The following is a 121,896-nucleotide window of genomic DNA, read 5'->3' as shown; positions in this document are numbered from 1 at the left end:
TATTGCTGATCATGGTTTACAGTTTAAGATTAAGATTCCCAGAATATTCAAATATATGTTTATATCCCTATGAATTTACGCATTTATACAGTCAGCGATCTTTTGCCAGCTGTCTTTCCTGCATTTTGCAGCTGCAACTGTGTTGCTTTTTGCCTGTATTATATGCCTATACTCATCATATTTCCGTAAAATTATTGTTTGCTCTTCGCTACTGAAATAAGCGGCTCTGACAGCGGACTTCTCCATGCTTGCGATTGGTCATGCGCTGAAAACACCGCCCCTTTTATGTGCACGCGCTCATATCCAGATTGGAGAAACCTGGGTTGATATACCGAGTTGATAACCACCGTCGTGTGACCGCTTAGCGTGATTGCAATTGTCCCGCTATGGATATGTTGAACTTGCTTCGTAGTACAGGCCCCAGGTCTTACACTGGGTGGAGCCCTTCATTTGTTTATTATTTTGAGTAGACTAGTGTACATTATAGGGTTTTTTTAACAGAAGGAATGGAAAGTTATGAACCATCTATATTTTAAATGGCAATACAACTTTGGGGTTTAACTTTTTTTGTCATTGCAAGAACATAAATTGTACTTTGCAGATCTTAATTAATTTGGATAACGAATAACTTGCTGTTTTGCTCTAAAATGGTTTAAGATCAATGCCAAACGTTACAGTTCCAAGCTGTTTCAAAGCTTTGCCTCTCTGTTGGCCCCTCATGTTAGTGGGTAGATCTACATCTGCACACACACACACAGTTATATATATATTATAAAGTTGTTATATATATATATATATATAGTTATATACATTTTCAACATATGATCTCACCTCATATATATGTTGAAAAAAAAAGGCTTCACACAATGAGAAAACGCTTCTAGGCTTTTGGCCTGTCATTGCTGGCAGTACCTGAGTATTAAAAAATAAATACAAATATATATATATATTTTTTTTTTTTAAATAACGCACATTTATCGAGCACAGCTTTAGCAGGATCACTGTTTTTTTTTTTTTTTTAAGTTTATACCTTGAGACAAACTTTTCATTTCAGCAAAACATCTTAAAATAATTTTTTTTTAAATCCATCAGCATGTTTTAATAAATGACATTTATAGTCAGACATGTGAACACTGAGTGTGAGTCCCGATGATTCTTGTTCCCCTGGATCCCTCAATAACATTCCATCACCGATCATTGTCCAGCAGACACATTTATCACCAAGTCCGTCTTTATTACTGTGTTTGGTCAACATTTCAGAATTGTTTCATACATTTTATGTACTACACAAAATCAAGAGGAAGAAAACATGGTCTTAAGTGATTAAGCATAAATGTACAAAGTACTACAATTTTCCCATCTTAAGATATGTTATGAGCAGAAAAAGGAGGAAAAAAAAGAGTGGATAATTAGTCCTGCTTGTTATCCAGACTTTTCTAGTTACCATGATGACAAACAACAGTTCATAAATGTCTCATGCACAGAATGTCATTGTGTGCCAGTATACAATATCTCTTCAGTGATTAATAAAGTATTATTGGATTGAAGAGTTGAAGTGTACACCATTAGCATTCATTTCTATTTTTAGTTGTTGATTTTGAAAATACATACATAAAAAAAACTACAAATTTCATTGGCATATTTATTGAAAGTTCAGACAATAAAACAGTAGAGTTTGTTTTAGATTAGCTTTGTGATTAGTACTTTTTCAAAATGTTACTAAATGTGTCCAGGTTGAAAGGCACAGCAAACTAAAATGTTTGTAGTTTATGCATGAATGCATATGCCATTATAGTGTATATTATATACATGTTGAATCTTTAACTACTCAAGAGGATGCTCCTGACTTTTGCACCAAAAGGGTTAGTTGTACTTTTTTTTTTTTTTCCCCCAAACAGCTTGCAGTTGAACAGACGTCTGCAGTTCGGTCAGTGTCATTCAGTTTTCTTAGGAATGTTTTGTCATAAGCACCTGTGCTGAGATGTTTGACTACAGCGATCCCCCACATCCAGTCTTAGCGCTGCTCTCTTGTTTTCATGTTAAATGATGCTGTGGAATTCACTGTAGATACCTCAGTAAGTGGCAGCTATATGTACTAAGTAACATCAAATCAATCATCATAAGATAAATAGAAATGTTTCAAAATGTTACCATGTCATGTGCATATAGTGCAGTTACTGTCTCTTGAGAACAGAAGTGTGTTGGCAGAGGAGCCTTAAGCTTTGGTCATGAGTGGACACTAGCAGACTGGAATACAACAATTTACCTAAGACAAATAGAAAGTGTGCTTGATTCTAACATGCTGCAGTTTAAACATGTTGAGGTTTTAATGGCTAGACCACAGGGTGTGCTTCATGTAGCTAAGAAAACAGAAATGTCAACGTGTTAAGAAGTATTTCCATCATCTCGCTGCTCCATGGACTCTCCTCTTTGGGACAGAAGGAATGACTCCCAGACTGGCAGGCACTGGAAGAAACAAAACTCGTCATTAACACACTTTATGTGATGAAACTTCATACAAACTTCATCACTTTGCCTTGTTTTTTTTTTACCTTAACAAGCAACCAGACTTAACAAAATGAAAGGCCCCCAAGTGCATCTCCTCACATCTACAGTAGCTCCCCAACAGCCTAAACCGCCTCCCAACCGCCTCCCAACCGCCTCCCAACCGCCTCCCAACCGCCTCCAACGGCCTCCAACGGCCCCCAAGTGCGTCTCCTCACATCTAGCGCCTAAACAGCCTAAACAGCCTCCAACCGCCTCCAACAGCCTCCAACGGCCCCCAACCGAGTCCAACGGCCTCCAACAGCCTCCAACGGCCACCAACCGAGTCCAACGGCCTCCAACCGCCCCCAACGGCCTCCAACCGCCTCCAACGGCCTCCAACGGCCTCCAACCGCCCCCAACAGCCTACAACCGCCTCCAACGGCCTCCAACAGCCTACAACCGCCTCCAACGGCCCCCAAGTGCGTCTCCTCACATCTAGCGCCTAAACAGCCTAAACAGCCTCCAACCGCCCCCAACAGCCTCCAACCGCTCTGCTCGTTTACTGTGTGCTGCCATCTTGAAACTTTGTTTGGAAAACCAGCCCAGCGGAATATAAGCGTCATGGAGACAGACGGGCGAGGGAACGAGCAGAAAGAAAGACCGGGATTAATTTAAAGCGCCAAATGTCAAGCTGGGAGAAGCCCTGGTATAGACAGTGAGTGCGTTAACATGGGAAGTTTAATTCAGCTTTAATTCAGAATTAAAATTATATCCAATTTTTAAATGAGTAAAAATTACCATGTAAACACCTAATTCCGAATGGATTAGATTAGTTTAATTCGGAATGGCCATTTTCAAAGTAAGTAGCTGGTTTATTACGATTTTAAATCCGAACAGAACCGCGATCATGTATCCACTCATTCCTCTTTAAATTAACTCCGGTCTTTCTTTCTGCTTGTTCCCTCGCCCGTCTGTCTCCATGACGCTTATATTCCACGCTGGGCTGGTTTTCCAAACAAAGTTTCAAGATGCAGCAGCAGTAAACGCTGGTCAAGAGCAGAGACCATTTATTTAATAAATAGAAATAATTAAAAGAACAGATGGAAACAGGAAACATCAAAATTGTGAGCTTTTCAAAGTTGTAGCGGCTAAGTTTGTTTAACTTCCGGTAGTTTAACTTCCGGTCCGCCCCCTATCCAATCAGAACCTTCCCAACCCCCAGACCTGTAGAGGAATTGGAGAAAGACCATCAAACGTGTTTTCCATGTAAACCTCAATTCAGAATTACTATTTCCATGTAAACTCGAAGGAAAATAGTTTAATTCGGAATAATTAATTCCGAATTAAAAAACATCATGTAACCGTGGCCATTGTCCTACATGATCCATGTTGGTTGTTGAAAATGTGCGATTTCACCATAAACTGAATTTCTACCAGTCCACTGCTCACTTGTTTCATGTTACAAACGTTGGCCACTAGATGGCAGTGTGGCTCTACTTAATAATTAGTCTGTCAAACCTGCTGCATCTGCACTATTCAAACTTTTCTATATTCACAAAAAACTTCAGCAAATACCTAGTCATCACGACATGAAAAATCGGTTTTTGTAACAAGGTTTATGTTTCGAAGAAGGGTTGCAGTAACAGAAAACCATTCATTTTTTCTTTTGGTGACACTAGTTTTTGTATTTTATTTTTATCCTTCTGTCTGAGAAACGCAGCTGAAGATCGAGGTCATGTGGACAAAAGTCAACATAAAGACGCTGCTGCAGCAGCGACAGCCGCCCAGAGCAATCATACAGGACACTACAGTGACATTCGTGGGTCAGGTAGGCGGATAGTAATATCAGGCTGTGCTGATTACAGCTTTAGATTACTCGCATCAATTTAGGCAGAATTGCTTTTATTTTGCTTTATATACATTTGCTTATTTTATAATTTATTTTGGGATGTTTAAATTGGTTTTAGCATGTACAGCACTTTGGTCAAGTGCAGTAGTTTTAAAACGTGCTATTAAACTTGACTATTTGACATTCAAACCACCGCCATCCAAACGTGACACAAGTTGTACATATTTAAGTAGTTGTGAGTCAGAATCATGTATCACCCCGACATCAGCAGGATGAACTTACTGTTTATTTCTATCTGAGTGGCAGCTAGGGAACACTGGGATTTGTTTGATTTGTTTATCTACTTTAGCTACTCCAAGGCATGGGCTTGAATGTTTGATTGTTTATTATTAGGGCCCTAGCACTGACAGTGTTGGGGCCCTAATGTATCTGCAGGAATGTTTTGTTGTTGTTTCTTTTGTTTGTTTTTTTCCTCCTTCTTACGACGAAATGAGTGCCTTTTTCCCCCTAAACGTGCCCCAAAAGTCACCAAATTTTGCACGCAAGCCAGGCCTGGCAAAAAATTTGATATTTAATGGTTTGCATTAATGGGTGTGGCAAAATGGCTCTGTAGCACCCCCTAGAAAATGTATACAATCAAGCCCGTCGCCCCAGGTTGACAGAGAAAAACAAAATTCGCTACACATGTACAACATGTCAAGACGCACCAAAAAGTATCTTGAACCAATACCCTTACACCAACACGAAGTCGGCCATCTTGAATCAAATGACCGATTGTTCGCCATTGTCACACATCATATTTGAAGGAACTAATCCTGGGGATTTTATCACACCAACTTCAAATTCGCTCAGAATCATCTTCAGACATTGGAGATGAAAAGTTATCAAAATCGTTTTCCTACATTATTCCTGGTTGCCGTGACGACGCTGCAAATTTCCATGTCTCGCCATGAAAAAGGAAGCTGCTATAACTTCGGCATACTTTGTCCAATAAAGTTTGAGTCATCGGACTCGGTTTTGACTCCTTCACCTTAATTGCTGCAAATTAGCCCCGCCCCTTCTTCTGATTGGTCGATATGTGATAGTTCCTATTTTCTGCAATAACTTTTGAATGGTTTGACATACAGTAAAGAGTCATGGGTGGTGTCATCAGACTTAGTTTTGAGTCCTTGACCTTTATTGGTGAAAATGGCACGTGCAAGGGCCCGTTCATTACTGCTTGCAGCTTTAATCGTTATTTTATTTTAAAAATTATTAGCCTGTGGAAAAAGTTTACTTCAGATCAGAAGGCTGCAAATAGAAAAGAGGTATATGATTTTTATTAAAATTGTATTTAATAAATGAATGCCATTGATGTGTTTAATAATTTGAAATTGGATTTTGCATGTCTGCACTATTAAGTTATATATTGGTAATATGCTTTGCTTGTCACTTATTCAATGTTAAAGCAAATCTTCTTTGGGTCCATATAAATGTCTGCTCGCAACATTGTCTGTGTGTTTAAGTTTAATTCTATTTAAAGCAGGGGTTCTTAACCTTTCTGACCTTGGTGCCCAATTTTTTCAGTACAGAGTGCCCCGAGGCCCATTAAATATTAACACTTTATAGCAGGGGTATTCAACTAAAACTTTAAGAGGTCCATTTAGAGAAAATGTACTCAAGCGAAGGTCCACACACACACACACACACACACACACACACACACACACACACACACACACACACACACACACACACACACACACACACACACACACACACACACACACACACACACACACACACACACACACACACACACACACACACACACACGTATCAACATCTGCATCTGACTGTTACATTAAAAAAAAGTACATATTTGCCACAAGAGGTTGAAAAAGTACAAAAATATTGTACTTAAGTAAAAGTACAAATTTTCTGCATGAAAAATTACTTAAGTAAAAGTATAAAAGTACCTCAAATTAAATATAATAAAGTACCAAAAGTACATGGTGTAAAATGTACTTAAGTACAAAAGTAAAAAGTAAAAAGTACAAAGTACAAAATTCAAAGTACAAAATTATTTTCAAAAGGATTGCAAAGAAATGAAGAATCCAAGAATTTGCTTACAACTCTAAATAATGGTGATATTATTCTGACCCCTTTAGCGTTTGTTTCCATTACCCCATTTTAATTTTGGCGGCTTGAGCGTACGCCGTAGGCTACGGCATAGGGTGTGCGTCGCCGTGTACCCTACGCCGTAGCTCTGCGCCGGTGTAACGCGGAACCATAAATCAGCCCCCGCTATGCTGTTCTCACGGTAATAGCCTACATTTTAATTTACTGTAAGACTTTAATTTGTAGCGAGTAACGACGTGTCCAATTTTAAATATAGCGGATTAAAAGTATGATTTTTTCCTTGAAAATGTAACAAAGTAAAAGTAAAAGTACAGAAAAATGAAAGTATCAATAAAAGTACAAATTCTCAAAAATCTTACTTAAGTACAATAACGAAGTACTTGTACTTCGTTACTTTACACCACTGTTTGCCACTTACATTTTATTTTATTTTTCAAATGCTATCTTATTTTATTTCTCTACCAGCAGTTTGAATTTCCCCTTTTCTTTTTTAATTGTCTCAACACATTTTTATAATAAATGAATATAAACATTGGTGAGCCTGGAACGATATTTAGTTTTAATTATGTTCATTGTGGAGAAAGCTGCTTCACAGCTGTATGTGGACCCAAATATGGGCAGGATGTTTTCAATTCAATTCAATTTTATTTATATAGCGTCTAATACAACAGATGTTTGTCTCTAGACGCTTTCCAGAGATCCAGAACATGAACTTAAACATAAACATAAACCCCCGAGCAATTATTATACCGTTTTAAGATGGTCAGTTTATTTTCTGTGACTTCAGTTCAGACTTGAGTGGATATGTTTGATGAAAAACTTTGTGTTTTGTTTCAGTGGCGTTTCACTTTCGCACTTTGAACGCCACGGTCTCTGAACGTATGAGACACTGGTTTTGTCCCAGTGTGAAGACTGAACCAGGATGAATCGGTCCATTCTGGGTTGAACTTTCCTTTCCACCTGTTACGCTTCTCATCTCTGTATATAGTCAAACTAATTACCGTATTTTGACGACCATTCGGGCGCCGTGTGGAAAGGATCACCCTCAGTTTTGTGTGTGTCATTTCTGTTTTTAAAACACACACACAGGGCGCCGTGTGGAAAGGCCCCGTCAACACACACACGGAGCGCCGCCTTACAACAACACACACACAAGCATACAAGTGTGCACATTTAAAAATAGAGCGGGAACAAAACTTAGTTTGATTGTACTTTATTTAAGATATTACATTAATCAGTTGTCAGAGGACTCAGCGCGTCAGGTTTCATCCAAGCCTGATCAGCTGCGACGGCACGAGCTCTCTGGCTGAGCAGCCGAGTCTTTCCGATGCTTTTGCGCAAGCCCGAGCGGGCGTTAATAACGCGTTAACTTAATGTCCTCTTAACGCCGAGAATTTTTTTAACGCACGATTAACGTGCAGGATAAAAAAAATAAATAAAAAAAAAGCCACCCGTAGTTTGAGGAAAAGTCTGGTGAACTGAAAGATGGAGAATGAAAAGGGACTTTTGAACGGCTAGTTCACTTTCAAAAAGATGCAGATGGTTCGCTGGACAAGACTAAAGTTATTTGCATGTACTGTCGATTTGAAATGAATTATCATCGAAGTACGTGGAGTCTCAAATACCAGAGAGTGCGCTAAAAAAAACAAGGAATCTTAAGTTAGTCTTTACAAGTGTAAAGTTGGGGACTACATTGTGTTTGTATTTATGAAGGAATGTCACATTAAGGTGAAAAGCTTTTTTTGTGGAAAGTTGAATAAACATTGACATAAAGCAGCATATTTGCCCTTTCATGCGACAACATGCGATTAATAACGATTAAAAAAATTATTCGTTTGACAGCCCTAATATACATACATATTATTATTATATTATTTATCATAACTATGATTTTCCTTGGCCTATCAACATGATTTGAAACCTGGCTAATAGTCTGAAGATTGCACTTTTGAGAAGTTAAAATGGCCTAAGAAATTTAAAAATGACAACCCCTATGGCTTTGTTAAAGACAATTTTATCTTTTATCTTATGTTTTTGGTGAAGAAACATCAACACAAGAACCAACAAAAAGCTACTTCATCCCATGGAATCACATTTGAATGTTCTTTTTCCTTGAAGTATTATTTATTTGTCCTCCAGCTCCAGCTCACCTTCTCGTAGAACTCCACGTTCCTCTGGGCGGCGGAGGTGAAGGCTGAGCGGAGGTCGGCTCTCATGCCGTCCCTCCAGCGGGACCAGTCTCCTCTCAGGGCGGTGTTGGCCTGCTCCACCCGCTCCGCCAGCTCCTCCACCTCCTGCTGCAGCTGCAAGCACAGCAGACACAGCCCAAACCTTTACAGCAAATACAACACTATTTCATTATGAAATAAGCTCACTGTTAGGTAAGTGATATTAGCAATTGTCTGTTAGGAGATGTGGGACATACTTATGTGCTTACAACTGTTTTGTTTCATTGAGTGCGTTTACATGGGAAGTTTAATTCCTCTTTAATTCAGAATTAAAATAAATCAGATTTAAAATGAGTAAAAATGACCATGTAAACACCTAATTCTGAATGAAAATGGCCATCTGAATTAAAACTTAATTCCAAAGTGTCTGGTTTATTCCGATTTTAAATCTGAATAGAATAATTCTGTGATCAAGTATACACTCATTCCTCTTTAAATTAATCCCGGTCTTTCTTTCTGCTCGTTCCCTCGCCTGTCTCCATGACGCTTATATTCCACGCTGGGCTGGTTTTCCAAACAAGTTTCAAGATGCAGCACACAGTAAACGCTGGTCAAGAGCAGAGACCATTTATTTAATAAATATAAATCATTAAAAGAACAGATGGAAACAAGAAACATCAAAATTGTGAGCTTTTCAAAGTTGTAGCGGCTAAGTTAGTTTTTCTTCCGGTAGACGTAATTTCCGGTCCCCCCCCTATCCAATCAGAACCTTCCCAACCCCCAGACCTGGAGAGGAATTGGAGAAAGACCATCAAACGTGTTTTCCATGTAAACCTCAATTCAGAATTACTATTTCCATGTAAACTTGAAGGAAAATAGTTTAATTCGGAATTATTTAATAAAAGCCGATCAAACGTGTTTTCCATGTAAACCTTGCCGGAGCACTTACAGTGCGAAGGCCCTATTGTATCTGTAAGAATTTTTTCTTCTTTCTTTATTTTTCCGATGAAAGGAGGGCCTTTTTCCCCCTACACGTGCCCCAAAAGTCACCAAATTTTGCACCAAGCCAGGCCTGGTGATAAATGTGATATTTAATGGTTTGCATTAATGGGCGTGGCCTAATGGCTCGACAGCGCCTCCTAGAAAACTTTGTGCCTCAACCCCCACAATACGGGTTGACGTACATGCACGAAAATCGGTACACACCTGTATCATGGCACAACTTAAAGGGAAAGTTCGGTTTTTTACAACCTGGACCTTATTTCTGGCATTTTTTATGGTTGTATACTCACCCAGAGGTGTTTGGTGTCATTTGGAGTCCTTCGGAAGATATTAGGAGTTTTTTGCGAGCCTCTTCTCCGTATAACGGTAGCGCATAGGGCACTCGCGGGACACAGACGGTGCAGCGTCTAAATAACACATGATTGCCGCGAAACTCTTCATTTCTTTTATGAATCACTAGATCTGCTTCCAGGACCTGTTGTAACATTGTGGCGCTGTCTGTGTATTAAACAAATCCGTTTGTAAACAAGACCTCTGAACTCATGACGTCATCGCGAGTGCGCGCACTTCAGCCGTATACTCTGGCTCAAAACGGTAAGGACGTCCATCATATTCAAAGTCGTCGTCCACAACCTCAGAATTTGACAAATATTCAGACATGTTTCAAATAACTAACAGTAAACTAACAGTAGAACTCCAGCTGTACACGGAGCTGTGTCTGGGACGCGCGCACAGAGATGACGTCATGAGTTCAGAGGTCTTGTTTACAAACGGATTTGTTTAATACACAGACAGCGCCACAATGTTACAACAGGTCCTGGAAGCAGATCTAGTGATTCATAAAAGAAATGAAGAGTTTCGCGGCAATCATGTGTTATTTAGACGCTGCACCGTCTGTGTCCCGCGAGTGCCCTATGCGCTACCGTTATATGGAGAAGAGGCTCGCAAAAAACTCCTAATATCTTCCGAAGGACTCCAAATGACACCAAACACCTCTGGGTGAGTATACAACCATAAAAAATGCCAGAAATAAGGTCCAGGTTGTAAAAAACCGAACTTTCCCTTTAAAGAAAAGTCTCTTGGCGACATGCCTGAAACCGAACAGGAAGTCGGCCATTTTGAATTAATTGTGTAATTTTGGCGCAATTTATGCTATTCCTTCGGCAGTTAATACGGCCCGAACCGTAACGTGCCCCCAGGTCATCGGACTATGTATTGAGTCCTTGACCTTTATTGGACTGAATTAGCCCCGCCCCTTCTTCTGATTGGTTGTCCCTATTTTCTGCTATAACTTTTGAATGGTTTGACATAGAGAATCGTGGGTGGTGTCATTTCTGATATGCTTATGGGGGGCGGTGGCCGTGAGTGCGAGGGCCCGTTCATCGCTGCTTGCAGCTTTAATTTGGAATTACTATTTCCATGTAAACTCGAAGGAAAATAGTTTAATTTGGAATTATTTAATTTGGAATAATTCATTCCGAATTAAAAAACATCGTGTAACCGTGGCCACTATCCAACTTCACCAGCTTTATTTAAAAACATCATGTTCCATGGAGATTCCTGTCTGAGTTCAGCTGTCCATCAGGGCTCCTGGTGGATCCCACAGTCCCACCTCCACGTTCATACCACCGTTCCACCTCCACGTTCATACCACCGTTCCACCTCCACGTTCATACCACCGTTCCACCTCCACGTTCAAACCAACGTTCCACCTCCATGTTCATACCACAGTCCCACCTCCACGTTCATACCACCGTTCCACCTCCACGTTCATACCACCGTTCCACCTCCACGTTCATACCACCGTTCCACCTCCACGTTCATACCACCGTTCCACCTCCACGTTCATACCACCTCCACGTTCAAACCAACGTTCCACCTCCATGTTCATACCACAATCCCACCTCCACGTTCATACCACAGTCCCACCTCCACGTTCAAACCAACGTTCCACCTCCACACCACAGTCCCGACTCCACGTTCACACCACAGTCCCGACTCCACGTTCACACCACAGTCCCGACTCCACGTTCACACCACAGTCCCGACTCCACGTTCACACCACCGTCCCACCTCCACGTTCACACCACCGTCCCACCTCCACGTTCATACCACCGTCCCACCGCCACGTTCATACCACAGTCCCACCTCCACGTTCATACCACAGTCCCACCTCCACGTTCATACCACAGTCCCACCTCCACGTTCATACCACAGTCCCACCTCCACGTTCATACCACAGTCCCACCTCCACGTTCATACCACAGTCCCACCTCCACGTTCATACCACAGTCCCACCTCCACGTTCATACCACAGTCCCACCTCCACGTTCATACCACCGTCCCACCTCCACGTTCATACCACAGTCCCACCTCCACGTTCATACCACCGTCCCACCGCCACGTTCATACCACAGTCCCACCTCCACGTTCATACCACAGTCCCACCTCCACGTTCATACCACAGTCCCACCTCCACGTTCATACCACAGTCCCACCTCCACGTTCATACCACAGTCCCACCTCCACGTTCATACCACAGTCCCACCTCCACGTTCATACCACAGTCCCACCTCCACGTTCATACCACAGTCCCACCTCCACGTTCATACCACCGTCCCACCTCCACGTTCATACCACCGTCCCACCTCCACGTTCATACCACCGTCCCACCTCCACGTTCATACCACCGTTCCACCTCCACGTTCATACCACCGTCCCACCTCCACGTTCATACCACCGTTCCACCTCCACGTTCATACCACCGTTCCACCTCCACGTTCATACCACCGTTCCACCTCCACGTTCATACCACCGTTCCTCTCTCTGTATCCTGTCGGAAGCTTTTTCTAGATCTACAAAGACACGTTGAAGCTTACTCTGCACTTCTCCATCAACATACTCAAAGCAAATACTGCATCTGGAGTACTTTCTTGGCATGAAGCCATACTCTTGCTCACTTCTGTGCTTAGCATGGTTTCTAAGACTCTTTCTCACAGCTTTATTGTACGGCACATCCACATTGATTTTATTCCCCTGTAGTTGTCACTCCTCTCCTCGGAAAGATTGGCACCATCACCTTTCTCTATTCCTGCTGACGTCCCAGACCCCCCAGTCTGGCCCTCGGCAGGAGGTTCCCCCCTTATGATCCAGGTCCAGGTCCAGGTTTCTACCCCCTTATGATCCAGGTCCTGGTCCAGGTTTCTCCCCCCCTTATGATCCAGGTCCTGGTCCAGGTTTCTACCCCCCTTATGATCCAGGTCCTGGTCCAGGTTTCTTCCCCCCTTATGATCCAGGTCCAGGTCCAGGTTTCAACCTCCTTATGATCCAGGTCCTGGTCCAAGTTTCTACCCCCCTTATGATCCAGGTCCTGGTCCAAGTTTCTACCCCGTTATGATCCAGGTCCTGGTCCAGGTTTCTACCCCCCCTTATGATCCAGGTCCTGGTCCAGGTTTCTACCCCCCTTATGATCCAGGTCCTGGTCCAAGTTTCTACCCCCCTTATGATCCAGGTCCTGGTCCAGGTTCCTTCCCCCCTTATGATCCAGGTCCTGGTCCAAGTTTCTACCCCCTTATGATCCAGGTCCTGGTCCAGGTTTCTCCTTATGGTCCTGGTCCAGGTCCTGGTCCAGGTTTCTTCCCTCGTAAAGGGGAGTTTTTCTTGCCACTGTTTGGCTTAAGGCTTTTCTCCCACTATGCAGGGGTGATAGTAAAAAAAAATCCTGAGCCTGAACTTTTTTTCCCTGGGAGGTAAGCGACCCCCTAAGCCAAGATATATGCCCCGATCAAGCGTCTCTCGGATCTACGCGAACGTGGTGCTGGGCGGTATGACCAAAAATTTATATCACAGTATTTTTCAAAATTATATCGGTTTCACGGTATATCACGTTTTTTTTTTTTTTTTATGCACAACTGGGTGTTAACCACATTTTTGTAATGATTTGGAAAGGAATTGCTGCAGTAAATTGGCTTAGAATGGCCTATTTTACTGTCATGAGGAGGAAATATTGTAGAAAAACATTAATGTCCACACTAGTATAAATACAGGTTTGCATGGCCTCACAAAATGATGCCGTTTACAATGAGGTGGCAGCACTTATGATTCTAATGTAGGACTGAACGATTTTTGAAAATAATCTAATTGCGATTTTCTTCCTCAATATTACGATTGCGATTTAATATGATTATTTTTTTTCAAGGTCCTGTTCTCATGTATTTTTCAACTACACAAGCAATAAATCAGCCTGTTTCAAGTAGATTTTCACTTGAAATAAGTAGAAAAATCTGCCAGTGGAACAAGATATTTTGCTTGTAATAAGAAGATAAATCTTGTCCCACTGGCAGATTTTCCTACTTATTTCAAGTGAAAATTTACTTGAAACAGGTGAAAATGGTCAGATAAGTTATTTTTCTGGTTATGACTCTAAATGTTGCAGTAAAACCACATTCATTGATGAAATGACATAAGGGATGGAAAGGAGGGATGGCAGTTTTACAGGGGGGGTGATTTGGACCGTTTTTATTTCAGGGTGGGATGATTTGGACCGGTTTTAATTTCAGGGGGGGGTGCCATCACACCACCCCTCATCCCCCCTCAACCTGAGTACTGCTCACACGGAACTCAGAACTTCTTCATAAATAACTCAAAAATCCCAGAGAGAAAAAAACACCAGCAAGCTAACAAACAAACCAATAAAGCTCTAACAAAACGAACCAGCAATGAACAACTAGCAGCCCCGCTGTTTTAACCTCTCATCCTCATCAGCTGATGGGCTGCAGGTGTGGTTTAAGGCTGATTTATGGTTCCGCGTTACACCAACGCAGGTCATACGCCGTGGGTTACGCCACCTACGGCGTACCCTACGGCGAAAGCTCCGCGTCGATTTAACGCAGAACTATAAATCAGACTTCACAGCGCCCGGCTCGTACTCCTCGCCTCGCGCAGCTCCTCGCCGACTCTGCGCTCATATATTTAATACATTTATAAAGCCCATATATTAATAAAGCCTCACTTGGCCGAGCCCTAGCTGAGGCCATGGTAGATTTAGGTTACACGCGGACACGCCGCACTGTTGACTTTTCCCTGCCGGCTCTGCTCACTGAACAGTCCCCACACAAACAGTGTCCAGCGGCGCTACGTTCCGCCGCGCCGCGCGGCGTTCCCAACGTTGTGTACGCTACTCACCGGTATTACGGTATATGAAAAATTCATATCATAAGAAAAATAAACGGCAAACCGGATTTTATTTTATTTTTTCTCGCAAACACCTCGGTATGCCGGAAATCCGGCGTCACGCCGGAGCGCTATCACCCCTACACTATGGGAGTTTTTACCTGCCATTGTTTATGTAATAATTGCTCGGGGGTTTATGTTCATGTTCTGGGTCTCTGGAAAGATCCTAGAGAGAACTTCTGTTGTATTAGACGCTATATAAATAAAATTGAATTCCTCAGACATTCTCTCACTCTCTAATGGCACTTTTCCACCAGCACCTACTCGACTCTCCTCCACTCAGTTTGGTTCTTTCCCACAAGGGGTCTAACGTGCCGAGTAGATACTTTTTCTGTAACTATTCTGCCGAGGTTCTAAGCTGCTGAGTCGGCTGTATCTGACATCATCACACTACAGGCCACCGATTGGTCGGGGGGTTGGAGTCAGACGTCTGAGTCAGGAGGAGGAAATCAGAGAAAGAGACTCTGACGGCTTCTTGTTCATTTCATTCAACAGCAACGGCAGCAAAAGTCTGTTTCATGATCCAACTCTGAGGTGCAGATGTTCATAAACCTGGTGTTGAGGAGAGAATTAAAAAGGGATCTAGACGGGCGATAAGGAACGACCAGATCTACCAGGAGTTCTGTCTCTTCATAGCTGCTCACGGCTCCAGCTGACTTTTCAGCAGCGCAGAGACAAACTAAACTAAAAAACATTAAAAAGTGTCACCGCTTGAAGCTTCTCTCACTCTCATTTTTTACTTGATATGGAACACAAGTCACAGACCCAGCAGCACATCTATCATCTCCTCCAGGTTCTACGTCTTTAGTGTTGTTGTCTTCGTATTTGTTTGTGTCACACTATCAAATACGTCACAGCAGCTTCGCTCCAACCTCCTACTTCTGCTCCAGGTGCTGGATCGTTATGAAAGAGAAACTAGGACAAGTAGAATGGAGTAGAGCATAGTGGAGCCGAGTAGGTACTAGTGGAAAAGCCCCATTAGAACCACTTCCACACCTCCTCCAGGTAATCATCCGGACCAACTGCCTTTCCACTCTTCATCCTCTTCAATGCCCTCCTACCTTCACCCTTACTAATCTTTGGTACTTTGTGGTCCACAACCTCTCCTAGTCTCTGTTCTCTCTCGTTTTCCTCATTCATCAACTCTTCAAAGTACTCTTTCCATTGTACTATCATACTTCTGGCTCCTGTCAAAACATTTCCCTCTGTATCCCCTCCCCAGCCTAACCTTCTGCACATCCTCCCCTCCTCTTTCCCTCTCCAGCAGCCTGTCCTCTCTCCTGCGTGCTCCTGCCTCCACTCTCCGAACTGACCCTATGTTCCTGCCTCTTCTGGAAGAAAGTACTCACTACAACCACCTCCATCCTTTTTGCAAAGTCTCCCAGCATCTGTCCCTCTGCATTCCGGTCCTGAATACCAAACCTGCCCTTCACTTCCTCATCCCCTCTGCTGCCTGCACTGACACGCTCATTCAAGTTTGCTCCAATCACCACCCTCCCCTCTGCCGATGCTGTGCGTCTCTTCATTTAACTGCAGAAATGATCCTTCTCTTCTAACTCACATTCTACCAGTGGGGCATGACCACTGACAAAAAAAACAAAAAAAACACACCTTTAGACTCATCACTCTAGCAAGTTTCCTTTACCCCTACATTTGTGCAAAACCAAATATACCCCCGCAAAAAAACCTTTAGTTTAAGCGAGGTGGTAAATACACTTATTTGCAACAGTGTAATGGAAATGCTTTTTGAGAATTTCCACGTCTCTGCCAGTGCGGATGCGACGTAGCTCTAAAACCAGCAAGATGTTTTAGGCTTTATTAATACAGTGGAGCTGTGCTGTCACACCCCTTAGTCGTTGATGAAGGGCTTTGCCTCCAAACAATCATTGAAATGCTCTTCCCCTGCCTTGTCAAAGAATTGATGTCAATCACAGACGGGATGACTAGAGGGCACATGAACAGATCCCAGCAACAGTGGGGCCAGGGGTGGCCAGGGCACACCCTACTAATGTGCTGGCCACCCCACTTGCCTCAATAAAAAAACACTTACCGGTCACATAGATTCTATCGTCAGTTGTTTAATCCCAAATCATTTGGGCCAAATGCATATCAATAGGTGTTTCTTTAAGTATTTCTGAGCCTAATAATAAAAAAAAAAAATATATTAATAAAATAAATATATGATGTATTTAAATATATATTATATATTAAAAATGCATATATATATATATATATATATATATATATAGGATTTTTGGAGGCGGCCCTGCCCAGCGACAGCTCCATGTGTGTGCTTGTGTATGTCTGTGTGAAGGGGGAAAGACAACACTTACTCCATCTTGATCAGTTTTTCTGGACAACAAAGCCTCGTTTCTTGCCTCAAACTCCGACTGGATGTTGTCCCTCCTTCTCATCACCGCCTGGTGAAAAACAAAAACAGTTCATGCACATGCAACATTTTCCTATGACATTTCCTTTAAACAATCAGTCGCTGAGATTATTTCTTAAAAGGAGCATGAGGCTTCTTTTAAGAAATGAGACTCATTAGCGCCACCCTTCGCCACGACGGCCGTCGGGGGTACTGCAGCCAACAGCGAAGCCGGCACGGGAGAACGGGGAGAACGCGCATGATGTCACATCCGCAGGACAACGCGGAATTCGGGCCCAGAATTGCAGCTCATTTTGCAGCACACAACCTGTTCAAGGCAACGGAGATACACTAGAGCAGTGATTCTTAACCAGAGGCCCTCACTTGGGCCCACACTTGGGCCGCGAGCGCCACCTAGTGGGCCGCACAAAAATTTCAGTTTTGTACGTGTGGGCCGCGGGGGCCGCGGGACTGCATAGCAACTCCCGACCAAATGAGAAGGAGAAGACACTCAGCTAGCTGTACGTGTAATAGTAAGAGAAATGGTGTGTATTTACAGAGAAAATCCTTAATTTTGCACAGAGTACATTTAGATCCGCCAGGATCAGGGATCGATTACTTGGGTCTGTGCCCACCAATGGGGAGCAAGCACCGCGTGTTCATTTATCCTCACGCGTCCCCGTGGCCGGGGAGGTCGGCTGCCGCTCGGGCGGCTCCGTCGTTACTGCTGAAGGATGGTAGATGCGTGGGCTGAAGTGTCTGCTGGACTGGACTGTTCGGGCTTTTGCAAAAGCATCGGAAAGACTCTGCTGCAGCGGCCAGAGCTGCGGGCTCTGGCCGCTGCAGCCGATCAGGCTCGGATGAAACCCGACACGCGCAGTCCTGACAACTTATTAATGTAAATAACTTAAAGTAAAATCAAACTAAGTTTTGTTCCCGCTCTATTTTTAAATATGCACACTTGTATGCTTGTGTGTGTGTGTGTGTTGTAAGGCGGCGCTCCGTGTGTGTTGACGGCGCCTTTCCACACAGCGCGCTGTGTGTGTGTTTAAATACAGAAATGACACACAAAACTGAGGGTGATCCTTTCCACACGGCGCCCGAATGGTCGTCAAAATACGGTAATTAGCTTGACTATATACAGAGATGAGAAGCGTAACAGGTGGAAAGGGAAGTTCAACCCGGAATGGACAGATTAATCGTTGTTCAGTCTTCCCACTGGGACAAAACCAGTGTGTATCATACGTTCAGAGACCGTGGCGTTCAAAGTGCGAAAGTGAAACGCCACTGAAACAAAACAAAAAGTTTTACATCAAACATATTCACTCAAGTCTGAACTGAAGTCACAGAAAATAAACTGACCATCTTAAAACATCCTGCCTATGTTTGGGTCCAGATACAGCTGTGAGGCAGCTTTCTCCACAATGAACAGAATTAAAACTAAATATCGTTCCAGGGTCATCAATGAGCACCTTTACATATGAGAACCTGACACCATCCAGCCCAGATTTAAAGTCCTGACAGGAGAAATTAGAGCTCAGTTCTCTCACTGAACAACAGAAAGTGGGAGCATAAGATTATAAGAGGGGAAGAAAGAGAAACTGCAAAACTGTTCAATTGTTAAGATGTGTTTATATTCATTAAAAATAAAAATGTGTTGAGACAATTAACAAAGAAAAGGGGAAATTCAAACTGCTGAGTAGAGAAATAAAATAAGATAGCATTTGAAAAATAAAATAAAATCTATTTTATTTTTAAGAGAAAAAAATATGTTACAGTGGGGAGAACAAGTCGCAGGTTTTCCCACTTGAAAAGCATGTAGAAGTCTGTAATTTTTATCATAGGTACTCTTCAACTGTGAGTGATGGAAACTAAAAAAAAAAATCCAGAAAATCACATTGTAGGATTTTTAAGTAATTAATTTGCATTTTATTGCATGACATAAGTATTTGATCACCTGTCAACCAGTAAGACTTCCGGCTCTCACACACCTGTTAGTTCTTCTTTAAGAAGCCCTCCTGTCTCCACTCATTACCTGTATTAACTGCACCTGTTTGAACTCGTTACCTGTATAAAAGACACCTGTCCACACACTCAATCAAACAAACTCCAACCTCTCCACAATGGCCAAGACCAGAGAGCTGTGTAAGGACATCAGGGATAAAATTGTAGACCTGCACAAGGCTGGGATGGGCTACAGGACAATAGGCAAGCAGCTTGGTGAGAAGGCAACAACTGTTGGCGCAAATATTAGAAAATGGAAGAAATTCAAGATGACGGTCAATCTCCCTCGGTCTGGGGCTCCATGCAAAATCTCACCTAGTGGGGCATCAATGATCATGAGGAAGGTGAGGGATCAGCCCAGAACTACACGGCAGGATCTGGTCAATGACCTGAAGAGAGCTGGGACCACAGTCTCAAAGAAAACCATTAGTAACACACTACGCCGTCATGGATTAAAATCCTGCAGCGCAGGCAAAGGTCCCCCTGCTGAAGCCAGTGCATGTCAAGGCCCGTCTGAAGTTTGCCAATGACCATCTTGATGATCCAGAGGAGGAATGGGAGAATAGAGCTTTTTGGTCTAAACTCCATTCGCCGTGTTTGGAGGAAGAAGAAGGATGAGTACAACCCCAAGAACACCATCCCAACCGTGAAGCATGGAGGTGGAAACATCATTCTTTGGGGATGCTTTTCTGCAAAGGGGACAGGACGACTGCACCGTATTGAGCGGAGGATGGATGGGGCCATGTATCGCGAGATCTTGGCCAACAACCTCCTTCCCTCAGTAAGAGCATTGAAGATGGGTCGTGGCTGGGTCTTCCAGCATGACAACGACCCGAAACACACAGCCAGGGCAACTAAGGAGTGGCTCCGTAAGAAGCATTTCAAGGTCCTGGAGTGGCCTAGCCAGTCTCCAGACCTGAACCCAATAGAAAATCTTTGGAGGGAGCTGAAAGTCCGTATTGCCCAGCGACAGCCCCGAAACCTGAAGGATCTGGAGAAGATCTGTATGGAGGAGTGGGCCAAAATCCCTGCTGCAGTGTGTGCAAACCTGGTCAAGAACTACAGGAAACGTCTGATCTCTGTAATTGCAAACAAAGGTTTCTGTACCAAATATTAAGTTCTGTTTTTCTGATGTATCAAATACTTATGTCATGCAATAAAATGCAAATTAATTACTTAAAAATCATACAATGTGATTTTCTGGATTTTCTTTTTAGATTCCATCACTCACAGTTGAAGACTACCTATGATAAAAATTACAGACTTCTACATGCTTTTCAAGTGGGAAAACCTGCAAAATCGGCAGTGTATCAAATACTTGTTTTCCCCACTGTATATATATGTATTATGATGTTCTTGACCTTCGCTTGAGTAAATTTTCTCTAAATGGACCTCTTAAAGTTTTAGTTGAATTAGTTGACCCCTGTTATACAGTGTTAATATTTAAATGGGCCCCGGGCCACTCTGTACTGAAAAAATTGGGCCCCAAGGTCCATCCATCCATCCATCGTCCGTCGCTTTATCCGTTACCGGGTCGCGGGGGCAGCAGCCTCAGCAGGGATGCCCAGGCTTCCTTCACCCCAGACACTTCCTCCAGCTCCTCCGGGGGGAGTCCGAGGCGTTCCCAGGCCAGCCGAGAGACAGCCTCTCCAGCGTGTCCTGGGTCTTCCCCGGGGTCTCCTCCCGGTGGGACATGCCTGGAACACCTCCCTAGGGACGCGTCCAGGAGGCATCCGGTACAGATGCCCAAGCCACCTCAGCTGACTCCTCTCAATGTGAAGGAGCAGCGGCTCGACTCCGAGCTCCTCCCGGGTGACCGAACTCCTCACCCTATCTCTAAGGGAGCGTCCAGCCACCCTGCGGAGGAAACTCATCTCGGCCGCTTGTATCCGCGATCTTGTCTTGTCTTATCTGGTCATTACCCAAAGTTCATGACCATAGGTGAGGGTAGGTGCCCGTAAATCGAGAGCTTCACCTTTCGACTCAGCTCCCTCTTCACCACGACGGTCCGATACATCGACCGCATAACTGCGGACGCTGCACCGATCCGTCTGCCAATCTCACGCTCCATTGTTTCCTCACTCGTGAACAAGACCCCGAGATACTTGAACTCCTCCACCTGAGGCAGGACTTCTCCACCCACCCCCGGAGAAGGCATGCCACCCTTTCCCGGTGGAGAACCATGGCCTCGGTCTTGGAGGTGCCGATTCTCATCCCTGCCGCGTCGCACTCGGCCGCAAACCGCCCCAGCACATGCTGAAGGTCCCGGTCCGATGAAGCCAACAGGACAACATCATCTGCAAAAAGCAGAGATGAAATCCTGAGGTTCCGAAACCGGAACCCCTCCGGCCCCTGGCTGCGCCTAGAAATTCTGTCCATAAAAATTATGAACAGGACCGGTGACAAAGGGCAGCCCTGCCGGAGTCCAACATGCACCGGGAACAAGTCTTACTTACTGCCGGCAATGTGAACCAGACTCCTGCTCCGATCATACAGAGACCGGACAGCCCTTAATAGGGGGCCCCGGACTCCATACTCACCGAGCACCCCCCACAGAATGGCACGGTCAAATGCCTTCTCCAGATCCACAAAGCACATGTAGACTGGTTGGGCAAATTCCCATGAACCCTCGAGCACCCTGCGGAGGGTATAGAGCTGGTCCAGTGTTCCGCGACCGGGACGAAAACCGCATTGTTCCTCCTGAATCCGAGGTTCAACTATCGGCCGTATTCTCCTCTCCAGTACCCTGGCGTAGACTTTCCCGGGGAGGCTGAGAAGTGTGATCCCCCTGTAGTTGGAACACACTCTCCGGTCCCCCTTTTTAAACAGAGGGACCACCACCCCGGTTTGCCACTCCAGCGGTACTGTCCCCTTCCTCCATGCGATGTTGTATCCAGAGACTTGAGGTAATCAGGGCGAATCTCATCCACCCCCGGTGCCCTGCCACTGAGGAGCTTACGAACTACCTCAGTGACTTCGGCTTGGGTGATGGATGAGCACGCCCCAGAGTCCCCACTCTCTGCTTCCTCAGTGGAAGGCATGTCAGTCGGGTTGAGGAGATCCTCGAAGTATTCCTTCCACCGTCCGACGATATCCCCAGTCGAGGTCAACAGCTCCCCACCCGCACCATAAACGGTGCCGGCAGAGTACTGCTTCCCCCTTCTGAGACACTGAACGGTCCTCCAGAATTTCCTTGAGGCCGACCGAAAACCTTCCTCCATGGCCTCCCCGAACCCGGGTTTTTGCCTCCAGGACCGCCCGAGCCGCGGCTCGCTTGGCCTGCCGGTACCTATCTACTGCGTCAGGAGTCCCACAGGCTAACATAGCCCGGTAGGACTCCTTCTTCAGTCTGACGGCATCCTGTACTTCCGGTGTCCACCACCGGGTTCTAGGATTGCCGCCACGACAGGCAACGGAGACCTTACGTCCACAACTTCGAGCCGCCGCGTCGACAATGGAGGCAGAAAACATGGTCCACTCGGACTCAATGTCCCCCGCCTCCCCCGGGATCTGAGAGAAGCTCTCCCGGAGGTGGGAGTTAAAGATGTCCCTGACAGAGGGCTCGGCCAGACGTTGCCAACAGACCCTCACAATCCGTTTGGGTCTGCCCGGTCTGTCCAACCTCCTTCTCCGCCAGCGCATCCAACTCACCACCATGTGGTGATCAGTTGACAGCTCAGCCCCTCTCTTCACCCGAGTGTCCAAGATATGCGGCCGAAGGTCAGATGAAACGAAAACAAAGTCTATCAATGACCTCCGGCCTAGGGTGTCCTGGTGCCACGTGCACTGATGGACACCCTTATGCTTGAACATGGTGTTCGTTATGGACAAACTGTGACTAGCACAGAAGTCCAACAACAAAACACCGCTCGGGTTCAGATCGGGGAGGCCGTTCCTCCCAATCACGCCTCTCCAGGTATCACTGTCATTGCCCACGTGAGCGTTGAAGTCCCCCAGTAGAACAATGGAGTCCCCAGTTGGAGCACTATCAAGTACCCCTCCCAGGGACTCCAAGAAGGCCGGGTACTCCACACTGCTGTTCGGCCCGTAGGCACAAACAACAGTGAGAGACCTTTCCTCGACCCGAAAGCGCAGGGAAGCGACCCTCTCGTTCACCGGGGTGAACTCCAACACATGGCGACTGAGCTGAGGGGCTATAACCAAGCCCACACCATCCCGCCGCCTCTCACCCTGGGCAACTCCAGAGTAGTGGAGGGTCCAGCCCCTTTCAAGGAGCTGGGTTCCAGAGCCCAAGCTATGTGTGGAGGTGAGCCCGACTATCTCTAGCCGGTATCTCTCAACCTCTCGCACAAGCTCCGGCTCCTTCCCCCCCAGCGAGGTGACATTCCATGTCCCCACTTTGAGGGTTTTAGTCCAGGGATTGGGTCGTCGAGGCACCCCGCCACGACTGCTACCCAGTCCACATGGCACCGGCCTGCCATGGTCTTTCCTGCGGGTGGTGGGCCTACGGGAAGGCGGGCCCACGTCGCCGTTTCGGGCTGAGCCCGGCCGGGTCCCACGGGCAAAGACCCGGCCACCAGGTGCTCACCTACGAGCCCCAACCCCAGGCCTGGCTCCAGGGCGGGGCCCCGGTGACGCCGATCCGGGCGACGTAACTGTCCTTGATGTTTCCTTCTTCATAGCAAGCTTGTGAACCGCTCTTAGTCTGGCCTGTCACCCAGGACCTGTTTGCCATGGGAGACCCTACCAGGGGCATAAGTGCCCCCGACAACATAGCTCCTAGGATCACTCGGGCACACAAACCCCTCCACCACAGTAAGGTGGCGGTTCAAGGAGGGGGGGCCCCAAGGTCATAAAGGTTAAGAACCCCTGCACTAGAGGGCTCATTCTTTTTGGTTTGGAACGCTTCATCTGACTCATATTACTAGAAAACTAGAAAACTTAAAACGTATACAAATTTTTTTCATAAATCCTGCCTCAATCCTGCCTCATGCTCCTTTAAAACACGTCCCCTGAGCAGCTTCTAAAAACATCCCAACACCTAAGACTTGGATTGATGGAGAAAAGTGATGTTGACTGAAATTTTTGCTCAGTTTTTATCCTTTTAAATGGAGGGGCATATCTTGGTACCTCACATGCAATTTCCAGTTACATAATTGAATGTAGATATAAAATAAAACTCATAGACCCCATTTAGGCCTTTTGTGTAGTAGATTATACTTCAACTGAGATTTGGGGTTTCTGGTTCAAATGATGCAGACTTTCATCCACTCTGGAGAGCTTACAGTAGTGATTAAAGATGAGGAAGTATACAGACAAAATCCTTAAGATAGCAGCAATAATTGGCACTTTAGTAATAAATCATACTCAAATGATTACATACATTTAAATCATTTGTGGTTTTAAAGCTACATAAAATACTTGTGATACTATAATCTGTAAAAGGAAAAAAAAAAAAAAAAAAAAAACTATGGAGAGAAATGGAGAGAAAAATCGGCTCAAAAAAATGTGTGCGTACTACTCGATTTGTGCGTGCTACTCGATTTGTGCGTACTACTCGATTTGTGCGTACTACTCGATTTGTGCGTGCTACTCGATTTGTGCGTGCTACTCGATTTGTGCGTACTACTACTCGATTTGTGCGTACTACTCCATTTGTGCGTATTATTAAATTTGTGCGTGTGTAACTTGCTCAAAGTTACAGACAAAACGATATTTACAAATTCAAAAAGCCTCCTCCACACACAAATCGTTAACTACGCGTGCACGAATCGCCTGATACACACGCAAAAAGCTATAGATGTGCAGATATAGTTTTGAGACTCTTTTCCTCCAAGAAGCCTCACAGATTCATCCTCACATGGTGCATTTAAGTGCTGCTGGAAAGCTGGGTCATCTGAAACCTAATCTGAGTGGAGTGTTATTTCCCTCGATACTGTATCGCGTATCTAACGATTTGTGTAGCAGCCTTTTTGAATTAGTACTTATCGTTTGGTCTGTAATTCCGAGCAAGTTGCGCACGCACAAATTTACTAATACGCACCAACCAGATAATATACACACACAAATCAAGAGCTACGCACACACAAATGTTTTGAGTCAATTTTTCTCTCCATAAAAAAACAACCTTTAACTAATCTCAGCCATTGTCATGTACAATTTAGTGACCAGAATACTAAATTAGCGTTTGACCAGGGTCAGCTGCAGTGACGAGTCAGACAAAAATATGCAGAATGATATTCGGGTCGGGCTGGTTGGAATAATTATTGCACTTTTAAAATGAATATTCAAACACAATGTGATAGCATATAAAATGTGAACGCATACCCCTACGATAATGTTGGCGGACTTCATGTCCTGCTCATGCCAAAACATCTGGGCCCGACATCTACAGCCTACGTCTGCATTTGCTGTTCATATGAGCTCAAGGCAATGATCTAGAGCTCGCCTTCATTTATTTCATTCTTGGAAGAACAAACTGCCAGTCGGGTATTGTGTTCATCAAAACTTGCAGTTCCAGTTAAACTTATACTACTGTTTGACCAGGTTTCTCAAAACCCAAGTGTGACAAGAAGTGTGATTGGTCAGAGTAAATAGTGGTGTATTGGGACCGTATATCCTGCTCCTCCTCCTCTCACGGGTCTGTCTGATTGATTCACTTCTCCCTGAGTTGGGGGTTAGGTGGGAGCGGTGTGGCCGGGCCTCACCTTCAGGGTCTCGGTACAGAGGATGTACTCGTGCAGGGCAGGGACCAGGACCTCAGACATGTGGTAGACATGCTCCTCTGTTTCCTTGCTGCACCTCTCCACACAATTGGCAATTCCTTTCAGTGGTTCTGCCAGATCTTCTTCTGACTCGGCCCACTGGGAATAGGTGGGGCTGTACTGCTTCTGCTCATCCAGGTATTCTAGAGGGACAAAAGAGCTCACCTCATTCAAAAAGCACAGTATCAAGCCCATATGAGCCAGCTGGGTCACAGTCAAAGTCTTAGGCCCCGTTTCCACTGAGCAAAAACGCTGGGGTTTTCATGCGTTTGGTCCGTTCGTTTACATGAAAACGAAGCTCAAAATCACCAAAAACCATCATTTCTGAAAACTCCGGCCAAAGTGGAGATTTGCAAAACCTCCGTCTTAATGTTTGCTTGTAAACGTCACATTATGAGACAGAAACGTCACCAGCGTCATGAGTGACACCTGTGTTTACAATTTGTTTGTAACCGTCAATATTTTCTTGTATTTTACCCGTTTTATATTCTAACGTCACAGTTAAAAGTAACTCCACTTCTCTGTCACTCCAAACCAAAGACTCTCGTTCATCTTGGAAGTAATTGGAAGTTACTCGTGTCATTTGTTGATGTTTTTTTCCAGGATTCTGATTGGCTAGCATGACTTTATCTTCTTGTTACACTGCCCCCTGCAGGTTTGGCTGCTCATAGCACCTTAACAGATATTTATACGGGTTCGTATAAATGATGGGATTTTTCAAAACGTAGAGGGGGAAATATCCATTTTTGTAAATACCAGCTATGTGTAAACGTGGCCTTAGAAATCACACATGAGCAGCTCTGATGCAACTCTACTGAAAGTATGCATGACCAGTGAGGTGCCACTTTATGTATTTCACCAACACTGATGCAAAGTTACATGGAAATCTGCAGTTTTTTCATCCCTGACCGCACCTGTCACTTGTGTGAATTCTTCTTATTGTCAAACTATGTTTGGTAATTAAGGTGCAGCTGCAATAGTTATCAACGCAGACTGCAGTTAACATGAACAGTACACCTCTTTTTAAATACGCACAAACTTATTACGTTTTTTAATGTCTCATTGTGTCATTGTTTTTAAATGACATTCCATGAAGCATCACATACAGTAGGTTTTATTACGGCTAAATGACCTTCCACAGTGGCAGCTGGCCGTGCTGTCCAGACCACCACTTGCTGTAATGTCATTTTTAAGTTATTTTTCACACGCCCCCAAATCAAGGATTTTTGTCAGCAAACTCGCCAACTGTGTTCATATAGTGTGAACACAGCTTGGGGTATAACAATGCCAAGTCTTTACTGCGCATTAGGGCTGGGTGATATATCGAGATTTTAATATATATCGATATATTTTCAAACACGATATGGTACGAGACAATATCGTTTATATCGATTTAAAAAAAAAAAAAAAAGTTTTTTTTTTTTATGATTTTGATATAGCTTATTTTGTGACAAATTGACTTGAATGTTTTATTTGAGATTTGCACAAATGTTTTGTTATTTGCACAACTGTCAACCTCAGTGGAAAAGTCTGCCTGTTACTGTCTACATTGTATTAATTGCACAGTGTATTTTAATTTAATTGTTATGCAGGAAAGGGATATTTGTTTTCTTTTATTCAAGAAGCATTTTTATTCTATATATGCAGGCAGTTCATTTTTATTTCATTTGTTTTATACATGTTGATATTGTGCAGACTTGTTAATAAAGGAGCCTGTGTGACATTTGGCACGAGGCTTTGTATTAAAACTGACTGTTTTTTTAAGGGTTTGCCTCAGAAAAAAATGAAGCTAAGAGAGATGCTATGCTATAATGCTTTGGGGGAAACCCCAATTAAGGCACAGAAAAAATATCGAGATATATATCGAGTATCGCCATTCAGCTAGAAAATATCGAGATATGACTTTTGGTCCATATCGCCCAGCCCTACTGCGCATAGCCCTCCTTTCCTGGTAAAACAGAATTGGACCATTGTCTCAGAAGATGTTTCATGGATAGGTGCAGTCTACTTCCTGGTTAGTGCTATCAATTATGCAAAACAACATTTAGGAGATAATGTAGCTTGTGTATTGGAGAGCTGTTCTGATGTAGGCAGAAGATGTGGTTCAGCGAGCCCTCAAAAGAACCATCCCAACAGAACTAGGCTGTAGTCATGGGGGAATTTGTGTGAAACAAATAAAATCTATCTTAACAACAGTAGCAGCAAGAGACAGAAGTATCTCCGGAAGTTCTTTCTTCAGATTCAGATTCAGGTACTTTATTAATCCCTTTGGGATGTTCCCTCACACACACAGCACAGTCATATACAAACCAAACACCCAGAAAACAAACACCCTTATAAAGATGAAAAGATAAAAAATAAAAAATAAAAATAACAAAAATAGAAAAAAAATAAATAAATAATAATAATAATAATAATAATAATAATAATAAGGCAGGCAGGATAATAGAGGATGTCACATGACTGAATGACCCTAATTTCTTCCCATTTTACCACCCAGAGCTCTACCTAAGTCAGTCCTGGGCACTGCTCCCTCTGCCAACCCCGGGGGGCCCTTTCGCACCCGAGGAGTGACCAGGCTGCTTCTTTTCACCAGACAGGGGGGGGGGGCTTCTCCGGCCGGGCGTAGCGCGTGGAAGGATCACGTCAAGCCTGATTTAAGGTTCTGCGTTAAACCAACGCAGAACCTACGCCGTTGCCGTGACGCCGTTGTGAACCTTCAGACTTCTCTGTCACTCTATTTCACTGCGGTGCAGTACCCCCCAGAGCACTAGTTGATACTTTGTTTAGCTTCCGACTTTTCCGGGCAGAGTGAATCAAAGAGATAAGGACAACTATTGTGCAAAAAACAAAAACAACCCCAAAAAAAAAAAAAAAAAAAAAAAAATCACACACACACAGAAGAAGAGAGCGCTGAAAGTTCACTACTGCTTCACGAACTGGAACCGGAAATGCGTTGCTTCCAAGCGAACCAATCACACCACAATTCAGCCTTTATTCCGGCCAGATCCCCGATGTATGGTTAACTTTTAAATGAATATGATATTTGAATCTGTTGTACCTTTCTGTTCTTTGATGATTCTCTGGGTGACTTTGTCCACGGAGCAGATTTTGTTACTAAATTCCTCCACATACTCTTGCATTTGAAGAAATTCGTCTGGTCTACTCTTGAGTCCTCTTACGGAGTTGGCCACTGCCCTCATGGTCACGCTCATCCTGCTCAGGAAGCCTGGCCCCTGCTTCCGGTGCGATGCCAGCTCCTGCAGGATGCCCAAAGTCAAGACTTTACGTATGAAGTACATCAATACTTGCATACGTGCAAAATGAAATTTTCTCTCTAAAAGAGAAACCATATAAAAATCAATGCTGGAGCAAAGCAACCGCTTTCATTTCCTTTAAATATAGAATAAAAATATACCTTACACACAAGGTAGCATAACATGATGTTTCCTAATGTCCTTTTCTGTATTTTATGATGCTTTCTTCAAAACAGCAGTTTGTAAGTCTTAAAGAAACATTTTTCAGTTAGCGCAAAAACATTACGACAGTTCAACATTCAGACGAGAGGTTACCTGAAACACAACAGAAACCGTGTAATGGTGTGTGTACACACACACACACACACACACACACACACACACACACACACACACACACACACACACACACACTTTCTTGTGTATGCATCTCAGATTAGAAACTGTTTCTTTCCCCGCTGAATTGGTCCTTTTTGCATCACCTCAGACTGATTCTTAGAAGGTGGTTAAGGCTTTTATTTCTACTAGACTGGATTATTAGAGCACTCTCTTTTCTAGACTTCTAAAACAGACATTAAATAAAGTCTAATTTATTTCAAGTGCCGCTGCTAGAATTTTATCAAAATCCAGAATGTTTAAAACACATTACTAGATTAGGAAACCCAAGCTGGCGCTGGAGAATGTGGCTCAGCATCTTTCATTGTCAGTTCCCGTTTCCGGCACTTGCCATTTGGAACGTGAATGCTCTGCTGGTTCCTCCCCTCACCTCTAAAACAGGTTCCAGCTCCCCAGAGCAGCACTACAGGTGAAGGGACATACGCAGCCGTAAGCTGGTGAGACTGAAGGCCATGTTTGGTGCACGTCTCTGTGCTGCCTTCAACTAAAGGAGTGGCATATTGCCTCGGTCTTTCCTGGCTTTTATTGGCGCCCATCTACACCTAGTTGGATGTTCAGCGAGCTCTCAGTTCCATCATTACCATGTTTAATGGGTGTATTGAGATATAACATTTTATGACAAATAAATACACAAAGTGGTAAATTGCAAAGGGTTCACATATTCTACCTTATCACGTTATATACATAAATAAATACAAATGTGAAAATAAATGAAAACTATTTTGATTGTCCTTTAATTGCCTTGTCATTTGGATTATATTTCCACATTTGTGTTATTTCTTGCATATATTTTCTCTTTTCTTGGCAGCACGGTGGCTTAGTGGTTAGCACTGTTGCCTCACAGCAAGAAGGTCCCCGGTTCGACTCCCAGGCCCGGCAGGGGCCTTTCTGTGTGGAGTTTGCATGTTCTCCCCGTGCTTGCGTGGGTTTTCTCCGGGTACTCCGGCTTCCTCCCACAGTCCAAAAACATGCATATTAGGTTAATTGATGATTCTAAATTGCCCGTAGGTGTGAGCGTGAGTGTGGTTGTGTGAATGGTTTGTGTGTCTATATGTGGCCCTGTGATGGACTGGTGACCTGTCCAGGGTGTAACCCCTGCCTCTCACCTAAAATAAGCTGGGATAGGCTCCAGCAGACCCCCGTGACCCCGCAAGGGATAAAGCGGGTAAGATAATGAATGAATGAATGAATGAATATTTTCTCTTTTTTTGTGAGAAAATATATGCAATTTCATAGGAAACAGTGCCCATAATAAAAATATTTAAATTTAAAGCTCTTAAGGTCCTGAGGGGGTGTGTATATATGTACATGTGTGTGTCAGGAAAAAGCAAATACCTGTGCAGTGAGAAAGATATTGAAGTGAGGGCTGTAGGACAAGATGGGATGCTCGCTGATCTTGTTGAGAAAGCGGTGCAAAGCCTTCCTCCTGGTCTCGATAAAGTCATTGTTGAAGCGCTCTACCATGCCTTTCATTATAAACTTCTCTGGCAGAGGCTGCAGTCACAGCAACACATTCATTTATTTGTCAGACAAGAAGACGACATAACTATGGTGGCGTGCTTACATGTCAGCGTCACACTATGATATATATTTTTAACAATCTTTTTCACAAGCGCATGTGGAATTTTATTGCACATTATATGAAAAAAATAAAGCAACAAGAAAGAACAATTCATAGATCTAGTATAGCACAGCAGCCCACAGTGCAAAGAGCAGATTGTGTTGTATAGCAATACTGTACATACGTGGACAATTAGTGTGGGATAGTTTTCTTCCAGTCTGGTTCGAAGCCACAGGAAGTCCTGGTAACGCCTATGTACTTCGTACTCACTGCAGTCAAACTCACTTCGTGTAGTCTGGAGGAAAAAGTAAAAAAAAAAATACTTTAAATAAAGTCTTTGTGTTCAAGAGGCAACACATTATCCTCCATCAGTCTTTCCCCTAGACTCAAAACCTTTTTGTTGGGGAGAATGTTAGGAAAGAGGAGAATTGTGAATGCTTGACCAAGACAGAATGACACACCCTAGTGTAAGAGCGAGATTATATAAACACAATTAATATAATGTATATAAAAACTCACGTGGGAGTCCGGTCCTGACTACAAACTTCCAGTCCACCACTTAAGATGTTTGTGTGGGAACTCGGACTTGACGTATGCTCTGTTAACTAGCTACTGTTAAACGTTGTATTGGGATCGGTGCACATCTGTACTGTACCAACCGCCCTGTACCGAAAGGGTGCAAATGCGTGCACAGTTACACCTTTTTTTTTTCATCCCCGATTTTTTTTCCAATTTTCATCACTCAGTACTCTACCTAAGCTACAGTCTTGGGGCCTCATTTATAAAATATTGCAAAGGATTCATACTAAAAGTGTACGTGCGCTCAAAAGCCGAAAATGGCGTGCGCACAAAGAAAAATCCTGATTTATAAAACCGTGTGCACGCACATCTGCACGCAATGTTCGCTTCAAATCAAATCACATTCCAGTTGGAAGGTTGCGCAGGTGAATTCTCCTCATATCCTGCCCTCTACACGCCCATGTTATACCATAAATGGTCAATGCAAAGTACTTGATGACTGTATTTGCATATAAATGAGCCTGCTGAGCATGCGCAGCAGCTTCCTGCAGTCTGTTTCTGCTGTGCGTCAGGATGAATGAGACGTGTGTCGAGCCGGTGTTCTGCCGAGGTGTCCTACCTCGGCAGAACATACTACCGTACGATCTCCGTTTCTTTTATCTCAGTTTCTTTTTTTTCCAATGGCTTTTTCATGCAAATACACGATTTAATAGCAGGAAGTCAGAATGTGCTTCCACATAGATCTATCTGTACGACGCTTCGGCGGAAGAAAAAAAACGTCAGATCACGCTTCCACATAGATGCTTATGCAGCTAACATTGCTTTCAGAATACCCACCATTTTTGGGTACTGGAGACTGCCCCTGCTGGGCAATCTCCAGTACCCTCATTCTCCTTGGAGACTTCAATGCTCACATGGGCTATGGCAGTGAGACTTGTAAGGGCGTGATTGGGATGAACAGCCCCTCCGATCTGAATTCAAGTGGAGTTTTCTTTTCGGATTTCTGTGCACATCATGGATTGTCCATTACAAAACGCCATGTTCGAACATAAGGACACTCATACAGTATGTGCACTTGGCACCTGGACACTAGCTTGCAAATCGATCATGGACTTTGTAGTTTTATCATCAGACTTGCAGCCACATGTCTTGGCCACTCGGGTAAAGACAGGAGCGGAGCCGTCAACTGATCACCACCTGGTGGCGAGTTGGGGGACAGTGCCTCTGGATTGGCAGAATGGGGTGGTGCTTCCCCTCTTTAAGAAGGGGGCCAGAAGAGTGTGCTCCAATAATAGAGGGATCACACACCTCAGCCTCTCTGGTAAAGTGTATTTGGGGTACTGGAGAGGAGGGTCCACCATATAGTCCAATCTCGGATTGAAGAGAAACAGTACGGTTTTCGTCCTTAATGTAAAGCACTTATGCTACGTCAGGTCTATGTTCTGTTTAAAAATGTCCTATTCTATTGTGTTTGATTGATGGGTCTATTGCAACAGGCCCTTTCATCTTTTGTTAAACTCATTTAACGCAGATTAAGTCTGTAGAGACTTTTATTTCCAATACGATTTTTTTATACATTTACCTTATTTGCAGTTTATATAAAGGTTGGTGTGGTAAATTGAGTGTGATGAAGTTACTGCACTAATTGAGATTTTTAAAGATATTTGAATATATATTGTGGTAACTTGTGAAGTTTACATGCTACAGTATTGCAGTTATGTGATATATTGTATTAGGTGATTCCTTTCCTGGCTGTATTCTGCAGAGCCACACATCTTGTGTTTGTTTGGTTTATTGTCGCTCCATCCAATCCCATGCCTATAACTCACCTGTGCCTGCATCTATTCCAGTAAACAGTCTAAACTGAACTACAATCTCCTGTGTCTTAACCAATGCCTTGGGGGCGAATTTAGCTCACACCCATGAAGAACCAACTCTATACAACCCACCACCAGTCTCTCCAACTCCTTACCTTGGTCAAAACTCTGTACATGATGAAGGTCTCAATGGCAGTGATATGGCTCTCGGGATTGTCAACAGTGATGAAGATGTCTTTAGTGTTTGCATTTTGCTGCTGCTCCTCGTCCTCCAACCTATACTGGTTAACCATAGAGCTGGGAGAGTGGGGTATGGAGCTTGCATCTGCCAGGGAAGTGTTCTGGATGAGACATTGTTACTGTTAGCACACTGTGATGCTCAAATATGTCTTACCCCTTCTGGCTGTTTTCATGCAGACAAAAGAAAAAATATACAAGTGCAGCACAACATTTTAAAAGATCTGTTGCAAACTTAATAATCTACTTCTTGAACTAGGAATAGAGGTCATATCTTACCTGTTTTAGCTTCATTACACTGGCTCCCTATAGAATTTAATTAAAAAATATTATTTACATAAAAACCCTTCAATGATAAAGCTCCAACATATGTGAAAAACCTCATAGTTCCATACTGTCATGGCAGAAGACTGTTCCCTATATGCAGGTTTACTTGCTGTTTCAAGAGTCTATAGCCCAATCCCAAACTCCACCCTAAACCCTCAAGCCCTGAGCCCTCCCAGACTTTCAGTGACGCCAGCGTCACGTTATCAAGTGTGCGAGGGTGTGAGGGCTCCAAATGGTATAAATAGGAATGGGACAGCACTTAGCAGAAACCGGAAACAGGGCAGATCAAAATGTTACGTACCGGTATTATAAGTTTGGGATGTCCGGGTGTTTGAAAACAAAGAGGTAGCCTATATAAAGGAGCATAAAATTCAACAAAGAACACAATTTAAACATGCGCACAGTACAATATGTATTTCCTTGTTAACATTGTCTTTTTTTCAATCTACCCATATAGTCTAGACGGATTTCAGAAAAAAGGCCTTTTATAAGAAGTAAGGAGCATTTATGGGTACAAGTCGGGAACCGGCCTACCTTATATATTTCAAGGGTGCTGAGTTAAAAAAAAAACAGTACTCGAGTGAAATTTTGAGTTTCTTACCTTTTAATTTGCATATTAAAATGGCCGCCAAATTGCCCATCTTGCACACTTGTTATTGGACCATTTCCTCCTATTTTTTTTTGTAAGTAGGCAATCAAGATGGGGGAATTAAGTTTCTAGATCGATAGTCAAGGGTCATACAAGGATATAGTGGAGGCTCAGTGCCTTTTTTATGTATATATATATATATGCAAAATACCAACTTTTAGGGTGAAATTAAGCATTATTTGTGTCATTTTTTAAGGCCGACATAAATATGAAATAAAAGTTACTCTGAAATTTCCCCTGTTGATATGACATATGATGTACACCATATTATATGATAACAAAAAAAAAAAATCCATTGCAAGTTGTCTGGGATTTCAGTTTTTTTGTTTTTTTTTTGCAAATTAAGCATTTGTTCTCTAAATTCTAAGACTGGAAAAACCCAGGTAAATAGGGAAAATTATTCAAAAAGAGACCACCATGAAACGTACCAAGTTGAATATTTAGCTCAGTACATAGCATGGTCAGTCCCATCGCTGAGGGCCCTTTGCCTGAGGTGAATTAACAGCAAAGAGGATCGTAACAGTTTCACACGCTTTGGTACCTATAGCCACCTGCAGCCACCTATAGCCACCTATAGCCACCTGCAGCCACCTATAGCCACTTATAGCCACCTGCAGCCATCTGCAGCCACCTGCAGCCACTTATAGCCACCTGCAGTCACCTATAGTCACCTATAGTCACCTGCAGCCACCTATAGCCACCTGCAGCCACCTGCAGCCACCTATAGTTACCTGCAGCCACCTATAGCCAACTATAGCCACCTGCAGCCACCTACAGCCACCTATAGCTACCTGCAACCACCTGTAGCCACCTGCAGCCACCTATAGCCACCTGCAACCACCTATAGCCACCTGCAACCACCTATAGCCACCTGCAGCCACCTATAGCCACCTGCAGCCACCTATAGCCACCTATAGCCACCTGCAGCCACCTACAGCCACCTGCAGCCACCTGCAGCCACCTATAGCCACCTGCAGCCACCTATAGCCACCTACAGCCACCTATAGCCACCTATAGCCACCTATAGCCACCTGCAGCCACCTGCAACCACCTACAGCCACCTATAGCCACCTGCAGCCACCTGCAACCACCTATAGCCACCTATAGCCACCTGCAGCCACCTGCAGCCACCTACAGCCACCTGCAGCCACCTATAGCCACCTGCAACCACCTATAGCCATCTGCAACCACCTATAGCCACCTGCAGCCACCTGCAGCCACTTATAGCCACCTGCAGCCACCTATAGCCACCTGCAGCCACCTACAGCCACCTGCAGCCACCTATAGCCACCTGCAGCCACCTATAGTTACCTGCAGCCACCTGCAGCCACCTATAGCCACCTACAGCCACATATAGCCACCTATAGCCAAATGCCAAAAATCGGGGCTGTTATGCACTGCAATGTGTACATGTCAGAGTGATGACCAATGTCCTTGTTTAAATGTGGAGTTGTAGTCCTCAAGCATACCAAGGCAATGGGTAACCAAAGAACTTGGAAAAGGACTGCAGAAAGAAATACTAATCAAAATGAAATTCCAAAGACAAATGGCACACAAGCAAACTAGAAAGGTATAAAAACAATTTACCAAAACAAATGACCTAGGGAACTTACAGAAGAAGACAGATGAAAGCAAAGCAATTCAGCTAAAAAACATGAAAGAAAATATACAGAAACAAGATCTGATCTGTAGAACGGTTCAAGGGAAGTTTCATGTTTTTTTTTTCCCTATTCACTTAAATTTTTCGATGTTTGAATTAAGAGCATTATGCTTTGTTTGCATAAAAAAATGAATTCTCAGACAACTTGCAATGGTGTTTTTCTTAATTATTATGTAATATGAAATACATCACATATCATATACACACTGGGAACATTTAAGAGTGATATTGACTGAATATTTATGTCGGCCTTAAAAATGACAAATATTGCTTAAGTTCACCTTAAAAGTTGGTATTTTGCATATATAAATATACATAAAAAGGCACTGAGCCTCAACAATATCCTTGCTCTGACCCTAGACTATAGATCTAGACACTTAATTCATCATCTTTGAATGCCTACTTACAAAAAAACGGCTGAGCAAGACAGGCTGTTTGGCGGCCAATTTGATATGCAAATTAGAAGGTCAAAAACTCAAAATTTTGCTCGGGTACCGTTTTTTTTTGATTCAGCACCCTTGAAATATGTAAAGTAGGCCGGTTCCCAACTTGTAGGGCTCCAGACTGCGACCAAATGCTCGCATTTTGCGACCAAAATTTGAGTATGTGCGACTGAATTTCATGTCCACTCGCACACGTGCGACCAGTACAGTACCAGTGTTTTTTGCCAGCGTTACACCAACGCAGAGCTGGTGTAACGCGGAACCATAAATCAGCCGTTAGACTATCCAATGAGATCATGTTGGACATTAAACTGCCGCTGTTGTAAACCAATAAAGCTAGCCAGAGCCTTGGTATTATCCAATCAGAACCAGAGGAGGGCGGGTTCGCCCCCGCCCCTCAGGGAAGACGACTTGTCAGAGACTGGGGGACCAGTAGTCACGTCATTTAATTCACATATGCGCGTGGTGTGAAACTATCAAACAATGAACACGGCGTCAAAGAGCAGCGGTAGCGTTAACAAAGCGCTGGTTTTTAAAACTCAAACTAAATTAAGTTTTCTTTTGAAAAAATGCTGAAAAAAGGGTCACTAAAAGCGGGGGACACTGCGCTTCTTTCCCCCGCCCGCCCCCGCTGCCCTCGTGAACAAAACAAACATGTCGAAGCGGCCGCCTGAGAAACCAGCGCAGAAAATACAGAACCAAAGTTTACTCCGTACAGACGGCGGGCTGAGCAGCACTGTTAATGCTGGAAATTACTTGCTGTTTGAGCCTGTGTTTATGCTGCCATGTGCGTTAATCTCCGCTCACACCGACAACCACCTGCTTGTAAGACCTCACTCGCGCAGCACGCGAGGAGAGCGCGTCGTTCTGTAATACAAAATTATGATTATTACACCTACTACAGACGTCGCCGTTAAAGTACATGATCTTTTTTCGCATGTATGTTTTCGTGTCCAGTCAACTGTGTGCGGGCAAAACTTGCAGATCATCGAATCACCAGGTACGTTACACACAGACAAGGACACACTCATACACACCCATACACACTCAGACACACCCCCACCCGTGCAAAACCAGTGTTCAGTGTTTTGGATATTTCAGCTTAAATTTCAAAATTTCAAAAAATCCCTGATGCTTCATGGCTAGCTGTGTGTCTGGTGACAGAATAAATTAGACAAGCTAAAATTATTTGTTTACTGCATGAGCTATTGATATTTCCTTCTTTTTTGCACTTTAAATGGATATTGAAAGACCCATTTGAGTTATTTATTTTTTAGTTATTTCACAATAATTATTGTGAAATTATTATTTCACTAGTTATTTTACAGTCGTATAATTCAGGCAACAGCTCAAAAAACATTTTTTTTTTTTGTCATTCAAGTTTTTATTTATATTTTTTTAGATGTAAACATAAACAGACAGTATTTTTTCAACATAAAATAGCCCATAACAAATGCTCATGTTTGAAACAACCAACTAGACATTCAATTACCTTCATATCAGTGCAGTCATCACCCTGTCGTAACACCATTACATAGGAGAAAACGGTCCCACGACCTCTTGAAATTATCAACATCATCATTGATTCTGGCCAACATGCGTTCGTATGATACAACCTCTAACATTACTTCGATCCATTTCTTGATCTCCGGGGAGGCTGAGCTTTTCCACACTCTGAGAATTATTCGAGCAGCTGTAACAGCCCCTAACTTTATCACTACAAGGTGACATTTTGGTATGTTAGGCAGCTCTGTTTGGTCTCCCAGTAGGCACACTCTTGGTGATACTGGTATTATTGACCCTATCCACTTCCCTATGTGTTCAGCTACTTTTTCCCAGAATGGTTTAATTTTTTTACACTCCCAAATAGCATGTAGGTATGTTCCGGTCTCTTCTTGACATTTCCAACATAAATTATTAGCCAACAGCCCCATTCTGTAGAGTTTAGATGGGGTGAAATAATACCTATGTATTCATTTGTACTGGGTAAATTTCCCTCTGGCTTCCTTTATATGTTTTCCTGAATTTGCTAATATTCTCAGCCAGGTTTCATCATTCAGTTCACACCCTATGTCTTTCTGCTAGATACATCTCAGACTTTGACATACATTTCCCTTTAACCCATTAAAGATTCTGTAAAACACAGCTGCCCTGTGAGTTGTGTCAGGTAGTTCCAAAAATGTCACCACCGGATTCTTGTCTTGTGGGAATTGACCCTTAGTTATACTGTCTCTGATTTGTAAAAACTTCCAAAAATTTCCTTTATCTTCCAAGTTGTATTTTTGCTTAAGTTCGGAAAAAGAGATAAACACTCTACCAGAGTACAAGTCACCCACATTACATATTCCTTTCATCAGCCATTGATTCCAGTGAACAGTCTTTTTCCCAACACATATTGCAGTGTTGTGCCATATAGATACATATGACTGTCTTAGATGTGATGTGCCACACATTCTATGCACTTCTCTCCAAACAGTTCTAGAATGTGCTAGCACCGGGTTTGAGAAGTAGTCCTGTCCATCAGAAGTTGGTCCATGTGAGAAAACATCTAAAGGCTTGTAGGGGTTTGTCAGTTCCTGCTCAATTTTGATCCAGCTCAGCTCAGAGTCAGTTCTCCCCCAATGCTTTGCCAGTCAGGACATTTCAAACGATAGGTTATATAATCTGACATTGGGTAGAGCCATTCCTCCTATGCTCCTTGGTGACCACATCTTCTTTATGTTAATCCTTGGTCTCTTTTTGTCCCATAAAAAGTCTTTGATAATGCTGTCATATTGCTTATAGAGTTGAGGTGCTATACAAACAGGTAACATCATAGAAACATAATTAAATTGTGGTGCAACCACCATTTTGATCACATTTATTTTTCCCCATAAACTAAGTTTCAATTTTTCCCATTTGTCCAGATTCAGTTTTATCTTTTGAAGTGGTTCCATATTGGACATCATTATTTCATCTAGCTTTGAATTTAGTTGGATGCCCAAGTATTTCATACCTGAAGGCATCCATTTGAAATTAAATGATTTAACACTACTATAATGACATGTGTTTGATAGAGGCATAGCCTCTGATTTGTGCCAATTTATCTTATAGCCTGATAATTTGGAGTATTTGTTGATACATTCCATTAATACCGGTAGAGAACTAGCAGGGTCTGCTATCACTGCTAAGATATCGTCCGCATACATAAAAAGCTTATGTTCTCTTCCCCCCGCACACACACCTTTAATTCTCATATTAGTTCTGATTGCTAAGGCCAACGGTTCCAATACTATTGTGAAAAGTAGCGGAGAGAGAGCACATCCCTGTCTGGTCCCTCTAGAAAGACAGAACAAATTTGAAATCAACCCATTCGTGATGACAGCTGCTCTCGGGTTGGAGTAAAGTGTTTTCACCCATTTACAGAAATCAGTCCCGCATCCAAACTTGGAGAGAGCTAACATAAGAAACCTCCACTCCACTTGGTCAAAAGCCTTTGCGGTGTCAAGTGAGAGGGCTGCGACCGGTATCGGACTAGAGCGGTTCATATGCATGAGATGTATAGGTCTTCGCATATTATCAGCGGAGGACCTATTTTTAATAAATCCCACTTGATCACCATTTATAATGTCTGGCAGTACCTTCTCTACACGTGATGCCAGTATCTTTGTCAGAATTTTAAAATCAACACCGAGAAGGCTTATGGGTCTGAAATTAGATGGTTCTGATGTATCTCTGTCCTTTTTAGGTATTACAGTAATTAATGCATCATTAAATGAATCGGGTAGAGTGCCTGTCTCAAACGCTTCCCGATACACTTCAAGTAAGACAGGGGCTAAAATATCAGCGTACTTCTTATAGTATTCAACTGGGAAGCCATCCATTCCTGGTGACTTCCCAGGTTTCATGGACCGGATAGTAGCTCTAATCTCTTTCTCTGTTATGGGAGCATCCAATTGTTTTTTTTGTTCATTTGAGATGGTGGGCATGGCGAGGCCTGTGAAGAATTCCTCCATTTCTTCTGCATCAGGTGTGCAGGTAGATGTATAGAGATCTTTATAAAACATTTCAAAGGCCTCATTAATGTCTTTGGATGAAGTCACTATCCCATTGCCCTTTTTAATCATTGGGATGTTATTTGAATTGTCCTGTTGTTTCAATTGCCATGCTAACAGTTTACCATTCTTTTCGCCCCCTTCATAAAAATTGGACTTAAGTCTGAATAAGGCGTATTCAGCTTTTTTATTATATATGTCATGCAGCTGTTATTTCAAATTACATATGTTCTGGTACAGTTGATCAGAATAATGTCTCGCCAGATCTTTCTCCAAATTACGTATTTCTTGGTCTAATTCTTCCTCTTTCTTTCTATTTTCTTTTTTCAGTTTTGAAGAGTGGGCGATTAATTTCCCTCTTATGAATGCTTTAGATGCTTCCCAAACAGTAGATATTTTTCCAGTGGACCCGATATTTGTTTCGAAGAAAAATTTGAGGTCTTCTGATAATGTGTCACTGAAAGATTTGTCTTTCAGTAACATGGTATTAAGTCTCCAACGACCTCTTCTTATTTTATCTGTATTTAGGTCAACATGCAACTCCACTGCACCATGATCACTGAGGGCAATGGTACCTATCTCACAATTCACAACTGAGTCCACTAACGTGTTTGACACCAGAAAAAAAATCAATCCTCGAATGCGATTTGTGGCAGTGAGAGTAAAAAGGTGTATTCTCTCTCACGTGGGTTCACTAGCCTCCATATATCTACTAAATTAAGATCCTCTGCAAACATCTTAATTGCAGCTCTGTCTTTTGGTGTAGATTTACAATTTGGTCTGCTCCTGTCAATCATACCATCCATTACCTGATTGAAATCACCTGCCATTATAACCTGACCCTCCATTTGTCCTAACACTGTATTCACTTCATGGAAAAAAATCGGGTTCCTCCTTGTTTGGAGCATGAATATTACACAATATTGTCTTAATCCCATTAATCAAAGCTTCAATACAGATAAGTCGCCCTTCCACGTCATTGTGTTGCTTTAACATGACAAAGCTCAGGTTTTTATTAATGAAAATCATCACACCATTCCTTTTGGTTGAGTAGGAGCTATGATAAATCTTCCCCACCCAGTCTCTTTTAAATTTCACTGCTTCCTCCGCTTTCATTATATGCGACTCTTGAATAAATGCTATATCTGTATTTTTGGATTTTAAATATGTCAGAACCTTTTTTCTTTTAATGTAACTCCCACCGCCCTTTATATTCCATGATATGATATTAATATACCTGTTAGTAGTCATTTTTAGGTTTGTAATAGTAGGACTGTTGTAACTGCCATTTATCTATCTTGGTTGTGGTTTTCACAAAACACATCTTTAAACTGATTTGAGCATTACTAGGGCAACACACTGTCTTAACCCAAAAAACAAACACAAACAACAACAAACCCTCACACAAAGCAACTCGGAACTCACGGTTGCTAAGCAGCCCCCTCTCGTCCTGGCTGAGCATGGACTGAACCAAACTGAACTCAAGGGGGGAAAACAAAAAAAAAAAAAAAAAAAAAAAAAAAACCTGACTTGGTCCGTGGGGCACGGTTTCCTAGGCAACCCGACTCAGCCCCGACAAACCATCATCAAAAAAAAAAGTTACCTTATTTCCATGAATTCACACACACCCCTCGTGCTCTCATTAAAGTGTTGTGGTCCTCTATTTTGGGTTCCGCATAAACCTCTCTGCTTCCATGCTGTCTCGGAACGCCTTTTTCTCTCCCTTCCATGTAAACATGAGTGTTGCAGGGTACACCGGTGTCTCACATTAAGCTCGCGCAGGCGTTTCTTCACCGTATTGAAAGCTTTTCTTTTATCCGCGAGCTCCTTCGTCAGGTCTTCAAAGAAAGACAGCTTGCAGTTTTCCCATACGATTCCACGTTTCTCCCTTGCCATCTGTAGCACTTTGTCCCGCGCCGATGAGCGTAGGAAGCGCATCATGATGGTCCGCAGTGGTCGGTCTGGGTCAGGCATGGGGGCGAGGGACCGATGCGCACGTTCTATCTCGAAGCCCGGGCCCGTGAGACCGAGCCCCTCAGACAAGATCTTTTCCACATATTACGCCACTTTGCCCGTCTCCTCTTTACCTTCTGCCAGTCCCACCATCCTGAAATTGTTCCTCCGGCTTCGATTTTCGAGGTCCTCCACAAGTGTCCACAGTGTCTCCAGTCTTTCATCACACTTCTCAATGTTTTTCTCCATCCCTGCTTGTATGTCCTCCATGTCCGAAATACGTTGTTCAGCTTCTCCCAGCCGTTCCTGAATGCTGTCCACAGAGTCTTTTAGTTCTTTTGTCGTCTGTTTAATTGCGACCACATCCCCCACCACTCTTTGCAAAGTAGCGCGCATCTTTCGTATTTCTTCAAACATATGTTCATCTATGTTTTTTCCAGCGCTCTGGTCGTTTGTTTTTTTCGGTGGTGTTCTGTTATCTGGCGCCGTCGGTGCAGCATGGGCCGTCGTCGGCGAGGTGTTCCGAGATGGTAGCGGGTTGCCTTTCGTAGTTTGCTTGCTTCTAGTCGACGCACCTTGGAAAAAGTTTGCTCTGTTGCTGCTTGCCATCTTGCCGTAAAGTTGCACACTGTCGGTTCACAAGCAGTGGACTTGTTGAAGTAGAGGCCACTAATATTACGTTAAAAAACGGGGTGTATGTTTCGTAAATCAAGTAATTAGCTGATGATTGTCAGGAGCTCTCTTAGTGTGCTGCCATCTTCCCCGACGGTCCCACGTGACTCCCAAAAAAACATTTTTAATAACACTAACCCATATTAATATCGGATCGGATCGAATCAAATGGTGATAAAAAATAGAAAACAGAAGGGCTAATACAGCATTTAACTTTTTTACTTGAAGCCTTTGGGAAGCGATGTCAGATTAATCAAAGTCTGAATTAAGTTTTTTCTTATGAGAATCAGAATCAAGTCAAGTCAGAGAGCTGACTGTGTTTGTGACATTCTTTGACATACTCAGGAGGTTAAAACTGCTGACTTCCTGGTTGATCAAATGCACCATTGTCTTTAGGTGCATCTGTTTCAAGACCCCCATCACATGCTCTAACAGATAACAGGGAAGCCACTTCCTGAGTTTTTGTCAGGGGGTTAGACTGACAGCCGTCTCATTGTCTTTAAGGGTTAGTTGACCATCTGATGACAAGACCACTTAAGGTTTCTTAAAAAGATGTCTGTTGCTCTGCACAGCACAGATAAGTTGTTTATTAACTGGAAAGTCAACAATCATCTGATCTGTTTGACCATCTGTTTCTTCTAATTGTTAATTGTTTACCAAATATGTTTTTTCCTGTCATCCTTGCTGAATAAAAAGGGCTCGACTGAAGGGAGAATTTGGGAGAAGGTCTGACTAGTTCTAAAGAGGAGGGCCGTGTTGCCTAAAGCTCCTCAGGACTTCTCTCCAAGCTTCTGCAGAAGCGCCTTGAAAATCATTTCTAACAGTCTCTGTCTTTTCCTAAGTTATTAATGTAGGTTGATGATTTAGGAACCTAACATTTGGTGCCGAAGGACCCGGGATCTCTCGAGCTGTGACGATTGGGGTGGCGTAAGTTCAACGGGCCATCTAAATCTGTCGACAGCCGTTCCCGACTTCAGGGACGGGGCCAAGTTGATCTTGCGCTGTTCCGGAGTCCAGACGACGAGATTCCCGAGCCAGGGGAAAGCACTAGGAGACTGGTGAGAAACCTCCTCTTACTTAAATACCTGGGGTATTGAAGTATTTTTGTGTAAAATACGAGTGAAATTTCTGTGTATACTAACCACAAGGGTTAGCGAAAACGGTGTTTGGCGGCGGGTCGGGGACCCGATTTTTATGAAGGCATAGGGGCCTCTAAAAATACTAGCCTAAGAGCAGTGCGTAAGACCAACATCTAACTCGGTCGGGGACCGGCTTTTGAATGTCAGGGGACTTTAAAAGTACAGAATAACGAGAAGGGGTTTCTATTGGAATTATTTTTAATGGTTTTGTTTCATGTTCGTCTTGTCTATTGTTTGTCTGATGTTTATGACAGGAAACTGTCTGTTCAATGTGGGGTTTCCAAAATTGAGAGGGAAAAATTTTAATTGCTCACTAAAAGATCAGGCTAAAACCAAACTGTTGAAAAAGGAAACTTATGTTCTGAGAGAAACTTGAGAAAGCAAAAATAACTGGCTAAGATAACATAGCCGACGCGTGGTTAAGCTGAAAGTTATGCCTAATATAATCTCTAAAAAAGATGCTTAGCTGGTATGAGAGACGTCCCTAAAAACTTTAAGTAAAGAAAATGGAGACAAGTTCTTGCGAAATAATAATATACGGAACTTAAAAAGAAGTAAATGGACTAATTTAAGACTAAAAGAAAACTGATTAAATGTCCAAAACGGGACAAGGTTTAGCAAGAAAGAAAAAGGTAAAGAAAACTACGTGAAGTTGGGGAGAAGTGGGGGCTGCAGCAGGGTGTGACTCTCTGTGTCTGTGTGACAAGCTGCAGCTCTCTGTGTGTGTCTGTGTGTGTGTGTGTGTGTGTGTATGTGAGAGACACTGTCTGTGTGTGTGTGTATTCATGAGACCTTGTGAGCAGCTGAAAGTCTCTGTCATTTTAAGAGAAAGAGAAATATGATTCTATTGGCCTTATAGTTGTGCGTTAAAATGGGAAATTGAATAGGTGAAACATGTTAGAATATATTTGGATATTATAAGATAATATGTTAAGAGGTAAAAATTTTAAATTCGTATGAGCTTCTCTGTTGAAGTTTTTGTTAAAATGATACAAATAGCTGCAGCTCTGTGTCTGTGTGTGAAACAGCTGCAGAGTTTGCAGGGCCAAGCTGCAGAGAGAGTGTGTGTGTGTGTGTGTGTGTGTGTGTGTGTGTGTGTGTGTGTGTGTGTGTGTGTGTGTGTGTGTGTGTGTGTGTGTGTGTGTGTGTGTGTGTGTGTGTGTGAGAAAGCATGCTACGGTTTACGAGCGGCTGCAAGATCTGTGTCTGCAGAGAGAACTTTTTTATTCGCTGGAAAAAAAAGGGGGTTTTCAGAGGTGAAGCTCTTTTTAGAAAACAAAAACTCTGAGTGCATACTAGCCTATTCAGACTGAAAATGTGTACATTTGTGATCAGTGTTGCTACCATTTAGGTTGGGAGTTAATTTGAAATGCACCAATTGAGTTTGGTTAGTGTAGTTTGAGGAGACGCAATTTACACATTTGCACTGATACACAAACCCACATGCAGATGATCTGAAATTCGTGTTTAATTTTAGTGGGTTTTTGTCTATGTGTAGTTTACGCATGGGAATTTATCCCACAATTTTCTTAAGACTTCTATAAGTCTTCATAGAAGAGCATGCATTTGCGTTGCAGCATGCAAACAGAAGATTAGGAATCTCCTGAAGACTATATGATTAATCTGGAGATAATTTTTCTGACAATTTTCTGACAATTTTCTGGCATTTCTTTTGATTTGGGGAAAATATAGCTCAACAACAGTTGAGAAGGCATTATTTGATAGAATGCTCCTTTCAGTCCAACGTTTTGTGACAATGACTTATTGTTTATATATATATATATATATATATATATATATATATATATATATATATATATATATAAGTTCACTGAAGACTACTGTTTACGTTGCAGGAGAATTGCTGCACTGACAGTTTTTATGTGGTGTTACTTTAATAAGATCATAACCTACCTGGGTTGAAATAAGAACGTTTTTCAATGAGAAATTCTGTAGTCTAATCTACGGTGGGAGACAGAATTTAACAGGTTTTTGCCCCATCTAATCTGGTGATGGGAGGAGGGATCTCTGAGGGACATAGATATCCGACCCTAGAAAACCATTAAGTCAGACTTGCCGACCTGCCAGGATGCAGAGGTCAAAAAGTGGGAGGGCCACTTATCTGGGGAGGAGTCAGGACTCAGGCAGCCCTGACCCCCTCTATCCCCTGTTGACATTAGAAACAATGCTCTTGCAAACAGAGAAAAGCATTTGGCTAAATGAAGGTGCTACTGCAACTAGCCACTGTAACTTCAGAAGGCCTTTGTCTGGAGCGAAGCAAACTGGTGCTTCCAAGGAATCTGTTCCCCCTGGTGGCTAAGTTGAGCCATAGGGAGTTTCTATGGCTCAACAGGAGGGAGTAAGGGTACATTTGATACATCATGAGGATTAAATACTAAAATACCCTTTAAAACTTTTTTGTAGGAGCTTTCCGACATGTTGCAGATACAACATGAAAGGACCTATCCATTTGGAGTTATCCATATGGATTTGATTCTTGGAGTGAACTAATGGCTGTTAAGTTAAGGCTCAGGAAAGCCATGGCCTGAATAACGGCCATTAGTCGGAATGTACATGAGAATGTTCAAGTTCTTGTGGGCTGCTGTTTTCTTCCTCTCTAAGGGTTAGTTGACCATCTGATGACAAGACCACTTAAGGTTTCTTAAAAAGATGTCTGTTGCTCTGCACAGCACAGATAAGTTGTTTATTAACTGGAAAGTCAACCATCATCTGATCTGTTTGACCATCTGTTTCTTCTAATTGTTCATTGTTTACCAAATATGGTTTTTCATGTCATCCTTGCTGAATAAAAAGGGCTCGACTGCAGGGAGAATTTGGGTGAAGGTCTGACGAGCTCTAAAGAGGAGGGCCGTGTTGCCTAAAGCTCCTCAGGACTTCTCTCCAAGCTTCTGCAGAAGCGCCTTGAAAATCATTTCTAACAGTCTCTGTGTCTCTTCCTAAGTTATTAATGTAGGTTGATGATTTAGGAACCTAAGAGCGACCGCACGGCAAAAAAGGGGCCATTCTTAAAGTGTGGTGCAGCGCATGATGGCGGGGGAATATGAACTGGCCTGAAAACATTTTTTCATTAAAAAATATTTTTTTTGCTTTAATCCCTGAATTCATGAATCCATTATGAAATACGTATTACTAATACACTGAAATGTAGTAGAAATGTAAAAATTTGGTTAGCGTGTTGATAAACGATGTGCGCTCCTAAAATTTCTGATTGTGCCCCTAAAAATTTTCAGTTAGGGGCTATTGTGCTCCTAGTGAAAAAACTTAGTCTGGAGCCCTGCATTCACTTTTTGGGTACATTCCGTCTAGTCTAATACCAGCGCATCCAGTATGCCAGGCTCAATCGCAGAGTAATTTCATTTTTGTAAGAGCGTGTAAACTGATGGTATCCTGAGTTAAACATTCCAGCTGTGTTATGACCAACTAATATTACTTTCCATTTTTCAGCATGATGTCATTTAATTTTTGTAAGAGAGCGTATAAATTGATGGTAACCTGAGCTAAATATTACAGTTATATTATTACTATTTACTGCAACATTTTTGTTCAACTTGCTGAAATTGTTTAAATTTTGTGGTCATAAATAAATTAATAACCAAATTACTGCCTGACTTGTTTGTGTTTGATCTAAAACTTTCTTGCTAGTATTTACATGTTTGCATTTTTGTTAACATAGGGAATCTTAATTCAAACACTGTACTCAGATTAAAGAAAAGCAAGTCTTGTTTATTCAACACCAGGTCAACTGGGGATTTGTCTAATATAAAATGAAAACAAATGAAATTGAACCTCAAATTATGAATGGAAAAATGATGAAGAAAACATTTTGTCCTCCATCTTCCCACAAATGTCAATTAACTTAAGATAACTGGTCATCCCTCTTCCTTTCCCTCTCCACCTCCTTTTCATCCAGCTCCCTCAGCCTCTTTTCCTGTCTTTAGTGTTGAAGAAAGTCCAAAACGTCGTTTGTCCTTTTTTTGGGTTTCTTCCCTCCGTTTGAATGAATGAATGAAAAACTTTATTTCAACATAGTCAAAAAAGAAAAGAGAAATAATATATATGTATGTATGTATGTATATATATATATATATATATATATATATATATATATATATATATATATATATATATATATATATATATTAACCAAAGAACAATAGTTAAATTGAAGCTGCAAGCAGCGATGAACGGGCCCTCGCACTCACAGCCACCGCCCCCCATAAGCATATCAGAAACAACACCACCGACGACTTCCTATGTCAAACCAATCAAAAGATATAGCAGAAAAAAGGGACAACCAATCAGAAGAAGGGGCGGGGCTAATTCAGGCCAATGAAGGCCAAGGACTCCATACAGAATCTGATGACACCACCCACGACTCTCTATGTCAAACCATTCAAAAGTTACAGCAGAAAAAAGGGACAGCCAATCAGAAGAAGGGGCGGGGCTAATTAAGGCCAAAAAAGCTCAAGGACTCATTACAGATTTCCATGACACCACCCACGACTCTCTATGTCAAAACATTCAAATGTTATAGCAGGAAATAGGGACAACCAATCAAAAGAAGGGGCGGGGCTAATTCAGGCCAATGAAGGTCAAGGAGTCCATACAGAGTCTGATGACACCACCCACGACTCTCTATGTCAAACCATTCAAAAGTTATAGCAGAAAATCGGACAACCAATCAGAAGAAGGGGCGGGGTTCATTTTCACCAATTATGGTAAAGGACTCAATACCGAGTCCCATGACACCACCCACGACTCTTTATGTCAAACCATTCAAAAGTTATGGCAGAGAATAGTATTCTAGGGGGCGCTGTTGAGCCGTTAGGCCACGACCATTAATGCAAACCATGAAATATCAAATGTATCGCCAGGCCTGGCTTGCATGCAAAATTTGGTGACTATCAAATATGGACCAATCAGATGAAGGGGGGGCGGGCCTTTTGGCGTCTAGCGTCGCCACGGTAACGCTTTTGAAAGAGAAAAGTAATGCGTGGAGTCGCAGGATGGAGACGCACATTTTGATGTATAACACACCTGGGTGCACGTTACGGTTCGGGCTGAATTAACTGCCGAAGGTATGGCATAAATTTCGCCAAAATGACACGATTAATTAAAAATGGCCGACATCCTGTTCGGTTTCGGCCATGGCTCCAAGAGACTTTTCTTTAAGTTGTGCCATGATACAGGTGTGTAGCGATTTTCGTGCATGTACATTCAAGCCGTATTGTGGGGCTTGAGGCACAAAGTTTTCCGGGGGGCGCTGTTGAGCCATTTTGCCACGCCCATTAATGCAAACCATGAAATATCAAATTTATCGCCAGGCCTCGCTTGCATGCCAAATTTGGTGCCTTTTGGGGAACTATCAAATATGGACCAATCAGATCAAGGGGGGTTGCGCTTGTTGGCGTCTAGCGTCGCCAAGGTAACACTTTTGAAAGAGAAAAGTAATGCGTGGTGTCGCAGGATGGAGACGCACATTTTGATGTATAACACATCTGGGTTCACGATACGGTTCGGGCTGAATTAACTCTCGAAGGAATGGCATATATTGCTCCAAAATTACGCGATTAATTCAGAATGTTCAAAATGGCGACTTCCTGTTCGGTTTCGGCCATGGCGCCAAGAGACTTTTCTTTTAGTTGCGACATGATACAGGTGTGTACCGATTTCCGTGCATGTACGTCTAACCGTATTGTGGGGCTTGAGGCACAAAGTTTTCTAGGGGGCGCTGTTGAGCCATTTTGCCACGCCCATTAATGCAAACCATTAAATATCAAATTTTTCGCCAGGCCTGGCTTGGGTGCAAAATTTGGTGCCTTTTGGGGAAGTATCAAATATGGACCAATCAGATGAAGGGGGGGCGGGCCTTTTGGCGTCTAGCGTCGCCACGGTAACGCTTTTGAAAGAGAAAAGTAATGCGTGGAGTCGCAGGATGGAGACGCACATTTTGATGTATAACACACCTGGGTGCACATTACGGTTCGGGCTGAATTAACTGCCGAAGGTATGGCATAAATTTCGCCAAAATGACACGATTAATTCAAAATGGCCGACATCCTGTTCGGTTTCGGCCATGGCGCCAAGAGACTTTTCTTTAAGTTGCGATATGATACAGGTGTGTACCGATTTTCGTGCATGTACGTCAAACCGTATTGTGGGGCTTGTGGCACAAAGTTTTCCGGGGGGCGCTGTTGAGCCATTTTGCCACGCCCATTAATACAAACCATAAAATATCAAATTTATCGCCAGGCCTGGCTTGCATGCCAAATTTGGTGACTTTTGGGGAACTATCAAATATGGACCAATCAGATGAAGGGGGGCGCGCTTTTTGGCGTCTAGCGTCGCCACGGTAACACTTTTGAAAGAGAAAAGTAATGCGCGTAGGATGGAGACGCACATTTTGATGTATAACACATCTGGGTTCACGATACGGTTCGGGCCGTATTAATTCTCGAAGGAATGGCATATATTGCTCCAAAATTACGCGATTAATTCAGAATGTTCAAAATGGCCGAATTCCTGTTCGGTTTCGGCCATGGCGCCAAGAGACTTTTCTTTAAGTTGCGACATGATACAGGTGTGTACCGATTTTCATTCATGTACGTCACACCGTATTATGGGGCTTGAGGCTCAAAATTTTTTCTGCCCGAACCAATCAGATGAAGGGTGGGCGCGTTTTTTGGCGTCTAGCGTCGCCACGGTAACGCTTTTGAAAGAGAAAAGTAATGCGTGGTGTCGGAGGATGGAGACGCACATTTTGATGTATAACACACCTGGGTGCACATTACGGTTCGGGCCGTATTAACTGCCGAATGAATGGCATAAATTTCGCCAAAATGACACGACTAATTCCAAATGGCCGACATCCTGATCAGTTTTGGGCAGGACGCCAAGAGACTTTTCTTTAAGTTGCGCCATGATACAGGTGTGTACCGATTTTCGTGCATGTACGGCAAACCGTATCGTGGGGCTTGAGGCACAAAATCTTCAAGGGGGCGCTGTTGAGCCATTTTGCCACGCCCATTAATGCAAACTAGGCCAGGCCAGGCCTGGTTTGCGTGCAAAATTTGGTGACTTTTTGGGCACGTTTAGGGGGGCAAAAAGGCCTTCCTTTTGTCAGAACAATAAGAAGAAGAAGAAGAAGAAGAAGAAAAAGAATAATTCCTGCAAATACAATAGGGCCTTCGCACTGCAAGTGCTCGGGCCCTAATAATAAAAATTCCTACAGATACAATAGGGCCTTCGCACTGAAGGTGCTCGGGCCCTAATAATATGTTTGTCGGTCGCTCCTTGTTTGTAAAGGAAATAATAGGGCCGTTGAAAAATCATCACGGGACAACAGTTTCTGAATTTAAATCACCAGTATTTATATTTACAGGTGAACTTCTTTCTTCTCGTAGTCGCACATGGTTCCTTTTTCTCCGCCCCCTGTTTTGTTTACATTCTCCCTGGTATCCTCCTTTCATGTCACAATGCAATGAACTGTGGGTAATTCCCTTTCCCAAAGTGTGCGGGGATGCTGACTTACGGGAAGGGGGCAGTAAGGGCTCAAAATGGCTGCCGGGAGTCCTCGCGCACTTAACCACTTGAGGAATGGGACAGCCCTAAGCCCTTACGCAAGGTGCGGGAGCGCGCACGTAAATTTGCGAGCCTGTGAGGGTGCGGATTGGGATTGGCCTTATAGGTCTACAAATTGTGGCAGCACCTTTAGCCATTAGACTAAGACCTTGATTTGGGAGGCAGACTAACTGCCTACATTTAAGATCAGGCTTAAGATCTTTTTTTCGTCACTTTAGTTTTTAATTATACATTTTGTAGAAACAAATGCGCATCATTTTAACAACCTCATGCAAAATGTAAAATCTGAGAGCTAAATAAGACCCATTTAGTTTTGACTAATTCGATTAGTTGACCAATCGTTTCGTCAGTCAGTACGTTCACATGCAGCGATTCAACCTGGTTGCACATCGGTTGCAGACATCGTTCCGACTTTTAAACTGCATGTGAACACCTCAACCTGGTCAAGCCGGATTCATCAACCAGCTTGGAGCACCTAGATAAGCCAGTCGCAACCAGGTTGTTAATGCCATGTATACGGGGACATAGATATTGCAGTCTGCGCATGCTCGAGATTTTCCCCCGGGTGGGGTTTTCCCCCGGGGGAGGGGATTCACCCGGAAGTGAAAGGAGACGACGCGTGCTCAGTAGTTGAAAAGGAGGCGGCGCGTGTTTACCCATTCCTTCATTCTTTCATTCCATTCTTCAAAACATGTCTACAGGAAGAACTCATTTTTGGTCCGACAAGGAGACGCGTTTTCTGCTACGGCAGATGCAAGAGTTCAGGTCAACCGGAAGTGGCTCTTTGTTGAAATGGTTACCTTGGGTACAGCGCCACCTAGCGTCACGGAGTCAGCCATACTCTGGTTACAGTGACGTATTCAATCTGATTCAGTCTGATCTCAGAAAGGCATGTATGATCAGACAAGTGATCCAATCTTCTGCATGTCATTATGTGATAAGATCTGCAACCAGGTTGAATCGCTTCATGTGTACGTACTGACCGAGTGTGTTTACATGGGAAGTTTAATTCCTCTTTTATTCAGAATTAAAATTAAATAGGATTTAAAATGAGTAAAATTTACCATGTAAACACCTAATTCCTAATGAAAATGGCCATTCCGAATTAAACTTAATTCCGAAGTAATTGGCTGGTTTATTCCGATTTTAAATCCGAATAGAATAATTCTGCGATCATGTTTACAGTCATTCCTCTTTAAATTAATTCCGGTCTTTCTTTCTGCTCGTTCCCTCGTCCGTCTGTCTCCATGACGCTTATATTCCACGCTAGGCTGGTTTTCCAAACAAAGTTTCAAGATGCAGCACGCAGTAAACGCTGGTCAAGAGCAGAGACCATAGGTCCTCAAATAGCTTTGAGGACCTGGAAATAATTAAAAGAACAGATGGAAACAGGAAACATCAAAATTGTGAGCTTTTCAAAGTTGTAGCGGCTAAGTTAGTTTTTCTTCCGGTAGTTTAACTTCCGGTCCGCTCCCCTATCCAATCAGAACCTTCCCAACCCCCAGACCTGTAGAGGAATTGGAGAAAGCCGAACAAACGCGTTTTCCATGTAAACCTCAATTCGGAATTACTTTTTTCATGTAAACTCGAAGGAAAATAGTTTAATTCGGAATTATTTAATTCAGAATAATTAATTTTGAATTAAAAAACATCACGTAACCGTGGCTGATCGACTATGAGAAGTCATTAGTTGCAGCCCTAGTCCATATGGATATTGAAGTTACCAAGTATTATGTTTGGAGAGAGAGTGCTGATTGTACAGCTGCAACGATGCAACGATGCATTGATGCGTTAAATGTACACAATGTGTAGTTGGAGTCTTAAAAGACTTGGTTTTTAATCCATAATGATCTTGTTCTCAAACATTAATATATGAACCAACATCATCCAGCAACCCTAGCATGTAGCTGCTCTTGTTCATCTCTGGTCTCCCAACGTAAACCATGGTCATGTAACACGGTAGTTCCCTCTGCTGGTGTCACAGAATATTCATTGCTTATCAACACACACAACACCCTGACAATGGTGAGTCCAAGTAGCACACACTAAATTGAATGTAACTACCACCTTAAAAACCAGATTCGATCATGAGGTTTAGGATTTTTTCAAGGGGGAACCCAAAAAAATGGTGCTCTGTATGCTCAGTAAAATCTTAGCATATCACAGCAGCACAACCGCAATATGTGAGCATCTCAAAAGAAAACATCCTGTGGGTCTCCAACCTTGTATCTGCTTAGCACTTTACCTGCCCAGGGACTACAGGCGGAAATTAGCAAATGTTGCTATAACCTGGCTCAAAGCATCTCTTCTTGTTTTACAAGATTAATGTTTTTTTTTGTGCATTGTCCCTGTTTTAAATAAATAAATTCAATCAATTCAATCAAGTGATGACACTACAACACTATAAGCATTTATCTAATTATTAAGTGACAGTAAACATATTAAATGTGGTTTGTCATTTGATAGTTTGTCATTGGCTGACCGTTTTCTGGTCTAGCTAACGTGCTAACTTACTTGCTTCAAAAGGTTCCAGACTATTTGGATATTATTTGAGCACTTAAAACTAAACAATATTGATTTCTATTAATGTCAAGTTTGTGCTGTCTGTCAATATAACAGTTGGATAATCCCTCTTTGTGCTATCACCTGGTAAAATATCATGTAAGATTAAAAAAAAAAGTATCATTGGGCAGAATTTATGTTAGAAATATGGACTTTTACACAAAGTGATGTCATAAACAATGTTTGCACTTTTTGGAGTTTGAATAAGTTATTTTAGATTTATGGAGATTGTTCTGAATGAACAAAATTATGCCCTAAAACACTTCTGCTTTGTTTTATGTATGAAATGTATTTAGTTTTTTCAAAAGTAAAAAAAAATGTGGGAATGGTAAAATGTATTATTTGTTGACATTTAACAGAATAGATGTGTCAAAAAGTGGAAAAGAAAAAATGTGCCCAGATTAATCGAACAAACAATTGCTAGATTAATCGACAAGAAAATAATGGTTAGTGACCTGAGGGATACACCTAGTGGATAGATAAGCAAGAAGAGCTTTGAAGTCATTTGAGAAAAAAAACAAGAAAAACAAAACATTATTAGGTTTAGTTGGTCAATAGACAGACAAATCACATTCAATATTTTCTCATTGGTACCTAAATACTGTTTTTGTTGTCCTTTAACATGTTGATGGTGCCCTTTCCCCCTTGTAGTCTAGACGGATTTCAGAAAAAATGCCTTTTAAAAGAAGTAAGGAGCATTTATGGGTACAAGTCGGGAACCGGCCTACCTTACATATTTCAAGGGTGCTGAGTCCAAAAAAAACGGTACCCGAGTGAAATTTTGAGTTTTTTACCTTCTAATTTGCATATTAAAATGGCCGCCAAATTGCCCATCTTGCACAGTTATTGGACCATTTCCTCCTATTTTTTTTTGTAAGTAGGCAATCAAGATGAGGAAATTAAGTTTCTAGATCGATAGTCAAGGATCAAACAAGGATATAGTGGAGGCTCAGTGCCTTTTTTATGTATTTATATATATGCAAAATACCAACTTTTAAGGTGAGATTAAGTATTATTTGTGTCATTTTTAAGGCTGCCATAAATATGAAATAAAAGTTACTCTGAAATTTTCCCTGTTGATATGACATATGATGTACACCATATTATAATGATAACAAAGAAAAAAATCCATTGCAAGTTGTCTGGGATTTCACGTTTTCACTCACTCACTCATCTTCTCCCGCTTTATCCGTTCCCGGGTCGCGGGGGCAGCAGCCTCAGCAGGGATGCTCAGACTTCCTTCACCCCAGACACTTCCTCCAGCTCCTCCGAGGGGAGTCCGAGGCGTTCCCAGGCCAGCCGAGACACATAATCTCTCCAGCATGTCCTGGGTCTTCCCCGGGGTCTCCTCCCGGTGGGACATGCCTGGAACACCTCCCTAGGGAGGCGTCAAGGAGGCATCTGGTACAGATGCCCAAGCCACCTCAGCTGACTCCTCTAAATGTGAAGGAGCAGCGGCTCGACTCCGAGCTCCTCCCAGGTGACCGAACTCCTCACCCTATCTCTAAGGGAGCGTCCAGCCACCCTGCGGAGGAAACTCATCTCGGCTGCTTGTATCCGCGATCTTGTCCTTTCGGTCACTACCCAAAGTTCATGACCATAGGTGAGGGTAGGGGCGTAGATTGACCGGTAAATCGAGAGCTTCACCTTTCGACACAGCTCCCTCTTCACCACGACAGTCCAGTACATCAACCGCATAACTGCGGACGCTGCACCGATCCGTCTGTCAATCTCCCGCTCCATTGTTCCCTCACTCGTGAACAAGATCCCGAGATACTTGAACTCCTCCACCTGAGGCAGGACTTCTCCACCCACCCGGAGAAGGCATGCCACCCTTTCCCGATGGACAACCATGGCCTCGGTTTTGGAGGTGCTGATTCTCATCCCTGCCGCGTTGCACTCGGCCTCAAACCACCCCGATTTCACATTTTTTTTTGTTTTTTTTTTGCAAATTAAGCATTTGTTCTCTAAATTCTCTAAAAAACCAGGTAATAGGGAAAATATTCAAAAAGAGACCACCATGAAACGTACCAAGTTGAATATTTAGATCAGTACTTAATATGGTCAGTCCCATCGCTGAGGACCCTTTGCCTGAGGTGAATTAACAGCAAAGAGGATCGTAACAGTTTCACACGCTTTGGTACCTATAGCCACCTGCAGCCACCTATAGCCACCTGCAGCCACCTATAGCCACCTGCAGCCACCTATAGCCAACTGCAGCCACCTATAGCCACCTGCAGCCACCTATAGCCAAATGCCGAAAATCGGGGCTGTTATGCACTGCAATGTGTACATGTCAGAGTGATGACCAATGTCCTTGTTTAAATGTGGAGTTGTAGTCCTCAAGCATACCAAGGCAATGGGTAACCAAAGAACTTGGAAAAGGACTGCAGAATGAAATACTAATCAAAATGAAATTCCAAAGACAAATGGCACACAAGCAAACTAGAAAGGTATAAAAACAATTTACCAAAACAAGTGACCTATGGAACTTACAGAAGAAGACAGATGAAAGCAAAGCAATTCAGCTAGAAACATGAAAGAAATTTAAGCTGCAAGCAGCGATGAACGGGCCCTCGCACTCACGTCCACCGCCCCCCATAAGCATATCAGAAATGACACCACCCACGACTTCCTATGTCAAACCATTGAAAAGTTATAGCAGAAAATAGGGACAACCAATCAGAAGAAGGGGCGGGGCTAATACAGGCCAATGTAGGTCAAGGACTCCATAAAGAATCTGATGACACCACCCACGACTCTATGTCAAAACATTCCAAAGTTATAGCAGAAAATCGGGACAACCAATCAGAAGAAGGGGCGGGGCTAATTAAGGCCAACGAAGCTTAAGGACTCATTACAGAGTCCCATGACACCACCCACAACTCTCTATGTCAAACCATTCAAAAGTTATGGCAGAGAAAAGTATTCTAGGGGGCGCTGTTGAGCCGTTAGGCCACGCCCATTAATGCAAACCATGAAATATCAAATTTATCGCCAAGTCTGGCTTGCATGCAAAATTTGGTGACTTTTGGAGAACTATCAAATATGGACCAATCACATGAAGGGGGGGCACGCCTTCTGGCGTCTAGCGTCGCCACGGTAACACTTTTGAAAGAGAAAAGTAATGCGTGGTGTCGCAGGATGTAGACGCACATTTTGATGTATAACACACCTGGGTGCACGTTACGGTTCGGGCTGAATTAACTGCCGAAGGATTGGCATAAATTTCGCCAAAATGACACAATTTATTCAAAATGGCCGACATCCTGTTCGGTTTCGGCCATGGCTCCAAGAGACTTTTCTTTAAGTTGTGCCATGATACAGGTGTGTAGCGATTTTCGTGCATGTACGTCAAACCGTATTGTGGGGCTTGAGGCACAAAGTTTTCTAGGGGGCGCTGTTGAGCCATTTTGCCACGCCCATTAATGCAAACCATGAAATATCAAATGCATTGCCAGGCCTGGCTTGCATGCCAAATTTGGTGCCTTTTGGGGAACTATCAAATATGGACCAATCAGATGAAGGGGGGGTGCGCTTGTTGGCGTCTAGCGTCGCGACGGTAACACTTTTGAAAGAGAAAAGTAATGCGCTTAGTCGCAAGATGAAGACGCACAATTTGATGTATAACACATCTGGGTGCACGTTACGGTTCGGGCCGTATTAATTCTCGAAGGAATGGCTCATATTGCTCCAAAATTACGCAAATAATTCAGAATGTTCAAAATGGCCGACTTCCTGTTCGGTTTCGGCCATGGCACCAAGAGACTTTTCTTTAAGTTGCGACATGATACAGGTGTGTACCGATTTTCGTTCATGTACGTCAAACCGTATTATGGGGCTTGAGGCACAAAGTTTTTTCTGTCTGAACCAACCAGATGAAGGGTGGGCGCGCTTTTTGGCGTCTAGCGTCGCCACGGTAACGCTTTTGAAAGAGAAAAGTAATGCGTGTTGTCGCAGGATGGAGACGCACATTTTGATGTATAACACACCTGGGTGCACGTTACGGTTCGGGCCGTATTAACTGCCGAAGGAATGGCATAAATTGCGCCAAAGTGACACGATTAATTCAAAATGGCTGACTTCCTGTTCGGTTTCGGCCATGTCGCCAAGAGACTTTTCTTTAAGTATTGTACTGATACAGGTGTGTAGCGATTTTTGTGCATGTACGTCAAACCGTATTGTGGGGCTTGAGGCACAAAGTTTTCAAGGGGGCGCTGTTGAGCCATTTTGCCACGCCCATTAATGCAAACCATTAAATATCAAATTTTTCGCCAGGCCTGACTTGCATGCAAAATTTGGTGACTTTTTGGGCACGTTTAGGGGGGCAAAAAGGCCCTCCTTTCGTCAGAAGAAAGAAAGAAAAAAAATTCCTACAGATACAATAGGGCCTTCGCACTGAAGGTGCTCGGGCCCTAAAAATTCCTACAGATACAATAGGGCCTTCGTACTGAAGGTGCTCGGGCCCTAATAATAATAATAAAAATTCCTGCAAATACAATAGGGCCTTCGCACTGCAAGTGCCCGGGCCCTAATAACGCGAAGAATTCCTACAGATACAATAGGGCCTTCGCACTGAAGGTGCTCGGGCCCTAAAAAATTCCTACAGATACAATAGGGCCTTCGCACTGAAGGTGCTCGGGCCCTAAATATACAGAAACAAGATCTGATCTGTAGAACTGTTCAAGGGAAGTTTCATGTTTTTTTTTTCCCTATTCACTTAAATTTTTCGATGTTTGAATTAAGAGCATTATGCTTTGTTTGCATAAAAAAATGAATTCTCAGACAACTTGCAATGGTGTTTTTCTTAATTATTATGTAATATGGAATACATCACATATCATATACACACTGGGAACATTTAAGAGTGATATTGACTGAATATTTATGTCGGCCTTAAAAATGACACAAATAATGCTTAATTTCACCTTAAAAGTTGGTATTTTGCATATATATATACACACATATATATATATATATATATATATATATATATATATATATATATATATATACATAAAAAGGCACTGAGCCTCTATTATATCCTTGTTCTGACCCTAGACTATAGATCTAGACACTTAATTCATCATCTTTGAATGCCTACTTACAAAAAAACTTGGGGAAAATGGTCCAACGACTGAGCAAGACAGGCAGTTTGGCCATTTTGATATGCAAATTAGAAGGTCAAAAACTCAAAATTTTGCTCGGGTACCGTTTTTTTTGGATTCAGCACCCTTGAAATATGTAAAGTAGGCTGGTTCCCGACTTGTACCCATAAATGCTCCTTACATTCACTTTTTGGGTACATCCCGTCTAGTCTATTGTATGGTCTTAATATTTAGGATCCTGGTGTATCCGTCCGGTCAAATTGACCCATAAAAAGCAATTCTGAGTTAAAATTTTACTTCATTAACCATAAACATATAGCAGTGATTCCCAATCCTGGTCTTTGGGGCCCTGCCCCACGTATTTTAGATGTTTCCAGGTTCCAACACACCTGATCAAACTTAACTGTCCTCATCAGCTTTTTATCAAGGTCTGGACAACTTTGTTGATGAAACAGGTACTTTTATCACGGTTTGCTCAAGCAGGGTAACTTCTAAGACATGCAGGCGGCCCTGAAGACCAGGGTTGGGAAACACTGGTTTAACAGATGTTCAGATACATTTTTTTTCTAATTCCAAACTGATTCTAATACCTGGGCTTTGGATATCAGCTGATACAAAGTACTGTTCCAACACCGGTCTTTTTTACAATCTCTCCTGCCTATGCTCCCATCCGGAAAAGTGTGCCAACCATCACAAGATCCATCAAACCCCAGCCTGAGGATGGCTCACAGCAGCTGCAGGACTGTTTTGACAGGACAAACTGGGATGCCTTTGAACATCAGGACCTGGAGGTAGTTACAGACAGTGTGGTGTGCTACATCAAAAACTGTATAAAACACTGTAGTAGGGCTGGGCGATTTTGGACAAAAATAAAATCCCGATTTTTTTTCTCTGAAAACCCGATTTTCGATTTCGATTTTTTCGGTAAAACTACAAAAGACAATGGAATAAATTGTTTCAAATATTTTATCTTTATTTTTAAAGAAAAATAGCAAACAAATTTCCCTATTGGGAATGAAGTGCAACTGAAAGATACTGTAAATCCTCCTTGAGTTTAGTAAAGTGACAACATTTACAATTTTCTTGACCAAACAAAGATGACTAGACGAGCTCTGTCTGTAATGCAGCCAGCTGCAAAAAAGGAAAATCGGTTTTCCGATTTTCCTTTTTTTAACATCGATTGTGATTAATAAATCCGATTTAGATTTAAAATCGATTAATCGCACAGCCCTACACTGTAGCCGTAGAAAAATGCTTCCGGGTCTTCCCCAACCTGAAGCCTTGGATGAATCGGGAGGTCCAGCTTCTGCTAAAGAACAGGAATACCGTCTTTAGGTCTGCGGACAGGACCAACTACAGCACGACTCGAGCTAACCTGAAAAGAGGCATCAGATGGTGCTTTCCCACTAGTACCTACTCCGCCCCGACTCGCCTCGCTTCGGTTTTGCGCTTTTCCACTAGGGGTCTAATGTGCCGAGTAGATACTTTTTCTGTAACTATTCTGCTGAGGTTCTATGCAGGCTGAGTCGGCTGCATCTGACGTCATCACACTACAGGCCACTGATTGGTCGGGGGGTTGGAGTCAGACGTGTATGTCAGGATGTGGAAATCAGCGAAGGAGCGACTCTGACGGCGGCTTCTTGTTCATTTTATTCAGCAGGCAATGGCAGCACAAAAGTCTGTTCTGGTCCAACTCTGAGGTGCAGATGTTCATAAACCTGGTGCTGAGGAGAGAATTAAAAAAGGATCTAGACGGCGATAAGGAACGACCAGATCTACCAGGAGCTCTGTCTCTTCATAGCTGCTCGCGGCTCCAGCTGACTTTTCAGCAGCAACTTTTTTTTTTTAATGCGTTGCCACTTGAAGCTTCTCTCACTCTCATTTTTTAAATTGTTATCGAACACAACCCACAGACCCAGCAGCACATTTATCATCTCCTCGAACTTCTACATCTTTAGTGTTGTCTTCTTCATTTAGATCTCACAATCAAATACGTCACAGCAGCTTCGCTCCAACCTCCTACCTCTGATCTGGGTATTGAGTCGGGCTGAGTAGGTACTAGTGTAAAAGCGCCAAGAGTGGCCAAATCTGACTACAGAGGGAGGATAGAGGGCTATCTTGACAGCAATAACAGCAGACAGATGTGGAAGGGAATCCAGCATCTCACCAACTACAGGGCCAACCTTGTAGCTGCGGAAGGCAACTACTCACTGGCAGAGGAGCTGAACTTCTTTTTTGCCCGCTTCCAGGTGAAGCCAACAGAGGCAGTCCCATCACACCAATGGCCCTTTTCCACTTGCACCTACTCAGCTCGCTTCTACCCGCCACGCCCCCATCTTGCGCTTTTCCACTACGGGCCAAGGCGGGTAGAGCCGTGCCAAGCAGATTCTTTTTCTGTAACCATTCTGCCGAGGTTCTAACCGGGCTGAGACTATTTCTGACGTCACCACCCTCCACGCCACTAATTGGTCGGGGGGCGGGGCCGTCAGACGTTTGAATCAGGAAGCCGGAGTCAGCGCGAGAACGACTCGCAGCGATTTTATTATACAGCGCAAAACATCTGTTTGGTGATCCAACTCTGAGGTGCAGATGTTCATAAACCTGGTGGCTGAGGAGATAATTAAAAAAGGGATGTAGACGGGTGATAAGGAACGATCAGATCCACCAGGAGCTCTGTTTTACTCCAGCTGATTTCTCATCAGTGCTGACACAAACAAAGGGGTTGCCCAATCGAGTATGTCACAGCAGCTTCGCTCCAACCTGCCCACTTCTCACCTGGCTGTGGAAAAACAAACAAGGACAAAACTGGTGGAGCCGGGACGAGCCGCGCCGAGGCGAGTCGGGCTGAGTAGGTGCTAGTGGAAAAGCGCCAGAGGAGCACGAGGTGAATCGCACACTGCAGGCCGTCAACCCAAGGAAGGCCGCTGGACCCGATGGCGTCCTTGGATGTGTCCTGAAAGACTGCGCTGACCAGCTGGTTGGTGACTTTACCAGGATTTTCAACCAGCCCCTGACCCTGTCCACTGTCCCATCCTGCCTGAACTCCTCCACCATAGTCCCCTTACCCAAGACACTTCATATCTCAAGTCTCAACGATTACCGGTCAGTGGCACTCACCCCGGTCGTGATGAAGTGTTTTGAAAAACTAGGCCGGGGGCACATCACAGCACTTCTCCCTCCTGGCTTTGATTCCCACCAGTTGGCTTACGGAGCCACTAAATCCACAGAGGATGCTTACAGTCCTCCATGCTGCTCTGTCACACCTGGAGCAGCAGAGTCCTATGTGCGGATGCTATTGACTACAGTTCTGCTTTTAATACCATCTTCCCTCACAGACTGGTTGACAAACTAGGGGACCTGGGTCTCCCTTACTCCATCTGAATGTGGATTAAGAGCTTCCTGACCGGTCGACAGCAGAGAGTGAGGATGGGGAAACACACATCCACTACCCTCAGCCTCAGTACTGGGTCTCCACAGGGCTGTATGTTGAGCCCCCTGCTCTATTCTCTGCACACACATGACTGCACCTCTGCCCTTCACAGTGACACCATTGTGAAGTTTTCTGATGATACCACAGTGGTGGGGCTCATCTCAGGAGGCGGCGAGTCCGCCTACAGGGGTGAGGTGGAGCGGCTGTCAGTGTGGTGCAGGGAGAAGCATCTGCTCCTCAACACCTCAAAGACAAAAGAGCTCATAATAGACTACAGAACTGTTAGTTAAACTTCAGGCATGTCTTAGGGACATCAAGGACTGGATGTCCAGAAATTTCTTGCTTCTAAATTCAGATAAAACAGAGATTATCATTCTTGGTCCAGAGCATCTTAGGAAGGGATTAGATGGTGTTGCAATGGCTTCCAGTGCAACTGTGAGAAACCTTGGTGTCGTTTTCGATCAGGATTTGCCGTTTAAACCATATGTCAATCAGGTTTGTAAAATAGCATTTTTCCATCTCCGTAATATTGCAAAGATTAGAAAAATCCTCTCGCAGAGTGATGCAGAAAAACTAATTCATGCGTTTGTATCTTCTAGACTAGATTACTGTAATGTGTTATTAGCAGTATGTCCAAGTAATTTGCTGAATAGGCTACAGCTGATCCAAAATGCAGCAGCACGAGTGCTGACAGGAATCAGCAGGAGAGACCACGTCTCTCCAGTGTTGGCGTCGCTCCATTGGTTACCCGTAAAATTCAGAATCCAATTTAAAATTGTATTACTTGCGTATAAAGCCCAAAACGGCTTAGCTCTGCATTATTTGCAAGACCTGATAGTGCCTTATGTTCCTGTCAGAGTTCTCAGAGTGCAGGTTTACTCGTAGTTCTTAGAGTATCCAAATGTAGATTTGGAGGGCGGGCGTTCTGCTATCAGGCACCACTACTATGGAACCAACTTCCAATCTGGGTTAAGGAGGCTGACACCACCTTCACCTTTAAAACTAAACTTAAAACATTTGTGTTTAGTAAAGCCTATAGTTAGTGTTTAGTAGACCTTTAGCTGGTGTTGGTAAATCCCTAGGTAGTGTAAACTCTAGTGTGTTAGAGTCGCTCTTGTAGTTTCTTGTGCTGGCCCCCCCTTCTTCTCTCTTTTGTCCATGTTGCAGCATCCTCTGCCGGACACCGGAACCTGCAGCGTGGGAGTGAGAGGGGCAGGGTAACGGCCCGGGCAAGCTGGGGAGAGGTTTGTCCGTCAAGACTCCTCTCCCTGGCCGTGCCCCTTCTCAACCATTCCCCGACCCTGCACCCCAACCTGGGCCTTGACGATTGGGCCGGAGCTTCGGGAGCTGCATGCTGGCCTGCGGTCCCCACCCCTGGTCATCCCGTTGCTGCTTCCACCTGCCTGCTATGCTGTTGCCGTCCCTGACCCACCAGTCTGGCCTTCGGCAGGAGGTTCCCCCCTTATGAGCCTGGTCCTGCTCAAGGTTTCTTCCCTCCTAAAGGGGAGTTTTTCCTTGCCACTGTTTGGCTTAAGGTTTTTCTCCCACTAGGGGAGTTTTTACCTGCCAATGTTTATGTAATAACTGCTCGGGGGTCATGTTCTGGGTATGGGTCTCTGGAAAGCGTCTAGACACAACTTTTGTTGTATTAGACGCTATATAAATAAAATTTAATTGAACTACAGGAGGTACAGCTGAGGTGGCTCGGGCACCTGTATAGGATGCCCCCTGGACGCCTCCCTCGTGAGGTGTTCCGGGCATGTCCCACCGGGAGGAGGCCCCGAGGAAGACCCAGGACACGCTGGAGTGACTACGTCACTCGGCTGGCCTGGGAACGCCTTGGAGTCCCCCCGGAAGAGCTGGAGGAAGTGTCTGGGGAGAGGGAAGTCTGGGGATGCCTGCTCCGACTGCTGCCCCCGCGACCCGGACTCGGATAATGCGGTGGACAATGGATGGATGGATGGATGAACTACAGGAAGAAAACCATTGACCTTGCACCACTAACCATCTGGGGAGACTGTGTGGAGAGGGTAGCTGATTTCTGTTTCCTGGGCGTCCATATTGAGCAGCCATACTTATGCCGATGACACACAACTCTATATTTCAGTGTCACTACATGACTACAGTCCCCTGATGTCATTGAGTAACTGTATTCATCAAATCAATGAGTATGTGCCAGAATTTTCTCCAGCTAAATGCAGAAAAGACAGAGGTGATCATTTTTGGCCCTAAAAATGAAAGGAAAAAGATCAGCGCTCACCTTGGCTCCATGTCATTGACAGCTACAAATCAAGCCAGAAATCTTGGTGTAATTATTGACTCAGACCTGAACTTCAACAGCCATCTAAAGTTTATCACTAAATCTGCCTATTACCACCTGAAAAAACATTACTAGAATTAAGGGGATTCATTATTCATGCATTCATTTTCAGTAGGTTGGATTATTGCAATGGCATCTTTACAGGCCTTAACAAGAAATCAATGAGGCAGCTGCAGCTGATTCAGAACGCTGCCGCCAGGGTCCTTACAAACACCAGGAAACTGGACCACATTGCACCAGGAAACTGAACCACATTGCACCAGGAAACTGGACCACATTGCACCAGGAAACTGGACCACATTGCACCAGGAAACTGGACCACATTGCACCAGGAAACTGGACCACATTGCACCAGGAAACTGGACTACATTACACCAGGAAACTGGACCACATTACACCAGGAAACTGGACCACATTACACCAGGAAACTGGACCACATTATACCAGGAAACTGGACCACATTACACTAACACTGGGCGATAATCGTTTATTAGATCTCGATCTCGATTCAGACACTAATGCGATCTCATTTTTAATAAGATCGAATCACGGCGATTCTGTGACGTCACGCTGCATTATTTATTTATGTTCCTTCTGAATCATCCCTTTCGCCATGCACCAGGGGGTGCTGCAGCCCCTGCCGCACCCCCACTTCCGGTGCCTATGACGTGTTTGTGGCGGAAGCCAAGCGAGCAGCAGCGTCAAAAGGAAGTAGCTAGCATTTAGCAACACGCTAACTATTATAACAGCGAGCATCACCGGTACACAGACAGAGGATGGTAGGAGCCTACACAAATAAAAAGAAATGAGCGACAACGAATTGAGCGAGGGGGCCACTGAAGACCACAGTGACCACAATAACAATGCTGAGGGTGGCGAAACTAGCGTGCGACGAGGGATGATGAACCACTTGTACGCCTTGTGCATCATCATCCACCGTTTGGGAGTTCTTTGGCTTCGATCCTGACGATAAATTGCAAAAACGGGTCATCTGTATGCACTGTTATGCTCCCGTTAAGACCAAGGCAGGTAACACAATGAATCTCCTCAACCACCTGCAACGCCACCACAAAATACAGTACGATCAAGCCACGAAAGACAACCCAAGAAAGAAAAAGTCAAGTTACAAAGTAAGTCAAACATCCATCACCCAAGCCTTAAACGCCGCAACACCATATCCCAAGACCTCACGAAGATACAAAGAGATAACACAAGCTGTCACCTATTTTTTGGCTAAAGATATGGCATCGATAAACACCGTTGAAAATGCCGGGTTGAAGCATCTGGTGAAGACACTAGACAAACGGTACGAATTGCCATCTCGTAACTACTTTTCACGTACTGCACTGCCTGCTATGTACGACAAGATCAAAGCCATAGTCGAGGGAGAACTGCAAGACGTCCCTTACTTGCAGCTACAACTGATCTCTGGTCAAGTCGAACCATGGAACCATATATGAGCCTGACGGTCCATTTCATCAGCAGTGATTTCACCATGAAAAGTCGGTGCCTACAGACATCATTCTTCCCCCAAGACCACACGGGTGACGAACTTGCAGTGGGATTGGTGGAAAGTCTGGCGTCCAGGAACTTGGATGAGAAAAGGATGGTGTGCATCACTACAGATAGTGGATCAAACATCATAAAAGCATGCTCCATCAACGATTGGACAAGGCTCCAGTGTTTTGGACACAGACTACATCTGGCTATAGGTAAGAAGTGTATGACATCCACATTAAAATAACTTAATGTTAACTTAATTAACTTAATGTAAGTCAGAGACTATTATAGGATTTTATTACCTATGAAAATGGTATTACTGAACTGTGTGTGTGTGTGTGTGTGTGTGTGTGTGTGTGTGTGTGTGTGTGTGTGTGTGTGTGTGTGCACACAGAGCACACACACACATTTCCCTAATTCCTTACAATATTAAATTCTACAGTGCCCCTCCTCAAATTGAGAACATATTGTCACAATGTCACTGTCAGTCCTGTGTTGTGTTAGACCAAATTAATAATGAGGATTTTGTTCTGATCTATGTCTTAATAAATTATTATAGCTTATATACTACCCCCCTCTTTTGCTTTTACAATTTAAACCATTACCAGTTGCCACACTAATTTCATTTTTCTGTTATTGTTTTTGCCTCTCTATTTCTAGAGAATTCAATGAAGGACCAACGAGTCAGTCATGCCATTGGAGTCTGCAAGAAGGTGGTGAGCTGCTTCAGCTACAGCTGGAAGAGGAAGCGAGAGCTTAAACCAGCACAAAAGGAGCTCCAGCTACCTGAGCACAAGCTGAAAACCTCATGCCCAACAAGATGGGGATCCCGGCTAGCCATGGTCAAGAGGGTCCTTGAACAGCAAGAGGCCATTACACGTGTTCTCCGCCTGACCAGTGAGCGGAGCAAGAAGATTGGCCCCAACATGCTGTCATGGCAAGACATCATGGTTCTTGAGGTGATCGACAAAATGCTGACACCACTGGCACAATTTACAGATTCCCTTTCAGGAGAGCAGTATGTCAGTGTCTCCTCGGTGAAGCCTGTACTCAAGCTCTTCCAAAAAACGTTGAAAGTGGAGGAAGACGACCCTGCACTCGCAATTGACATCAAAACATCCATCCTGCAGTACCTTGAGGAGAAGTACCAGGATCGAAAGACGCAGGAGCTGCTCGACATGGCTACAAGTCTGGACCCAAGGTTCAAACTGGACTTTGTCAGCGAGGACACCAAAGCCACCATCAAGGCCAGACTGAAGGATGAGATGATTATCATCACCACTATGGTAACTATATTATAAAATGTTTAAAGTGATTAGGAAAATGTATTTTATTTATCAAGGTCATTGTTAAACTGATCTGTTTACCTGCTAAGGTATTTAACATTAACATCTGAGAATATATTAACTTGTAGACTTAACTTGTAAATAGAATATCAAGAAACTTTTTTACTAAGTTGTATTTTCCCTTTTCAAGGCGGAGACACCCACTCACACCACAGCTTCCTCCACTGCCAGTGCCACTCCCCCCCCTGGTGGGAAGAAGAGAAAGGTCACCTTAGGCAGCCTTCTCAAAAAAGCAAGGGAGGTCCAGGAGGCTCCTGCAGCTCTTCCTAAAGAGCAGGTACAGAAATTATGTATTATTTACCTGCTTTTGTCCACCTATTTTCCTTGATTGGCCTAGTATTTCTTTGCATTAGATGTATTCAATTGTAAATTGTATGTAATTGCAGGTGGTCGAAATGGAACTTGCTGCTTATCTGCTCCACACCCACCTGGATGAAGAGGCGGACCCCTTGGCATGGTGGAACAAAAACCAAGGACACTACCCACGTTTGTCCATGCTGACCAGGAAATACCTGTGCATAACTGCGACCAGTAGCCCATCTGAAAGGGTTTTCAGTACAGGGGGGAACATTGTAACTTGCCACCGTAACTCCCTGAAGCCTCAAAATGTTGACATGTTAGTGTTCTTAGCCAAGAACCTAAAAGTGGAGTTACTGCAGTAGATGGACAGTGTTGGCTAGGGGGCTGGGTTTTATTTTATTTTATTCTGAGTCAAGCTCTAACTTTGTTCTTTTGTTCAGAGGAATCAGCACTGCAATATTTTATTTGATTCAGTAAGTCTAGCACAGTAGCACTTTGTTTTAAGTTGAACTCCTTTTAGCAGTTGTCTCCTCTTTAGCCCTGTGTGACACTGTCACTGAGTATAATGACTGTTCAAGGAGCTCTCTAGCCCTGCCTGTGTGACACTAGTCTGTCACTGAGTATAATGACTGCCAGTCTTCCTGTCAGTGTGATATGACAGCCAATCTGTCCAGTTAATGTCCTAGCACTGGCTGACTGCAGCAGCAGTATTTAAGTATTTTTTGATTCAGGGATATTACTAGTTACTACTGGACTTGTGTATCTTCATTGTCAAACAAGCAGTCAAGACAAGTTTACATTTTGAGATAGCAAAGCTTGTGTTCAAGTTTACATTTTGATATAGCAAAGCTACAGTACCACTTATGTTCAGCAGCACTGACACTGAGGCAGCATTACAGTAAGCCTTTGTTACTTACCGGTATTCATTTTCGCTTACCAAAGAGACTTGAGTAGTTGGTCAAGTAGTGAGTGAGAGCACTTTAATTTGATGTTTGATTTTATGTATTATGTACTATGTGAGCAGCACTGACTGAGTAATGTGACTGTTTAATTAAGCCACAGTAGTTGGCTTGCAGTTTGTTGTTGTTCATTTATGTTTCTTCCACTGTTGTTGCCTGCTACCTTGCAAGTAGTTGAATGAAAAAATAAATTTTTCATGGAAAAATGAAAATCGTTTGAGAATCGTATTGTAGATCTAGATTCTTGTGGAGAAAAATCGAGATTCTCATTTTGGCCAGAATCGCCCAGCACTACATTACACCAGGAAACTGGACCACATTACACCAGGAAACTGGACCACATTACACCAGGAAACTGGACCACATTACACCAGGAAACTGGACCACATTACACTAGGAAACTGGACCACATTACACCAGGAAACGGGACCACATTACACCAGGAAACGGGACCATATTACACCAGGAAACGGGACCATATTACACCAGGAAACGGGACCATATTACACCAGGAAACTGGACCATATTACACCAGGAAACTGGACCATATTACATCAGGAAACTGGACCATATTACACCAGGAAACTGGACCATATTACTAGTGATGCACCGATTGTTCGGTAACCGAAATTGTTCGGCCGAAAATGGCAAAAAAACACTTTCGGTGTTCGGTGGAATAAGTGGGGAAAATAAGGAAATAGACTGGCCGCTCCGTCCCGTAACGTTGCGCACTACATAAATCGTTGGCCAACCAAAAACTAACCCCATAAGAATTTTACCTAACATTCACCAGGAGGTGGAACCAAAACAACATAATGCTGGGAAATTAAACATTTTTCATTTTTTTATGTTCAATAAATATTTTCTACCTTGTAATTTTGTAAAAGATTTTTTTCTTTGAAAAGCATGCCTAAATCAAATGTATTTGATTTATGCAATGGTGAAAAAATTGGCAAAATAAATGAAAAACTGCTGAAGAACCATGTTCGGTATTGGGCCAAGTGTTTATTATTATTTTCGGTTTCGGCCACAAATTTTCATTTCGGTGCATCACTACATATTACACCAGGAAACTGGACCACATTACACCGCTCATGAAATCGCTACACTGGCTTCCAGTGAGTCAAAGGATAGAGATTAAAATCCTACTGTTGGTCTACAAAGCACTGAATGGTCTTGGACCAAAATACACACTTGATCTGTTAGTTCCCTAAGGTGCGGCAGCGTTCAGTTAAGCCTGAATTATGGTTCTGCGTTAAACCAACGCAGCGCCTACGCCGTTGCCGTGACACCATCGTGAACCTTCAGACTTCTCTGTCACTCCATTTCACCGCGGTGCAGTACCCCCCCAGAGCACTAGTTGATACTTTGTTTAGCTTCCGGTTTTTCCGGGCAGAGTGAATCAAAGAGATAAGGACAACTATTGTGCAAAAAACAAAAACAACCCAAAAAAAAAAAAAATATCACACACGAAGAAAAGAGCGCTGAAAGTTCACGACTGCTTCACGAACCAGAACCGGAAATGTGTTGCTACCAAACAAACCAATCACAGCCCTCTCGGTCTGTGTTGGGTCGTAGTTCCATTTTTTGGGAGGTGACGTCAGGCTACGGCGTAGCTACGGAGAGACTCCCGCGTAGCCGCCTACTAGGCATGGGACGATATGAAAATTTCATATCACGGTATTAGTGGACAAAAATATCACGATTACGATATTATCACGATATTAGCGTGTCGCTTATAAATCATGTATATGTAATATGTAATCATTTTTAAAACAAACGTCAACAATGGCCATGAATTAATGTTCTTTTTACCTGGAGTTCTGTGAACACGTCCGGGTGTTTCTCCCGAAGATGCACCCGTAAGTTTGACGTATTTGCCTGAGGCGCCGGTACTTTTTTCCAGCAGCGTCTGCAGACAGGAGTCTCGTCTTTTTGTTCATGTTGCCGTGTAAACCCAAAGTACTCCCATACGTTGGACTTGACCCTTTTGCTGGGAGGATAGAGAAACCGTTCGGCGGCGTCGCTGTCTGGAAGTTGTCCAGTATCTTGGAGTTCTGATTCAGAGTCAGACTGCATGTTTGATGCCATCTCGGCGCTAGCTGCTAGTGCTAATGCTCTGCCTGCTCATCAACAATAACACACGTCGGGGGATTCTTCACTTCCGCCCGGCGCTCCGCCTCTACAGCTGGATCCGTATCCGGTCTGGGCCGGATATGCAACCGGGCGAGTGAATTGACACTTTCTTCCAAAAAAAAAAAAAAAAAAAAAAAAAAAAAACTTTTTTTTTTTTTTGCGATAATTACAGTACCCCACGATAACGTTATCGCGGCCGTTTTTTATCGCGATATACGATAATATCGTATATCGCCCCCATGCCTACCGCCTACCCTACGGAGTAGGTTTAACACAGAACCATAATTCAGCCTTTATTCTTTATTCTTATGTTTAGCATGGGCTCTCCGTCTCCCACCGTTTCACCTCTTTGCTGCTCAGTGTGTGAAATGTTTAGCTATTCCTCTGCTTCCTTTAGTGAAGACGGTAAGTGCTTGAAGTGTAGCTTATTTGCAGGGCTGGAGGCGAGGCTCAGTCAGTTAGAGGTCCGGTTCGGCCAACTAAACCATAGTCCGAGAGCCTCCTCAGCTAACCAGGCTAAGCTAGCGGCGGACCGGCCCGTAGCAGCTGAGCGTAGCCGCTCCCCTGCAGCTCCCGAGCAGCCGGCCAGTCAGGACCGCTGGGTGACGGTTCGGAGGAAGTGTAGTCTTAAAGGGCTCACGGAACACCACCACCCGCTTCATGTGTCTAACCGTTTTTCCCCACTCAGCGACACATCTGTTGAGAAACCGACCCTGGTGATTGGAGACTCCATAGTCAGACATGTGAAGCCGACTCCAGAGACCATACACAGCACGAAAAGATGAGTTTATGGGAATATGCTGACATAGCATTTAACCGGTAATGTTCGTGTTTGCTGGGTGTATGTAGATGTTATTGGGAATTTACTGGTGAAAGAAGTTTACTGTGAAATACGGCCATTTCTGGGCTGTAATCGGGAGTTTACTGACCCCACTTTTTTGCCACGGGTAGAGGAACAGCAGGGGACCTTTAGGCCTTTGTTCAAAAAATGCAGCCATCGAGAGCCATCAAACGGCCATCAACACTTCTGTGAGTTACCATTCAAACTCCCCCAACCTGTTTATGTCCCATTGGCCCACATGAATAGCAAATGGAGATAGGGCCTATCACTGGAATGTGTAGACCATCATGAACAGATCACAAACTTGACCTCATTTACTTCAGTGTTCTTTCTACAAAAACACTTTTGCAACACAATCACATTTTTACCAGAAAGCTACATTTGCTGTTCAGGGACACCACACACACAAAGTCTGACTGCTTAGTTTGAGCAGGCTATGTTTAGTTCATTGTTCAACTAAATGTTGTTTTTTGTTATTGGGAATTTACTGGTGAAAGAAGTTTACTGTGAAATACGGCCATTTCTGAGCTGTAATCGGGAGTTTACTGACCCCACTTTTTACTGTTACAGTCCTGACAGACCAATCACAGCGCATGTTATTGCGGGGGCATGGCTAAGAATTGATTCAGCAATGTGATTGGTTCCTGTCTCACAGCGTTGAGAGTTGCGGGGGTCTTTAAAGTTTGTCCTAGTCAGTTACTGTTTGTTTTGCTCCCGCCCGGTAGAACTTTTTTTGCTTTTGAGGAGATACTGCTGCGTTGTTGTAAAACATGTCGCATAAACGGTCCTTGTGCTTTTATCCAAATCAACCTGAAGCAGATGTTACTCCGACCAGACCTGCAGTAGAGCGACAAGGACGGTCAACTCCATCTTCTTCCCCATGAGAAAGTCCCGGTTCAGGTGTATCTGTTGTTGTTAATGCTTTAAATTCTTTGTTGCGACAAATATCGAAATTCGAAGAAAAAGTAGACAGCAGATTTGAAAAGATAGAGCGACGAGGAAGTGAAGAACTTAAGCTCTGATCCTGTTGAAACTTTCAGCTCCGATTCCACACCCGCAAAACGGATTAAAAGAGCAAAGAACACACGTGTTGCTGTAAGTAAGTTTGCTTATGACTAAGGACTGTGCACAATTCCTTTTACATTTAACTGCATGTCCACATGAGGTAATAATGCTTAAATACTTTTAGAATCACACTAACTTTGTATTATTAATCTATACAGGAGGCTGTAAGACGTTTACACAATTCTGAAAACAACGCTATGAAGCTGGATCCAAAACAAAGGTAAATATGTTTTTTGTTTGTAATCACTGTAATTTACCACAGCAAAATAAAAAATAAATGAATAAACGGCATTAGGAAAGAAATTGTTGAAAAACCAAACTGATTTAGTAGTGATGGGTCGGACCATAGACATATATAAACTTTATATATGATGGACTTTATTAAAGGCTAGATGACTCGTCCGCGCTGCTGCCAATGCAGAGCGACGTCGTCACACGGCGGCCATCTTGCCACAGGAGAGCTCGCTCACTCTAACATTGTGTTTAATGGTGCATGTACTGCTTAAACAACCTTAACTTGCTCAATTCTCAACAGATTTTCAAACAGTTTGGTTTTTTATCAACGTCAGAGATGTAGTTATGACACTGCATACTTGTGAATAATTATAAACATTGAAAAACGTACTTTTATATGAAAATAACCAGAAACAGATAGCTATGACATGGTATTTATATTAAATCAATATTTCTATAGTATTCTTAGTAACGTGTGCTCAGTGTAGTCACGTGTGTTCTAGATCTATTTTCTCCACACAAAAATAAATAAAAGGTTGCTTTGGGGTTTGAGTTTGTTTTTAATCAACTAACATGGCTCCTCTCTTTCCCAACAGTATCAATTCTCCACATAACCTTGCAGTTACGACATACATGTTGGAGCAGGTCGGCATTGCTTTTCCTGACACAGACAGCGACGTGATAACAGGTAAAAAGAAAGGCACATCCATCCTTGTTCTTTTAGAATTGCTTTGAATAGATATTGAAACTAATTAAATTCTAATTGTATTTTTGCTTGTGCTTTAGCTGCTTGCAAGACTTATTTTGAGTCTTTGAAAAGGAGCCATCGTCTCGATCAGCCAGAAAATGCTCCCCAGAAAAAGAAATTAAACAATGCAATGAAGACTAGACAACGGAAAACAAGGGTAAGTTACAGCAATATTTGGGTTAGTGAGTTACAGTATATGGAACTGAGATGTTTTTAATTTAGTGTTAATTGAATATTGGTACAAAATTATACACATTTTAATTGCTACTCTATATTTTGCAGTTGCTGGCCTCCAGGGCTAGATGTGTACAGACTCCCGCTGAAATGTGACCTGATGACCTGATGTCAGAAGAAGAAGATGGCGTCGTAGATGGACCATGGATCTATTATAAAACTGGATCGGACGTCAAAAATGGCCGCCCATTCATTTCAATGCATTCTGCTCAGCCAGCGCATCCGCTGAAAAAATCTCTGACTTCCGGGTTTACTTCCGCGTTATGCGGCCCAAAGAGCATGCGCAGTTGAGTCACCTCCCATGATGCTCTGGGGCCTACCATCATGCAATGACGCGAATATTAATATAATATGTATTAATATAATATATAAATGAATGTATATTATTACATGTATAGTATTACATATATTATTAATGTATTAATATAATATAATTATATAATATATATTAATATAAACATCCGTGGAATGCACGGACACGGCTGTGACGTCAGTCGCGGTGTGGATAGTTTCACCTCCACCCCAAAGACACGAGGCTTCTGCTTTGTGCCAGGTGCTTCAGCAGAGGAAAGACAAGCAGAGTTCAGCCCTATACCTACATGTGCAGCGACAGTCACTGGGGCAGAGCGGTGCCACGCAACAGGCGGCGCCACTGGGAGACAATGGCTCGTTTTTAGCTCTGTTAAACTCTTAAGTTGACCTGTTTGGTAGAGGAGCAGGGGCCATTCAGATCAAACTGTAAAAAAAAAAACTGCAAGAGAGAGAAGTGCTCACTGACTGGACTAAGTTTTGATCTCTTTGTCGGAGATTTGCTTTTAAAAGTGCCTTTTTTGTTTTTTTCATGTGGACACACACTGAACTTTTTGGAATACTGTGTTTTAATTTTCTGCAATAAATACATTTACTTGTACTGAGGTGGTTGCTTATTTGATTTCTGAAATGTGCATGTATTTGTAGCCTGGTAAACTGCAGGTAGCTTGCAGTAATCCTCTCGGGTGCAATTTTCTTTTGCACCAGTAGAGGTTGCTGTGCTTGGGGGGGTTGGGGGGTTGGGGGAGGTTGGGGGGGTGGGGCTTGGAGGTGTTGGGGGGGTGAAGTTCCCCCCCCCCGCCCCCCTCAAGTCTGGAATGTCACACCTTTGTGTGACAATAGCCAGCATGGCACCCTGCTGAGCTGGCTACTCCAAACACAGCAGGAGGTCCCAGTACAATACGGGTGTTTCCGGACCGGGGAAATTTTTAGTTTTCGGCTGGTTTACCTTACATAAATTCCCGTGCTAGCACCTGAAATACCGGGGGTATACACAGCCGTAAACCCTGGTTTTTTTGCTGTGATAGTTAGGTGCATCCCAGGGGCCAGAGCGGGCGACATAGAAGCAAATTTGAAGCTACTGGCAAAGGGTAATCGTAAATATGGTAAAGTTATCATCAATGTCGGAGCTAATGACTCCCGTCTTCGCCAGTCGGAAGTAACCAGAATGAATATTGTCTCGGTGTGTAACTACGCCAAAAGTATGTCGGACTCCGTAGGTTTTTCTGGTCCCCTCCCCAATCTGACCAGCGATGACATGTTTAGTCGCATGCTCTCGCTCCGCCGCTGGTTGTCTCAGTGGTGTTCAGAAAACGACGTGGACTTTATTGACAACTGGGAGACATTCTGGGGAAAGCCCGGTCTGATAAGAAGAGACGGCACCCGGGATGGTGCAGCTCTTATGTCTAGAAATCTGGCCAATGTTATTAGACACTCCCCCTGACAATGCAGGGTCCAGGCCAGGATGCAGAGCTGTAGTTTAACACACTTCTCTGCTGTCTCTCGAGGACCAACGCCTGCCAACAAAACTGTAGGATTGCATTATGTAATTAGCGACTCTAAAACTGTAGGATTACATGATATTGGCAACTCTGGCCAGGTGCCTAGCAAAATAGAAGTGGTTGCAGTTCCCCGCCCTCCAAAAGTTCACCAGGTGCGGCGTTTTGGAGGCGTTAACCAAAATAACCTTGTAAAAATTAAAACCAATGTACATTTGGTACCAATTACAGACCGAAAAATTAGATGCGGACTACTAAATATACGATCATTAAGCTCTAAGTCTCTGTTAGTAAATTATATAATTACAGAGAGCAGGAGTGATATTTTCTGCTTAACAGAAACATGGTTACAGGAGGAAGAGTATGTTAGTTTGAATGAATCAACTCCGCCCGGGTACTTTAATCATCACATTCCTAGAAGCACGGGCCGAGGCGGAGGAGTCGCAGCAATTTATAACTCCGGTCTCCAAACAAAAATTGAACCTAAGTGCAATTATAATACATTTGAAAGCCTCACGCTTAGTCTGAAATTTCCGAGCTGGAAATCAGAGAAGCCAGTTGTTTTAGTGGTAGTGTACCGGCCCCCTGCTGGTGCGTATCTAGAGTTTTTGTCTGAATTTTCAGATTTCCTTTCTGGATTATTGATCAGCACAGATACATTCATCATAGTGGGTGATTTTAACATTCATATGGATGTTGAAAGCGATAATCTTAAATTAGCCTTCGATTCTCTTCTAGAATCAATGGGTATCTCACAAAAAGTGAATAAACCGACGCACTGTTTTAATCATACTCTCGATCTCGTTCTCACCTATGGTGTTGAAACTGATGGTCTGTTGGTGTCACCTGTAAACTCCCTTTTATCCGACCATTACTTAATAACGTTTTAATTTAATTTTGTTGATGTTGAAGTGCAAAATAGGAGGTATTATTTTAGCAGATGTTTGTCTGATGAAGTTATTGTTAAATTTAGGGAGGCCATTGCTCATCTTACGACAGTGCGAAATAGTGATGTAGTCGAGGCCAGTGACCTGGGTTCTACCTCTACAGATGTTGATTTCCTTGCTAGTAACACTACTGATTTGTTGCATTCAGCTTTAGATGAAGTTGCTCCTTTGAAAAGGAGGGTTTCTAGCCACAGGAGCCCTGGTATAATTCAGATATCCGCATGTTAAAACAAAACGTGCGTAAAATGGAAAGGAAGTGGTACTCTTGTAGGTCTGTAGACTCTTATCGTGAATGGAAAGATATTCTAATAGTATATAAAAAAAGCCATTCGCAAGGCCAGAACAGCTTATTATTCAACGTTGATAGAGGATAATAAAAGTAACCCACGTTTTCTGTTCAGCACTGTAGCCAGGCTGACAAAGAGTCACAACTCTGTTGAGCCGTGCATTCCTGCAGCTCTCAGTAGTGAGGACTTTATGAGCTTCTTCAACAGTAAAATCACGAGAATTAGAGAAGAAATCAACCAGCCGGTTGTAGGTGTTTCTTCAGCTTTAGCGACTTCCCTAGGCTCTGACTTGACTCTAGACTGTTTTGATCCTATAGACCTCCCTGAGCTGACCTCACTCGTCAATAGAGCTAAGTCAACCACATGTATGTTAGACCCCATCCCGACTCGACTATTCAAAAATGTTTTTTCTCTTATTGGTATGACAATACTGGACCAAATTAACCTATCCCTAAGTTTAGGATATGTACCACAGGTTTTCAAAGTCGCAGTAATTAAACCTTTACTTAAAAAACCTTCTCTTGACCCAGACACCTTAGTTAATTATAGACCAATTTCCAACCTTCCATTTGTATCTAAAATTCTGGAAAAGGCAGTTTCAAGCCAGTTATGTGACTATTTGTATAGAAATGATCTGTTTGAAGTCTTTCAGTCAGGGTTAAGAATGCATCATAGCACAGAGACAGCACTGGTTCGAGTCACGAATGACCTCTTTATGGCCTCAGATAAGGGGTTTCCATACTGGTTCTACTGGACCTCAGTGCTGCTTTTGACACTATAGATCATGGCATTTTACTGCACAGGTTAGAGCATGTTGTTGGGATTAAAGGGACAGCTCTATGTTGGTTTAAATCATACCTATCTGACAGGTTCCAGTTTGTTCATGTACATGAGGTTTCTTCAGAACAGTCAAGGGTCTGTTATGGTGTTCCGCAGGGTTCAGTGCTAGGGCCAATCTTGTTCAGTTTATACATGCAGCCATTGGGAAGTATAATCCAGAATCACGGCATACACTTTCATTGTTATGCTGATGATACGCAGCTCTACTTGTCTATGAAGCCGGATGAAACAGAACCGTTAGTTAAACTTCAGGCATGTCTTAGGCCGCGTTCAGACTGCAGGCAAATATCCGATTTTTAGCCCATCCAGATTGAAACTGGATGACTCTTTTGAAGTCTGAACAGTCCCAAACCGCATGATATCCGATTTTTGCAAACCAGATCGAAACCACCTCCGGGAGGTAGTTTCATATCCGATCCATATCGCATTTGGGCGGATGGCTCGCAGTCTGAACAGCTCCAAACACTCTGATCGGATATGACTGTCCCAGACCCATGCTCCAAACCACCCGCCCATTTCCAGTTGTGGAGCTACTCATCCTTACACAGAGAGCATGTACAATCTTTGATGTCACGTCAAAAACTATTATTTGTAGTTTAAGTGTTGCAAATTCACATTACAAGTCATGTTTTAATAGCAGAAAAAAAGGCTGCATTTCCACGTACGGTGTGCGTCGCCGCGTACCTTACGCCGTAGGCTCTGCGTTGGTGTAACGCGGAACCATAAATCAGCCTTCAGTCGCGCTGTGACTGAGCCTGAGCCTGCAGCCCGTCAGCCCCTCTCCTCCTTGGAGGAGAGGTTATGGAGCGGGGCTGCCAGTTGCTGGTTCGTTTTGTTAACTCTGAGCTTTGTTGGTTGGTTTGTTAGTTTGCTGATGGTTTTGTTCTGAACACTTCTCTTCTCTGTTTCTCATTTTGCTGGTACGCCGGGTCCCTCCACCGAGACACAACTTTTGCGGTATGCGTTCATTGTTATGTCTAAAAATGATGCGCAGTGCCGACCCAATCAGAAACGGTACAGATATTGTGGGATTTTTTTATATATAAAAAAAATACATGACTTCACACAATACACGCGCTGGGTGACGCTTCCGCTCCGACGTCGTTGCTACGGCAACCCGTCAGATCAGTCAATGATGTGGCCCAGTCTGAACAGAGCCAGATCCGATATGGACACTTGCTAAAAACAGTGTGGACAGTCAGCCCTGAAAATCGGATATGAGAAGGAATCAGATATATATCAGATTTGCCTGCAGTCTGAACGCGGCCTTAGGGACATCAAGGACTGGATGTCCAGAAACTTCTTGCTTCTAAATTCAGATAAAACAGAGGTTATCATTCTTGGTCCAGAGCATCTTAGGAAGGGATTAGATGGTGTTGCGATGGCTTCCAGTGCAACTGTGAGAAACCTTGGTGTTATTTTCGATCAGGATTTGTCGTTTAAACCATATGTCAATCAGGTTTGTAAAATAGCCTTTTTCCATCTCCGTAATATTGCAAAGATTAGGAAAATCCTCTCGCAGAGTGATGCAGAAAAACTAGTTCATGCGTTTGTATCTTCTAGACTAGATTACTGTAATGTGTTGTTAGCAGGATGTCCAAGTAATTTGCTGAATAGGCTCCAGCTGATCCAGAATGCAGCAGCACGAGTGCTGACAGGAATCAGCAGGAGAGACCACGTCTCTCCAGTGTTAGCATCGCTCCATTGGTTACCCGTAAAATTCAGAATCCAATTTAAAATGTTATTACTTGCGTATAAAGCCCAAAACGGCTTAGCTCCGCATTATTTGCAAGACCTGATAGTGCCTTATGTTCCTGTCAGAGCTCTCCGTTCTCAGAGTACAGGTTTACTCGTAGTTCCTAGAGTATCCAAATGTAGATTTGGAGGGCGGGCGTTCTGCTATCAGGCACCACTACTATGGAACCAACTTCCAATCTGGGTTAAGGAGGCTGACACCACCTCCACCTTTAAAACTAAACTTAAAACCTTTCTGTTTAGTAAAGCCTATAGTTAGTGTTTAGTAAACCTCTAACTGGTGTTGGTAAATCTCTAGGTAGTGTAAACTTTAGTGTGTCAGAGTCGCTCCTGTAGTTTCTTGTGCTGGCCCCCCCTTCTCCTCCCTTTTCTCTCTTTTGTCCATGTTGCAGCATCCTTTGCCGGACACCGGAACCTGCAGCGTGGGAGTGAGGGGGGCAGGGTAACAGCCCGGGCAGGCGGGGGAGAAGGTTTGTCCGTCAAGACTCCTCTCCTTGGCCCTGCCCCTTTTCAACCCTTCCCCGACCCTGCACCCCAACCTGGGACTTGATGATTGGGCCGGAGCTTCGGGAGCTGCGTGCTGGCCTGCGGTCCCCACCCCTGGTCATCCCGCTGCTGCTTCCACCTGCCTGCTGTGCTGTTGCCGTCCCTGACCCACCAGTCTGGCCCTCGGCAGGAGGGTCCCCCCTTACGAGCCTGGTCCTGCTCAAGGTTTCTTCCCTCCTAAAGGGGAGTTTTTTCTTGCCACTGTTTGGCTTAAGGTTTTTCTCCCACTAGGGGAGTTTTTACCTGCCATTGTTTATGTAATAACTGCTCGGGGGTCATGTTCTGGGTATGGGTCTCTGGAAGCGTCTAGAGACAACTCTGTTGTATTAGACGCTATATAAATAAAATTGAATTGAAATTGAATTGAATTCTGCTCCTCACCTGCAGAACAAACTCCCTGTAGACCTGAGGTCTGCTCAAAAGCCACTTTTGCACTAGTATCGGCTGAGCCCGGCTCGGCTTGGCGCGGTACGGCACGGTTCCACACGTGTGTTTTCGCACTGCCAGGGGAGAAGCGGGCAGGTTGGGGTGAAGCTGCTGTGACGTACTCGATTGCGCAACACCTTTGTTCATGTCGGCGCTGATCAGAAATCAGCTGGAGCCGGGAGCGGCTGAGAAAAAAACAGCCCGTCTACATCGCTTTTTTAATTTTTTCTCGACAGCCACCAGGTTTATGAACATCTGCACCTCAGAGTTGGATCACCAAACAGACGTTTTGCGCTTTATAATAAAATCGCTGCGAGCCGCGAGTCCCCTCCATGGATGTATTCCCCTCGCGCTGACTCCCGCTTCCTGATTCAAACGTCTGACGGCCCCGCCCCCCGACCAATCGGTGGCGAGGAGGTGGTGACGTCAGAAATAGTCCCTGCTCAGCCCGCTTTCAGAACCTCACTGAAATGGTTACAGGAAAAAGTATCGACTTGGAGCGGCTCTACTCGTCTTTACTCGTCTCAGCCCTAGTGCGAAAGCGCAAAACGGGTAGAACCGAGCTAAGGTGGTACTAATGCAAAAGCGCCAAAACTGTCAGCTCCTTCAAATCAGGCCTAAAAACATTAGTGTTTACTGAAGCTACTCTTAAATTAAATACTTACCTGCTGTACTCTACTGCCCTTACTTTTTAACAACTTGTGCTTTTTATTATTTTACCTCTTTTCTTATTTTATTTCATTTTATTTGTTATTTACCGTTTCATTTTGTCTTGCTGCTTTTAATGTTGATGTAAAGCACTTTGAATTACTTTGTGTTGAATTGTGCTGTAAAAATAAACTAGCCTTGCCTATAAAAACAGGAACAACCTGTTTTAGAGAGTTTTTATCCTGTAGCTGAAACAAAACTCAATCTACTCAAAAACAAACTGTAACTGATATGAGGGATTGTTTGCATTACTTTTAATTATTTATTGGTTTTAATCAGTTATTTGTTTTATTTTGTGTCGTGTGAAAGTGTTTTATATACTATAGTATTTATCTGTTCATTTTTTAGCACTGACCGATGGCGTCCCTCCGCTAGGGGTCCGCTCGCCAGCAGCGCCATCTAGCGTCCATCTCAGAGTTTACCACGGACATTCGGCATGTCGCGGGTAAAACAAACCTGGTGGCCGATTGCCTGTCACGCGCGCTTGTGTGCCCTGTAAACCTGGGAGTTGATTTTTCTGCTATGGCTGCTGACCAGGCTGATGACCAGGACATCGCGACTCTTAGGTCTGCTGGTACCGGTCTCAGACTAGAGAACTTGGCGGTGGAGGTCGGAGGTCCAGCTCTTCTCTGCGACATCTCCACTGGTCGGCCCCGTCCGGTGGTCCCAGTTTCCTGGCGCCGGCGGGTTTTCGATTCCGTACACTCCCTCTCACACCCTGGCATCCGGGCGTCAGTGAAACTGGTTGGGGCCAAGTTCGTCTGGCCCGGCCTCCGCAGGGAGGTTAAGGAGTGGGCAGCTGCATGTGTAGCATGCCAGCGGGCTAAAGTTCACCAGCACACAAAGGCGCCCCTGGAACCGTTCCCCATTCCAGCCAGGCGGTTTGACCATGTCCACATCGACCTGCTGGGCCCTCTTCCTCCATCGCAGGGTTACACGCACCTCCTCACCATGGTGGACCGTACCACCAGGTGGCCCGAGGCAGTGCCCCTTTCCTCTACAGGGTCAAAAGATGTGGCGCGTGCTTTCCTGGGTGCCTGGGTCTCACGTTTTGGTGTCCTGTCTGACATCACGTCTGACAGAGGCCCCCAGTTTATTTCAGAACTTTGGTCGTCGTTGGCAGAAGCTTTGGGAGTGCAGGTACACCGTACTACTGCATACCACCCACAAGCTAATGGCCTTTGTGAATGTTTTCACAGGTCCCTCAAAGCAGCACTGCGTGCTGCGCTCTCGGATGGTAACTGGGTGGACCGCTTATCGTGGGTCATGCTCGGTTTGCGCACGGCCCCAAAGGAAGATTTAAATGCGTCGCCCGCAGAGCTCGTGTTCGGTCAGCCACTTCGTGTGCCTGGAGAATTTTTGCCTGAAAGCTCGGCTCCGCAAATTCACCCAGCAAGCGGTCCCTTCGCATCAAATAGTTTTTTGACCCCGGGGCCTATTCACCACTGTTTTCCGCGAACATTCATTCCATCGGAGCTCAAGTCGGCTCAGTTTGTCTTCGTGCGGCATGATGCTCATCGTTCTCCTCTACGGCCTCCATACAACGGCCCCTTTAGAGTCCTCGAGAGAGGCCCTAAGGTTTTTTTTGCTAGACCTAGGTGGCCGCAAAGAGCACGTGGCACTAGATAGGCTTAAACCCGCACACACTATAGCGGATGAAGCTGTGGTCCCGGCCCAGGTCCCCCGTCGTGGACGCCCTCCGCTGAGACCTCCTGTCGATGCTGCAAAGGATGGACGTTCTAATTTACCACCGAAGACTGTTGTTTTTTCTCCGCAACGTCCTGCTCACACTGATGCTCCTGTGGTGGTACAGGAAGGACGGCGCAGCCGTTATGGTCGGTTGATTAAGCCACCAGTGAGGGACTGATGGGCCCTTCCAAGGACAACCTTCTGGGTGTTCTGGGGGGGGCTGTGTGGCGGACACAATAACGGACCTCGCACCCATCAGGACTGTATGGAAGGGGGCGTGGTCACGTTTATTGGTTGCTTAGCAACGTGTGTTTGTTTACTGTTGTCAACTGGCAGTTGTCAACTGACAGTTCTTCTAGTCAGTTGGATTCCGCTGTCACGGAATAAAGACGTGTTTTACCAACCTCTGGAGTCGAGCCTCATCCTGCCACACCCTAAACATATATTTTCATTACCTCACTTTCAAACAATAGAGACAACATGTGGGAGTCTTTTTCTGTCATAAGGGTAACATTTCTGATTAACCCCCCCCCCCAGCAATTTATCTGTGGCTAGATTATAAGGATATGCGTGTATGGGGAAAAAATTACGCAATGACAAAAAAACGTGCATTTTTTCGTCGTAAAATTATGAAACGGATAATTCAAAAATAAAATAAAAAATAAAATAAAAAATATATACTTTTACTTCGTTACTTAAGACACCTCATTACTCGTTACAAATTAAAATAATCAAATAATTATATTTTGCAAGAAAGATGTTGGTGTTGTATTCTACACCACATTTCATTCACCTGAAAGTAAAATGAAAAAAACAAGGGTGTAAGTGGCCGTGAGTTGTGTTAATTGAGCACTGTCGCTTTAAATTTCCCGTGCCTTGTAACTCCCGCGTGCACGCTTCAAGTCAAGCTCAGAGAAAGACGACACCTCGAAAAAGATAGAAGCAAGAAAGAAAGCTTATAATAATTTATCTTTAACATCTTCTCTCCACTGTTAATGAGTGTTTAATTTTGTTTCACCCCACTCATTTTTTGGTTAACAGTGTTATTGTGTGCCTTTTTGTGACGTTTTTGGAGATAGAATTATCTGCAATTTTAATTTAAAAGAAGACTGTTTTTTGTTTGTGAAGCCAGCAAAGTTCATGGCTAACTAGCTTTTTGCAACAGTATTGGTGGCAGCTTTCCAAGGATTCCCCTTAGCACCCTTGATCAGCGGAGCGAGGTACGATTCATTTGTATATTGTATTGATTTGTATAGTATTTCATATATTCTGTCATTTGTATTGCCTGCTAATATGCAGTTGTTGTTTATAGAGTGTGCCTGTTGTGGGCTAATTTACCTGTGTCATTTTGTGTCACAGTTTTCACGGTGTTCGACGTCTTTGGTGCTATGCACAAATCTTCAAATAAAGTACACCCGTCTGGAAACACTCCAAGCCTGTTCCTTCAAAATCTTGGGTTGCTACAGTGAAAACTCGTCGCGTGTGGAGTGGTGAAAGTCCTCCCTTTCCTGGTAGAACACCGCCATCTACTGGTCATCAGAATTCATTCTTCGAGCAACACTCAGGCAAGATCAGTCCATGTAGTTTAATGGACAATAATAGACTGTTTGGACTGTTTGGACTTGAAATACAGTACATTAATTTATTGGACTGTGGTTACCTTCATATAAGCAATGTATTGCTCATGTTTTGATGATTTGATTTAATTCTAAATCTGAAATTGCATTATTAAGGATAAAAAAGGGTAATTTCATTTCACATGATTGAACCACTGAACCTGCTAGTGTGAATCATCTGTAGAGTAACTGTTTGTGTGTTAACCTATGTATGTTGAATGTAATCATTTAGTGCTCGTTTGATATTAAGAGTTTGCTGAGTTATAAACAAGTATAATTTAGTACAATCAAACAGCTACAAAAAACTTCAACAAAATGTCACTTAGTGGTGAGGAAATGGATAACACACAACAGGAAGAACAAATTGATAGCACACAACAGGACGAGTCAAATAGGCCTACACGTGTTAAAACCTTTACAGAGAAGGGTCAAGAGTTACATGACAAGAAGGCCATAAAACACAAAAAAGACTTTATAAAGGCTTATGACTCCTGGAAAGAGACTGCAAGGCGGGTCAGAACAGCTCTAAAATCATTCTGTTCTCAAGAAGAACTAGAAAATTACAAAGAAGAAATCCAAACTAATTACAATGTAATTAGTGAATGCTACGAGCACATTCAGCGTAATCATCTAGCCACCCCAGACATAGTCTCCAGGATGGACGTCTCTATTGCAATAACTGAAGAGGTCTGTGAAATGGTACAGAAGAGGCTAGAAACTGTAGAGAATCCATTTAACGATAACCTCGAGAAGGCAAGAGTGAGGTTAGTGCTAAACAAAAATGAGTATGGGTCTGTCTTCGGAGAAACGGATACAGATACTGTACTCTCAGTGTCCAGAGAGTCTGACCACTCAAGAACCTCAAGCAAACACGTAGACGCAGAAGCTGAACTAGCAGCGAAAGAAGAAAGGGCTAAAGCAGTGTACGAGATCCAGGCTCAGGAAGAGGCTCTCAAAAGAGCAGAGTTGGAGATGCTTGAAGAAAAGAAAAGGCTAGAAGTACTACAGGCAAAAACAGAAGTGAGGATAGCAGCGGCTAGAGTAAAAGTATACCAAAGCGTTGAAAATGATAACAAAGACTGGGTCAAAGGGACTGATTATCAAACTGAACTCAAAAGCCAGCTGAACCCACACTCAAAACCCTTCGAGCCCCCTCGAACACCAGCAAAAACGTACCAGCCTTCTCCAGCTAAAATGTTCCAGCGTCCACAAACGCATACTTCTGCGCCAATATCTCAAGAGAAAGATAGCCTAACCCAAGCACTCATAGCTTCACTCAGTATAAATCGTCTGCCTGCCCCCGAGCCACCAAAGTTCTCAGGTGAGCCCCTGAAGTATATAGACTGGAAGATGTCTTTCATGGCAGTGATAGACCGCCAGCCTCTACCAGCTCACGAGAAAATGTTTTATTTAAAAAACTATCTGAGTGGAGATGCACGCAAAGCTGTAGAGGGATTTTTCTACAGAAATTCAGAAGAAGCCTATCAGGGAGCTTTGAAGGTCCTCGAAGAGCGATATGGACACCCCTTCATCGTGCAGAAGGCTATCAGGGACAAGCTATCGAAATGGCCCAAAGTCAGTACAAGTGATCCTGCTGCACTCAGGGAGTTTGCTGATTTCCTGCAAGGATGCGTTGAAACAATGCCTCATGTGAAAGGATTGAACATCCTGGACGACTGTGAAGAGAACCATAAGCTGCTGAAAAAACTTCCAGACTGGATTGTCCGGAAATGGAGCAGAGTCATCACACACAGTCTAGATGAATCCGGAGAATACCCAAGCTTCTCATACTTCACCGCATTCATCCAAACAGAAGCGAGGATTGCCTGTAATCCAATCACCTCCCCATTTCTGATAAAATCGACGGACGACAGACAACCCAAGAGAGCTCGAGCGCTTCATACAAACACTGAAAGGAACAACTCCACTGAAGAGGTAAAGGAAACGTCAAACCTCAGACCAAGGCCACCTTGTCTAACCTGCAAAGATGAAACGCACGGCGTTGCAAAATGTCCCATCTTTGCAGCGAAATCGATGGAAGACAAAAAGGGCTTCATACGTGAAAATAACCTCTGTTTCGGATGCCTGAGAAAGGGACACAGCAGCAAGGACTGCAAAAAACGACATACTTGTGGCACGTGTAACCGACGTCATCCGACCTGCCTCCATGAAGAGAGAAACAACCGGCCTGCGGAAGCACCAGAGAAAAAGCCCACTTCCACAGGCGGCAGCAGTATGCAGGAGGAAATCAAGATCACGTCTAATGCAATTATGCAACGCACCTCTGCCACATCAAGCATTGTTCCTGTTTTCATATCATCTGCAACAGAGCCCCAGAAAGAAATTCTAACGTATGCGCTTCTGGACACACAGAGCGACTCGACATTCATCTTGGACGACCTACTTGAAGAGCTAAACGTAAAGACCAAAGCAGTACAGCTGAAGCTTAGTACCATGACAGCTGTTGATACTGTAATATCGAGCAAAAGTGTTGCTGGTCTACAAGTCCGAGGACTACAGTCTGATAAACAAATCCAGCTGCGTCAAGCGTACACCCGTGACTTCATCCCGGTCGACAGATCCTACATTCCGACTTCAAAGACAGCTTTGCAGTGGCCTCATCTCAAGCACCTCGCAAAGAAACTTCCACCACTGAAAGACTGCGAAGTGGGACTGTTGATTGGAAGCAACTGCCCGTTGGCATTAGCACCCTTAGAGGTCGTCACAGGGAGTGGAAACGATCCATTCGCTCAGAGAACTGAACTCGGCTGGAGCATTGTCGGATCATCAAACCCACACCTGGATCGCCAGGGAAACCAGAGTTTCGTCCATCGAGTTGCAGTAAAAGAGATGCCAGCACCGTCAGCCATTGACGTGTTGAAGATGTTGGAGTCGGACTTTAACGAGAGGAAGTATGCAGACAAAGACAAGTATGTGTCACAAGATGATGTTCGCTTCATCCAGCTGCTGAGTGACAACATTATTCAAAGGGAAGATGGACACTACGAAATGCCCCTCCCCTTCAAGAGCACAGATCCTCCTCCTCTGCCAAACAATAAGAAGTTGGCAGAAATCCGACTGCAGTACCTGAAGAAAAAGCTAAAAAATAACAAGCAGTATTATGATCAGTACAATTCCTTCATGGAGGAAATGCTCAAGAAAGGTGATGCAGAGCGAGCCCTTGAAACAGGAGAAAAGCAGACTGAATGGTACATACCACACCATGGTGTGTTCCACCCCAAGAAGCCAGAGAAGCTAAGGGTCGTCTTCGACTGTTCAGCAAAGTTTCGTGGAGTCTCATTGAATGACATGTTGCTCACGGGACCTGACCTGATCAATCCCCTCCTCGGAGTACTCTGTCGCTTCAGGAAGGAACCCGTAGCCATCATCTGTGACATCGAGAAAATGTTTCATCAGTTTTATGTGTCACCTGAACTACGGGACTACTTACGGTTTCTCTGGTGGGAGGGTGGAGACTTGGAAAAGGAGCCTCAAGAGTATCGCATGGCTGTCCACCTATTTGGTGCCGCTTCGTCTCCTGGATGTGCCAACTTCGGCCTAAAGTACCTGGCTCACCAACACGAAGATGATTATCCAACAGCATCAGCCTTCATCAAAAAGAACTTCTACGTTGACGATGGGCTCATCAGCGTCCCAACCGTAGAAGAAGCCAAAGAGCTGATCGCTGATGCACAAGAGTTGTGCAAGAGAGGAGGTCTGCGTCTCCACAAGTTCAATTCTAATGACAGAAAGGTTCTGGACTCTGTGGACGCAACAGAAAGAGCAGTGACATCCGAACCCCTCAACGTCGATCTACATGCTGCACCAGCAGAACGTGCGCTCGGAATTCAATGGTCACTCGAAAATGACAACTTCAACTTTGATGTCAACCTACAGATGAAATCCTCCACGCGCCGCGGGATCCTATCAGTCATCGCTTCCCTGTACGATCCAGTTGGATTTGTGGCACCATTCATCCTAACGGGAAAATGCATACTTCAGGAGCTCTGTCGCAGAGGCATCGCATGGGATGACCCACTTCCTGAAGACTTAAGCCCACGGTGGGAGAAATGGAAAGAGGGTCTCCAAAGGCTGAAGGAAGTTTCCATACCAAGATGTTACCAACCACGAGACTTTGGTAAAACTGTTAGGAGGGAACTCCATCACTTTTCGGACGCAAGCAACCAGGGTTATGGCTCCTGTTCATATCTGAGAAGCAAGAATGAAGATGGCAAAGTCTACTGCAGTCTCGTGATGGCAAAAGCCAGAGTTGCACCCACAAAACTTACCAGCATTCCAAGACTCGAACTCTCAGCAGCGGTGGTCGCTGCGAGATCAAGTGTCATGCTAAGAAACGAGCTTGAGATGAAGATTGATGGAGAGTTTTTCTGGACTGACTCCCAAGTGGTCCTAGCTTACATCAGTAATGAAGCAAGACGGTTTCATGTTTTTGTTGCCAATCGTGTCCAAATGATCAGAGAATACACAAGCCCCAGCCAATGGCACTACATAGACACAACCAAAAACCCAGCTGACCACGCCTCAAGAGGCCTCCTCGCAACAGAAATCTCCTCAACGAACTGGTTAACGGGTCCAGAATTCCTGTGGAAATCGGAAATACATGCACCGTCTGACCTCCAACCAGAATTGCTCGTCGGTGATCCTGAAGTCAAGTCAATGCAGGCGTTTGCAACCAAAGTTGAACCTCCCCAACCAAACATACTTACCAACCTGAGTCGATTCTCCTCCTGGTCAAAACTCCTGAATGTCATCGCGAAAATCAAGAGACTGAAGTCCAAGCAAAAATGTCCCAGTGATCCTGTGACTCTGGAAGAACGTGAGACAGCAGCTGTAGTAGTGATCCAGCTCGTACAAGAAGAAGCGTTCTCCCAAGAAATGAAGACACTTCAGAAGGGAGAAAGTCTTCCAAACTCAAGTACTCTGTTTCGCCTGGATCCCATCCTAGAGGAGGGAATACTTCGCGTCGGCGGAAGACTGAAGCAGTCGTCCCTATGTCTACAAGTCAAGCATCCCGTGATTCTACCCAAAGAAGGACACATCACCAAGTTGATCCTGACTCATTACCATGACAAGATCTGTCACCAAGGTCGAAGTCAAACTGTAACAGAACTTCGAGCCAATGGGTTTTGGGTCCTCGGTGGAAGCAAATCAGTTGCTAAGTTGATTCACGGCTGTGTGAGATGCAGAAGACTTCGACGGCCATCAGAAGAACAGCGCATGGCTGAGCTTCCGAAGGAGCGCACAGAAGCCTCTGCTCCCTTCACCTACTGTGGCATTGATTGCTTCGGTCCATTCATCACCAAGAAAGCCCGTAAAGAGCAAAAGCGATATGGCTTAATCTTCACCTGCTTCTCCTCGCGAGCTGTGCACCTCGAGATGCTTGAGGATTTGTCCACGGATGCTTTTATTAACGCCCTAAGATGCTTCATCAGCCTCCGTGGAGCCGTTCGCCAACTCCATTGCGATCAAGGAACCAATTTCGTGGGAGCCAGTAACGAGTTCAAGAAAGCACTGAAACAACATGATGCTGAGACACTCGAGAGCTTCTTCGCAGAAAAGCAATGCGAGTTCGTCTTCAACGCTCCCTCCGCAAGTCACGCTGGCGGCGTCTGGGAGCGCCAGATCCGTACTGTTCGCAACGTCCTGAATGCCACACTTAGCCAGTGCTCAGGCAGACTTGATGATTCATCCCTAAGAACTCTGTTCTATGAAGCCATGGCCATTGTGAACAGCCGTCCGTTAACTGTCAACGGAGTGAACGATCCTACCTCACTCGAACCTCTAACGCCAAACCATTTCCTAATGATGAAGTCCAAGATTGCCCTCCCACCCCCTGGGAAGTTTGAAAAGGAGGATGTCTATGCAACAAAAAGGTGGCGAAGAGTCCAATACTTGGTCGAACAGTTCTGGAGCCGATGGAAAAGAGAGTATCTCATGAACATTTCCACACGGCAGAAGTGGCACTCGACTCGACGCAACCTTAAGGTGGATGACCTGGTCATCATAAAGGAAGACACCCCAAGAAACCAATGGCATCTTGGTCGAGTGGTTGGAACCACAGAAGAGAGTGATGGACTTGTGCGTCGTGTTAGAGTGTTAGTAGGAGACAAGACATTAGGAAAACAAAACCATTCAACTAAACCTTTGATCTTAGAAAGGCCCATTCAGAAACTAGTTCTCCTCCTTGAGAGTGAATGATAAGTTTGGTAGCCTATACCTTAAATCTTGCGTGAAGTACTTACCTGCAAATCACGTAGGCATAAGACTCATGTATACCTATTCAGTCAGGAAGATCCATGTCTTCATTCTGTATAACATGAGTGGTGGGAGTGTAAGTGGCCGTGAGTTGTGTTAATTGAGCACTGTCGCTTTAAATTTCCCGTGCCTTGTAACTCCCGCGTGCACGCTTCAAGTCAAGCTCAGAGAAAGACGACACCTCGAAAAAGATAGAAGCAAGAAAGAAAGCTTATAATAATTTATCTTTAACATCTTCTCTCCACTGTTAATGAGTGTTTAATTTTGTTTCACCCCACTCATTTTTTGGTTAACAGTGTTATTGTGTGCCTTTTTGTGACGTTTTTGGAGATAGAATTATCTGCAATTTTAATTTAAAAGAAGACTGTTTTTTGTTTGTGAAGCCAGCAAAGTTCATGGCTAACTAGCTTTTTGCAACAGTATTGGTGGCAGCTTTCCAAGGATTCCCCTTAGCACCCTTGATCAGCGGAGCGAGGTACGATTCATTTGTATATTGTATTGATTTGTATAGTATTTCATATATTCTGTCATTTGTATTGCCTGCTAATATGCAGTTGTTGTTTATAGAGTGTGCCTGTTGTGGGCTAATTTACCTGTGTCATTTTGTGTCACAGTTTTCACGGTGTTCGACGTCTTTGGTGCTATGCACAAATCTTCAAATAAAGTACACCCGTCTGGAAACACTCCAAGCCTGTTCCTTCAAAATCTTGGGTTGCTACAAAGGGAAGGATCATTTTTGGTTGTGTTGCTTCTTTTCATGCGTACTATAAAATACTTGTACTTTTACTTTTGATACTTGAGTATATTTTTTCACAAGATACTTTTGATACTTAAGTACATTTAATGTGAGCTACTTTAAGACTTTTACTCAAATAATTTTCTTATGGGTGACTTTAACCTTTACCAAAGTCTTTTTCAGTTATGGTATTTCTACTTTTACTTAGTTACTTTTTTCAAGTACTTTACACTCCTCTGGAGGTAACGACACGAAAGGATTAATGCAACCTTAAAATAAGCAACGAATAACAACTACTACAATTCAACTACTTATTGTAACTTGCAATTTATGTTCTTGAAAGCAGTGTAAAAAAAATCTAATTTACAGATTTAAGTGTTGAATTTGTTCGTTGAAGTAAATCGAACTGAAAGGCATTCGTAACAACAATAAAATTAAAATAAATGGGCAGAAAACGTATCAAATATAAAAATATATAATAAGAACTGCAGACATGAACTACATTTTAATTTCTACAAAGATTTGAGTTTGAATATCGTTAGTATTTCAACTAAAAACTACAGGAGTTCGGACCCATTAATCAGTACTAGAGTTGCTTCCTTCTTTAACTTCAAGACGGACAATACAGAAGAACTTACACTCTTCACTTTTGGAAGAAAACCGAACTTTTGTTTGACTTAAACGTCGGCAGATATCGCAGTTAAAGCAGTTAAAGCAGTTATGACCAAACAGCGCAGCTGTTAAACGCGTCGCGTCCAGACTTTCGCCTCATTTGTCTTTACCTTACTGAAAACCTCCAGGTCTTCGTCCTCGTCTAAATCCAACATTTGCTCCGAGATTTCCGCAGGTTCTGTCTGTTCACTCATTTCACTCCCAACTTTTGAAATGAAGTAACTCAATAGTAAACCTGCTAAACTTGCAGCACTTCTTTGCAGCAGGAGTCCAAAGCTACCGACAACAGCAACTTCCTCCTCCGCTTTTCAAAATAAAAGCAATATTGTACAAGCGTTTGGTTTGCAATGGCTAATCCAATAATACATTTGTCATCTAAAAATGATTGATATTTATAACATGAAGTTGACATCATGAATTACACAAATGAAATACCCTGATCCTAAGTCTGTAGAGGTGTCTGCAGGATTTCTGTAAGATTTCCTTTTACATTGAATGTTATCATATTGTTTAGAGTGGCATTCCTACTATAGAGGCCACATTAAGTCATAGCAGAGCTCTAATTTCAGTTGGTATGATGCATTTTATGTTGGAGGGTTGCGCTAAATAGGCCATACAACAAAAAAGTGACAATAGGCTTTTTGACCTAACTGACAACTTGATTAGTTTAAAAAAGAGTGTGTAGTGATTTATATAACATTTCAATTCAAGCTATTGCTAAGATAATCAGAATAGTGGCTGTAGTAATAAATTACAGTAGTTTTAGAATTAAATGAAGCTTCTTTTTTTTCTTAATTGTAATGTGGTAAAGATGTGGTAAAGATGTGGTAAAAATACTTTTATTTGATGTAAACATAAGCGCACTTCCGGGCTGGTGTCGGTGCCGCTGCGAGCTTGACAGCAGCTGCAGCTGAGACGCGGAAGCGTCAGACGGGAGGAACCGCTCCCTCGTGACCGAGCTGGGAGGAACAAGAGTGGACTGTATTCCAATGATGAGCTGTCTCCCGCAGTAGTAACAAGAATGAAAATGCGTAAAAAAAACACTGTAAATGGGCAAAGTAGTAGAGTTTTCCAAAAAACTGAGTTGACCTCATTAAACCTACTTGGCCTACTTCCACTCTACTTAGGAAATTATGTTTTTCAAAAAAGCACTGGGAGTCATAACCTTCGCTCCCAGGACTTATATTTTTATTGTCTGTACCTAGGGTCCGCACTAAACTAGGTAGTAGGGCCTTCAGCTATGCTGCTCCTTATGCATGGAATGAGTTGCAGAAAATTTTAAAATTAAGAGATCTGGTCTCACTTGATGCTTTTAAAGTTCTCCTGAAAGACTTGGAAGCAAGTACATTTAGCTGTAGGTGCTTTGATTGTTGTTGATTTTGACTATTTTTGCGATCTGTTTACTGTTTTGTTAAAACTGTTTTAATTGTTCTTATGTTATTTGTTTTTGTAACCATGTTGCTGCCTGTCTTGGCCAGGACTCTCTTGTAAAAGAGATTATTAATCTCAACGAGACTCTCTCCTGGTTAAATAAAGGTTAAATAAAAAAAAAACAAAAAAAAACAGTGTACTAATTAAATAGTGCAATAGATGCGTTCAAATACCATGTTCACAAAACCCATGGGCCGACTAGAAGGTACAGACAGCTGCTTTGTGCTGTTTCGATAGTGAAATGCTGTCATTTATTTCAGCATATGTATCTGACTATATAGCTACTACTGCAGATCTGAAACAGCCAGGAGACACAGCTGATGTCAAGGCTGTCGGGCCGGGCATACACTGTGCGATTAACGGCTCGTTTTGAGCCGATTTTCCAGTCGTGCAACTTTTTTTTGATCGGGCCCGATTTTGACCCAATCGTTGCTCATGCAGTGTACATGGGGTAACGACGAGAGATTAACACCTCACAACGAGCTCCCGATCACAAATCGTGAGGTCGCAAGAAAATCAAGCGTGTTTGAAATCCTGGTCGCTCCTCGTGAAGGAGTCGCACAGTTGAAGCAGCTACGACTCGATTTGCCTCATCCTTTCGCAGAGAGCATGCGCAATATCTGATGTCACGTCAAAAAACTATTATTTGTAGTTTAAGTGTTGCAAATTCACATTACAAATCATGTTTTAATAGCAAAAAACGACCGCATTTCCACGTACGGTGCGGGTCGCCGCGTACCCTACGCCGTAGGCTCTGCGTTGGTGTAACTCGGAACCATAAATCAGCCTTTAGTGTGTGCGCTGTCTGCTGTTCGGAACAACTCTTTTTTCTCTTCTCATTTTGCTGGGACGCCGGGTCCCTCCGCCGAGACACAACTTTTGCTGTATGCGTTCTTTGTTGTGTCTAAAAATGATGCGCAGTGCCCGCCCAATCAGAAACGGTACAGATATTTTGGGATTTTTTTAATATATATATATATATATATATATATATACATATTTTATTTTATATATATATATATATATATATATATATATATATATATATATATATATATATATATATATATATATATATATTGATGGGGCAGTCTCAAACGATTTAAAATATCGCACAGTGTATGCCCAGCTACTGGTTGCTTCTGCTCACTCTGAAACAGGGGTGCTTCCTAGGGGGGGCCAGAGGGGGCCACTTCAATTATTGGGGTGGACATCAAAACTAAAAGCCATCATTACAGGATTGTATTAAACTGTTGTAGTATACAGGCTCAGAAATACTTTTTTTTTTACTTTCTAACTTGTCTGCATATATATTAATGGTTAATACCATGTTGGTAAAAACCCAAGGCATATATATATATATATATATATATATATATATATATATATATATATATATATATATGCATTTTTAATATATAATATATATCATATATATTTTAATATATCATATATTTATTTTATTAATACATATATATATAATTCTTTTTATTTTTTAGTATAGTGACGCCACTGCTTTGAAAGCTCATCTCACACTCAAACAGCACACTGCACCTCAATAAATATGATTTATTCTTGCATATTTGTCAGGGCAAGTCTACTTCCTCAGTCTAGTCAACACATAGCTGCCCAGTTAAACAATTAGTGCTGCTTTTGAATGCTCACATAACATTCACAAGACAAAGGATAAATGGAGCTTAAAAGAGGTAGGGGTGCACAGACAGAAGAGCAATTTCCATACGGCAGTGGTTCCCAAACTTTTTTTGCCAGGCCCCCCTTTTGTACGTAACAGAATTTTCAAGCCCCCCCCCCCCCCCCCCCGACTCCAACACAGACACACACATCTTTTGCATTCAAATGCGACTGCTATTTATTTTTTTCATACATTGAACATATGTGCGAAAAAACTGTCCATCTCTGTAAAAATAGATTTTCAACCTGACCAGCTCACAGAGATTGAAACAACAACAATAAAAACAGGAGCCAAAATCTGAACATTTGCTCTACAAAAATGACACCTTTAATCCCCACATCTTTTCAGTGATGTGAGTGGGCTTGCTTCATGTGTGCAACACAATTCTTTCTTTTTTTTCCTTTTTACTGTACAATACAGTATGCATTACTTTCAACATATTTTTGAAAAACAGCAGCAACAGCTAAACAAATAATCAAAATTTCAACAATTGCTCTGCAAAAATGTAATCTTTAATCCCCACACCTTTTCAGTGACTGGGTGGGCATGCTTCATGTTAAAGATCATCTCAAACCGGTTGCAGGTGAGAAATTGCCACATGCATCTTCCTTCCAGTAGCACCGGGTAGTTGTGGGGCCTTAAGCAGCAGGTCCCCGGTTAGATTCCCGCTGGCCAGACCATTACTTCATGTCATTCCCCTTCTCTTTTCCCCCTATTTCCTGTCTCTCTCTCACTGCACATATGTGTTGAGGCAAAATCTTAAAGAAATAAATAATCTTTAAAAAATATATATATATATTTTTTTTAATTAATCTACCTTCCAACCTCGCCGCGCCCCCCCTGCAATAGCGCCCCCCAGTTTGGGAACCACTGCCATACGGTGATGATAATCTTCATTTATTGCAGTGGGGTGCCCTGCAGGCATTAGTAGAAGCCTGTCTCTGAACTACCAGTGGAGCACCTACCAAAAGATGTCACTGTTGTACAAGCTATGATGTTGGTCAAAGGATGCTCTATATAATCCAGGCTTTAAACCTGGATTATGGTTCTGCGCTACACCAACGCAGAGCACACGCCGCTGTCGTGATGCTGTCGTGACGTTGTTGTGACACTGTCGTGACACTGTCGTGACGCTGTCGTGACGCTGTCGTGACGCTGTCGTGACGCTGTCGTGACGTTGTTGTGACACTGTCGTGACGTTGTCGTGACGCCGTCCTGACGCTGTCGTGACGCTGTCGTGACGTTGTTGTGACACTGTCGTGACGTTGTCGTGACGCCGTCCTGACGCTGTCGTGATGCTGTCGTGATGCTGTCGTGACGCTGTCGTGACACTGTCGTGACGCTCTAGTGATGCTGTCGTGACGCTGTCGTGACACTGTCGTGACGCTCTAGTGAAGCTGTCGTGACACCGTCGTGACACCGTCGTGACGCCGTCGTGACGCTGTCTTGACGCTGTCGTGACGTTGTCGTGACGCTGTCGTGACACTGTCGTGACGCTGTTGTGATACTGTCGTGACGTTGTCGTGACACTGTCGTGGCGCTGTCGTGACGTTGTCATGACACTGTCGTGACGCTGTCGTGACGTTGTCATGACACTGTCGTGACGCTGTTGTGACGTGGTTGTGACACTGTCGTGACGCCGTCGTGACGTTGTTGTGACACTGTCGTGACGTTGTGGTGACACTGTCGTGACACTGTCGTGACGTTGTCGTGACACTGTCGTGACGCTGTCGTGACGCTGTCGTGACGCTGTCGTGACGCTGTCGTGACGTTGTCATGACACTGTCGTGACGTTGTGGTGACACTGTCGTGACGCTGTTGTGACGTTGTCATGACGCTGTTGTGACGCTGTCGTGACGTTGTCGTGACGCTGTCGTGACGCCGTCGTGACGCCGTTGTGATGCCGCCGTGATGCCGTCGTGACACTGTTGTGACATTGTCGTGACACCGTCGTGACGCTGTCGTGACGCCGTCGTGACGCCGTTGTGACGCTGTCGTGACACCATCGTGACGCTGTTGTGACGCTGTTGTGACGTTGTCGTGACACCGTCGTGACGCTGTTGTGATGCCGTCCTGAGGTTCCTGAGGTTCTCCTGAGGTTCTCCTGAGGTTCCTGAGGTTCTCTTGAGGTTCCCCTGAGGTTCTCCTGAGGTTCTACCTGAGGTTCTCCTGAGGTTCTACCTGAGGTTCTCCTGAGGTTCCTGAGGTTCCCCTGAGGTTCCTTCTGAGGTTCTCCTGAGGTTCTCCTGAGGTTCCCCTGAGGTTCTCCTGAGGTTCTACCTGAGGTTCTCCTGAGGTTCTCCTGATGTTCCTGAGGTTCTCCTGAGGTTCTCCTGAGGTTCTACCTGAGGTTCTCCTGAGGTTCTCCTGATGTTCCTGAGGTTCTCCTGAGGTTCTCCTGAGGTTCTCCTGAGGTTCCCCTGAGGTTCTCCTGAGGTTCTCCTGATGTTCCTGAGGTTCTCCTGAGGTTCTCCTGAGGTTCTCCTGAGGTTCCCCTGAGGTTCTCCTGAGGTTCTCCTGAGGTTCTCCTGAGGTTCTCCTGATGTTCCTGAGGTTCTCCTGAGGTTCTCCTGAGGTTCTCCTGAGGTTCCCCTGAGGTTCTCCTGAGGTTCCCCTGAGGTTCTCCTGAGGTTCTCCTGATGTTCCTGAGGTTCTCCTGAGGTTCTCCTGAGGTTCTCCTGATGTTCCTGAGGTTCTCCTGAGGTTCTCCTGAGGTTCTCCTGAGGTTCCCCTGAGGTTCTCCTGAGGTTCCCCTGAGGTTCTCCTGAGGTTCTCCTGATGTTCCTGAGGTTCTCCTGAGGTTCTCCTGAGGTTCTCCTGAGGTTCCCCTGAGGTTCTCCTGAGGTTCTCCTGAGGTTCTCCTGATGTTCCTGAGGTTCTCCTGAGGTTCTCCTGAGGTTCTCCTGAGGTTCCCCTGAGGTTCTCCTGAGGTTCCCCTGAGGTTCTCCTGAGGTTCTCCTGATGTTCCTGAGGTTCTCCTGAGGTTCTCCTGAGGTTCTCCTGAGGTTCCCCTGAGGTTCTCCTGAGGTTCCCCTGAGGTTCTCCTGAGGTTCAGGTGTAATGTGCTCCCGCCCTCTGGTCCTCGTCAGCACGCGTGCGGCTGAATTCTGTAATAGTTGTAGGTTATGCATGTTCTTTTTGGGAAGACCAGAGAGCAGGGCGTTACAATAATCTAAACTACATGAGATAAAAGCATTAGCGCCTCCGTACTAGCCTGAGAGAGAAATGGGCGGACTTGCCCTAGTTGAGCTGTAGGAAGTTTGCTGCCATCCATGACTTGATGTCTAAAATACAGTTAAAAAGGGCATCAATTGGCCCAGTGTCATCAGGAGACACGGCCATGTACAGTTGCGTATCGTCAGCGTAACTATGGAAGCTGATGCCGTGTCTCCTGATGACGTCCCCAAGGGGCAGCATGTACAGATTAAAAAGAGTTGGACCTAAAATTGACCCTTGGGGAACCCCACACTTTATCTTATAGGTTCCTGAGGAACATGTATCCATACTTACGAAGAAACTTCGATCAGTGAGGTAGAACCAGTTAAGAACAGTACCAGAGAGGCCGACCAGGTTCCTCAGTCTATTTAATCAAATGTGATGGTCTACTGCAGTGGTTCTCAAATGGGGGTACGCGTACCCCTGGGGGTACGTGAAGGCACTACAGGGGGTACGTGAGATTTTAAGATATACATATATTTAAAAAGTAGCATCCATGCACAAATCCTTTACAAATAAATATTTCATAAATAATTGAGGAAAATACAAGTCTAAATTCATAAAATTAATTTTATCTTCAGGAGTAGGCTATTCAACTTATTATCCTAAAACCGCAGAGTATCCCCACACCAGGATGGTTCCACCTAACCTGTCAATCACCTGGCTTCACCTGTCAATCACTTGGACCAACGATGGAGTCGTGGTTGAAGCGTAGCAGCAATATTTTTATGTTTAATAAATCAGTTACTGATGGCACAGTGCTCTGTTTTAGGTCTTTTTTTTTTACAACCAAAAGTGCTTTGCACTGGTTAGGGGGTACTTGGCTGAAAAAATATTTCACAGGGGGAACATCACTGAAAAAAGGTTGAGGACCACTGGTCTACTGTATCAAAGGCGGTAATTAGATCCAGCAGAACCAATACTGTGAGCTTTTGGTTATCTAAATTACACCTGATGTCATTTAAAATCTTTACTGTGGTTCATCCTAAAACCGGACTGATGAGCCTCTAAAATGTGCTTTGAGTTTAAAAATTAATTCACTTGATTAAAAATTTTTCTAAAATTTTACTTAAAAACGGTAAGTTGGATACAGGCCGGTAGTTATTAAAACATTGGGGTCCAACCCACTCTTCTTCAGAAGGGGCTTCACCACCGCCGTTTTAAAGGCGGCGGGGAAGACACCCGTCTGAAGAGAACAGTTGACCAAATACAGGAGCTGTTCCTCAAAGAATCCATAGAGTGTTTTAAAAAACGGTGTGGGAATGACGTCTAAAAGGCAGGTTGTGGGCTTTACCTTGGAGAAAACTTGACCAAGTGTCCCCGCATCAACCAAGGCAAAACTCTCCAGTGTTTCCTCAGATAAAAGCACTGATCCAGGTGTGTTAAGGGTTAAAATCTGTTGAGATAAAAGACTGGATCTAATGTCATCAATTTTACCCCTGAAGTGGTCTGCAAATCCTCACAGTCCCCTGAAGTGGTCTGCAAATCCTCACAGTCTGTTGCTGTCTTATGGGATTTGTTCAGGTTTCCATTTGTTAAAAAATCTATTGTGGAGAATAGGAATTTGGGATTGTTTTTGTTATTTGAAATTAGGTTTTTGAAATTTCAATTAATTTCAATTTCCTCCATCTTCTTTCAGCACTCCTGCAGTTTCTTTTTAGTTTTTTATTTCCTCAATTCTCTATTGGGGTGTAGGTTTTATCCTAATTGTTTTAGTTAAAAGCGGAGCCACTGAGTCCCGCGTTGCCTTAAGAATATTGTTAAAGTTTTTTGTTGCAGATTTCCAGTGCTTGACGTGTGCCTCCGTGTGTTCCTGCTTCCTGGATTGGCAGTGGATGCCCCCCCCCCAAAAAAAAAAAAAAAAAAAAAAAAAACACTGGGTTTGTATGTGTATATTTATGTATGTGTACGCATATGTGTGCGTATATATATGTATATATTACATATAGTAATAATGCACATATATACACTTTTGGTTTCTACCGTCATGGTATCAATCAATAATATGTGTGCAGACAAGGTAAAAAAAAAAAAAAAAAAAAAAAAAAAAAAAAAAAAAGAATATTGTTAAAATTGACGACGATAAAATCACAGGGTGCTGGTAAAATCTCTGCAGGAGTGTTCTGTAAAATCTGGATCAAATTTGCAGCCACTTCAGGAGTTAGGTAACGTTTCCTCACCGTTCTCGTCGGGGCCTCCTGTAGGTCCGGACCAGGTCCAGGGACAGGCCGTAGGTCTGGACCGGGTTCAGGGACAGGCTGTAGGTCTGGACCGGGTCCAGGGACAGGCCGTAGGTCTGGACCAGGTCCAGGGACAGGGACAGGCCCTAGGTCTGGACCGGGTCCAGGGACAGGGACAGGCCGTAGGTCTGGACCGGCTCGAGGGACAGGCCGTAGGTCTGGACCAGGTCCAGGGACAGGCCGTAGTTCTGGACCAGGTCCAGGGACAGGCCGTAGGTCTGGACTGGGTCCAGGGACAGCCCGGAGGTCCAGGGTGTGACCTCTGCTATGGGTCGGCTGTGTAACATGTTGCTTAAAATCGAAACAGTTTAAAAAGTTTACAGATTCTCTGGATACTGGGTCCGAGATGTTGTCTATGTTCAGATTAAAATCACCAGTTATTAAGATCATGTTGTAGGAGGTGTGAATAATTGATAAAAGTTCAGAGAATTGGCTGATAAAACAGGTGGAATACTGGGGGGGGGTCTGTAGACCGTTATGCAGAGAATCGGGGGGTTGCTAAAAACAAAAGCATGGTATTCAAATGTGTAGCTGTTAAAAGGAACTGCATTGGATGACATAGTGGTTCTTGTTATTGATACAGTTCCGTCCCCTCTCTTGCCCCCCCTGGTAGAAAATAGAAAGGTAAAATCTGGTGGGGAGGCCTCAGTGAGAACAACAGGTGCATCTGTGTCAAGCCATGTCTCTGTAAGGAGAATACAGTCCAGTTTCCTGTCTAAAATCAAGTAATTTATAATAAAGGATTTGTTTAAAAGAGAGCGCACGTTCAGCACAGCCATCTTGATGTCTGTGCTGAACGTGCGCTCATCATGGTGATTCAATGGAACGTTAAAAAGATAGCTGGGTCTAAAAACATTCCTGTGCTTTATTTTTCTGTGTGAAATGATGGTTTTGATAGTGTGGGTGTCCAGAGATTCTAGTGGCAGGGGCGGTGGTGGTGCTGTAAAGGTGTGTATGGTGTTGGTGCAGTATGTGGTGGGTGGGGGTGAGTGAGAGGTGGTAATGCTATGTGTCTGTGTGTTAACGGTGAGTCATGAAGTGGTGCAGGACTGGACTGTCAAGTCAATGTTCACTGATAAAAGCCGTGACCCCACCTAGTTTGGGTGGAGGCCGTCTTGTTTAAAAAGGTGGGGTCTGTTTAAAAAAGCCATGAAATTGTCAACATATGGGATACCTTCATCCAGACAGTATCCCTTCAGCCACCGGTGCAGCTGGCGGAGGCGACTGGTGGTGACGTCACCGTAGCGCGGCGCGGGAAGTGGGCCGGAAATGACCAGCCGCTTCCCCGTGTCCAGCAGGCGATCCACCATGGACCTGAACTCCTGCTTCAGGACCTTTATTTCAAAGTAACAACTTTCCGTCTTGTCATTTATTAGTCTGTACTTGAATTGATGGATCCAAGGAAAGCAACGCAGTGGCTGAGGATATTCTGACTCTAAACTCACTGCCCACTCTGCATTTTCTCTGGAATCGTTGTTACTCTACTACAGGGTCACTTGTGACATGTGATTTACTCAGACATAATCAGATATTGCTAATAGACAAAAATGATCTATACTGCTCACTTATCTGCTCTGTGTAAATACTGTTAATATTCCACTTGCCTGGGTCAGGTTGTTGAGCCTGCACATTCACAGTGAACACATCATCTATTTCTACACAGAATTTGACCTTTTTTTTTTTTTTTTTCTTTTTTCATTTTATAAATGCACAGTGGCAATTAAATGACAAAAAAAGCATTGGTCCACTTTTAGCATTTTTGATTGGATTTGATTTTTATTTTGTACATGTAAAAGACAACAATTAAAAAGAAGATAAGAAAACCTAATAAAGCAAACAAAAAAAACAACAAAATGAAGAATTTCATACTTTAACAATTAATATCTTAATTACATGTGCAAAAAGGAGTAGGAAGAAGTGTAAACTTATTTAATCCTACCCCCATTCACTAATCATTTATTAACACATATTTTTAATAACTTATAATAACTAACTATACTATAATTATACTCACACACTTACCTCACACTTACCGCATGTGTGTCAACTATGTATGTATATACATAGTTGACACACATGCCCATATAAATATTTATATAAATATACTTATATATATATGTAACAGTGTTAAGAAATACTTTGATTATAGTTCAATTATGTTAAACTTGGGACACAGCCATGGCTAGTTCTATTTGATTTCAGTTTGTATCTGATGTATTTTATTTTGAAGATATTGTGTTGCATTGTGGGTAATCCTCAGTACAGCGAAATTCAATATTAAGGGAGATGACCACAAGTTGTACTGTGTCTGAGCTGTGGTTGTGTGTCCCACTGTGTTTACTCAGGTGAATAAACCACACTCTTCTGCCCCAACCTAGACTTCTGTGAATCCTTGACCGAGACAGCAGGCAGGACAGATAGAGGGTGTCACATATGTATATATATATATATATATATATATATATATATATATATATATATATATATATATATATATATATATATATATATATATATATATATATATATATATATATATATATACTGTATTTTCTGTTTCTGGTGTCTTATAATCCCGTAAGGGATGGGTCTTCGGACATGACACAAATATAAAATTCATTCATTCATTCATTCATTCATTCATTCATTCATTCATTCATTCATTCATTCATTCATTCATTCATTCATACATACATACATACATACATACATACATACATACATACATACATACATACATACATACATACATACATACACATGCATACATACACATATAATTAGCTGCCCATTTCTGTACATAAATATAAACAAATCTACCCATTCATCCAACAGTGTTATATCAGGCCGCTAAAAGCCTGATATACATACCTGATATAGATACATCCGGTTCCGGTGGGAGGCTGCATGTGGCACGCCAGAGCGCTCAATTGTTTGTTTGTTTGAAAAACTTTGAATAACTTTGATTTTTTTTTTTTTTTTCCTTTCTTTTTACATTCAATTAATAAGCCACTATATTTGCGCAGTGAAGTACCCAGTGTATGGACACCATTTAGTTAAGAAGTGGTGCTGCTAAAATCATGGGCGCAGCAACCGCAGACATGGCGAATACTAAAGACGGCAATGTTGCGCAAGAGCTTAAAAAACTCACTTCAAAAATTGAGGAGATGGATGGAAGTATCCGAAAGGAGTTAAACAGCAAAGTGGATCGTCTTGAATCTACTATCAGGCAAAACCAAGATCAAGTTCTGGCTGAGTTGACGAAGCAGAGCAAGGAGATAAGAGCACACATGGATTTGGAGATCGGGCGTCTGGAGGTGTGCATAGACACTCTGGAAAATAAGATCAACAGGGATACTAACGCATCAAAAGTACGATTTGATCCAGACGTGTCGATAGTGATTTCGGGTCTCCTGGAGGACCTGAATGAAGATCTCCAGCTGAAGGTGCTGCAGCTGATCTCGAAGGGCCTTGGTAGTGAGGCCGTACCTGTTGCGGTGGAGAGGATGCGGAGCCGCGGGAGAGCACCGGGGCTGATCAAAGCCGAGTTCAGCTCTGTGTATGAGAAGGTCGCTATACTGCGGAAAAAGCAGCAATTACGGGAACATCCGGAATTTGGCAAGGTGTTTATAAGATCGGCAAAGTCTCATACTGACAGACTGATTGAATTTAACTTCAAGACGCTCCTCAAAGAGTTTCCAGGAGGGACGGAGTTTTATGTGGCTGGAAACGGCCGGCTGCGGAGGAGAGGAAAAAACCAGCAGGGGGGACCTGCGGTGACGGAGCAGCGCGGTGCAGGTCGGCTGTGAAAACCTACCCATCCCTTAACAGACACATTAACTCTGGTACAGTGGAATATTAATGCATGGACTGACCTGAACAGCAGGTTACGATCCACAGTGTTAACATCATTATCTGCCGATATAATTTCTTTAAACGAAACCCATCTAAGAGGAGACGAAAACATACCGAAAGTACCGAAAGCTGGACCTAAAGTAATACTAAGGAGAATTTACAAAACTTTCTCAGAAAACAAATTTATAGAAGATCTAAAAAATGTAAATTGGCAATCTGTTCTGGATTGTTTGCACCCGGAAGCTGCATTAGACACCTTTATGAAATTATTCTCAACTGTTTGTGATAAACATGCTCCCATTAAGAAGCTATCAGTTAGATCAGTTAAAGCGCCCTGGATTGATAATGAACTAAAGAGTTATATTAAAGAAAGAAACTTACTTAAGAAGTCTGCTATCAATAATGGAAGCTCAGATGATTGGCATGTTTACCGTGCAATGAGGAATAAAATCACTAAAATGAACAGGCAAAAGAAGAAACATTATTATAGATCTAAATTTGCAGAATGTAAGGCTGACAGCAAAAAGATGTGGCGAATACTTAAGGATGTTGTAGGTAAAGGTAAAGTAAATAATACAACTACATTCATTGAATGTGATGGTGCATTTCTGACAAAACCAAAGTATATTGCAAATTATTTTAATGATTATTTCGTTAAAAAAGTGAACACAATCAGATCTCAAATGTTGTCTGTGCATGGTACAGTCTCTGACTCCATTATTAATGAGGAGATTATGAAGGGTAAGGAATGTAACTTCAGTTTCAGTATGATCAAGGAAGATGAGCTGGAGAAACTTTTGTTATCAATTAAAAGTGATAATCCTTGTGGTATTGATAACTTAGATGCCAGACTATTGAAGTTATCGGCCGGAGTAGTGGTGAAGCCAGTTTTGCACATTTTTAAATTATGTTTGGAGGAGGGTGTCTTTCCTCAGCTGTGGAAAGTTGCTAAGATCACTCCACTGTTGAAGAATAATAGAGAGCCTCTATCAGGACCTAACAGTAGACCGATCAGTATTTTGCCAGTTTTAGGCAAAATTATGGAGAAAATCCTGTTTACTCAAATTCAGAAGTATTTTGAAGAGAATAACATTAATTCTGAGCACCAACATGCCTATAGAACTGGCTATTCAACCTGCTCAGCCTTAACATCTCTTACAGATCAGTGGTTAAAGAGAATTGATGAGAAATTGATTGTTGGGGTAGTGATGTTGGACTTCAGTGCAGCTTTTGATATGATAGATCATGAGTTGTTACTCAGAAAGCTGTCATGAGCCCTGTCACTCCACCCGTTGACCCTCTATCCAATTAGCTCCACCTGCCCCCACTCTGCTCTGATTTACCTGCACAGCTGTATTGCATTCTCCACTTAACCTCTCCCAGTATTTAAAGCCCTGTCTTTCAGCTCTCCCTTGTCAGATCGTCTGCAAACCTGCACCGGAACCCTGCCTGTCTGCCTGCCTGTCTGCCTGTCTGCCTGTCTGCCTGTCTGCCTGTCTGCCTGTCTCTCTGACTCCCATCTGTGACCCGGACTTGGATTCCACCCCAACTCTGATCTCCTGCCCCGGTAATGTTGACCTGCCTTCTGCCCCCGACTACGATTTCTGCTTTGCCCTCGACTGCACTACTGCTCCGTTTTCACCTGTTCTGTTGTGTGTGTGTTTCCCCCAGGACTGCCCGGATCCTCCAGCTCCCGTGATCGCTGCCGGGGGAACACACACACACAGACCCCCTGGATCCCCTGGACCCCCTGAACACCCTGGACCCCCTGAATTCCGTGGACCCCGTGGACCCCCTGAACCCCGTGGACCCCCTGAACCCCGTGGACACCCTGGACCCCCTGAACACCCTGGACCCCCTGAACACCCTGGACCCCCTGGACCCCCTGAACACCGTGGACCCCCTGAACCCCCGGGACCCCCTGGACCCCCTGAAGCCCTCATTCACTCCCAACTTCCCTTTCCCCTGAAGGATTAATAAACCTTCTTGTGTGACGCAATTGTGGTCCTCTGGTCGTCTGTCTGAATTGTGACAGTACGATCTGACCAAACACGGACCCAGCGCACACTCCCCTCAACATGGAAACCGACGACCCCGTGCAACCCAACGCCATGCAATGTCTGGAACACGCCGAGAGAGGGGTAAGCCGCATGAGTGGCGATATTGCCTCCCTGCTTCAGGTCGGCCACCAACAGCACCAGCGGCTCGAGCAGCAGCAACAACAACTCGCCATGGTCATCCAACTCCTCAACAACCTTACCCCCCCATCTGCTCTAGCCGGCCCAGCTCCAGCCACTCTGTCCACCAGCCCGGCTCCCGAGTCATCTGCCCCGGTCGCTGCAGCCGCTGCTCATGCTCCAGAACCCAGGATTGGAAACCCAGAGCGTTTCAACGGTGATCCAACCCAGGTCCGGCCATTCCTGACTAGCTGCCGACTTCAGTTCTCCCTGCAGCCAAGGACCTTTGCCACTGAGGGGGCTAGAGTTGGGTATGCCATCACTCACTTGACGGACCGAGCTCGACTCTGGGGAACAGCCGAGTTCGAACGTCAAACCCCCGCATGTGCAACCTTCGACCTGTTTGCTGAGGAGATGCTGAAGGTGTTTGACCTGGATTCACCAACCGCAGAGGCGTCCTGTGAACTGTTCAGTATTCGGCAGGGCAGGCGCTCAGTCGCAGACCATTCCATCGACTTCCGAACCCTGGAAAGGCGAAGCTCTTGGAACACACCATCGTTGAGGGACGCATTCTTCCATAGCCTGGCCGACTATATGAAGGACGAGTTGGTCTCTCATGAGTTGCCATCCACCCTGGATGAAGCCATCTCACTGGCTGTCCGGATTGACAGAAGGATACAGACCCGCCGTCGTGAGAGGGGCCGCCGAGATCCACCAACCACCGGCATTCGGAGAAATTCGACTGGGCCCCCGTCATTCCTTGCTACAAAACCAAGCCAGCTTGACCAGCCTGAGCCCATGGACATTGGGCGAGCCACTCTCACTCCAGCAGAACGCCAGCGCCGCTTCACCTCAAACCTCTGCCTCTATTGTGGGGGTGAAAGACATCGGGTTGCAACCTGCCCAGTAAAAGCCAAAGCTCACCGGACATAGGGGGAGTCCGGCTGAGCTCAACGACCATCCAGTCCTCCGACCGCAAACCCCTGCTGCAAGTTCACCTCCGTCTCTCTGGCTCAACTCACACCCTGGCTGTGGATTCTGGCGCCGAAGCCAACATAATGGACATCATGCTGGCACGCCAACTGGGACTGGAGAACCACCGTTTGACACCCCCTATTCCTGCCCGGGCGCTGGACGGACACCTACTCGGGTCAGTCACTCATGTCACGGCCCCTGTCTCGATGAACCTGTCCAGAAACCATCCAGTTTCACCTGCTCCACTCTCCTGACCAGCCCCTCATCCTGGGTTACCCATGGCTTCGCCGGCACAACCCTCAGCTCGACTGGGTGACCGGGGTGATCAGGGAGTGGGGAGAAGACTGCCATCGAACCTGCCTGCTGGCTGCCACATTACCCCCATGGCCAGTTCCCACCAACTCCGCTCCAGACCTTTCCAATGTCCCGAAATGCTACCACAGTCTCGAAGAAGTGTTTAACAAAGCACGAGCCACATCACTGCCCCCTCACCGGCCGTACGACTGTGCCATCGACCTCCTCCCTGGAACAGCTCCTCCCAGGGGCCGCCTCTTTTCGTTGTCTGCTCCTGAAAGACAGTCCATGGAAGACTACATCAATGCCTCTCTGTCTGCAGGATTAATCCGCCCATCTTCATCCCCTGCTGGTGCTGGCTTCTTCTTTGTGGGGAAGAAAGATGGATCCCTTCGCCACTGCATCGATTACATGGGTATCAACGACATCACGGTGAAGAACCGTTACCCTCTGCCTCTGCTCACTTCTGCCTTCGAGTTGCTCCAGGGAGCCACTGTCTTTACCAAGTTGGATCTCAGAAACGCTTGCCACCTAGTGCGGATCCGGGAGGGGGATGAATGGAAGACCGCATTCAATACACCAACAGGCCACTACGAGTATCTGGTTATGCCTTTTGGCCTCACCAATGCTCCTGCTGTGTTCCAGGCTCTTGTGAACGACGTGCTACGGGACATGTTAAACATCTTTGTCTTCGTTTACCTGGACGACATCTTAATCTTGTGAGTTTCACGTCAAGACCATAGCCTTCCTGGGGTACATCGTGGCAGAAGGGAGTATCCAAATGGATCCAGCCAAGGTGTCAGCAGTCAGTTCATGGCCAGTTCCGGAGAACAGAAAGAAGCTGCAACAGTTCCTGGGGTTTGCTAACTTCTATAGAAAGTTTATCCGGAACTACAGTACCGTTGCCGCTCCCCTCACTGCTTTAACCAGCACCAAGCAACCCTTCACCTGGACCCCAGCGGCTGACAAAGCCTTCAGTACCCTCAGGTCTAGATTCACCTCTGCTCCCATCCTCCAGATGCCTGATGGGGACCGGCAATTCATTGTGGAGGTGGATGCCTCTGATGTGGGAGTCGGTGCTGTGATTTCTCAATGGGCTGCGGAGGATAAGAAGCTCCATCCCTGTGCGTTTTTCTCACATCGGTTGTCCCCCGCGGAGTGCAATTACGACATAGGGAACCGAGAGCTGCTAGCTGTAAAGCTTGCCCTGGAGGAGTGGCGTCACTGGCTGGAGGGGTCCACCGTTCCATTCCTCGTTTGGACTGATCACAAAAACTTGGAGTACATCCGCACGGCCAAGCGGTTGAACCCCAGGCAGACCCGCTGGGCCCTGTTCTTCACAAGGTTCAACTTCACTCTGTCATACCGGCCTGGATCACGCAACACCAAGCCAGACGCCGTCTCCCGCCAATTCCAGAAAGGTGACACCCCCTCCAGGGATCCGTGTCAATTCTGCCCAGTCCCTGCGTCGTAGCACCTCTGACCTGGGATGTCGAAGAACAGGTGCTGGAAGCCCTCCGTAACCAGCCAGGTCCCAGCACTTGTCCAGCGGGCCGCCTCTTTGTCCCCGAAAACCTGAGGTCCCAGGTCATTCAGTGGGGACACGACTCCCGCTTAGCTTGTCACCCTGGCTCCACCCGCACTTACAACCTGCTCGTCCAGAGGTTCTGGTGGCCCTCTCTAAGACAGGATGTACGGGAATTCGTCCAAGCCTGTCCCATCTGCAACCAACACAAGTCGTCCTGCCAGCCCCCAGCCGGATTGCTGCAGCCTCTGCCTGTGCCCACACGTCCCTGGTCTCACATCTCCCTTGACTTTGTCACGGGGCTGCCCCCTTCCGGTGGCATGACTGTCATTCTCACCATAGTGGACAGATTCAGCAAGATGGCACACTTCGTTCCCCTCCCCAAGCTCCCGACCGCCAAGGAGACCGCCCAGGTGGTCCTGGAACACGTCTTCCGTATCCACGGACTACCCAAGGATGTAGTTTCTGACCGTGGCCCACAATTCTCCTCTGCTTTTTGGAAGGAGTTCTGCCACCTGCTGGGAGCCACAGTCAGTCTGACCTCCGGCTTCCATCCCCAATCCAATGGGCAGTCAGAGCGGACTAATCAGGAGCTCGAGAAGGCACTGCGATGCATGACATCCCGCAACCCCCATTCCTGGTCGCAACAATTGACATGGGTGGAGTACGCACACAATGCACTGACCTGCTCTGCCATCGGTATGTCCCCCTTCCAATGTGTCTATGGATACCAGCCTCCTCTATTTGCCAGCCAGGAGGAGGAGGTTACTTGCCCATCTGCTCTTGCTTTTGCCCGTCGCTGTCGCCGCACCTGGTCACAAGCCCGGGCCACACTCCTCAAATCCGTTGCCAGCTACACTACCGGGGCCAACCGTTGGAGAACTCCTGCTCCCACCTACCAGGTGGGCCAAAGGGTGTGGTTGTCATCCAAGGACCTGCCACTCAGGGTGGAGTCGCGAAAGCTGGCACCTCGGTTCATCGGCCCGTTTCCCATCGAAAGGGTGATCAGTCCGACTGCTGTCCGGCTCCGGCTGCCTACTTCCATGAGGGTGCACCCCACTTTCCATATGTCCAGGATTAAGCCCATTCGTGAGAGTCCACTGGTTCCTGCTGCGCCTCCCCCTCCTCCACGGCTCGTCGATGGTGGCCTGGTATACACCAGATGGTGGCCCTGGACCCCCTGAAGCCCTCATTCACTCCCAACTTCCCTTTCCCCTGAAGGATTAATAAACCTTCTTGTGTGACGCAATTGTGGTCCTCTGGTCGTCTGTCTGAATCGTGACAGAAAGCTGTCATCTTATAATTTGAATGATTCAGCTATAAGATTATTAAAAAGTTATTTGTCTAACAGACAGCAAGGTGTGATGTTTAATGGCACTCTCTCAGGAATCACAACGCTGTATAGTGGGGTTCCTCAGGGGAGCAGCCTTGGGCCGCTACTGTACTCCATCTTCGTGAATGACATGCCTTATGTATTTAAGCATGCAGGAGCAGCAATTTATGCGGATGACACGACATTGCATGTCTCTGCAGAAAATATTACATCCGTGGAAAAGTTACTTAAACAGGAATTAATGGTAACCTCAGAGTGGATTATGGAGAATAGGCTAAAGCTGAATGCATTGAAAACTAAATGTATGGTTATTGGATCTAATCATGCACTGAGGGCTGAACCTAAACTGCATCTTTCTATGAATGGCATTGTTATAGAACAGGTCAAAAAAGCCAAATTGTTGGGAGTAATAGTGGATGAAGTGTTGTCTTGGTCAAATCATATCAATAGTATAGTGTCTAAAATGAGTTACAATATTTCTAATATTAGAAGAATCACCTATCTGTTGAATGAATCAACCATCAAATTGTTACTTAGTTCTGTCCCATCTGAACTACTGCCCAACAGTTTGGTCCAGTGCCTCGAAGAAATATATTTCCAAATTGCAGCTAACTCAAAACAGGGCAGCACGCCTAGCTCTGCGGTGCTCTATTAGAGAAAGTGTCAGGAGTATGCACAGGAGACTCACATGGATGCAGGTGGAAGAAAGACTGGCTTATAGTCTCATGTTTTTGAAAAAGACTTACACCTTACAGAAACCTGTTTTTTTTAAATTTACAACTTCATCTGACAAACGAGAAACATAATTATAGAACTAGACAGGCCTCAGCAAACAACTTCACCTTGCCTTTACCGAGAACTAACGCACTCAAAGGTCTGTTATGTACAGGGCTGTAGCTCACTGGAACAGTCTCCCCCCACACTTGACTTCAACCAAAGGAATGGCTAGTTTCAAAAGTAAACTGAGAGAAGCTGTGTTTCGACATAATATTCTGTTACAATAGTCTATTAGAAAACTACGTTAAAGGAATCCATTCATGTTAATTTTTCAATGTTCATATTATTATTATTAGTATTTGTTCATATGCACTGAGACATTTATGTTAATTTTTTCAGGTTAATTGATCTATGTTATTCTTTGTACAAATGCTGTATTGTTGATTAATTGTATCATTTAATGTGGACCCCAGGAAGAATAGTCTTCATATTTATGCAGACTAATGGGGATCCAATAAATAATAATAATAACATCTATTTAGAGGGTTATGTTTGGTTCGGTCATAATAGAATGACACATATTAAAGCTCCAAGAGGATCAGGTGGAGTAGGGATATTTGTTAAATCCCATCTTTTCAGGGAATATGAAATGGAAGTAGTTGATAAAACAGTGGATGGAATTTTAGGGATCTGTTTTAAACACAGATGCACGGATTATTCATTTGTTGTTTACTCATGTTATTTACCACCTGAAATGTCTCATTGGGGAAGGAATGCGTCTTCCTTTTTTGCTCATTTATTGAGCCAGGTTTATTTGTTTTCAAATATAGACGCAATTTACGTTTGTGGAGACCTAAATGGTCAAATTGGTGGACAGCTAGATTATTTAAGTGAAGTTGATAATATACCAGTGCGAACCCCACTTGATGACTGTGTAAATCACCATGGAGAAGCCTTCTTGGAATTTCTATTAGATTCTAAAATGTGTGTTTTAAATGGTCGATTAAATCCACTTGATGACAACTTTACATCAATCTCAGCTAAGGGGAGGGCTGTTGTGGATTATATGGCTGTACCTTATGATTGTTTAGAAACCTGTTTAGATTTCAAGATACTTTCCTCATCTCAACTTATATCAGACTGCCAATGCTATGATTTGATTAGTGATAGGTGTCGGGTCCCAGATCACTCACTGTTATTTCTTAAGTTTAAGGTGCGGCCACAAACTGGTATAATAAACGAGAATGATCATGAATCAAATAAATCTGTATATTGTATATTTTTGACCCGAAGATTATGTAGGAATGTACCAAATCAATTGTCAGACAAAATGAAAAAAGGTGTAGTTGAATGGTTGAAAATATGCAGGAAATACGGAACTCACAGGAAGATATTGACAAATGGTACAGTAGAGTTTGTGAGCTCCTATACAATGAGTTAGGGGGGACTGGACCAAGGAAAAGACTCTCCAAGTCAGAAAATAGAATTCATAGACCTAATAAACCATTTTGGAATGAGGAGTTGGGGGACCTGTGGAGGGCAATGCATAGAACAGAACATATTTACCTGAAATATAAAGGTGATAAAGACCAAAAAGAACAGCTCAGAGTCAATTTTAAGATGAGTCAAAATCTGTTTGATAAAAGGTTACGTTATTTTAAAAAACAGTACAACAAGGGATACATTTTACAATTAGAAGAAATGCACACTACCAATCCCCAACGTTTTTGGGACCAGATTAATAAACTTGGGCCTAGAAGACGAAGTAAAATACCATTGGAGGTGTATGACAATAAGGGCCAATTAATCTCAGATATCCCACGGGTATTAAAAGAATGGGAAAAGTGTTTTACATACTTATTTTCAGGTAACCAAGAGGGGGATTATTTTGATTCAGTCTTCTTTGATGAAATTTGTTGTCTTAAATACGAATTAGAAAATAAATCATCTCACTCTACTTTTGAGCAGGATAATGTTTAGAGGAGGTGAAGAAAGTTATCGCTACTTTGAAAGATGGAAAAGCTTCAGGGTTTGATGAAATATTGAAAGGTTCTATGTTCATAGATCTTCTTTATGTTTTATTTAATTCTTGTTTTGAAAATGGAATTATTCCGTCAGTATGGTACAAAGCTATTGTAAGCCCAATACCGAAATCTTTAAAAGATGATCCTAGAATGGTATCAGTTTATTGAGCACAGCATACAAACTTTATACATCTATTCTTAATATAAGGCTCATGAACTATCTGGAAGAGAATAGTTGCTTAGCAGAAGAGCAGAATGGCTTCAGAAAGGCTAGAGCCTGTGTTGATGGTGTATTTTCAATCACTACTTTAGTCAGAAATAGAATAATGCAAAACAAATCATCATTTGCCTGTTATATTGACTTTCGATTTTGTTAACAGAGATCTACTAGCCTATCGTCTTCTTGAGGAATGGATAGGCGGGAAATTCTATTGGGCCATACAGTCACTGTACAAAGATCCCCAGGCTTGTGTGTTAGTGAACAAATATTGCTCAGGGTGGTTCCCTACGCCTTCTGGTGTCAAGCAGGGGGATTGCCTCTCCCCTACTTTGTTTGCCATTTTTATTAATAATTTAGTTAAGGAAATAAAACACCTTTTGGGGTGTCCGCCGGGGTGGCCTTGGGGGGGGGTGGGGCCGGGTCCGGGGATCGGGCCTCCCCTGACTGGGGGGTGCACAGGCGGGCGCGACGGCGGGGTGGCACCATTCCCAGGTATCTATGTCTTATGTTGTCAATATGAATGGGAGGATGTTGGACCGTTTCCCCCTCCGTCTGGGGGCTCCGGCGGCGCCGGGGGCGCCCGTGGAGGTACGGTGGGGCCCTGGCCCGGCTCGGAGGGCTGGCCCCCGTCTACTGGATGGCCGGTGGGGGGACGCGGGTGTCTTATCAGGGCCAGCTTTGCTGGTCCTGCTTCCTGGCTTCGGCCTCCGCTCCCCCTCTTTCCCCCCCTACACGATTCATACGCACATAGGTGAAGGGCGGGGGGTCCGGGTCGTGGGGGGGCACTGTCCCGCGTGGCCCGGCACTCCCCGCCTCACGGTTTTAACAGCAAAATAGACACTGCACATTCAACACTTAATAAATACATTTGACAAGGACACGTAGTTCGGGAGGGGGGGGGGGTCGGTGTCAATCGATACTTGGCCCTCCCCCCTCCCTGTTTTTATGGCATTAATCACATGCACTCAACACCAGGGGCAGGAGGGGGTCCCACATCACCCGCGTTCCCTCACCGGCCTGGGACAGGTGGGTCGGGTTACCCGGGCCTGGCGGGGCCCACCGTGCAGCCTGGGGTGCCTTCTGGCGGTGCTGGACCCCCCCGAGGAGGGGGAAACGGTGCGTGATTGTATGTCTGTGTCGGTGAGAATGCGGTATGGAAGGGTCCTGCCATGGAGGATTTGAGCCTCCATTGGCAGGACATCAAAACTTAATAATTTATCAATATTATATTATACAAAAATGGTTATTATTATTATTATTATTATTATCAGTATTATTATTATTATTATTAGTAGTATTATTATTATGTATAGTATATCATATTATTATTAGTATAGATATCGGATAGTTGAATGGATGAATGAATGGGATGCCTGGGTCTGGGGCCCTCCGTTGTCGGGCCTGCACGGGTGTCGCCTTGTTGGGGGGTTCCCTCTCTCCGGGCCCGTCTCCGGTCCCCCCCGCTGCCTCTGCGGCGGGGCGCCCCTCTGGTCTTGGAGGGCCACTTTCGTGGGGGACGGGTGCGCCTGCCCGCGTCGGCGGCCGGGGCGGCTCAGTCTCTCCGGGCAGGCTGGCCCCCTGCCGGGTGGGGGTCGTTGACCTGAAGGGTGAGGGCCTCCTGGCCGCGTGTCCGGCCCGGACCGGGTGGCCGGGGATTGCCTGGGTCGCGGTCCGCCGCCGCGGGATCCCTGGCTGCTTCTTCCCGCGCCGTGGGGGCCCCCTCGGCCGCCGCCGGGGGGGCCTCGCAGGCGGTGGGTTGCCTCCCTCCTACTTCTCCCCTCTGTGGGGTTGCCGGTGGCCTGGGTTCCGGGCTCTTCCGTGTCGGCCTCTGGTCTCGCGGGTGGCGGGGTTGCTCCCCCCCCTCCCCCACTATAGATACACTTCAGGTGGAGCTTTGTTTGGTTTATTACACACACACACACACACACACACACACACACACACACACACACACACACACACACACACACACACACATATAGTCACTTAGTCACATGCATATACACACACACACACACACACACACACACACACACACACACACACACACACACACACATGATCATATACATACACACACACACACATAAACATACACACTGGCTTGTTCACCTGCATGCTGGCTCTCTAGTTTTTGGGTTTAGGTAGCGGTAGCAATAGCTTAGCTCAGACTGCGACGATCAGATCTCAAGATTTAGGTCGATTGCTGTTATTGTTTTGGTTGGCTCCGTGCCGGTTTCGTGCTTTGTTTGTGGTTTTTTGTTGCAGATTTCCAGTGCTTGACGTGTGTCTCCGTGTGTTCCTGCTTCCTGGATTGGCAGTGGATGTCGTCCCCCCCCCCCAAAAAAAAAAATTTAGAAAAAACACTGGGTTTGTATGTGTATATTTATGTATGTGTATGCATATGTGTGCGTATATATATGTATATATATTAAATATAGTAATAATGCACATATATATACTTTTGGTTTCTACCGTCATGGTATCAATCATTAATATGTGTGCAGACAAGGTAAAAAAAAAAAAAAAAAAGGAAATAAAACACCTAGGACTGGGTCTATGATGGTAACAAGTTAGATATTTTGCTTTATGCGGACGATATAATTTTGGTAGCTGAAAACGAAAAGGATCTGCAGAAAAGGTTGGTATGCGCAGAGAAGTGGGGTAGAAAGTGGAGACTTACAGTTAATTATAGCAAAACTCAGATTATGCATTTTAGACAGATTGGGACTAAAAGGAGTGACATACAGTTTTATTTTGGGGAACAAAAGTTAGAGTATGTAGGAAACTACAAATACCTAGGTTTTAATTTGGATGAACATCTAAATTTTGAATATGGTATATCTCTGTTAGCTGAATCTGCAAGTAGGGCACTTGGTGGAGGAAAGACTAAAAAGCTGGGTGATTTGGGATATGCTTCCTATTCCAAATTATTTCAGACGTGCGTCTGTCCTGTTATTGACTATATGGCAGGAGTTTGGGGCTTAAAGGAAAACATGAAAGGACAAAGGGTACAGAATAGGGCAATCCGATATTTTTTAGGGGTTCATAAATTTGCGCCCATACTAGCTATAACGGGAGATATGGGATGGGAGCCATGTGAGGTACGTTGGAAAGGTGGTATGTTAGCTTTATGGAGCAGAATAGTGAAGATGCCAGAGAATAGAATTGCCAAGAAAATATTAAAATGGGATGTTACAATAAAAGGTGCATTGGCAAGTGAAGTAGAAGATATATTTATGAGGATTGGCGCATTGCATGTATTTCAGAATGGGAGCGTTGTGAATGTCTCTTTGGCTAAGGAAGCCTTGTTTAATGTGTATCAGATCAAATGGTCATAGGACATATTGTATAAACCAAAATTAAGAATATTTAGTTTTATAAAAAGTTGTTTTAGCTGTGAAAAGTATGTTTGTGCCTCGCTCTCTAAAAGACAACGATCACTATGTGCCCAAATCCGTTGTGGAATCTTGCCTCTGCACCTTGAGACAGGACGTTATCGAGGGGTCCCAGAAGAAGAGAGGATTTGTCCTTACTGTAAGATTAATGACATTGACAACGAGTTCCATTTTTTATTTTATTGTCCTCTGTATCATGAGCTGCGTCAAAAATTATTTGATAGATGTAAGAATTTGGAATTGATGTGGGTAAGCGATGCTGAGAGACTCAAATGGATTTTTGATCATAAAGTATTTGCACTTTACATGCAACATACATGTAAAAATATCCATTATGGTTTTTGATTTATTTATTTTGTTTTTCCGGTGTACACTGTGCAGCCCCCAATTAAGTGCGTGTGATATTGTGTATTTGATGATTTTCTGTTTCTGGTGTCTTATAATACCGTAAGGGATGGGTCTTCGGACATGACACAAAAATAAAATTCATTCATTCATTCATTCATTCATTCATTCATTCATTCATTCATTCATTCATTCATACATACATACATACATACATACATACATACATACATACATACATACATACATACATACATACATACATACATACATACATACATACATACATACATACACATGCATACATACACATATAATTTGCTGCCCATTTCTGTACATAAATATAAACAAATCTACCCATTCATCCAACAGTGTTATATCAGGCCCCTAAAAGCCGCTAAAACCCTTCGTCTTTGTACCTCGTGAGAATCATGTTTTTATATTTATTTTTAAACTGGTTAATGTTTGGACATTGTTTTAATTCTGAATCCATTCTGTTCCATAGTTTAACTCCACTGACTGATATAAAAAATCTTTTCATTGTTGTTCGAGTCCTAAAATTTACAGTACCCCTTAAATTATCCCTCCCCTCTCTGTCATAAAACATTTCCTGTAAGTGAGATGGTAATAAGTTGTTCCTAGCTTTATACATGAATTGTGCATCTTTCAGTTTCAAACAGTCCCCTCTCAAGAATCCTGAGGAGCAGAGAGAGGTGCTCTAGCCTGAATCACTAAATTAGAGGAGGCCATTATCACATCTGGCCTTTGCAGCCACCAGAAATGCTGCTGAGCATGTGTTTACATGTCTGTCCTACTATGTCTCTGCCTTGTGTGTTTGCATTCATTTATTTATTCTTTTGTGTACGCTTGCATGTGCAATTATAAATCTATTCACCCACATTTGCATATTCTGCATGTCCTTTCATTAGTATGCATGAAACAAATGTTACACAAACTTGTAAGTCATGTGCATCCATGTAGAATGCATATGTGTGTGCCTGTGCTCTTCCCTGTCCCCACAGCCATTCGTATTAGAGATTTCTGTAATGCTACCACAAAAGCTCAGGAATATAAGCAGTTTGGATGTTATAAAAGGCCATGCTTACAGGTCACGATACCACATCATCACTTCATCTCACTGGCAACGGTTACATTATGTTTTTTAATTTGGAATTAATTATTCCGAATTAAACTATTTTCCTTCGAGTTTACATGGAAATAGTAATTCCGAATTGAGGTTTACATGGAAAACACGTTTGATGGTCTTTCTCCAATTCCTCTTAAGGTCTGGGGGTTGGGAAGGTTCTGATTGGATAGGGGGGCGGACCGGAAGTTACGTCTGCCGGAAGAAAAATAATTTTGATATTTCCTGCCATCTGTTCCTCTAATTATTTCCAGGTCCTCCAAGCTATTTATTAAATAAATGGTCTCTGCTCTTGACCAGCGTTTACTGTGTGCTGCCATCTTGAAACTTTGTTTGGAAAACCAGCCCAGCGCGGAACATAAGCATCATGGAGACAGACGGGCCAGGGAACGAGCAGCACAGAAAGACCGGAATTCATTTAAAGTGGAATGAGTGTAAACATGGTCGCGGAATTATTCTATTCGGATTTAAAATCGGAATTAAAGCTGCAAGCAGCGATGAACGGGCCCTCGCACCCTTGTGCACATTCAGGCTGCAGTGGAAGCTTGTATGACTTGCATGTAGATTCTTCAGGCCTGGACATTTAGTGGATGACACCACCCACGACTCTCTATATCAAACCATTCAAAAGTTATAGCAGAAAGTAGGAACTATCAAATATGGACCAATCAGATGAAGGGTGGGCGCGCTTTTTGGCGTCTAGCGTCGCCACGGTAATGCTTTTGACTGAGAAAAGTAATGCGCGTCGTTGCAGGATGGAGACGCACATTTTGATGTGTAATGTGCACACCTGGGTGCACATTACGGTAAATTGTGGCAAAATGACACGATGAATTGAAAATGGCCGACTTCCTGTTTGGTTTCTGTCATGGTTTCTCGGTTGGATATGTTTTTTACTTGTTAACTCACTCTCCTGTCATTCCAGACCCTGCCACCCTCATCAGCCAGAAATCCACTCATTCCCTTCACCTGTGCTTCCCCAGCTCAGCTCCACACCTGGTTTCCCTCATCAGCAGTTTCCCTCATATACCGGCCCATTTCCACCTTCTAGTTTGCCAGATTGTCGAGTGTTTGTGCCTCACTTTCCAGCGTTCCCGTTTTCTGATCAGTTTTCTGCCTGCCTGTCTGTCTGCGACCCTGCTTGATTCCGGTTTTTGGATTTTTGCCTGCCCCATTGGATTGTTTGCCTGATCTGCCTGACTACCCGGTTTTGACCCCTGCCTGCCTTTGACCCTGATTAAAGCCTCTTGGACTCTGATTGTGTTTGGTGTCATGCATTTGGGTTCTCTGTCTTTGAGCCGTGACAGTACAATCTGGCCAAAAGCATGAACCCAGCCGACCCAAATCCAGATCCTGTACAGCACGCGCTGTACGCGAGTTTGCCGCTCGTCAGGACCGGTGTTTAGACGCCATCCGGGAGCAGATGAACCAGCTTTTTTTGTCGACTCGACCTCCAGCACCTGAGGCTCGGCTTCCGCCTCCAGAGCGGTACTCTGGTGAGCAAGGAACATGCCGGCCGTTCCTCACTCAATGCTCTCTCCTCTTCGAGCTCCAGCCGTCTTCCTATCCGTCGGAGAGGGCCCGGGTGGCCTTCATCATTTCCCAGCTCACAGGGAGAGCCAGGGACTGGGGAACCGCGGAGTGGGAGAGGCAATCCCCGATCTGTTCCTCAGTGAAACTTTTTTCAGACGAGCTGAAGTTTTTGATCATGTTACACCGGGGAGAGAGGCGGCTCGTGGTCTGTTCACCCTGGCTCAGGGGGGACGAAGTGTGGCCGATTATTCCATTGAGTTTCGCACGGTAGCAGCTGAAAGTAAGTGGAACGCTGATTCACTCTATGATGCATTTTATCATGGTCTCTCCGATTCTATTAAAGATGAGCTGGCAGCCAGAGATCCGCCCATCGGCCTGGACGCCCTGATGGCTCTCGCCATTCGGGTGGATGGACGCCTCAGAGAGAGGAAGCGGGAGAGAGCCCAATCCGTCGTACTCCGGGGG

The 121,896-nt window shown here is 44.0% G+C and overlaps 1 protein-coding gene across 2 annotated transcripts; it reads right to left on the bottom strand.

Annotated features, from left to right (window-relative positions):
* Nucleotides 1-1,209: 1,209 nt before the first annotated feature.
* Nucleotides 1,210-93,588, bottom strand: snx7 (sorting nexin 7). 2 transcript variants are annotated; one of them, XM_061713672.1, is made up of 9 exons: nt 93,422-93,588; nt 33,662-33,847; nt 31,355-31,465; nt 30,945-31,103; nt 29,018-29,216; nt 25,900-26,099; nt 17,193-17,279; nt 8,608-8,788; nt 1,210-2,466 (listed from the first exon to the last, which is right to left on the bottom strand). In XM_061713672.1, the coding sequence occupies exons 1-9, from the start codon at nt 93,503-93,505 to the stop codon at nt 2,402-2,404; spliced, it is 1,272 nt and encodes a 423-aa protein (XP_061569656.1). In that variant the 5' UTR covers nt 93,506-93,588; the 3' UTR covers nt 1,210-2,401. The 2 variants fall into 2 exon arrangements, with proteins under 2 accessions (XP_061569656.1, XP_061569657.1); XM_061713673.1 differs by having other exon boundaries at nt 8,608-8,760.
* Between the last annotated feature and the right edge of the window lie 28,308 nt (nt 93,589-121,896).

This window comes from Cololabis saira, chromosome 22 (genome assembly GCF_033807715.1).
Source record: "Cololabis saira isolate AMF1-May2022 chromosome 22, fColSai1.1, whole genome shotgun sequence".
Classification (NCBI taxonomy): Eukaryota; Metazoa; Chordata; class Actinopteri; order Beloniformes; family Belonidae; genus Cololabis; species Cololabis saira.
The sequence above is the reverse complement of the archived record's forward strand: the minus strand, read 5'-3'. Positions and strand labels throughout refer to the sequence as shown.

Coding starts and splice junctions, on each gene's coding strand:
- snx7 (XM_061713672.1), bottom strand. CDS start 93,505: ATGAGTGAACAGACAGAACCTGCGGAAATCTCGGAGCAAATGTTGGAT. Junction 8,789..17,192: donor GAAAAACTGATCAAGATGGA/GTAAGTGTTGTC, acceptor TTTGCTGTAAAG/GTTTGGGCTGTGTCTGCTGT. Junction 2,467..8,607: donor ACGTGGAGTTCTACGAGAAG/GTGAGCTGGAGC, acceptor TGTTTCTTCCAG/TGCCTGCCAGTCTGGGAGTC.